This window comes from Melitaea cinxia, chromosome 27 (genome assembly GCF_905220565.1).
Source record: "Melitaea cinxia chromosome 27, ilMelCinx1.1, whole genome shotgun sequence".
Classification (NCBI taxonomy): domain Eukaryota; kingdom Metazoa; phylum Arthropoda; class Insecta; order Lepidoptera; family Nymphalidae; genus Melitaea; species Melitaea cinxia.
Genome location: NC_059420.1, coordinates 10,662,047 through 10,783,942, shown reverse-complemented (window position 1 = coordinate 10,783,942; position 121,896 = coordinate 10,662,047). Strand labels below are relative to the sequence as shown.

At 37.2% G+C, this 121,896-nt stretch overlaps 4 protein-coding genes across 4 annotated transcripts; 3 read left to right on the top strand and 1 right to left on the bottom strand.

The window, feature by feature from the left end:
• Nucleotides 1-283: 283 nt before the first annotated feature.
• Nucleotides 284-67,891, bottom strand: LOC123667017 (serine/threonine-protein kinase 10). The gene is made up of 27 exons (XM_045601026.1): nucleotides 67,674-67,891; nucleotides 36,298-36,403; nucleotides 28,537-28,662; nucleotides 26,873-27,046; nucleotides 26,226-26,424; nucleotides 25,455-25,585; nucleotides 24,969-25,148; nucleotides 24,289-24,432; nucleotides 19,255-19,336; nucleotides 17,492-17,676; nucleotides 17,054-17,196; nucleotides 16,909-16,930; nucleotides 15,845-16,663; nucleotides 14,804-14,920; nucleotides 14,243-14,381; nucleotides 13,556-13,662; nucleotides 13,133-13,230; nucleotides 12,199-12,378; nucleotides 11,316-11,396; nucleotides 9,710-9,812; nucleotides 9,386-9,543; nucleotides 8,271-8,682; nucleotides 6,886-7,040; nucleotides 6,147-6,318; nucleotides 2,870-2,965; nucleotides 2,150-2,293; nucleotides 284-1,159 (listed from the first exon to the last, which is right to left on the bottom strand). Exons 2-27 carry the CDS (start codon nucleotides 36,322-36,324, stop codon nucleotides 284-286), a joined length of 5,070 nt encoding a protein of 1,689 aa, XP_045456982.1. The 5' UTR covers nucleotides 36,325-36,403; nucleotides 67,674-67,891.
• Nucleotides 67,892-69,666: 1,775 nt separating this feature from the next.
• Nucleotides 69,667-94,723, top strand: LOC123666853 (poly [ADP-ribose] polymerase tankyrase). The gene is made up of 24 exons (XM_045600877.1): nucleotides 69,667-69,963; nucleotides 72,264-72,488; nucleotides 72,979-73,074; nucleotides 73,692-73,899; nucleotides 74,129-74,273; nucleotides 75,649-75,757; nucleotides 76,666-76,760; nucleotides 77,249-77,389; nucleotides 77,962-78,085; nucleotides 78,823-78,957; nucleotides 82,096-82,249; nucleotides 82,610-82,678; nucleotides 83,036-83,201; nucleotides 84,364-84,509; nucleotides 85,354-85,427; nucleotides 86,448-86,680; nucleotides 87,215-87,424; nucleotides 87,949-88,061; nucleotides 88,459-88,622; nucleotides 89,900-90,042; nucleotides 90,642-90,804; nucleotides 91,741-91,867; nucleotides 93,130-93,286; nucleotides 94,285-94,723. Exons 1-24 carry the CDS (start codon nucleotides 69,774-69,776, stop codon nucleotides 94,348-94,350), a joined length of 3,453 nt encoding a protein of 1,150 aa, XP_045456833.1. The 5' UTR covers nucleotides 69,667-69,773; the 3' UTR covers nucleotides 94,351-94,723.
• Nucleotides 94,724-95,439: 716 nt separating this feature from the next.
• LOC123667016 (acyl-CoA Delta(11) desaturase-like) lies at nucleotides 95,440-104,540 on the top strand. Its single transcript, XM_045601025.1, has 5 exons — nucleotides 95,440-95,698; nucleotides 100,594-100,806; nucleotides 102,069-102,243; nucleotides 103,381-103,542; nucleotides 104,105-104,540. The coding sequence occupies exons 1-5, from the start codon at nucleotides 95,440-95,442 to the stop codon at nucleotides 104,538-104,540; spliced, it is 1,245 nt and encodes a 414-aa protein (XP_045456981.1).
• Nucleotides 104,541-113,220: 8,680 nt separating this feature from the next.
• On the top strand, nucleotides 113,221-119,444 carry LOC123667113 (acyl-CoA Delta(11) desaturase-like). The gene is made up of 4 exons (XM_045601091.1): nucleotides 113,221-113,364; nucleotides 116,486-116,622; nucleotides 117,873-118,034; nucleotides 119,009-119,444. Exons 1-4 carry the CDS (start codon nucleotides 113,281-113,283, stop codon nucleotides 119,442-119,444), a joined length of 819 nt encoding a protein of 272 aa, XP_045457047.1. The 5' UTR covers nucleotides 113,221-113,280.
• Nucleotides 119,445-121,896: the final 2,452 nt, after the last annotated feature.

Here is a 121,896-nt window from a genome sequence, read left to right as displayed (position 1 = left end):
CGTTGTATACTAATGGAATTATTTGACACAAGTTTTTTTAAAAAACGCCGCCCGCTAGGAAATCACATGATACTTTTATTATCACATTGTACAAAAAAATTCCTAACACTGTAAAAACTTATTTAAAAAAATACACATTGTTTGCACTTAAAAATTACATCAATAATTCGACTAGTTATCCACGCCCGCCTAACCAAAAAACAATTTCCGTTTAAGAATCTCGCTAAAATACCTCAGAAGAAAAAAAAATGTTTTTGTTAAAACTACCCACATTTTTACAAATTCAGACGACGGAATCAGGTGGTTCTTTCGCCTTTTCAGTGGCTATATCTTTCAAGTTTAGGGTAGATAATTGACTGACCGGTACGCTAGGGGCGTTTGAGTAACTATTAGAACCCCTGACTGGACCCCATCGACTGAAATAACCCTCCTCACTGTTCTGAGAACTGGTGCTAGTGCCACTTTTGTATGTATCATATTGACCCTCTATGGACGGTATATCGATCATCACGGCCTCCATAGCGATGTCTTGTTTGAGACTCTGCTGTGATATACTACGTTTCATCTCTGTTGTTTCGTTGACCTGTTTGAACAAGTTGTCGCTGAGGCTTTGCCGATACATTTTCTTGTTGTTCTTGACGCTAATCGGCACGCGATCTGGTTGGGACCTCTCAAACGTTTTCTTTGGCTCCTCGTCGATTTTATTTACCGTTCTTTCGACCGGGACGTTATCGTACGCCATTATGGGATCGCGTTTTATATCCGGACCGCTGAACACAGAAAAGCCGGATATTTTTTCCGATACCAATTTGAGATTGGACGTAGAACCGTATCTTTGAGCTTTAGTCAGTTTACCTCTCTTTGTAGTGTTAGTGGCACTCGAGGCCGCCGATTTCGTTTGCCTGAACTGCTCATTAGGACTTATACTTCTTCGTCTGTCTACGTTTGGCGTGTTATTGTTAGAAAACGCTAGGTTCAAACTAGTCCTGGATCTAGAAAGCGAGCCCATGAAGGAGTTCCTTTGGTGATAAGTGGACAGGACGTGTTGTAGCACGTTCTGCGGCCACGGAACGTCGAGGTAAACGCTTCTGTCCGGAATCTTTATTCCATATTTGGTTTCGTGATCGTCCAAATGTTTCACGAAGGTCTGAATCAGTTTCTGTTGAAAATTTTTTTCGTTTTAGTGCAGCGTTTAACGACGGACGATACAAACATTTAATCTTCTCGACACCTAAACCTGAAGCCTGTTCTATCACGAAACATACCGAAATTGTAATGATTGATGATTTTGTTAATTTTAGTATTAAGGTTATTGGAAAGCGAGAATGTTACAATTTCGACATATTTATACCTTTAAACATTGCATCCGTTTGCTATAGTCCCACCACCGATTTAGTTCAAAGCTACGGAAATACAACATGCTTTTCATGCCCATTTTGTACATGCCATGCCTCGTCCACAATGAAATATAACCATTCTAATACATTTAAGATTGATTCATTAATTTTATATAGTGAGTACTTATAATTATTTACTTCTTAGGTATTATATATTAAAATAGTTATATTTTAGTCATACCAAACTTATTTATAGAAAATGTGTCATGCTTTCATTCATAGTATTTATTTTAAAAGTTGAATCGGTTCAGTTTAAACAATTTTTTTTTGTGTGTGCTCCAATTTTGTATCTGTGTATATGTTGACGTGTAAGTGCAAATATCTTTTTTTTTTTGTTTGAGATGATAAGTTTTCACGTATGCGAAGTTTTTGCGAGACAAATGTGGCTTTTTAACGATATCTCTTTAGCACTGAGCGTGAGATAAATTTTAAGCAATATGTAGTCTATTTGTAGCAACGACCATCACGCACACAATACGTCTTTAGTATGTGTACAATACCAATGTTTCTTCCCAAAACATGTAAGCGAACCTGTAGATAGTCTCCATACCATGTTGCATATGCACGTCTGTGCGTGCATTAACAATAAGACTAAAGCTCGGTTCCTCTACTCAAACTAGTACTTTTGCTCAAGAAATTGAATGGTGCATATGTCTCTGTTCGTGTGCATGTGTGTATGTGTGTGTATGTGTGTGTATGTGTGTGTGAGTATGTGTGTGTGAGTATGTATGTGTGTGTGTGCGCGTACTCACCGCCTTCCTGTCGGCGAGCGTGGCGCGCCACTCCTTGAGCTCGTGCGCGTACCGCTCCTCGATGGCCTTCATCTTGGCGCTCTCGTGGTTCATGAGCGCCTTGCGCTTCTCGTTCTGGTACTGCTCCAGCTCGCGGAGCATGGCCTGTTGTAGGGAGAAGTATTAATACTTTGAGACTGTATACGGTGACAATTTAATAAATTTCTTTCTTTTAAGGAAGTAGGCTTAAGTGGTTAACATAGTCCATGGACGTTTGTAACATCAGGACCAACTTAAAGTCGTTGCCAACTCTATCCCTTCCAGCCCAGGAGCTCTGGCTACTTTACTCACCATAGCCACACGACACTGATTTAGAGCAGTATTATTTGCTTGTATTCTTTCGCAAGTTTAAGATACTTCTCCAGGCATTGTCGTGCCGCGGAGATGAGGCTCAAGCTCTAAGATTGAGATAAAGTTTTAAGGCCCATCGTAGACAAAGTTTATGTAACCAGTTGATCTAGCATATAAAATATTATAAATTAACTAACAAACTACAACTTTTGGATTGATTGGTTGCGAAAACAAATCCGACAGACAACAAGTTATGACAGTTAAGAAAAACAAAATAAATTGTACTCTTTTGAATACCGTAATACGTCAGATAGCTATCTGATTATCAGCAACTAGTGAAACAAAACTTAAAGGTTTTAATCCCAATGATTAAGTTCATTGTGAGCTTACCTCGCCGGCAGCTTTAAGCTCCTCTCGCGCCTTAGCGTGCTTGGTAGCCAAGCGCTGTTGCTCGGCCCTATACCGCCGTTTCTCATTCTCTTGGAACTGAGGACGATAATTAACTTATATTATTTTAGACTATCATGTACAACCCTGGAAACTAATTTATGGGGTTGGGGGGAAAGAGGGGGTTGGGGGGGAGGGGAGGAGGGTGGGTTTTCACCCATCCGGCAGACTATTTTCGTGTAAACCCCGTTACAGAGATAAGGTTAAGGTTAAATTTTTGTTATTTTTGACTCCACCTTAATTCTGGTGCTGCGGTAAGTTTACTCATGCTCCGTTCTGCGACTATCACGCGTTATTTTCCAAGAAATTTACGTAAAAACGATTTTTACTGTAAGATGAAAATACGATACGAACTGACCTTTAACGACTGACGAATAGACACTTTTAAACAAAATAACGCCACTTTTAAACAAAATAACGCCACTTTTAAACAAAATAACGCGTAGTTGTGCTGCGGGACGTCCACTCATGCTCCGTTTTGGGACTTTCACACGTTATTTTTCGAACTAATGGTGAAATAAAATGATAATTTAAAACACAATAACAATTATTAAAAATACGATACGAACTGACGTTTAACGACATAGACAACATAAACTGAGTTCTGGGACAGATTATTAAATGCATAATATAAATTATATAAAAATCATTTTTAAGATTTAATAATCTAAGCAATTTTTATTTATTATTAATATCTCAAATAATTGTAATTTTCTTTTCTTAAAGTACTTTTAAATTTATATCCATAAATAAGTCAGAGATAGAAATAGATTAAAAATACTTTGAGATAGTTTAACATTGCGTGCTAGAATATAGGTTTAGAAATTCGAAAAATACCCAAAACCGAATCGGAGCACCCCACTGTCCACGTGGTCTTGGTCTGTCCTACCCCTAGAGTGTTTTTTTTTGTGCCGCGGAGGCGCGGAGGGAGTGCAGCCCTCGCCCACCGTGTGAAAGCGCGCGAACGAATGCGTAGAGGAGCGGGTGAGGCTGGTCGCCGAAGGCGACCAGCCTCCGCTGCGGAAAGGAGCATGAGTGAGCGTGCTTTCGCACGCAAGGGCGGAAGGGCTGCACTTCCCGCAGCGCCGGAGCCAAGCGTTCCTCTAACTTTCGAAATTCTTCTTCTAGCCTGAAAACTTTAACCATGGATATCTCCATAACCATGGGGTTCTGAGGTGTGACAGTGGTACCAGGGGTAGCGTTCCCCATCCTCTCCCCCCTTCCCCCCACGTCGTTAAACGTTGTACTTCTTAAGTTAGATAGGTTAGGGTTATTTTTTTTTTTTTTTTTTGTTAAACGAAACTGTCGATAAATGTTTAATTAATTTTATATATAATATATAAAGTATAGCAATTAATTTTATATATAATATTAATTATATGTATATGATAATTTTAAATTAGATACGTTATGGTTGTTTTTTTTTGCAATGACAAAAATTAAAATTAAAATAAAAATATATTTCAGTAAAAAGTATGACATGAAATTAAAATAAAATACACTACAATCATTTTGTTTAATAGTCTGTTTTAGAACTGTTTATGTTGTCTATGTCGTTAAACGTCAGTTCGTATCGTATTTTTAATAATTGTTACTGTTTTTATTTTATGTACAGTTATTTAGATAAGAATAATGATTTTGTGTTTAAATTGTTTCTAAAAGTAATGCTAAGTGACGCGTTATTTTGTTTAAAAGTTTCTATTTGTCAGTCGTTAAAGATCAGTTCGTATCGTATTTTGATTTTGCAATAGAGATCGTTTTTACGTACATTTTTTTTGAAAATAACGTGTGAAAGTCGTGGAATGGAGCATGAGTGCATTTCCCGCAGCACTGGAATTAAGCTAGAGTCAGACACGGAGCTCTAAGGTATTGTAATAATCAAATCTAAGGTATTGTAAAGTAAGGTATTGTAAGGTATTGTGCTGTGTGGCTACGGCACTAAAGAATTTAGCCACCCCCTCTCTTCCCGTGGGTGTCGTAAGAGGCGACTAAGGGATAACAAGGTTCCACAACCACCTTGGAACTTAAGAAGCCGACCGATGGCCGGATAACCATCCAACTGCTGGCTTTGAAATACACAGGCCGAAGACGGGCAGCAGCGTCTTTGGTGCGATAAAGCCAGTACTGCGGTCACCAACCCGCCTGCCCAGCGTGGTGACTATGGGCAAAACACATGAGTTCACGTTATTTTTGGCGTCAACTTGTGGAGGCCTATGTCCAGCAGTGGACTGTATAGGCTGTAATGATGATGATGATGATGAAGGTATTGTAACCTCAAAACTTTAACCACAATATTTTCGTAACCATGGGGTTTACACGATAATAGTTGTCAGGGGGGGTAAGGGGGGGTAGAAACCCACCCTTCCTACCCCTCCCAACCCCCCTTTTCTCCCTTAACCCCATAATTTAACCTTAAAACATTAACCACGATATCTTTGTAACAACGGGGTTTACACGAAAATAGTCTGCCGGAGGGGTGAAAACCCCTTTCCCCCCAACCCCATAAATTAGTTTCCAGGGTTGTAATTAATTACCTTATTTTAAATTCACCTTTTCTAATGATTTTTTAGATATAGAATGATTACATAGAAAAAAAAATGAAAAAATGAGTTACTCATTTTGGACATCTAGTTAGAAGCCAGAACGCCGAAATTACTATAAAAATTCCCGAAAATATCTTAAAAGAATTCAGAAAATAACGAAGACACATGCATTAAGCATATTGTAGTTTACAAGTACCTCACGAAGTAGAATACTTTCCAAAACCATAAGTTAAAAAAAAACTAATATTTATTTCAAAAGCGACTTATTGTCCATCCTCATCATCATCATTACAGCTTTTACATTCCACTGCTGGACATAGGCCTCCACAAGTTTACGCCAAAAATAACGTGAACTCATGTGTTTTGCCCATAGTCACCACGTTGGGCAGGCGGGTCGGTGACCGCAGGGCTGACTTTGTCGCACCGAAGACGCTGCTGCCCGTCTTCGGCCTGTGTATTTCAAAGCCAGCAGTTGGATGGTTATCCCGCCACCGGTCGGCTTCTTAAGTTCCAAGGTGGTTGTGGAACCTTGTTATCCCTTAGTCGCCTTTTACGACACCCATATGCCCACAAAATTTTATTAAAATCGGTCGTGCCGTTTCGGAGGAGTTTAATGTTTAACACCACGACACGAGAATTTTATCTATTAGATTAAAGTAGAAGAGCCCAGCTCTGACCTTCTTGAGGCGGTCGCGGTCGTCCTCGGGCGCGGCGGGCGCGGCGCCGATGCGCAGCGACTCGCGGAACATCATCTCGCGCGCCTTCTGCTCGGCGCGGATGCGCTTGGGCAGCGAGCGCTTCTCCAGCGCCTGGCACTTCGCCAGCTCCTCCTCCTTGCGGCTGTTCTTCCTGCAACGGCCGCTCGCTATGTACTACTACGTTCAGTGTGAAGCGTGCACGAACAAACCAAGTGTCACTCGTTTACATTTCATTTCGCTACTAGCTCTCAGACTCAACAGACGTTACCATGTCATACGATCTCTCGAGCGCGTAAAATTAAAAAAAAAAAAAAAAAAAATTGATAGGTACAGCCTTATCAGCTAGCAGTGTTAAATATAGGCAATATTTTTACTATTAAATGTGTACCCAATTTGAACGTTATTTATTATTGAATTTTTTCCCTTCTTAATATGTGCACACTCCTAGCCACTGCTACTATATCGTGTCCTGTACCCAAAGGTTAGCTGGAAGAAATCACTCTTTAGCGATAAGATCGCTTTTATAGATTTTGTTCTATATCTTTTATATACGTGTCTATATTTCGATGTACAATAAGAAGAAATAAATAAATAAACTTATTTTCTTACCTCACAACACAAAAAAATTCATTAAAAAATTTATTTCGGATAAATGCGAACATAAACATCGAGGACTCAATAAGGAGGGGTCGTATAAGGTCGAAGATTAAAGACTAACCTTTTAATCTGATCGAGCTCCTTATCATGCCGCACCAACATTTGGTGTCTTCGCAGTAGGAATTCATCCTTGAGTTGACGCTTGGCGAGCTGATGTCGCTCATGGATCTGCTTTTCCTCTAGCTCCCACAGAGCCGCTTCACGCGTTCGCATTATCTATAACGACATCAATATTTATTTACAGTTATTTGATAAGCGAGTAGGTAGCTTGTAAACGCTAGCAACACAAAGCATATAAGTGCGTTGCCGACTCTAACATTAAACTTCACCGGGAACTTTAACTACCTTCCTCACTCACGACAGAAACAAAACATAAGAGCAGTATTACTTGATTTGATTTTTGGTCCTTTGAATCAGAATAATTTCAACTTCATAATATGTAACTTCCTTGAATTGTTAAGCGAACTAATCATGTACGGTCTTACTTATAAACGTTTCTTAATATTTAATCAATTGCTTAGCAACGGATTAGCAAAAACCTCACTTATAAACACTATTTAGCGTTAAGAAGTCGATAAGTAGTGTTTAAATAGCCGTCAAAATTAAACATTGCCGAGACATAGTTTAACTCTCGCTGAGCGGCAAGATGGCGAATTTCACATACATCAGCTGTTCTATTGTGACGTCTGATCTACTTACTTGCGTTTGTTTGTTAGAAAAAAAAAATATATTTATGCTTAAAGCATGGATGGATTGGAAGATCTTCGTGATTTCCAAAACGACGTAGCTGATTTAAGCTAGACAGATAGTAGCTGATTTTGAGAAGAAAATTGTAAAAAATGTTATTTTGATACATCTATGTACCGTGTATGCATACATATGAATAAAGAAGCGGTTATTTTAATATTACAAACAGCCACACCAATTTTATTTAGTTGTGTAGATGATAATTTAATTAGAATACAATAATCACAATAAAACTCAATAAAATGTTTACAATAAAAGTCATTCGTTTTTTTTAATTTTAATAAATTAAATGAAAATGTTGAAAATTAAATAAGTACTACTATTAAAAATGAAAGACAAAATATTATTTAGATAGAAATTCCCGCTATAAAATATACTATATGAGCATTATCTGTCAATTTCACGACATTCGGACACTGTCATAGATGATATAATATGGAAAAAATACAACTTTTAACAATTTCGTTTATTCAATTTCTCTATCTAATCGATTATTTTAGGTATAATCTATGCCAACCATCCATGTATCGTTCTCTGTTCGTTTTTTAACTAAGCAACAGCTAATCAACGTTTATAAGTAAACAAAAGTTTAGGATTTATAGTTTAAGAGCGGTTTTAATAAGCGGTGGCTAAGTATTGCTTAGCGAGATTTTTATAAGTAAGACCGGTAGTGTGCGATGCGGAGGCGGTGTGGGGCACCTGGTGGCGCTGCTGCAGGTACTGGCGGTCGGCCAGCGCCTGCCGCTCGCGGTGCTTGTCGTGCACGCGCCGCAGCACGGCGTCGCCCGCGTCCGCCAGCGCCGCCACGAAGGCGCGCTCGCGCGCCGCGTGCTCGGCGTCGAGGCGCGCGCGCCGCTGGCGGTAGGCGTCCTTGCGCCGCTCCTTGGCCACCAGCTCCACCTCCTGCTTGAGCAGGCGCAGCTCCTGCTTGAGCGTGTCGCGGAAGTGGCGCAGGTCGCGCTCGTGCTCGGCGCGCAGGCGCTTGGCGTGCTGGCGCAGCTCGTGCTCCAGCTGCTGCTCGGCGCGCTCGGCGGCGGCGCGCTGCGCGCGCGCCAGCGTGTCCAGGTCGGCCTCGTGCGCGCGCGCCAGCGACGCCAGCTCCGCCTCGAACCTGCGGCCGGTGCGACAGTGAGCGACGACTCAGCCTGGACCATGGGAACGCTGGGAATAGGCCTTTCTCCGTGTAGGAAAAGGATCGGAACTTAATTCACCACGCTGCTCCACTGCGGGTTAGCGGACATACTCTTTACTACGAGTAACGATTCCCATTAGGTATCTATGACGACGACCATGACCAACAGTGTAACGTAATTTCAAGTTCAATGGGGACATTTATAAAAACAGACGCTCAGACTGAAAATAAAATCAGTTTTTTTTTGTTGCTTGAGAATAATCACAATTGCTATATAATAAACATGTTTAACCTAAACAATTTTATTTATTCAACTAGGTCGGCAAACAAACGTACAGCTCACTTGATAATAAAAAATTAAGTAACTTACAGACACCTCGACACCAGTAACAACGCAAGCACGTTGCCTACCCTACCCCCAATCCTCTCCAGGAACTCTGATGATCTTACCACAGGAACACAACAATATTATTAAGATAAGATTTTCGGTAAAGTCGAGGTACTTCTTTTTTTTACGTGGGGAAAATCCATCATGGATACCCTATAATTATAAATTTGATTTTCTTTTTCCGCCCGGGAACGCTTTGTCCTAATTTGGCAGTAATTAAGGTGGTCCTATTACATTTAAGTCTTAGGATTATCCAGTACAATTAACTAACACAGATCTGCAACTATTACCGACCTCTTGTCCTGCTGCTCGCGCAGCTGCAGCTCCTTGGCGTTGAGGTCCTGAAACTGTTTCTGCTCCTGCTTTTGCAGCATCTTGATCTCTCTCAGCTCCTGCTTTCTAAGCGCGTGGTCGTCCCACGTGCGACCACTCTCTTCATCGCCCCAGATAACCTAACGACCACACAATTATTATATGTACAATTTATTGTTAAGTGGAAGACGACATGTTAGGGAAGGTTAGTAAGGTATACTTATAGGATATGCTTTGCCTTATTCAAGTATATAACAAGTATAAGACCAAATACTATCTTTTTATTATTTAAATCAAAGATGGTACCTTCGAAGTGGTGGTAGTGACGACGACGCCGTCGATTTCGAACTTTCTCGTTCGTTTTCGCGTTTTCTTCTTGAGGTTAGCCATGTGTATGTCTTCTTTCGACCTGGTGATTATAGGTATTTGTTAACAATAATTGTGTTTGCTCGCAAACGAAAAAAACCCGACTTCAATTACATCGACGAGTAATACAACGTAGATCGACGAAAAAATAGTCAAGTAACTGCGCGTTATCAAAGATTACTCAAAAAGTAGTTATCAGATCTCAATAAAATTTATATGTGACCACATGACAAACATCAGCTTTCGATTAAATTAAAAATTATTAAAATCGGTACACCCAGTAAAAAGTTATTGCGGATGTTCAAGAAGTTCCCTCGATTTTTCTGGGATCCCATCATCAGATCCTGGTTTCCTTATCATGGTACTAAACTAAGGATATCTTCTTTCCAACAAAAAAAGAATTATCAAAATCAGTACACCCAGTAAAAAGTTATTGCGGATTTTCAAGAGTTTCCATCAATTTCTCTGGGATCCCATCATCAGATCCTGATTTCCTTATCATGGTACTAAACTTGGGATATCTCCTTTCCAACAAAAAAAGAATTATCAACATCGGTACATCCAGTAGAAAATTATGCGGTATAATACAACGTAGGTCGACGAAAAAAGCGTCAAGTAAAAACGCATTATTAGATATACCTCGAAAAGTAGTTGTTAGATCTCAAATAAATTTAAATGGGACCAATTGGCACACACCACCTTTCGATTAAAAGAAAATTTGTCGAAATCGCTCCACCCAGTCAAAAGTTCTGATGTAACATACATTAAAAAAAAAAAAAAAAACAGTCCAATTGAGAACCTCCTCCTTTTTTGTAAGTCGGTTAAAAATATGAAAATAAGGAAATAACTGAAATATTATGCATGTATTTAGAAATTTTACTAATTATTTATCGTAACTTTCTTTTCTTTTTTGTAGTAGTAATAGTCTATTTTGGAGCTGTTTCATTGGTCGTGTGAGTTTATTTTGCACAAAAGTTATTGAAAAGCTTTATCAATAGGAAATAAAACAAAACTTTCACCTCCACTAATAAACTAGAAGTTTTGCATTGACAGGTTGCAAATACAAATATTTAATCAGTAAATTGCACTTGCATTGTGTACAGTGTGAAATACCTATTTCTTTTGGCGTATAATGGTTTTCCAAACATTTTCGAACTTAAAACTCTAATTGCATATATATATATAGGTATATAGAAATGAATTGCCGTAATGTATGTACCTGTATAACTTTCGAAGCAGTCATGCATCGAATTAGATAAAAAATCTCATCGACCTCGTCTGTGCTCTAGAGCTAGACTGAGGTCAAGAGTAAGCCCATATCGTAATAAAAAAAAAAAAAATGACTTTTGTTATTTTCAGGACAAAATTTGTATAAAAGAAAATTTTAACATCGATATATTCAGGCCAAAAAAAAGTTAAAACGGTAAGAAGTTTGCCGGGTCACTTATTTGCTTCAGCCACTGCTGGGTAAAGGCATCTCTCCATGTAGGAGAAGGATCAGGGCTTAGTTTACCACACTAGTATGTTAAAATAAAATTACACAAACCTTTGTATTCTGTTGGGCTGTCCGTCTTGAGGTTTCCTCCTCAATACCACTTCTTCCTCGGCTTGATTCTCCGAATTGACTCTGTAATATGAAGAGTTAACTATGAACATTTAGTATATTATTTTTCATACTTTACGATTAAGATATAGACTTTATATTTAATGTTCCATTTGATTGGGAGAAAGTTTTGTAAAGTAATAGACATACGTAATGAGGAACAACTTAATATATAAAATTTCATATCTCCATTATAAAGATCCTTTCGCCATTTGTTCAGTGGTGGGATGTTAACACGCTATTTTATTTGGGCGCGTGTGTATGTCTATAAGACGTATGTGTGTACGTATCTAATAGCTTTAAACGAGCAATTCTTGTATATAATCTGAATCTCGGAAACGGCTCAAAACGGTTTCAGGGACGATAAATCGATCTACGATTCATTTTTAGAAACTGTCGTTTTATCCGTGTTTTCAGACAATAAAGAAATGGCTACAATATTATTAGAATACGAAGGTAAATTTCGCCACTATTTATAAGATTATAATAGCTCGGGTGGAAAATCGGGTGGTCTCAAAACGAGAAGACCCCCAATTCAAATCCACATGACTCCAGATCGATTATTTTTCTCTCTGTTTTTTCTAATAGCACTCGTGATTTTTTATGTAAACAACCAGTTTATATTTTTTTATTATTATGTTGGTATGATCGAAAAATATTATTCATATTTCATCAGTATGTAGTTCCTATTTTTTTAAAAATCCAAAAAAACGAGTTATTAAAAAAATCGAGCTAAGCGTTATCTAGGTAATATAGATTGTATGAACATGTTGTACGTGTATAATACACACGTGCATGTACATATACGTGTTTGTGGGACAGTGACCTGGCGGCGCCGTTGAGCAGGTGGTGCTGGTCGTGGGGCGCAGTGGTGGGTGAGGCGGCGCTGGCAGCGCTGGCTGTGGTGGCGGTGGTAGCGGAGGTGGCGGTGGTGGCCAGCGAGTCCGCGTCCCCGCGCCGCGACCGCTCCGATGCTAGCGAACCGCTGTCTGATTGCGACCGGCCGCTACAGGACAGATACATGTAATCTATTATAATCATAAATTAAGTATTATCTACGTCTAAACTTGTAAAATCATTTTTAGAGCCATTAGATGTTACTAAAACGTTATGTTAATATATCGTTCGTTTTATTATTTACATCAAATATTATAAAAAGTTATTTGGCAAAAATCGTCATCTCGTGATAACATATTTTCTCATTGTAAAGTTACACTTAATGTTTTTGGAACGAAGCTCCTTACGGCAGGCTTGACGTTTGGCTGGGCGAGCGAAATGAAAAAAATGTGATACTAAAACCGTAAGAAAAATGTATAACGGAAGTGACGTAATATCAGTCACACGACTGTATAATATGACGTTTGTAAAACTAAAATATTACTAGTAAACTTTTCTTTAAAATTATTTATGTAATTTTATACTGTCAACAAAAATAAATAAAGACATGTTTTTCTTATTTCACTTAATAGTTTGAATTATTATTATTATTATTTTGTTTGATTTATTTTATATTACGGTATTTGTTTTTATTTCTAAAATACAAAATTTCAGAAAATCAAGAACTAGAAAATATATATAAAATTCAACTTTTTTTTTTTCAGATTCCGAAGGAACTTCTTTCCTACCTGATGTCCCGTGACATCACATAACTTTATTATATACATATATATATGTGTCATAAATGTGTGTGCGTGTAGGTTCAGAGAGCAGTTAGTATAAAATGTTTATCTAGAGTCAATGGTATTGTGATTGTGAGTTACCTCTCGAAGCTGTCGGGGCTGAGGCGCGGCGCGGCGCTGGCGGAGTCGCGCACGCGCACCTCCTCGCCCACCGTCACCACCGACACGTGCGACGTGTCCTGGCAGCCACCACACGGCACATTATTGCCATTTTAAATATTAACAATAGCTCTATTGTACATCAAAATTAACGTACATACGAGGGGAAAAAACTGGAATTAAACACAAGGACTTGCCGGTAAAGAGCTATGATGTATAAAACATTAATAGAAAATTAATTATCCTTAGATACTAATAGCTTCTATACTTATTTTAATAAATAAAATCAACAGTTAAGCCCGATTCCTACATTCAAAAACGATTAGATTTGCTCACAAACATTTTCGAACATAGCATAGACAAATTAATTCGCCAGAGTTTTTATTTAATGGTAGCAGGTCTCACCAGATTGAGATGATTATGTTGACTGTCGTCGAAGACTCCCGAATCCCCAGCACCAGGGCTAAGGATCAGTACTTCGCTGCTGTCTAGTCGCCTTCCGCGACCTTTTTCTGTGAAATTTGGCAATATGATGATTAGAATAGTCAATTTAGTTAGTAGGAAGATGGGGGGCTGGACGAGATCAATAATAAATGAGGTATACAAACAGTGGTGTAGTAAGGTCAATAAAGTATTTGTGATGCTCTCAGAACAGTAGGCGTCTGCAGACTACGGTACCCGCTTACCGTCTATACGCTTGTATACAATCCTAGTGGTATTACAAAAATGTATAAATCTGCTACCAAAAACATTAATTTAAAATGCCTATTTTTTTCTTCATTAAGTCTTAGGATCAGACGACCATATGTGTATATGTCAAAAGGTGTTTGAATCGAATTTGGGAAAGATATTTTTCTACTGAATTCTACTTTCATAGAACTTAATAGCTCATTATAAATTAACAAAATTAAGATATTCGACTGCTAACTGCGGTGCTTCAGGACGGCTTATGCTGAACTATTTCTGTAGAGTAGCCCGGATATTAAGGCAGAGTAAAATTTAAAAAAGGACTATGAACTTTATTTTGCCGTGGAGCCCCCGTCAGAAGGAGCGCAGCCAGCAGTCGAACAGGTATCGGATAGAGCGAGGTACCGCTGTAGCAGGGCGTGCAGTCGAGCGAGTCGAGGCTGGAGGGCGCGAAGGCGTCGTCGTCGGACGAGGAGCCGGCGCGCACCACCACCACCTCGTCGCGCGCCGGCGCCGTGCTGATGGTCACCGCGCCGCGCGCCAGCTGCGGGCGGTACGTTACTACTGCGCGTTGACTGTCATCGCTGTACGTTTTACTGAGGTAGGGCACTGCAGGATTCCCTGCTTAAAATCTGGAGCAGCCCGACTGGGGTAGTACCTCGACCTTACAGAAGATCACAGCTAAATAATACTGTTTTCAAGCAGTATTGTGTTCCTGTTGGTGAGTAAGGTGACCAGAGCTCCTGGGAGGATTGGGGATTGGATCGGCAACGCGCTTGCGATGCCTCTGTTGTTGCTGGCGTCTATAAGCTACGGTAATCTCTTACCATCAGGTGAGCCGTATGCTTGTTTGCCGACCTTGTGATATAAAAAAAAAACAACGAGCGCGGGGCCGTCTGCCGCTACTGCTGCACACGTTGTTCGAAATGTGCTAGCATTGCGGACAGCTGCGCTCTACGTACTCACCGGCGCGGCCGTGTTGATGGCGGGCGGGTGCGTGGTGGTGACGGTGACGAGCCCCACGGGCGCGGCGGCCAGGGAGTTGGGCTCCGCGCTCACGGCCACCACCGTCACGGCGGCGGGCTGTGGATACAATCACATGACTACAGTGTTAAACAAATGCACGGCCCACTTGATGGTAAGCGGTTACCATAGCCTATACTAGTCTGCAACACCAGAACTCTCAGGAGCTCTGACTACTTTACTCACTACAATATCATTTTAAATATTACTCATCATTATTGTAAAAAAAGGCCAAGTACTACCTTGAACCAATGAGCGTAAGCACGGCTATAATTACAATGAAAGGACGATTTATGCAGAACCTTACGAGAGTAGCTCTTATATTTTAGAAAAATATAAATTTAAAAAGGCCAGGAATTTTTTCACATGAAACGTGATCTATATATAGCACCTACATACAGGAGATCCCATTTGAAAGACTGAAGTTACCACTTAAACACCTTATATACAGAATGAAGACAAACGGAAGCCATTAAATTAACAAAAAACCAATCCAATATAACCAGTTAAGCAAGTTCAATTTCGAACTTTCCTTATAACTAAATTAAACTACTACTTGCTTGATTTAGCGCCACTAGTATCCATACATCATTATACAGCCTATACAGTCCACTGCTGGACATAGACCTCCACAAGTTTACGCCTCTTACGACACCCACGGGAAGAAAAGGGGTGGCTATATTATTTAGTACCGTAGCCACACAGTACAGTATCCATACATAATACATATATATATATATAATATCTTATATAGAGATATTATTATAAGAGATATAGATACATTACTAACGAGCTCTGTCCGTCCATACTTTTTACACGAAAAGTAATCACCAAAATATCATATACTAAAACCTTCTTCGTAACACGCTGCATCTCATACTATAAGTATTATTCATCGGTTCGGTAGTTTTTGCAGTATAACCGAACAAAAAACCAGCTCGCCATTTATTAGTATAGATTTAATAATTGAGAAGTAAAACTCACCGTAACAGGTCTTATCTCCACTTTCCTCGTCGTCTCTGTCTCCTGCTCCTCAATAGAGCTGGACCTGGAGTAGTCCTTGCTGACCTTTTTCACCTCGACGCTGCAGCGGTCCTTGTCATCCACTGACCGCGATCTCGACTCGATACGGCTAACTTCTGCACTGACTCGCTTTCCATCGCCTATTTCATCGGTGGAACTAGACCTTGAACGTTCCTTCTTATCGTTTCTAATTATCTCAGCTATCGATCGTATCTCCGGTTTGGTTTCCTGATTATTGATCTCGACGCTAGATCTGCTGATTTCAGTGTTAAATCTGCTGATGTCAGCGCTTCTTCTATTTTCTTTCACTTTTGCATCTTCGTTGAGTCTGACATCATCCGCGCTTTTCCTCACTTCGACTTTAGACTTATTTTGTGTACTTTTTTCGGGCGTCGTCGTGACACTCTTCTGTTCGACATTCGTCCTATTAATTTGCGTTTTGTTAACCACCCTATCGTTTTTCTTCGAATCGGTCTCCACTTTATTGATCGCGAGACTCGATCTGTTAACTTCCGTTGTAATTTCGTTTATCTCAAGACTAGTTCGTTTTATTTCTATAACTTTGTTGGTCTTGACTTCTGTCGCCTTGTTTGCTTTTGGGCTTGCTTTGACGTCTTCATTCATTTTAGGTTCAGTCGTTCCATTGACGGTAGTGACGTTGTCCACGTGGTCGGAGGCTAATCTATGGTCGGGCTTTGGTTTCACGTCCTTATCATTAAATTCTTTCCTTTCTGTTTTGTCTGATTTCTCTTCTACTACCTTTTCCGCTTCGCGGCATACCTATAAGACATTTCATCCATTATTATTTGTGCGATATTTTTATTTTACTTGATATAATAATACGATGACGTAATTGTAGGTAATATTGTAGTTTTTCTGCTGATAACTATATAATATACGTATATACGATATGTAATACTGATTTACAACAATCTTTGTCATTCTAGAGCACCATCTATATAATTGTTTGTAACTGGCCTTAATAAATTATTAAAGTATTAAGGCTTTTTCATTTAGTTACTGACCTGTTCCACGATGTGTCCGGCAACAGCAGAGGGCGTGGCGGGTGCTCTGGGCGTGGTTGGTGTAGTTGGCGTGGCCGGTGTCGCGGGCGAGGCCGGTGTCGCGGGCGTGGCGGATATCGTAGGCGTGGCTGGTGTCGTTGGCGTGGCGGGGGGCGGCGGCGCGGGCTGCTTGCGGGCGGCGCGTGCCGAGGGCGCAGCGGGGGAGGGCGGGCCCGGGGGCGGCGGGGGCGAGGGCGAGGACGCCGCGCCCGGGGGAGGCGGCGCGGGACCTTTCTCTTTCTTTGGTGCCTGCGTATAAAATTAGACAGATTATTATTTCTGTATGGTATAATTAAAATGCTCAGACAACTAACTACAAGAAACAACATGTAGTCAAAAAAATTATTGACTAGATCGACATACGATACTAATTCGACTCGAGATGAGATTTATTTCCTGGGCGATTAAGTTAAATCATTATTATAATAAAACAACTTTTTCGGATTACATCGCGGTTTATTAAGTGTTTTAGATGCCAAACGTTTCGGATACTTTACAGCAACCACGGTCACGGGAGGACAGTGCTCGTGCATCCATCACTCACCGGCGGCCTCCTGTCAGCGGGCGGCGCGTCGTCCGGCAGCGCACGCTTTGCGGGCGCGGCGAGGGCTCGCTCGAGGGCGGGCGCGGGGGCGGGGGCGGGCGCGGGCGAGGCGGCGCGTGGGGAGGGCGGCGCGCGGCCCGCGGCGCTGGCCGCCGTCGCGCCCGGCGCCGGCTCGGCCTCCGCCACTGGACAGAGAGGTACAGTAATATATCAAAAACTTATTTCCAAACAGCCTATTTACAATTCAATAAAACTACAAATAAAAGTAATACTATAGTAGTTTATGCAACTGTCATATAATGAAGGGTATTAAAACACGAGTGTGAGTTTATGAAACGAGCGCAGCGAGTTTCATAATAGTAACGAGTGTTTTAATACCCGTGTTATATGCAGTTGCATACACTACTTTATCTTCACTAATGCAATTAATCAAACAACAAGAGTAAAAGCTGACAATAGTTTATTTATAATAATTGTTCAAATTTTGGATGCTACAATTTTGAAAGTTAATGTTAATTATTGATCCAGCAGCTGTAGCGCTCGCGGGGCAAGCAGTAGAGCTCGTAGACGGAGTCGGAATAAGTTATTATATTCTTTTTCATATAATTTTCTAGATTTTTCTGGCAAAAGATTGTGAGTAAATTTTGTTGCCAATTCTAGAATATCCGGAGGCGTACAAATATCATCGTCGCTATCCATTTTTAACTTTTAATTTATTAAATTAAATTCACGCGTACGTGTATTGTCACAGTGATTTTGCCGCCATTAAAATCTAACCAATAAGAGCGCAGCTGCGCGCATGCGCGCGATGTTATAATGAGATTTTACGATATCGATGTGGATATTATACCATCATGTGAAATTGCTTAAATTGAGTGTTTTGTTGTCTGCGCTATAACAGTAGTAATTATAAGTCAAGTATTGGAAACATAAGTAGAATGTTACAACATTAGTGTAGATAAAATAAATTATACTATGGTACTTTTACAATTATAAGTATTTTTATATTTATTTTAAAAGTTCCAAATGACAATAGGTGTGGGTGGGGGATCAGGTATTGAGCGCTCAGCGACAGAGTAAATGAGTCGCTTGCCGCTTTGAGCGGGGGTCGAAAGGAAGTGCCGTCCATAAAACAATCTTTACATACAACCATATTCGATCCTTATTAAACATTAAATAAATCTTGAATCTATTTGAGACAGACTTTAGGCAATTACTTGTTCAAAAACTGACTTAACCCAACTAGTTAGTCCTCAATCAAAGATTACTGACAGGTTCTGATCTTGAGCAGTTCTGTATCTATAGTAAGGTAGCCAGAGCTAGTCGGAATACACTGTCTTAACGGAGAGCATAGAATGAAAAACTAAAAAAACTGCGTTCAAAGTACACATGTCAGAAGTGAAACTTCTTTGGCAAACTAATTTTTAAGTCTCGTTTATATTTATACAAATCTAAAGCTTCAGATTTCCGTTCCAGCATCATCTAGTTAGTATGCAATGCAATATACTATCGATATCATTGTAACAACCTTTGTAGTTTCTATAGTACACGCTAGGTGGCTCTGTTGTTCGACAAAAACGTTGCACCACTTCGTGACGCTAATATTATTGTTATTGCGTTTCATCCGTAAAAATTTTACCCTCATGCGTCTAAAAAAGTTTCACTTCAATAAATAGTGTCTTGCCACACTAGTGGTATAATAAAAATCTGAGAGTCGAGGAAATCCTGTAGAAGTATAATTCCAACTACAAAAAGACACTTACTCTTGATGTCCGGCGTGTCGCCCGACCTGACTGAGGTGGAGTCATCTTCCATGTCCACCTGCATCTGGGAGCTGCGGTGCTCCTGTGGACACAGACAAAATTTTAAAATAAGAACGGGATACTAAATAGAGTAAAAACGAAACTACTATCCCATCCATAAAGAAACGATTTTACAAGAAATTATTTAAAGTAAAATTTTTTTCTCGTGGAGGTCTTTATCAACCACATTGTTATACACAAAAATTATGCTTTTATTATAAAAAAATAGCAAAGTTAAACAAATTAAAAATTGCACGTAAATCCTGTAAACAACAACAATTTTTTTTTTTAAACAGAACAATTATAATGTAAATAAATTTTGTAGGTTATTAGATATAAAAAAAAGTTCTACACGTAAGCTACCATAACATATAAAACAAATAAATATAAGCAACTGATACTTAAATAAAATAAAAAGCAATATACATTCACAAATACAAATAACAAGAAATCCAAAAATAAGTACAAAGACGAATTCAAGTTTATATTGAAGGCTAAATAAAGATCAACGAACAAAAAATAATTTGTAAAGTGACAACTCACAAACGCTTCTAAAGCGTACGTAAGAGATTTTAAATTTGATTAGATGATTTTAGACACAGTTAAGTATTAACAAATTCGCTTGAGGGGCAATTTCACCGTTTTCTGACAAGTATTAGATACTTGTCTGACAAAATATATATTTTTTTCTTTTTTTATGTTACACTATCAAACTACACTTTATCTGCTAGGTGCTTCTATTTGACAACTGGAAACCAAAAATTTTATTTGATTTCAGCAGATAAACCCACGAATAGGCTATCTATAGAAGGTGTAACAGATGTTTTCTAGGTCAAGTGACCTTCTAATAAAATTTACAAAAATTTGGCCAGTAAACGAATTTGTCAAGAACTTAATAATCAATCTTGTCGGAATAGATCAGGAGAACGATTCATTTTAACGTTAGCTTTTGCTTCGCTTCTGAGTTATAGTATGATATTTAATAGCCTATGTTATTTATCAACGATATTATATAAAAAAGTATCAAAATCGGATAGGTTCGCACTAATTTCTATACTATCCAGTAGAACTTGTTTGATAAAAAAAAAAAAAAAATTAAACCGATATAAATTCGATTATATTATAGTTGCATCTTTTGGTAGCGTTCCAAAACAGAGATTTTTTTTAAAGAATTAATTAGAAGCAATCGCTACTTCGCGATAAGGCTGCTTTCTTACATTAATATTTTAATGCATATAAGTTTTTTATGTTAATCCCGTCAAGTGATGTACAATAAAGTACACCCTCTCTCTACAAAAATGTCTAGAATCGATTTTGTCTATAAATCATTCTCCCGATCTCTAGATAACTTTATAGCCTTTTGTATAAATACCTTCGACGACGGCGGATGCTCTCGCGGCTGACCGTTCGATTCGCAAGCAATGTAAACCACACACGTACGTAACATTAACGTATTGTATATACATATACATATATAAAATATAATCAAGTACATATAATAACATATCAGATAATTTTCAAAAGTAGTCAAGTTTACTTTTTCACAACTCCACCTACGACAACCCGAGAAAGGAAACTGGTTTGCAATATATTTTAAAATAGGAACAAACTATTTTTTTTTTTTTTTGCTGTAATTAATTATTATTAGACTTGCTTTGAAGTTTGAGTATTGATGTATGGATATGACAGACGACTTTTGAAAATTACCTCCTAATATCCAAATGTATTAAAGTAAATTAGTTGTAAATAGGTTTTATTTAAATATTTTACAAGCATATGAATTAGTTAGTAGTTGTGTCTAATCGTAAATAGCCAAAAAGAAACAGTCATATTATGTCTTGACGTTCATTTATTAGCAATTCTACATATTTTTTAATCTGGCATAATTTAATCTGTGATCTCATCACAGTAACTCGCATGTCCAAGATTCAAGAATTATTGTAAGTTTAACTTGAACAAATCCTAATAACTTAACTTGACAATCTTAAACCAAGCGTGCACATTGTTCAAAATAATCAAGTCACATCTATTAAACCGAGGCCCCTCGCCTTATACTCCTCCTAATCCCCAGAAAACAGTCGAGCACCTTGCCAACAAACATACTTGGCGGCAGTCTTATATAAGCCAATATTCCCGTAAAACAAAAAATAATCCTAGCCACCCGAGGCCCCCAGACACAATAATGCTTGAGTACAACTAGTAGCAATCTCATACCTACTATTGTCCCCCAATATAATTAAATCTATCATTTCCTATAATAGCCTATCATATCATAAAAAAAACAACAATCCTACACCTATCCCCCAAAAGAATAAAAACTCTCTTCTCCGGGGACCGCGACAGAAGAAACAGAGTCCTATATCCAACAAAAAACTGTCATACGTAGCACTAAAATTTTGCTCACCTCCCCAGGGCCCCCAGCAGGAGATACATAAAGGCCTACTTCCATCCCAATACTACATTTTTAAGAGCTCGGGCAGAGGGCTCCCGAGGCCCCGGGGCCCACGCGGCGAGGGGCCTTGCCAATAAATACTAACCAACCCGCTGATACTGCTCCCGTGAGGCTCGCAGGCGACCGCGACGCACGCGTCCCTGCTCCGAGCCGCATGAACACGGACATCATATAAACAATACGTCCCACAGTTGGGCAATACTCTAAACTTGCCCAGTTTCAAGTTTCCAGTGACAAAAATGGTCTTATTCAATAATCCATCTGTCTTGATTGTATTGAAGAATTTCATTCATTCTTGTGTCAAAAAGGCATTTTGGGCATTGATTCAACCCTCAATGTTTAATTTTAATTTGCGATGAGACGAAAAATGGTCATATTTAATGTTCCATTAATCTGTCTTGTTAGTAGTATCAAAGAATTTAATTCATTTATTTGATTTCATGGTTTTCAGATATACCAAGAGCGCAGATGTTATTCATTTTAAAATTATATATTTACATTTTTTTCTTTTTATTTATAAAAAACGGTCATATATCACATGCTCAAATTCTTTCGTTTCGACCCTTATTTTATTTCTTCTGGACCTCAACTCGAGGGCTACTTAAAATTATAAATGTGTCGGTGAATTGTTTATATAATGTACGTATTTGTGTGAAGGTCAGTAGATATGCATGTTAGTTATAATATATGTACAATGAATAAAGTTTGAAAGCAGCACAGAAATGACTTAATCTATACTTTTTTTTAAAGAAAAAACATCTATACCTATTACCGGGGAATTTAAAAGCTGATACTACAAAAAGTTTATGTAAAGTTTTTTATTTTTTTAAAAATAACTAGGTTGGCAAACAAGCGTACGCCTCACATGATGGCAAGCGATTACCGTAGCTTATAGACACCTGCAGAAGGTTTGAAGCTTATCTGCTACACAGCTGCATTGCGGGTTGAGAGCCATTTTATTGTTTAATATCATTTTTTTAAAAACGATTGTCAAGTTAAAGTTAAGTCATTTCCGTACAAATATTATATATTAAATCCATACAAAAAAGTGAGTTAGTAAAGTAAGCAATATTTGAAAACTTGATTGAGATTTTGAACTTGTCAAGTCAAAATTTAATGTATTGATATAGTTTATTAAATATATCACATAAAATTTGCTCGAAACTAGTTGCTAATACATTTACAATGGACACCTTTCGAGATATATTGTTAACTCCGAAACTATTCACAAGTGCAAAATCATTTTTATTGTTAGGGTAATTTTTAAATTTTGTATTATCTCTCTTTTTTATTTCCTTCCAATAACTACTTCTCTTTCTAGCGACATATTTAATAAAGTATACCCAACACATTCACCACACGTGTCCCCCACGTGCAGGTCACGACCCCCCTCGTACGCTTGTGTCGTACCCCAGCCCGCTCCGACGACATACATATATACAACACATTCAGCGCACGTGTCTGGCATGTGTCCCCCACGTGCCCCTCCCTCCAGTCCACGACACCCCTCGCACGCTTGTGTCGTACCCCACCCCGCTCCGACGACATACATATATACAACACATTCAGCGCACGTGTCTGGCATGTGTCCCCCACGTGCCCCTCCCTCCAGTCCACGACACCCCTCGCACGCTTGTGTCGTACCCCACCCCGCTCCGACGACATACATATATACAACACATTCAGCGCACGTGTCTGGCATGTGTCCCCCACGTGCCCCTCCCTCCAGTCCACGACACCCCTCGCACGCTTGTGTCGTACCCCAGCCCGCTCCGACGACATACATATATACAACACATTCAGCGCACGTGTCTGGCATGTGTCCCCCACGTGCCCCTCCCTCCAGTCCACGACACCCCTCGCACGCTTGTGTCGTACCCCAGCCCGCTCCGACGACATACATATATACAACACATTCAGCGCACGTGTCTGGCATGTGTCCCCCACGTGCCCCTCCCTCCAGTCCACGACACCCCTCGCACGCTTGTGTCGTACCCCAGCCCGCTCCGACGACATACATATATACAACACATTCAGCGCACGTGTCTGGCATGTGTCCCCCACGTGCCCCTCCCTCCAGTCCACGACACCCCTCGCACGCTTGTGTCGTACCCCAGCCCGCTCCGACGACATACATATATACAACACATTCAGCGCACGTGTCTGGCATGTGTCCCCCACGTGCCCCTCCCTCCAGTCCACGACACCCCTCGCACGCTTGTGTCGTACCCCAGCCCGCTCCGACGACATACATATATACAACACATTCAGCGCACGTGTCTGGCATGTGTCCCCCACGTGCCCCTCCCTCCAGTCCACGACACCCCTCGCACGCTTGTGTCGTACCCCAGCCCGCTCCGACGACATACATATATACAACACATTCAGCGCACGTGTCTGGCATGTGTCCCCCACGTGCCCCTCCCTCCAGTCCACGACACCCCTCGCACGCTTGTGTCGTACCCCACCCCGCTCCGACGACATACATATATACAACACATTCAGCGCACGTGCCTGGCACGCGTCCGCCACGAGCCCCTTACCTCCGAGTCGTCGTCGAGCAGCTCCTCCTCCACGACCTCTGCGCGGTACTCCAGCAGCAGGTCCCGCAGCGCCTTGGAGTCCAACGCTCCGCTGACGAACTCGTGTTTCAGCAACTCCGTCGCCGTCGGTCGCTTTTCGGGATCCTGTCGGTCGACAAATTATTGCAATTTACTTTTGAAATTATGAGATCACTTCATTACTCCATCCTCTTACTACACTCTCTATAAATAAATAAATGAGGCAACAGAATAATGCGACAGCAGGCAGCTGAGAGAACTAGGAACATACGGACGCTGGGACCGCGACTTCTACCCACGACGCCGCGTCGTTCACTCGACCGTTGTGCTTATATCGTCGGAAGTAGTTGTACCTTCTTTTCTTCTTTTTCTTTTATGATATACGATACAATACAAAATGCAGTCCATTTAATCTTTTCAAGCACCGGGTAGCCAGTTTTTCCTACGACCATGGCACAAGGCACTGGCTTCATACTTCTCCTGTATCAGGGGTCCGAAAACACACAATACACAAGCTCAAATGCCCAGACCACGGGAAACATCCATAAGACCTATAAAATTGTCTGTTTTGTGTCTGGTCCTGCGATTGCCAATGCGTCGTCAAACTCTCTATCTGTACTAATAACAAATTAAGTAAAGTAATAATTAAATACTATACTAACTTTAACGAGGGCCTTCGCAATGAAATCGTTGAAGGCCTTACTCCACAGAGACGGCTGGTCCAAGCTGGGAGGGTCGCTCTTCTGAATCTTGAGAAGAACTCTCATTGGTGTCATCTCGTGGTTGGGCGGCTCCATCTGAGCGAATTCTATTAGCGTGATGCCAAGGGACCAGATGTCAACCTGGAATTGTAAAAAAAAAATTTTGATCCATTGATTCCGTCTGTAACATCCCACAGCTGGACATAGCGACTTTCTCAATGTAGGAGAAGGATTGAACTTTACTGCAGGTTAGCGGATATGTTCCCTGCTATGAATTAGGATCGCTGTCAGGTCTCTATCATAACCAACGCGACTAACTTCTTTACACGCCTTCTGTGTCACGGTGGGTAGATCTATAAGAGAAACCCAGGCCGGAAAAATTTGAAAAAAAGTCTAGTAGTCAAGTGAACCAGGCTCTAAATGTCAAGAAAAAAAAAATAGTAGTACCTTAAAATCGTAGGGGTTATCCCTGAATGTCTCGCAGAGCACGACTTCTGGCGCCATCCAGTACGGCGTGCCGATAAAAGTGTCGTGCTTCTGTAGCGTCGATTTGTTCTTAGCGGACACGCCGAAGTCGGCTGCAGAAAACAACGCGATATATGAAACCTTGGTTTAAGAGCTACCCTTCTGAGATAGATTCTGTCTTCATAAGTAGTTTATGGGAATCATTTTCTGCGCAAAATTTCTTTTAGTATAGTTCAAATTTTAAATCTTATCAATTATTTACAACAGAAAAATTGAGTATTTTTCTTTTTAAACTAGTTTTTTTTTTTTAAATTTCTATTGACTACTTTGTCCTATAACATTTTCTTTTAAAAATAATTTTCCAAATCATCCTAGATGGTTTAATGGTAAGTAACTCACGATTCGTGTTAAGTTTTGTTTTGTGATTATAGATCTTTGAACATTGAAAACTTAAATCATTTAGAGGTGTGTTAAGGAACGACTTAATCTCTCCTCCTCAATAGACTTACACTGTTGAAACGTATCGCCTAACCATGTAAATTTACTCTAGTATACCCATATTAGTAGATCCTGTGCCACCCAACCACAAGGCAAGAGCACCCCTGGGTTTTAGTAGGTATTGCTGGTACGTTGTGACTATGTCGGCGAGTCCCACATACCTACCGCCTTCTAGGATGCCTAAGATTCAAGTTTTTAAGACATTGTGCACTGCCCCCCCCCCCCCAGCTCTGCATCAGCGAGCACAGTACTGACCGAGCTTGACGCCGCCCAGCATGGTGGCCAGCACGTTGCCCGCCTTGAGGTCGCGGTGGATGACGCGGCGCGCGTGCAGGAACTCCAGGCCGCGGCACATCTCGCGGCACACGAACGCGATCTGCGCCTCCGTCAGCCCCTTCTCCAGCTCCGCCATCACCGAGTCCAGCGCGCCGCCGTCGCAGTACTCCAGCAGCATCTGACCATATCGACCGACGGTGTTCAATTATAATATACAGGAATATATTGAGATAGCTCAGGAAATATCTTGAGTAATTAATGAAGCAGAAAAATTATTGAGAATAATAACAAAACAGAAGAGAAAATATGAAATATTTTATTAAATAATAAGAAAACTGAGTAATAAATTTAAAACTTCTTCACACAATTGTCTGTTACATTACTATTAGTTTTGTTGAGGAAGGATACAGCAGGAAATATCCTGTCCAAAATCTGCCTGTGGACGCCTGCATCACCAGAAGTATGGCAAACTCGTTGCCATCCCTATACCTGTCCTTCTCCAGGTATTCTAGTTTTTGAAACTACCTCCTCAGTTAAATAAACTCTAGATTTTAAGATACTGTAGAACTCACCTAGATAAACATCATTATCTGATTTTTTAGATTTCAAGACAAGATGGTACTCACCCAGAGCTTATTATCAATGAAGTAGGCCTCGTGCAGTTCGACGACATTTGGATGCCGCACCTCGGTGAGGATGTCGATCTCAACAGTGAAGTCAGCGAGATCGTCCTCATTGTCCAGAACGCACATCTTAGCAGCGGCCAGCTGACCGGTCGTCTTATGTTGGGCTTTGTACACCTGAAAGACAAAACTTGTTTAGATGTTCATAAATACTATAACTTGTCCTACATGGAGGACGCCTATGCCCAGCAATGGGGTGTTACAAGCTGAATCGTGAAATGTAATGGTCTGCTTACAAAAAACACAATGCCAGTAGTCGACATAATTGTCAATTAAATTCATATTATTAAGGATAACCCAAGAAGTTCTCATCAGATCTTGATCAAATTGGAGCACATGACCAAGTGGTTGTTTTCTATAAAAAAAAAAAAAAAAAAAATAAAAAAATAAACCACCAATACCGGCACACCCAGTAAAGTTATGAGTTACACATAAAAATATAATCTGATTGGGAACTTCCTTCTTTTTATAAAGTCGATTAAAAATATTTAAGCAAGTGGGCTTTCATAAGCATTTATGAATTTTCATTTTACAAATTATAATTATACTGACTGACTCAACAGACGTTATCGTATCTTACATGTAGTTGATATAATGGTTATATTTTCTACATTATTCCAATTTTTCTACTCATTTTAAACTATTTGAAAACTGAGGAAAAAATTCGATTAGAAATTAATAGTGGTAAATTTTTATTTATAAAGATAGATTGATAGATTAGTCTAACAAATTAATCGTCAATATGAAGCTACCATCGATTCGGAACGTAGATTCTGCTGAGAGGGATCGATTAAAAACACAGCAGTTTCTCTTCCAAAAATATGTACCAAGATGACAGCAAATTATCTTTTCCTTTAAATAAAATAATGTTTGAAATATTCATGACACACATACGAAACTAAGGACTAATTCGGTCTAGGTAATTGCCTCGACCCTGGTCTACGTCCGTCCCGTACCGGTGACAGCGCCCTAGTTTAGACATCCACATGTAATCATTATTAATACGTTTTTGAGTGCACTCTCAAGGGATTGTATAACCTTTTGTGAGTTAGGGTAAGAAAGATCTTTTACAAAATTTGAAGCAATTCGAATATGGTATACTTTGTCAAAAACGTTTTAAAATTGGTTTATAAATCTACTCAAAGATTTTTTTTTTGTAATTTTATATCTGAGAAGCATTTCTATTTTTTTTTTATTCCCAACAAATATATATTATGTTTATGCACAGCAGTGTCCAATTATAATCGGTGTAAATCAGCATTCGTTTTTCCGTAATCTGCACAACGGCAGACTATTCTATTATGCTGCATCTCTCTATTCGACAAGTGTTTTTTTATTTATATCAGTGGTTTTTAACCAGTGGTAGATGGACCACTGGTGGTCCCTGGAAACATTCGAAATGGCTCGCGAAAGCTGGGTGCAAAGTGAGGGAGTTCAAGGATTCTCACTAGACCATAGCTAAGCACTACAACTTTTACTTATGATGAATAAGTAGGTATTCCATATTTTTCCCAAAATACAGAGTTGGTGCTCCGTGGCTTAATATACATTTTGACAAATGATCATCACTATAAGGTTAAGAATAAGATATATACTGAATAGGTTACCTTCCCAAAAGCGCCGTCCCCGAGCTCGCCGACCATATCCCAGTTCTCGGCCGGGTCGCAGTTGTCCCGGATGTTGCTGAACACTTTCTTCTTCTTCGCGTCATTTCCGCCGCCTAGGTGCAGCACCTAAATAACCATAACTCTTATAAAAATATCTACATATTGTATAAATCAATATTTGAAAATAATAATATAAAATTAGAGTAATCATTTTAACGTATTTATCTGTATATCATGAGAAACATTTCGTTTTTTTTTTTAATTCTAACATTACGTACAGTTAACTGAGGTAGGGCACAGTAAGAAATTTCCTGTTCAAAATATGGAGCAGTCCGACTGGGGTGGTACCTCGACCTAACAGAAGACCACAGCTAAATAATATTGTTTTCAAGCAATATTGTGTTCCTGTTAGTGAGAAAGGTGACCAGAGCTCCTGGAGGGACTGGGGATAGGGTCGGCAACGCGCTAGCAATACTTTTAATATATAATCCCGAGTAGAAAAAAGGTCAGGCTCAACCAGATCATATATCTGGACCGGATCAGGATAGAATAAGGCATGCCTGATCCGGCAAGCTCTATCAGGACCAGGTCCGGTCCAGACAAGGATAGCCTGATATAAAATATAATCAAGTATGGTAAGGCATAGTGGATCAGGACCAGGTCCGGTCCAGACAAGGATAGCCTGATGTAAATTATAATCAAGTATGGTAAGGCATACTGGATCAGGACCAGGTCCGGTCCAGATCAGGATGGCCTGAAAGAAATGACGCGAACTGAGCCTGAATCGCGCTATTAATGTTTTTAAGCGCACTTAGTATATATACAGCTATCAGGACAATCTAGCAGGGAGTCCATTTCTACACAGTGGAGCAGTCGTAAGTAATAGGAAATAGTAGTTAGTAGTTAATCATAAGAAGTTAATAAATAAAATTTAATTAATAATAATAATTAATTAATAACATAAAAATAAATAAAAATAATTATATTTAAAGTAAAAACATAAATAAATAATACATTGGAAAAAATAAACGGAAATAAATATTATAATAATTATGTTAATACATATTTATATCAATTCGCTTTTTTTTTGTTAAACAATTTTTTTTTTAAATTTATATTCGTGTTTTTTAAAAGGACCGAACCGAACCCGCTGATCAGGATGAGATTCCTTGATCATTTCCTGATCAGGTCCAGATCAGGAAATCTTATCTCATCCTGATCAGGTCCAGACCAATCATCTGCGTTACATGCCTTATCTAGTCCTGATCAGGCATGCCTGGTCCGGTCCTTCTAAGGAAGACGAAAAAATTTCTACTCGGGATAGTCGTTAATATTTTTTTTTATATCACTAGGTCGACAAACAAGCATACGGCTCACCTGATGGTAAGCGATTACGTAGCTTATAGACGCCTGCAACACCAGAAGCATCGCAAGCGCGTTACCGACCCAATCCCCAATCCCCCCCACGAGCTATGGTTACCTTACTCACCAACAGAAACACAATACTGCTTGAAAACAGTATTATTTAGCTGTGGTCTTCTGGTGTCGGGGTACGACCCCAGTCGGGCTGCTCCATATTCTGAGCACAATCAAAAAGTTTAAAAAAAATTCTTATTAAGTTGTAATGAATAATGTGTAGGGTGATAAACTTTTGTCGCGGACTGTATGCATTTATATCAAACATATAACAGGGCTTCCCAAACTTATTTGTCTACTGCCCACTTTGAGAATAAATTATTTTATAGTGCCCCCATTTTTTCACCAACTTAAAAACCTCTATAGCTTCAAATTAAATTAATTATGCGAGCTATATTAGCGGAGATTAAACTTTGGGAACACTTTGGGAATGGCTGACCTAAAACATGAGACAATGAGTTGCCTTTCATAGTACCATAGGAACAGGCGGACGTGTTTGATATAAATGGTAATTACTTTAATTTTTTGATCATTTATCCCTAGCTGATCCGGCAAACTTCGTACAGACATATATGTAAGCTTTGTGTTGACGTTGACACTGACATTGACTTTTAAGATGTACCTATCAGTTAAGCTACAAGAGGGAGCCACCAGTGGGGAGAATATAAAAGCGTATTTTTTGTTTTGTCCAAATCAAATAGTTAGAATTAATTAGATTACAAATGTTTTCTTTATAATATCTTTAAAACGTAGTTGTTTGTGAATTTGCTTCAATTCAAAGTGTAAAGAACTATTTAAGTTTTTATAATAACAATTGTAAAGCATGAACATCTAATTGTCGATTCTTTGTTTTTGGTTAGTACCTACCTAATTGTTTTTTGATTGTGATAATTGTTATGTAAAACCTATCTGTTTTTAATAAATAAATCTTTGTTTTTGATGAATCAAAATTGTGTTATGCTTTAACAAAAGAATATAACTCATTGGTCTTATAAATCGACAATTCGTATACATGTGAAATATAAATTAATGATTGTTAACCTACACAATGGAGAAATTAAGATTTGAATTTATTATAAAAGCCAAATCGGACGATATTAAGACAAATATGTATGCCATAACCTCTATTACGGATACACAAAACCAAACTTTTGTTGTGCCTACAGAGTATCAATCCGTGCAATTACACAAAGAAATATTAAAGCATGAAATATTTAACAAAGTAAAAAAATCTCTCCAAAAAAGGCATGATAAGAGACAGGTTTGGATAACATTAACCGAGGAAATGAAATCAACATATTTAGATGATGACAACTTACAATTTAATGGGTTTTTACTTGAAAAATTAGAACAAAGTCATGAGTCGTCATCAACAGAACCAACATTGTTAAAAAAAACAGAAAATAAAACGAGATTAGTAGCAGAATTTTCAATAGAGAAGTTTTCAAGAAACACAACAAATGTTCAACAATGGTTAAATACTTTTGAAAGTGAATGTGTACGTTTACAAATAGATACAGATTTACAAAAAATAGAAATTCTAAGATTATTATTAGAAGATACTTGTATAGATTGGTACACCTCAATGATTATCAAACATACTGTAGATTCAAATTGGTCTGTATGGAAGAAAAGTTTAAGTGAAACATTTGCTGATAAAGGCTGGTTACCAATCAGGTACGCTATGAATTTTAAATATATACAAGGATCAATGTTGGAATATGCTCTTAAAAAAGAGAGACTGTTATTAGAAATTAATAAATCAATAGATACCCAAACTCTGATATATTTGATTGCCACCGGTCTACCAAACTTCATAATGGATAGAATAGACAGAGATAGCCTTAAAGAAGTAAATGACTTATTTAACTGCATAAGAGGACTAGAGAGTTTAACAAGGAATAATGTCACAAAGAAAAACTTAAGCACAGGAAATAAATACAATAAACAAGAAATAAAACAAATGGAAAAAAAACCTTGCAGGATTTGTGAAAATAAAGGAAAATTAAATAGAATTCATCCAGAGAATGTTTGCTGGTATAACTATGGAAAAAAAACCACAGATGACAAAAACCTTAATTCTAATTCAATATTAAAAGTTGAACTGAGTAATGAAGATCCAAAAAACTAAAATTCCCTCCACTAATTGAGATTACGGTGATATTAAATAATACATTAGAAGCTAAAGGGCTGTATGACCCTGGTTCACGAATAACATTAATAAATTCAAAATTAGTTCAGGTGACGAAATTAAAGCCAAATTATTGTTATAATACAATAAAAACAATAAGTGGAGGGGGTAAAACTAAAGGGTTAGTTACACTGGATGCGGAGTTATTGCATAAGAAGATTAAAATAAATGCATTTATCTTTGAAAATGAAAATTTTGAATATGATCTAATATTAGGGTTAGATTCAATACATAAATTTGGGTTGACTCATGATGAGAATTTAAATATCCAAATGCATAGTAATAATATGTTTGAAGATAAACGGATTGAAAATATGGAAATAAATATAGAAGAAAAAGAATATGCAGTTAACTTCAATGAAGGTATAGATACAAATAAATTTAATATAGACACAGAGCACTTAAATACTGATCAAAGAAAACAAATAAACATATTATTGGATAATTACGTGGAAATTTTTGCTAAAGATAAATATGACACTGGAAAAGTGAGAAAGTATGAAGCCTGTATAGATTTGCAAGTTGAAAAATATTGTTATAAAAGACCATATAGGTGTTCAGTCCAAGACAAGATAGAAATAGAAAATCAAATCACACAACTTTTAAAACATAAATTAATCGAGGAATCTTACAGTCCATTTGCGGCACCAGTTACCTTAGCTTTTAAAAGGGACGAAGGAAAAAAAAGTAGACTTTGCATAGACTTCAGGGATTTAAATAAAATAATTATACCTCAATCGCAACCATTTCCTCTCATAGAAGACCTAATAACAAAAACAATAAATTGTAATTATTTTACAACTTTAGATATAAATTCAGCTTTTTGGTCCATCCCATTAAAAATTACAGACAGACACAAAACTGGGTTTGTAACTCAAGAAGGTCATTACCAATGGACGTGTTTACCTTTCGGCCTTAAGACATCACCAGCCATATTTCAACGGATTTTGGGAAATATTATAAGGAAAAATGGTTTGACAGAATTTGCAGTGAATTTTATTGATGATATACTAATCTTCTCTAAGACGTTTGATAGCCATATCACACACTTAAAAAAATTGCTAGATGCTATTCGCGAAGAAGGTTTCAGGCTAAAATTAATAAAATGTAAGTTTGCATGTGACACTGTAAAGTATTTAGGCCATATATTACAAAAGAATACGATTACACCTCTAAAAGACAATTTGAAATCAATAAAAGATTTTCCTGCTCCTCAAAATAGAAAACAAATACGACAATTTTTAGGGAAAATAAATTTTTATGGAAAATACATCCCGAATGCCTCAATATTACTTGATCCTCTACATAAATTGCTGAGAAAAGATCAGAGCTTTAATTGGACAGAACAGTGTGAGGACGCATTCCGGAAAGTTAAGGATTATCTATGTTCCAAACCAATACTAGCTATTTATGATCCACAAGCACCAATATTTATTTATACAGATGCCAGTGCCATAGGAATAGGAGCAGTTTTGAAACAAATTCAGCACAATGGCGAAGAAAAACCGGTAGCATATTTTTCTAAAAAACTAAATGAATCACAAAAAAATAAAAAAGCGATATTTTTAGAATGTTTAGCCATAAAAGAGAGCATAAAATTTTGGCAACATTGGTTGATTGGAAACTATTTTACTGTCTACACAGATCACAAACCTTTAGAGAAGTTAAATATAAGAAACAGACCTGACGATGAATTAGGGGATATGTCACATTATCTGTCACAATATAATTGTGAAATAAAATATTTTCCAGGAAAAAATAATACAGAAGCGGATTGTCTCAGCAGAAACCCAGTATTGGACATTAATGCAAATAATGAAGATAACTTAAAAACAGTAAATATTATTGATATTCATGACATAAAATATGATCAAGCACAAAATTTAGAAATAAAACCACTTAAAAAGAACATTATTTTTGAAGATGGAGTTTATTATAAAAAAGGAGGGAAAAAGAGAAAAAAAATAATTCTAAGTGAAGATTACAGTAAAACCATAATAAAAAAAACGCATGAAAAATATTGTCATACTGGAATAAATCAAACAGAATCTAAAATAAAACCCTTTTATACTGCACCGAATCTATCAGAAAATATTAAACACATATGCAAAAACTGCGAGATATGCATAAAAAATAAGACAAGGTTAAATAGAAAATATGGCTTTATGTCGCAATTAGGTCCAGCTAATAAACCTTTTCAAATAATGTCACTGGACACAATAGGAGGATTTGGGGGTCAAAGATCAACAAAAAGATATTTACATCTGCTGGTAGACCACTTTACTAGGTACGCATATATCCTATGCTCTAAGAATCAACATGCTCGAGACTTCATCAAACTTATAGAAAAAATTCCAAAAGAAGAAACAATAGACATCTTACTCTCTGATCAATATCCAGCTATTAATTCGATTGAATTCAAAAAATACCTTGAGAACCGAAATATTCAATTAATACTTACAGCGGTAGATGCACCGTTCTCAAACGGTTTAAACGAAAGGCTTAACCAGACAATTGTGAACAAAATAAGATGCAAAATGAATGAATCAAAAGGAAAAACAAATTGGTCAAAAATAGCAGAAGAATGTAGAAATAGATACAATGAAACAAACCATTCTGTAACAGGATTTTCTCCTAAATATTTACTATCAGGTGAGTCTACAGACTTGTTACCACATGAATTAAAGGGAAAACAGTTATTATCAAAAAATTTGGAAGAAGACAGGAAAATAGCACTACAAAGGTCAATAAAATCGCACGAATATAATAAAACTTTATTTGCCAAGAATAGATTACAACATGAATTTAAAAAAGGAGATAAGGTATATGTCGATTATGGAAACAAATTAAACAAAAAAAAGATGGATGAAATTAGAATTGGTCCCTTTGAAATTGAAGAAAAAATATCAGATTCAGTTTTTAAAATAAACACCGGTCGTGGTACAAAATCTATTGGATTGTATCATGTCACAAAGCTCATTCCTATGCTTATTGATTATTAGATTTCACAGCTAAATTTTACTCAACTTAAGTTGGAAAAATTTGCATTTCGAAGGAGGGTGATGTAAGCTTTGTGTTGACGTTGACACTGACATTGACTTTTAAGATGTACCTATCAGTTAAGCTACAAGAGGGAGCCACCAGTGGGGAGAATATAAAAGCGTATTTTTTGTTTTGTCCAAATCAAATAGTTAGAATTAATTAGATTACAAATGTTTTCTTTATAATATCTTTAAAACGTAGTTGTTTGTGAATTTGCTTCAATTCAAAGTGTAAAGAACTATTTAAGTTTTTATAATAACAATTGTAAAGCATGAACATCTAATTGTCGATTCTTTGTTTTTGGTTAGTACCTACCTAATTGTTTTTTGATTGTGATAATTGTTATGTAAAACCTATCTGTTTTTAATAAATAAATCTTTGTTTTTGATGAATCAAAATTGTGTTATGCTTTAACAAAAGAATATAACTCATTGGTCTTATATATATTTCTTTAGAATCGCAGTAATTTGAAACTCTGTAAAGAAAGAAACACATAAATGTATAAGGACATTGTGATAGAATACATTACTGCTTAAAACGCGTAAGCGACGCGATTTGTATGTCGCTTACCGCCTTTTCCACGAGACAGTGGTCATCGTCGATAGAACAAATCGCAACATCCAATCTTCCTACGACTTTTCAGAAGTTTCACTTCTGCCGTGTGTAAATTGCACACGCACGCTTATTTTATACAAACCTTGTTCTGACAATAGCTTATATATAAAAAAAGATTTATTTAATACTAGCTCTGTCCGCGACTTCGTTCGCGTTTTAGGCGTGTAGGGTTATTTACATGTTCAACGTGATTCTTTAAATTGGCATAACTTTTTTATTTATAAACCGATTGACATGAAACAAACACTGAATGTTAAAGGAAGCTTAACACAATAAATTAGTGAAAACCACATCTAAGTCGGATAAGCCGTTTCAAAGATTAGCGTGCACAAACGCACAGACAAAAGTTATAACAATCATTGTTTTACCTTACACGACCTTCTGCAAATAGCACTCCTATTACCATAAGGTCCCTATAATATTTTTTCTCATATTTCTAAATGTATAGACAGCGACCCGTTACATTTTTATTATATGTATTGATTGAGTTATGTTACCTTTTTAAGATTATTAAAGAAAGACATCGTCGGTGTGCGCGCCGTGAGCCGACGCGCGGGCGTCTCAACCGTCTTTATTCATCTTGACGCCGCGCCTCTGCTATTTCTGAAATATAAACATTATTTCATATAACATATATTTCATAACTATATTCACTTAGAATTATTTTACATGACCTTGAAAGGACACATCGACATTGATAACTCAACTATTATTAAAAATGCGAAAGTTCAGATGGATTATAAATAAGTTGTTTGAGCTTGCATGGTTAATAACGCTATGATTTATATGTGAAACTGTATATTTATCACAAGTGGGTGTCTACTCTGAATGATATGAACAAGTGAACACTAAATATCTTGTAACATACACATACGGTCGTCTGTTCCTATGGTAAGCAACTTAATGCTTGAGTTCAGGTAACAGCCGACTGGTATAACTATTCTTTTTTGGTCAATATACATGGAAATAATACACATATAAATATAAATATTACACCCCGATTCAGGCGGGAATCGGACCCGCAACCCGCGGAACAGAAAGCAGCGCCACTACAAACTGCGCCAACGGGCTAGTCGAAAGGTCCTCTAGCTAAAGTAATTACTAATCACAGATTGGCCTAGTGGTACAGATAAGCCTAAATTTACATAAGTATGCATACAGTAAATCCTGACGTAGAGAAGTTGTTGTGGTTAATTTTTTTTTTTTTTAATTATTCATACAATGCCAACGCGTGTCCGAAAACGTCACCGATTCCACGCCGATTACACATACCATATTCTAAAGATATACCTACCACAAGGTCATTTTTTCGACATTTTAAAATTTTCTAGAACGGGTAAAAATCACACAATGGTTGTTGCCACCCTTAACTATAACCAAATGTTCTGAATGAATTTTAACCAAACTTTATTGCCAGCGACAGGGTATCGGCTTATTGTCGTTACCAAACACGTTACTTATACAATCGTTAAAACAGCTTTACGTTAAACGGGATGCTTTGAACGTAACGTTAATTGTCTATGTGACCGGAATTGACACATACAAGCTTTTAAATTGATACATCATCTCGATACATTTAGGAGACAGTTTAAATAATTTTAAGGTATCAGGTTAATACCTATTTGAATTACGATCCCGAAATTACCACAGCATTAGGACATGTACAGGTTTTTTAATACTATGGTGGCAAATGAGCGTAAGGTCAGCGCTGATGGTAAGCAGATACCGTAGCGTATGGATGGACCTGTAATATTAGAAGCGTTACAAACACGTTGCAGACCCTAGCCTCGAACCTCCCCAGAACCTTAATCACCACGGAACACAATACTACTTGAAATCAAATCATTTATCTTCTGTAAGATTGAGTAATTTCCCCAGTCCGACTGCTCCAAATTTTTAAAAATATATTTCTGGTCTGGACATATACAGGTAAAATGGTACAGCAATTAATTCTATACTACTGGGAACGTTGCTTGTGTGATTTGTGTTTCATTATACGCTCAACACCACCCGGGGGACAGTAATGCAGTCAATTATTCTTCACATGTACTATGCTTACTCCTGACATGACATTAACACTTGTAAGTTCTAGCTAGTCCTGAATAGTCTTCGAGTTAAATAGAATTGTAAAACAATTAAAAGTCTTATGGTACTACGATTATATTACCAGTGTATAATTTGGAAATCATTAATATTATTTCGTTATAATTGTTAGAATAGTTCTATAAAGTAAAACTAGATAGCGCTGCGCTACGTTTAAACATGCTAACGTTTGGTTTTGTAAATTACAAGTGCTACGCGTTTTCCGGGTATATGGTAGTTTCATTTGCCCTGGCTCTATCGACTGAGAAACAAGCAGTCAGTCTATTTATTACGAAAGGTTAAGGTAAAATATATATGTTACGCTCAAAGATCGAAAACGCTCATTGAGCGGAAAAATAGCTCACAACGCGATGTGGTCACAGTAAAACATCCACATAGCGAAATTCGTGTTATGGCTCTAATGAAAACGCGCACGACGCGTTGTGGCAATCAAAGAAAGACCAAATAGCGAAATTCGTGTCGTGGCTTACATGCTATTCGATCTCAACGCGTTGTGGCAATGAAGAAAAGCCATCACGCGTTCTGAGCATTCATTGTGTTAACCATATCACGACGGACAGGTTGTAAGTTGTCGGTGTCGGCTCGGGTGCAAAAGACGCATTGAAACATCAGTTTTATTCATTTCTTTTCTGTTTATGAGAGTGAATTTTAATGTCAGCGCAAATTATGACGAATAAAAAAAATTGTTTTACGATAAATTACGTGAGGTTGTGGAAACAAGCACTGATCGCAGTTTTATTATGACTAAAGAATAAGTAAAGAGAGCAAATGTAACTTGTAAGCTCTGTTTCAGAAAGAATAGCATAAACGTTGAAAGATAATGTGCTAAATTAGGTCTACAGGAACAGGTAAACAAAATGGTTTCATTGTCTAATTTGAAATTTCTCTGTGTTGAAACTGGTCAGCAGATGGTCCATACGCGTCATGGCTTTTCTTCATTGCCACAACGCGTTGAGATCGAATAGCATGTAAGCCACGACACGAATTTCGCTATTTGGTCTTTCTTTGATTGCCACAACGCGTCGTGCGCGTTTTCATTAGAGCCATAACACGAATTTCGCTATGTGGATGTTTTACTGTGACCACATCGCGTTGTGAGCTATTTTTCCGCTCAATGAGCGTTTTCGATCTTTGAGCGTAACATATATAAGAGTTTATTACTTTGAAAACGTTGATTTTATTATGTAGGTACTAGCTGTACCCGCGACTTCGCCGTGGAATTTAACAAGAAAGTTATTGTTCAATTCGCGGTTATAAATTAAATAAATTTCTAAAATAAAAGTAGCCTAAATACTCTTTATCACACCGTCTATCTGCCAGTGGAAGTCTCGTCAAAATCGGTCCAGCCGTTTCAGAGATTAGCCGAAACAAACAGACAGAAGACAGACAAAAATTGTAAAAAATGTTATTTTGGATATGTACCGTGTATTTGTCCATCCAGCATTTAGTAAAAAGCGGTTATTTTAATATTACAAACAGACACTTCAATTTAATTTATTTGTATAGATTGGTTGGATTATCTTATTTTCTTAGTAGTAGTATCATGTATCATCTCATCGTTCAGTAATCACACACTTTCATTCCTACAATATATGTTCTCCAAACATTTTACAAGGGGAGGGCATGACCCAAATATATATTTGTTCTCTGCCCAATACACTTTCATCCCAGAAATATGTTCGCTTAACATATTTTTGGACAGCAAATTTGTCAGTCACAAATTTAGCACTTACTAAGCAATTCAAACGACACTTCTCAAAAATAAAAATAAAAACGAGTTTGCTTTAGTCCACACGACTGAAGTAAAACTTCTGCACAAAAGGCCTACACAACGTAACTGACAATGAGTGAAAGAAAATGTGTGCTCGCACCTCTCTCTTGCTCCGTTCGCCTCGCCGGATCACACTTTTCATAACGCTCTCGTCATGCATTCATCTGCTTACTCCCCAAAACAAGCGTGCGTAAAGAAGTTTTACTGCAAAAAAATCACTTTGCTCCCGTCACTAGAAAATGATTCTAACAATTTATAAATTAACAAACGCAGATAAATTACTCAAAGATACCCCGTTAACAAATTGATTTACGTTTTTATAAAATAAATCCTTACCAACGCGACGTATTTACGAAAATAACTTAAAACTTGTGATTTAATTATCGAAACCCGCTTGTATTTCATGCACGTAACTTGTCGGGCCTTGGGTACGTCCTCGCTTGTGAAACGTGCGGGCGAATGTGACACTTATTGTGAATGACCTAAGACTGTAGATTAGGATGGGTATTTGAGTAATGTTTATATGGGTTCTTGATGTATGGTACATTGTATTGATTGAAAAAGTTTATATAGGCACAAATTTAATCTGTATAAATAATACTACAGGAGATTTTTGCCGAATGTCTACTTTTTATTTTTTTTTATAAAACTAGGTCGGCAAACAAGCGTACGGCTCACCTGATGGTAAGCGATTACCGTAGCTTAGAGACGTCTGAAACACCAGAAGCAATCCAAGCACGTTGCCGACCCTATCCCCAATTCCCCCCAGGAGCTCTGGTCACCTTACTCACCAACAGGAACACAACACTGCTTGGAAACAGTATTATTGAGCTGTGATCTTCTGTAAGGTTGAGGTACTATCCCAGTCGGGCTGCTACATATTATTTTGACGATACACTACCTGGAAATTTCCTGCTGTGCCCTACCTCAGTTATAACTTTACCTTACTTACTACTTTTACCATGTTTATCTTTGATAATTCCTGTTCAATCTGAGTTCCTGATATTCGGATAAATCTAATAAAGAAGATAATCAAAATAAGTAAAAGCTAAATTATTCGCAACAGTAAAAAAAAATATTATTCAGTTTATAACTTGTACCGTCATCAGCGCGAATCATTAGTCATGTATGCCTATAACACTATCAGCATGTTTCCAAGTTTCCGTTGACACGATAATGTTGACTTTTTAAATATTTTTAACTGCTCTCGTACAGAAGCCGGCGTCTGATTCATTTATGTATACCGTGTTACATATACTTCCTGGCCTTCCTATCCTATTAACCGATGGCCGGTTTCTATATTCACAAGAAACGATTCGTTTTACTCTATACAGCATGTTCCGAAGTGAACGCTTCGTTCTTGTCACTAATTGTATGTATGTTTTAATAATTTTACTAACACAGAAGTTATTTTGAACAGATGTGAATATTTTTTTTTGTGCATAATTATACCTATTATGTATTTGATCTTAGTATAGTTAGTATAGTTATGCCTGAATTTAGCTCAATATATTTTTAGATTTTAATGACATACATTATGATGATATATAAGTATAGGTCAATAAACGCCAATTAAAATAATTCACTCAAGTTACGTTATAAATACAAATGGTATGCAGTAAAACTAATTAATAAATCCATAAAAGTAATAAAATAAATAAAATGAATCGCTAAATGTGTCGTTAAGCGCAAAACTACGAGAACGGAGCGCTTGCACCGATTTGGCTATTTTTTGCTTTCCAATTTTTCTAATACTGTGTAGTGAATTCTTAGGGAATGAAAAATTAGGATAATTATAATTGTGTTTGCTAGCAAACGAAAAAAAACCGACTTCAATTACATCGACGAGTAATACAGCGTAAGTAGACGAGAAAAATTAACAAACGCACTAGTCGTCACTACAATTTTCGAGGGGAACCCTCGATTTATCTGGTATTCCATCATCAGATCCTGGTTTCTTTATTATGGTACTACCCTTGGGATATCTCCTTCCCAACATCAACAAAAAAAAAAAAAGAATTATCAAAATTGGTTCATAAACGACAGTTATCCTCGAACATACATTAAAAAATATGTATAAACGGTCGAATTGAGTAACCTCCTCCTTTTTGAAGTCGTTTAAAAATGGCGGAGAAAATTTAAAAAAACGCATGGATTAATAAACTCCTTGCATATGGCAGTTTTAGAAATAAATCTAGGTACTATTTAATATAGCAGGTGAATACCTACGTGTAGTCTAGACGTGGGCGACTTAGGCAGTAATAAGTGCTCGGGTCACTGAGTGCACGCCGATCAGCTGTGACGGTCCGTTGCACGTGGTCGCAACAACACATTGACTTACTTTTCTCTAACGTACGGTATTTTCATTTATTTTACTGATTGCTAGATTTTTTATTATTATACAAAGAGGGCTCTGAAGCTTTTTACACGCCTTTTATTAGCTTATATAATTATGTTTGTATCCAACTCCTTTGGACTTCATTTTGACAGATTTAATTTTTAAACTTAGTCGACTAATCCAGGACCGATGACCATACACTATTTTGATAAGATTATTCCTTTTTAGTTTGGTTTATTTATAAAAGCGCGTTTTTTAGTTTTTTAATAATTATTATTATCTATGATTCTCTTTTTGAGTATTTTATTTCTTGACAAATAGCATTGAACATTTCATTAAAAATATGAAGCTGCCTATGTGCCTTTTAGCAAAATTACAAAAAGTAATTTAGCACCAAATAGACGATTTGGTTTAGATTAATTAAAAAAAAATAATGGTAAATACTTTTTCTTACGACCTCTTTATTCTATTCTTCCTAAATAGTTTTATAAACATGTAAACCGTAGTGGATAGAAACGAGAGTCATTGAATTAAGACATATTGTGTATCATATTACTTTAATGATATTAAATAAACTAGCGACCCGCCCCGGCTTCGCACGGTTGCAAAAACTATCAGTGTTCCTCTACTATATTATATGCATGTATTATACATATAAACCCTTCTCTGAAACCACTCTATTTACTTAAGAAAACCGCATCAAAATCCGTTGCGTAGTTTTAAAGATCTAAGCATACAGACGGCGGGAAGCGACTTTGTTTTATAAGTACTATGTAATTATAATCAAATAGTACTACTACTACATAGTTTGAATACGAGACATGCTTTTAATTTCGCCTAACTAAGATATACAAACACATCTAAAACAAAATCGCTTTATTTTCACTTCAAAAACAATATCTAACTTGTAAACAAATAATATAATCGTACATACTGATACAGTTCTCATACTATTCCAGTGTTAGATTTTTTATTATGTCATTCAGAATGAACAGAAACAGTCGATCGTAGGTGTGTGAAGGTAAAAACGTAACAATGTGTAGTTCTCAGGGTGCGTCTCTATGTCGACAGCTACTGATTGGGACTTGAAGAAAGTTTGTATACTAGCTGAGAGCCCTACTTCGTCTATGTTGCTTATTACATGTGCGTTTACAAAAACCATTTATGTGCGTGTGTTGAGCTTTGACTAGCCCTTTGGCTTAATTTGCAGTGACACTGCTTTTTGCTCAGGTGGTTGTTATTTCGATTCCCGGTCCGAGTCTTGGTGTAATATGTGTATTTATTTGTATTTATTTATAAAAAAAAATATATATATATTATAAACCTATAGACATTAAGTTACCTGCTGAGGAACATCCGAGCGTGTGTTTAAGTTAAAGATTTTCTTTTCTGCATCCCAAATCAATTTGGAAAACAGACAGATAATGCGGTCCGCGGGCGTGTTAAAAATTACTTTATTACGAGATGTCAAATAATAAATGGAGAGACGGTTTTTTTGTCCGGTTATACTGCGAACACTACTGAAATGATCGGAATAATACGTATACTACAAGATGCAGCGTGTTTCGGAGAAGATTTTTTATTTGATATTATATTGGTGACTACTTATCGTGAAAAAAATTAAGACGGACAGAGGTCGCTAGTACTTTTATATTAGAAAACCAGTTTACAGAAACTAATATTATTAACGCGAAGGTTTGTTAGTGTGGTTGTACTACCGGAAACTTCGGGATTTTAAAAAAAAAAGGTGTACACTAAGGCCCGAAACCTATTTTTTTTTTAAAGATTCGTTTTGCATACGCTCTGTTTAATACCGAAAAATTCGCGGTCGACATTAGGACATTAAAATATACATTAGAATATTCCGGATGGATATTAATTGTTATTCTTTAAAAATACCATATATAAATAAAGTAAACGCTTCACACTCAACGGCCATCATTAGGATTTTCTCCTGTGTCGGGGGTCCGGAAACACACACAATACACAAGCACAAACGCCCAGATCACAACAAATATCTATATAGCCAATAGATATGTCTGTTGTGAGCGGGGATCGAATGTTACCGCTACGCCAACACGTCAAGTTAATATCCCATGTAAGTCAATATTATAAAAAGCTGACAATCTTAAACTACTTATAAGCATCTTACACACCAAAATTCTTTAAAAAAACAGACAAAACTGCGACATTAATCTAGTACAGCAAAACATTCCAATTCACAGAAGCGGAATATTAACCTTAAAAAACGGGTGAAACCGCGCGTCACGTCTAGTCAACTCAAACACGAGGAAAACCCAAAGGTCAAATACTTAATAAAATACTCTTAAAATGTATATTTATAAGCAAAATTAACGCATTCCTTAGTTATGTCACCGTCGAGTGCAGATCGATTACTCACACCACGACAGCGTTGTGTTTGTTATGTGATTTGTTTGTGTGGGTGATGTCATACTTGAGACGTGGTCTAAGATGATTTTATAACTTCGATTAGAAAATCGACTTGAACTATGGTTTCATAAAAACTCGAACCCCATTTTTTAAGCCCTTAGGGATGCGAAGATCCAAAAATCCTCTCTTAGTTTTCCCCTACAATCTCGAAAGTACGTATGTGCTTGTTTCTTGCGTTGTCTGTCCTTCAGTTAGGCAGGCTTCGCACGCGTGTATTACATACACTTACTATAATATCGGCTCTTTCGTTTTCTCCCGATAAAATATCTTATGTCGCTCGGTGATAACGTAGCGATATCTTGGTAAAAGCATTTTAAAAACAGTGAAAGAAATCTAATTTTTCCCGTATTAATAATATTATTGTACGTTTAAAATTATAATACTGGGTCATAGGCTGATAATGTGAGATGGTTAAAAATGTCTGATAATAATGTAGTTATTGAAGCTTTAAATTTTTATAAAAAAATATCAAAACATTATTTCTTCTAACTTCAACGCTTTACCAAATTCTATAGCAAAAATTCAATAATATTGCTTACGACAAAAAAAAAAAAACAATAAATCGCTCCATTCACGAACTTGCACACGATCACTTAACAATACCAACGCGAATGGAATACATGTTGCAATTAATTAGTCTTTGCTTGTTAGTATTTGCTTTTCATCGCAAAGCACGGTCAAGAGAAAAGGTTATACAGCAACGATCGACTGTTTCGTTGGTGCTAATTTATCGTCTACTGGGAAGAGAAATAATCGAGGGTCTGATTCACCTACTGCTGAGAGAGCTATCTTCATTCATATTTCATTAGCATATGCACGGTCGTCTTTCCTTTGGCTGTGATAATAAGTTTAGTCATGATTTCTGAACGAATCTAAAGTCACCACCTAATAATAGACAGCACGTCACGTTATTAATAATAATTACGAACTAATAAGATAGAACAAATACGCTTCAAACGGAAACAATAAATGATGATTAATAAACTGACGTCACAACTATTTAAAATTACAACAATTAAAATAAAATCTAATTAAATTAGATGAAAACGGTAAATTCCAACCTTGACTGTAATACATAATAAATATAATTAACGCGATACAAGTTCGGTCTGTTGACTGCTTTTTAAAATTAACAACGTATCGAAGGTATTTTAATAACGGGTATATATTACGAAAAGCTTGCGAGAGCGATCCCAAACTATCATGTTTTAGTTCGGGACGCATCTGTTAATGCATATTTTACAAATAAAAATATAATAATAGTGTTTGCTAGCAAACGAAAAAAACAGACTTCCATTACATCGACTACAGATAAAGTAGTACGTAGTACTAAGTAGACGAAAAGAATTAACACGCCAATACGATTTTCGAAGGTTCCCCTCGATTTCTCTGGGATGCCACGCCCTTCGAATATCTAAATCACTACATAGTATAAAACAAAGTCGCTTTCTCTGTCCCTGCACATGTATGTACGCTTAAATCTTTAAAACTACGCAACGGATTTTGTTGCGGTTCTTTTTAATAGATAGATTGATTCAAGAGGAAGGTTTATATGTATAATAACATCCATTAAATAGTGGAGAAATACTGTTATTTTTGAGTTTTCTAATGTTATGTCGTAAATAATTATTTTTTTTTCGCTTAAATTGCAAACGCAGGCTGAACCCTACGAGATTTATCAAAATAATGTACTAAGTATTATACACATTGAAAAGGTCTACAGAAAACTCCGCGATGGTATATACCTATCTCTTATGGATATCCCACAATAACATTTTTTTGTCATTTACTTTTTACGACAAATAATGGCTAATTTTCGAAACGATTTTAACCAATACAGCATTAATCCTTATCCAATTAAATACCTTAAATATATTTTTTATTTAATATAGATCTATATGGCCCTTTACAGCAAATGATTTAAATGAATATTTTCGAAGATATTACAGATTTAAAAATCGCGGTACGTAGCGTTTGCGGCGGTTCCGGCCGGCTTTTACTCTAAGTTAACGCGTGCGGGTCACGGGCAGTAATGAATAAATCAAAACTACTGGATCGTATTTAATCATTTTTTCAGTGAATGACATAGGCTATAATTATATTTTATACCCGTGCGAAGCCGGAGCGGGTCGCTAGTCGGTTTATAAACGACGAAGTTATCGGCGAACACACATAAAAAATATATATACGGTCGAATTGAGAAACTTCCTCCTCTTTTGATGTCGGTTAAAAAGTGCGTGCGTGCGAGCGTGCGAGCGTGCGTGCGTGCGTGCGTGCGTGCGTGCGTGCGTGCGTGCGTGCAAATCACAGACGGCTTAGAAACTTCTGAAAAGTTGTAGGAAGGTGGAGCGGCTATTGCGATTGCTTCTATCAACGATGACCACGATCTCAAAAAAATAGGTTAGCGACATGCAAAACGTGTAACCCTACTTACGCGTTTTTTGCAGTAATGTATTCTATCTCATTCTCTCCTATACATTTATGCTTTCCTTCTTTATCGTGACGCATTTTTGTTTCATCGAGTTTCAAATCACAACGATTCTAATTCGCTTCATAAGCCTTCCATATGCTTAGATTAAATATATGAAGAATGAATACAACCCTATATACTTGTAAACCATTTCTAAACAGTACTTATAGTACAAAAAATCGGTAAAACAGAAGCAGTGCTTTAAATTCTGTTGTAAACCTTTTTGCCCAAATTCGTGCTATTTTCCAACTTCATTTTTAAGATACCGAAGACTAGCGTTATACTTTATATAACTTTTGTTTTGTTGACTTATTATAAAAGTATCTTAAGCGTAGTGCATTTACAAGCTTTGTAAAAAAATCATATTATATAATTGAAAAGCCTTAATTTTTATAACGAATTAATTTTAAGAGCCTTAATTTTTAACCGCATTTTCACTTATCATCCAGGTAAAATAGTGGTCAAACGCAAGCCTATCATTGCATTTTTTTATTTTTTTACCTCATCTACTTGGACTACTTCGCTTACTAACTTTAGGAATTTTCTATTTATAACGGACACACTAGCAGCGTCTTCGGTGCTACAAAGCAGCGGTCACCAACCCGCCTGCTCAGCGTGGTGACTATGAGTAAAACACATGAGTTCACGAAATTTTTGGGGCGGCCTATGTCCAACAGTGGGCTGCGATAGGTTGAAGTGATGAATGGACACACTGATACATATGTATGTATGTAAACGCTTTTACATATACATAAAGCTGAAACAAGTAAACTATACTCGTAATGTGGAAACATGAGTAGCAAAAAGTAATCGATGACCGGGAAAGATTTCCAAGTTTGAAGCAGTCTAGAGTTCTAGACCAATCCTTCCAGTAAATAATAGCTAGTAGTTACTCAAAAAGGTTTCATAAAGAACATATTGTGACGTTTGCAATCGGTATTATCCTCTGTTATCGCTAACCTAAATTCGTAACCATTTAAAAACACTTGTATGGCATCAAATCTTGTTATTTTATTTTATAAATGCCATTTTCTTCAACGATTATTTTACAGCATAAATATACGATACTTATTTAATAGTTTTTGTTCTGAAAAAAAAAAAAAACAGTTTTATATAATTTATATGTAAAACGGAATGTTCATCATGATTGTTTTTGAGGCCGTCCATAAAATACGTCACGCAGAATTTTACCATTTTTTGGGGGCCCTCTCTATCCCATTGTTATACTTTCAGTAACCTCCTAATCAATATTGCGTCGGTAATACAACGTAGGTCGACGTAAAAATAGTCAAGTAAATACGCATTATTAAAGATAGCTCAAAAATTTACCATTAAACAAATACCACCTAATGATTAAAAATGAAATGAGAACCTTATACTTTTATGAAGTCGCTTAAAAAGCTAGGCCCTTCCCTTAAATTTGATTTCGTGATTAAAACAGCATAAAGGCTAACGAATAGTTTTTTTTTTTTCAAGATACACAAAACAATTTCCCCTTATCTTGTCACGCTAAGCAAAGCCGTCGCCCTCTATTTACGAACGTATTCTACGATCAATCCACATTGTAAACAACAAATATGGTATATTCGTATATATTTTTTCAAAAATCCCACAAAATAAACATCAGCGCTCCTCAAACTTTACACGCCAATACCCAATACGATTTCGATTTCTCCACGAGAGTAAAAAGTGCACAATAAAAATGATTTCAACTGAACATATTCCCATTATAATTAATGAGCCACTTCAAACTATGAAATAAATCATTATTAAAGAATTTCGAGAACATTCGCTAACAATAAATAAACGATAATAAAGGATTTATCTCATTACGTTCGTGGATTAATTAAAAAGGCATACAACCATACAAGGCATCATAGTTTTTTTTCCGTTTTCAGTTTTAATACACACAATAGTTTTACATTAAATATTATTTAACTAGCTATACTCTGTGGTTTTACCTGCTATTGTAGATGTACAAAACGATTTTATTACGATTTCGCTACAATTGTGTAGGCATTAAGTAATTAATAACTCGTACTTGTAGACAGTGTATGAAATAATTGTGTTTGAAACCGACTTAAGTTTACATCGACAAGTATAGTAACCGTATGCACCATCAGATCTCATTCAAATGGAAACACAAGCGCTAGCTTTTAAATAAAAAAATAATCATCAAATCGGTACGGTAGTAAAATGTTAGTTGATGTTCTCCACTGTACAATTACAATAATATGTACATTATTTCATATTTACATTAAACGATTATTACAATAGTCAATTGATTATAATGTTCAAATAATAAAAAAGACGAGGTTTTCACCTAGCAAATATTGAGTGTTTGCCTTTTAATCAGTGGAGGCAAAGGGAATGCGTACAAAGTCGGAAAGGAAAGCGTGTCAGACGCGCGTTTCGCTGAGACTAGCCTGTCGAGCTGTGAAGCTTTTTATTTACCGACTTCGAAGAGACGATACGTACTAATCACAACAAAATTAACATTTAAGGCTTAAAAACAATTTTATGTCATCATTTGTACATGCAAATATATTATAAATTTTATTGGTAAACAAACACAATTATAAATACGACTACGCTAGAGGGAAACTTATTTCTCTCTGGAAAATAAAAATCCATTTCAATATTGTTTTCTAATGTTTACGCGAATTTTACTCATTTAATAAAACACTTTTTTCGGATTTTATCGCGGTTTATTGTTAACTTTTGATTCCCGACGTTTCGGATACTTTACAGCAACCATGGTCACGGGAGGACTGAGGTGTCAGACGTCCCAACGTTACAAAGTTATTCGAAACTACCCGACATACATCAATATCTTATATAGCCCTATCCACGCAGAATGTGCTAATTGAGTCTTTAATCTGTGGTGAATTATGCTTGGTTTTTGATTTAATTATATTAATAATGGGGTCCCAAGCAGGTGGTAATTGCCAGCCATCTTCTCTATTGAAATTTGGATGTTTTTTAATTTCAATAGCTTCACGGATCATCCTTGGTTGGAATCGGTGTTCTTTTGCGAGGATCTGTGGTTTATCGAATCTAATATAATGGCTAGCTGTGTCTAGACTGTGTTCACAGATTGCGGACTTAGTATAGCGACGATGTTTTAAGTCAGCTATATGTTCCTTAACGCGAGTTAAAACGATCGATCAAAACGTCGGGAATCAAAAGTTAACAATAAACCGCGATAAAATCCGAAAAAAGTGTTTTATTAAATCCATTTCAAGTTCGTTTTCATTCAAAGTCCTTAAATCTTACTATTTCCAGTTTTTGTATGAATATATACCTTTTTTTTTAGATGGGCTTAACCAGTGTCCTATAACAAACAGTAAGCTAACTTTATAGATTCCGTTATTGATTAGATGGTAAATGATTTAACTAAACATAGGTATGCAAACATCCGCATGTGACGAGGACACCCATTCCTTGTTGAGAATTTGTCAAGAACAGGTTACTAATAAGAACTGAACTAGTTAGTTGCTGTGGAAATACATATTTTAACGTAACAAAAAAAAAAAAAATTACCCAGAGCCTGTATGTGGCGGGAATTTATCTGACAACCCGCAGTTGATAACGTCGTGGATTAAGCTCCGATCGTTGTCTTACATGGTGCAAGAAGCCTATGCCCAGCAGTGGGATGTTACAGGTGAATGAGTCAATTAGCATATGCACAGTCATATTGCGAAGAGCGAGCGCGACAAGATTATCACTCTAGAATAAATTAAGTCTAGTTTCCTTTTTAAATAATGTAATATAAATTATTAAATTATTTTTAGTAAGTAGAATTTTGATTTTAATACCTTACTTTTTGCTTGGAATTAAATTAAAAAAAAAAGTTAACCCGTCCATATTATATAATCTTCTTATCATAATTGCGCTTACGTACTATTTCAAAAAAGAAAGTCAAATGATTTAAGTACAGTAAAAAATTGTGTCTCGCTTTAAATTCGTAAAATTTGAAAATGCAATCAGCGATATAAAAAAAGACAATGGAAACCGGTAAAACAGATAGATATACTTGCATTTCGTAAGGCTACCGAGCCGAGTTGAAATATTTGCGCTAGTGATGTAACCGAACAGTTCCAAACGATATTATTTGCAAACTATTTGTAAAGAGAAAATAGAAATTAAAACAAAAATGATATCATACTGTCAAGAAATTAATATATTAAAAAAAGACTATGAGGCGGATGTTAGCTCACTGCGGTCTGAGATTGGAAATTTAAAGCATAGTTTAGAAATATTAACATCTAAATACAGTACTGCTCAGAAAGAAATTGCTGAACACATATCTGCCATGGATGACCTGGTGAAACTTGGCAACAATAACCTCGAGCGTTTTGACTCTTTTATTAATTATCATAATTGCGAATGCCACCTTTCAGCCTCCGGTCCAACAGGGCAGATAGATACTAGCTTAACTAGTGAATCCCTTACTCGGCCTGCGGGGACTCACACCGACCCCAAATATTATAATGTACAACTACCTGTACATTCCATATCTATTCCTGAGGAAAAAAATAAAATAAAAATTTACAGTGATGAGTTAGGAAAAGGTATGGGAGTATTGTTGAGTGATTTTTGTGTGGGCCAGTGAGTAATCAATCATTGCATGCCCGGAGCCACTTATAATCAAATAGTAAATAGCATTTTGAGTGAGGCTCACTGTCCCAACACAACTATTATTTTATTAATTGGGAGAAGGGGTAATGTAAACAAACACCTAATGGAAAACATTTTAAATAGATTGAATCAGTTAAATATAAATAAAATTTTATTGTTTACACTACCTTATTTAGCTAAATTGCCACAGGAAAATAGGTTAAGATATGACATTAATAATCTAATGCACACAATAACTACTTGTAAGTATTTAAATGTAAATATTAAAAAAAGTAACAAAATTGATGTTATTGACATAAATAATTTATGGAACAATAATAATTATATGTTGACATATAGTAGGCTGAGCCTACCATTTTTCTTTAAACGACAGATAACATCTGTGCTATCATATTATATACAAACTGACATAGCCAATAATCTGGTTACTTTGATATCTGCTCATATTGAGCAAAACTGTAATATGACATTTTCTGACGTGGAATCCGTTCCAAATAATAATTTAAATTAATTATTAAGACAACAGAGGAAACCTCTAGCATATTAATAATCCATGACATTAAATCAGATAAATGTCATAATAATTTGGTAAGGAAAGCCCACAGTTGTAAAAATTTATATACTGTAAACCTGGTGCACCAAAATATACAGGGCATGCTAGGTAAAGATCTTGAACTGGAGTTATTTATGAATGGTGAAAATATCAATATTTTATGTTTAACAGAACACTGGCTCTCTATTTCCCAGTCCATATTTAACTTCAGCGGTCACCAGGTAGCTAGTATGTTCAACAGAGAAAAAGCTATACGCGGTGGCTCTTTAATAATTGTAAGTAAACTTTTTAAATATAAAGAACGTAAAGACATTGTGAGCCTCTCTGTTGAGCAAACTATTGAATTAGCCTGCGTAGAGCTTGAGCACTTCATTGTTGTATGCGTATACAGACCTCCTAGTGGGTTATATGAGTACTTTGAGAAAGTATTGGAAGAAGTTTTGTTAAAATCAAATAATTCTAATAAGGCTATTGTTGTATGTGGGGATTTTAATATTGATTTATTAGATAATTCTAATATAAGTGTGAGATTTAAGTCTATGCTTCTATCATATAACCTACATAACTTATTTACTGAACCCACTAGAATCACTGCTACTAGTGCTACATGTATTGACAACATATTTACAAACTGTAAACCTTATTCTAAAGCTATTATTAATAAGTTAAGCTCAGACCATTGTGGCCAGTTAGCTTCCTTTTCTTATTCTTTAAATGTCAACAAAAATATTTTAAAAAAGACCTTTGTACCTATAAGTGCTACACGTATGGAGAAGTTTAGAGGTAGTATTGTGGCAAAACTTCCTTATTTATCATACATTAATGACCCTAACTACTTATATAACTCTTTATTTAAATTAGTAAAAACTGAATTTTCTACAATATTTACTTCAAAAACAGTCAATTCAGGGGGTCTCTTGACATTTGGTGAATGGGCAACTACTGGCATATATAAGAGCAGGCAAAGGCTTTATGAATTGTACAGTGAAAAAGCCTATAATCATAGTGTATCGTTTGCTTCTTTTATAAGTGCCTACTCAAAAATGTTTAGAAGAGTATGTTCCATGGCAAAATCCTTGTATATTAAAGACAAAATAAGAAATGCGCATAATAAAATTAAAATGACATGGAACATAATTGCTTGTGAAAGTGGAAGAGTCACAGATCGCAGCTTCGATTTTAAGTTAAATGTCAATGATAAATTTGTTACCTCAGACCGAGAAGTTGCATCTGAGTTTGAAAAATTTTTCACTGACATTCCGCTTTCAACAACGCAATCACTTAATTCGTCTCCAGGCATTGCCGAATTTTTGCTAAAGAAAAACGTTAAAGAATGTAATGTAATATTTACATTTAAACCTGTAAACCCCAAAGATATAATAATAGCCTTCAGAAGCCTGGACGTCAAGAAAACAGCTGATCTATGGGGTTTATCTGTAAAAGTCGTTGGTTCGATAATTGATGTTGTCGCACCTCATCTAGCTACTATATTTAATGGCTGTATAGAACATGGTGTGTTTCCTGATCTAATGAAACACAGTAAAGTAATTCCTATTTTTAAATCAGGCAGTACCCTAGATCCTAATAATTTCAGACCAATTTCAGTACTCCCAACATTTAGTAAAATTTTTGAAAAAATCATCCTCGGGCAAATGTTATCGCATTTTAATGCACACAATCTACTACATAAGAAACAGTTTGGTTTTACAAAAGGTCGCTCCACAACAGATGCTAGTGTTGAGCTAATTAGAAATATTTTTGAGGCATGGGAGAGGTCGCAGGATGCTCTTGGGATATTCTGTGACTTATCCAAGGCCTTTGATTGTGTGCACCATGAGACGTTGATCAGGAAACTGCATCATTATGGGATTAGAGATAGGGCACTCAGCCTCCTGAATTCCTATTTGAATAATAGAATACAGAGGGTTGATGTAAATGGTAAGAGATCTCCTGGGGCTCCTCTGGATATGGGGGTTCCACAGGGCTCTATCCTTGGCCCATTTCTCTTCCTTATTTACATAAATGATTTGCCATTTTTTGTACAGGACAAGCATGAGATAGTATTGTTCGCTGATGACACTTCACTTATTTTTAAGGTGAAACGTAATTTACTTATGTACGACGATGTAAACGATGCTCTCTCAAAGGTTGTCTACTGGTTTGATTCAAATAATTTATTATTAAATAACAAAAAAACAAAATTAATAAAATTCACGACACCTAATGTTAAACTTGTTGATAATGGTGTAGAATTGGGAGGAGAGATGTTAAAACCGGTGGAGTCCACTAAATTCCTAGGCATCACTATAGATTCGAAATTGCGGTGGGATCTTCATGTTGAGGGGATAGCGAATAGGCTCAGCTCTGCAGCGTTCGCGGTTAAAAAAATTAGACTTATTACTGACGTAGATACAGCTCGCGTAGTATATTTTAGTTATTTCCATAGCATTATGTCATATGGAATCTTATTATGGGGAAATGCAGCTACTGTCAATACTATTTTTGTCCTGCAGAAAAGAGCTATTCGTGCAATTTATAGTTTAGGCCCTAGAGTATCATTAAGAGATAAGTTTAAAGAAATAAAAATATTGACTGTTGCTTCTCAATATGTGTACGAAAATGTTATGTATGTTCATAAAAATATACACGAATTTCCCAGGAATTGCGACATGCATAGCATTAATACTAGGAACAAACATAAACTTGTAGTGCCTGTAACTCGCTTACGCCGAGTCAGTAATTCCTTTTATGGACAATGTATACGCTTATACAACAGGCTCCCAGAAAACGTTCAAAAAGCTTCTATTGCTAAATTTAAAAAAATTGTGAAAAAACGATTGTGTAGTAAAGGATATTATTCGATTAATGATTTTCTAGAAGACAGTACGCCTTGGGAATGATGTGATCGCTTCCAGGCTATTTCAACTTATAAAATTATTGTTCAATTCGATTTGCTTTGGGAAAAAAAACATTACTGTAAAAAAAAATGATATTAGTCCCGCTGAGTTTCTTCCGCCAGTTCTTCTCAGGTCAGAGGCTTCTTCTTTCCGAACTGGTAGTAGACTCATGACGTTCAGTAAGAAATTGTAATAATTTTATGCTGAATAAAATATTTTGAATTTGAATTTGAATTTGAAACATATCGATAGGGATGACCTTTGCGAAAAACTAATATTATGTTAAATACTAGCTGTGACTCTTTCGCTTTCAGTTTCATTCGCTTAATTCGTCGGAGTAAAAAGTATCTTATGTCTTATTCTGGGTCTCCAGCTATCTAAGAACAAAGTTTCTTTACAATCAGTTTAGGACTTTCTGCGAAGGTGTAACATCAAACATCAATCATCAGTTCATAACAAATTTCGTTCTAAAACCATTCGGTACATTAGGCGTGATGCGACAAGTGTTTTATGCATATTGTCATCCTCTACTGATCATAGACTACTTTCCAAAATTTGTTTTAAAATACTAAATACTTAAAAATACTCTTCAGGGGGGGGGGGGAGATTGGGATTGGGTCGGCAACGCGCTTTCGATGCTTCTGGTGTTGCAAGCGTCTAATAAGCTACGGTAAAAAACCTTTAAAGCACAAAATTGGTTCTGTTACTCTTTTAACACACAATTATTTTTATGTTATGTCCTATATACAGAGTTAGAATTAGAGGCTAGCGATAAGATCTCTATTGTAGATCTTTATTTGTTACAACTATATCTTTCTTTGTGTGTAAAATAGAATATTATTATTATTTATCATCGCATCGGTTTGTGAAATGACTTGTGCACAAGATTCCTATGTGTGTAATCATGCACCTTACACGTATATACAGGCTGCCTTTAGAATGTCTAATAAATATAGTATGTGATCAATTCAGCATTTTTTTTCTATATTTAGCAGTCAGCATGACGTGATAAGAAATGTTTACTACCGCTGGAATTTCTTTTTATTCGTATCGCAGGGGAACCCATTTACAAGTGATATCCAGGACGCCCGGGCAGTCCTAGACCGTATGTCGGTCTCAGCACTTGGGGGTGCAATACCGACCAAACCCCTACGTGGAGCCTTCAGCCGCTTTAATTGGTCTGACAGTCTACCATAAGCTTTATCAGCAATTGGTAAATTTAAGCAATTTAAATTATTAGTCACGCAACTGTGACTTATCAATAAACTATCTATAAAAAAATTCTAAACGTTATTTTTATTCGAAAAAACATAAGAGATCATAATATATCGATATAATAAGGTACCTAGCTTCTGCTCGCAACTTCGTCGGCGTGGAATAGGAAAAATTCTGTCTTACATGACGTTTGCGACTTTTACTGTTAACGCAGCTCACGCAGCGGAAGCTCTCAAAATGAAAAAATAACCCTGATTTTTGAAACATTCTTCATTGGTACTCCGCTGATATTGGTCTTAGCGTGTAATATATTAATATATATATATATATATATATATATATATATATATATAAAATAATTGTTCAAATTGGACCAGTAGTTCATGATATTACCGCGTTCAAGCAAACAAACTCTTTAGCTTTATAATATTATAGTATAGATTCTAGCATCCAATAAAAAAAGCAAACATTACAAAAAACCTTTGATCGCACCAAAATAGACTTTACGACGCATTAACACATATAAAAGAGTCACGAGAGACTTAGAAATATTTCTAATCATAAATCGTTCTATTCCGAGCCCGCTGTAAGTGCGTCGCTCGTCTAACTGTTCACCGGACGCGTCGCGGTGCACGTGATACACGCGTACACATATAAAACTGTAGTTTACGTTTATTTATATATATATATATATATAAAACGTATTATTCAGTTTGCAGTTATAAAATAATTAATAAATTAAAAGTAGCCTAAGTTACTCCTTACTATATCAGCTGCAATGAAAGTCTCATCGAAATCGGTCCAGCCGTTTCAGAGATTAGCCGGAGCAAACAGACAGACAGAAAAAATTGTAAAAAATGTTATTTTGGTAAATGTACCGTGTATTTAGTCAAAAGCGGTTATTTTATTATTACAAACAGACACTCCAATTTTATTTATTTGTATAGTTTGTCTGTATGTCCTTTATACAATCGTAAACTATGCATTCGATCATGTCATGATTATCAGCCAAGTGTTGTGCATGAGCCCACAAAGGTTGCTGAGTTGGTACGACCAAACAAAAAAAAAGCGTCGCAACGCGCGCAGGGTACAGCTAGTAAATAATAAAACTTAATAGCTCAAATTTTCAAAAATCGTTTCTCCTTTACAGTTTAGACAGATTGCCGATACTTACAATATATTTTTGAAATTGTTGATTTATTGAATTTCTCATCTATACTTATATTATAAAGAGGTAATGTTTCTAACTTTGTTTGTTTGTAAGGGGTAATCTTAGCAAATACTGATCCGATCGTGAAAATTCTTTCACTAACAGAAAGCTACACTATTCAGGAGTGACATAGGCTATATTTTTTACTGAACAAAAAATTCAGTGAAAAATCTTACATATCAAATTCTCGTGTCACAATGTTAGTTACAATACTCCTCCGAAACGACTGGACTGTTTTTATGAAATTTTGTGTGCATATCGGATAGGCCTGGGAATCGGCCAACATCTATTTTACATACAACCAAGTTATACGAGGGGGGGGGGGGTTAAAGGAGTTGGTCATAAGTAGCTGACCGCTGACTGAAATATAATTACAGTTTTATAGCGAGTAAAATCCAAATAGCTCGAGCGGGTGCATCGTTCCATAGCTTAATTGGCTAGAGCGCCGACACGGTAAGTCGGAGACGCGGGTTCGAACCCCGCTGGAGCGGTCAATTTTTGATATGATATTCAAAAATGTTTAGAAATCCAAATAGTGTTTGAAAGTTATTAAACTTCTGCCATCTTTCGTGACTAATAAGCAAGCGTTTCTACCGAGTATATTTTTAAAAATTCCACCCCCCGGAGTATAATGCATTTATTTTTTACCTTTTTATAGACGAAAAAAGTCGCAGACAACAGCTTGTAAGTTGTAACCATTGAGATGAACACGCGTGAAATTATACTAGTTATCTAGTCAGGTACATGAGTATACTCGTAAATGTCAATGTTATTGACGTGTATTTGCATAACTATTTATTTATAATATTGTAAAATAATTATATTTGTTTTAAAATCTAATATATAAAATTTTCGTGTCGCGGTGCTTGTAGTTAAACTCCTCCGAAACGGCTTGATCGATTCTCATGAAATTTTGTGTGCATATCGGGTAGTTTGAGAATCGAACAACATCTATTTTTCATACCCCTAAGTTATAGGGGGGGGGGGGGGGGGGTATTGAGAAGGTTAATAAAACATATGGCAAAACAAAGTTTGCGGGGTCAGATTCAGTTTTAAATTTCATTTTTCATATTACCGTTTGATTATTGCATGTTGCACCTTTAAAAACAAGTACAATTAATCTTTCTTATCTCTTTCATCTAGTTACCTATGTAAAATATTTCTTTTTGTAATGTGTTGTAATTTCTGTTGGTAATCCTAATCTATATAAATATAGTTGCTAAGCGCATAACTCGAGGATGACTCGACCGATTCGGCTATTTTTTTTGTACGTTCCTTAAGGCCTTAAACGGTTTTAATATATATATAAAAAAAAAAAAATACAATTAACTTTTGACAAAACGAAGTCTGTCCGGGCAGCTAGTAAATAAATCAATAAATAAATAAATCATCATCAATTTTACGTAGTAAGATGTATTTGTTTAGATATAAATTAACTACATCGGGCACGCACCACACATTCAGATGTTGTATTTGTTAATTAGTGTACTATGACGTCTCAGCTAACACTTTAATTTTACTCACAACGATAAATCAATCTGTCTCTCTCGCACGCGGACGATTATACAAGCGTGAACAAAGATAGCCGATGTTTCGTTTAGACTATTAGAAAATTTAGTGACATTTTGTAGTTATCTTTTTGAAGTAAAACATCTTTACGCACGCTTGACTTGGAGAGTAAGCTGGCGAATGCGTGACGAGAGCGTTACAAAAAGTGTGATCGGGCGAGGCGAACGGAAGTTGAGAAAGTAAATTAGTGAAGATAGAAAGAGAGAGAGAGAGAGTTACGTTTTCTAAGTTTTACTTCAATCGTGTGGTCTAGGCACATTCGTTTTTTAGTTACATTGATCTATTTTTCAGTTCAGCCTATCGTAGTCCACTGCTGGACATATACTGTCTGTCCTCTCCAAGCTGGCGCCAAAAATCTCGGTTCTGCGCTTGCGAAAATCACGGAAAACCGTTAAATATATTATTATTTTTTTAATGTTAATAGTTTTGATTTTTATAGCAAGTTTAAAATATATTCGCGTGAGTGTGTACTATGAATTAGCCAACTTTCGACAACTGACCTACACGTGTGAACCTTGCGAGTTTAAATAAAACCTTGCTATGAAATGTAAACTATTGAGTAATACTTGCAAGAATATATTAATTTTATAAAACACTAGTCGACTCGAGCCCACTTCGGGCGTTAATATTTTTGTGATGCATACATATAGTAAAGTTTTGATCTGGCTCGTATTTCTCCGACCTGATTTACATATCATTGCAGCCTATACAGTCCACTGCTGGACATAGGCCTCCACAAGTTTACGCCAAAAATAACGTGAACTCATGTGTTTTGCCCATAGTCACCACGCTGGGCAGGCGGGTTGGTGACCGCAGGGCTGGCTTTGTCGCCGCGAAGACGCTGCTGCCCGTCTTCGGCCTGTGTATTTCAAAGCCAGCAGTTGGATGGTTATCCCACCACCGGTCGGCTTTTTAAGTTCCTAGGTGGTAGTGAAACTGTGATATCCCTTAGCCGCCTCTTACGACACCCACGGGAAGAGAGGGGGTAGCTAAATTCTTTAGTACCGTAGCCACACAGTACAGATTTACATATACTATTATTTATTACAGATTTTTTGTTCAATAACAATAAAATATATATAGCCTATATCACTCCCGAATAGTGTAGCTTTCTGTTTAGTGAAAGAATTTTCGTGATCCGATCAGTATTTGCGAAGATTACCCCCTACATACAAACAAAGTTAGAAACTTTACCTCTTTATAATATTAGTATAGAAGTATAGATTTACTGACGCGATAGACGTGATCCTTCAAACTATAAAACATTCGAAGTTAAAATAATCGTTACTTCTTTTGGAATTTTTAAATCTTCTAAGTAATCGACTTTTCTGGGTAACTGAGTAAACTTTCTACAAAGTAATAAAAATTTAAACAAATAAAAAGTCATTTTTAACCCCCCTTTATAGGAATCACTTTGTTGTCCGTCTCTGTCAAGACCCTTTTTCTCAGAAACGTGTGGAAGTATCAAGCTGGAAACCATATCAAATACTCAGGTCTACTGTCCCTTGGAGCTGTGAAAAAATCAAGCTTCTAAGCCAACGTCATCAAAAGATACAGCCATAATGCTGCAAATTTTTGACACTTACAATGAAATCAAAACCTACAGGATCCTGCCCGTGAACTCAGAATGATGAAATTTGGTACGATGCAACGTCTTATATTACAGATAAAGTAAATATAGTAAAAATATTTCTAATAAAATTTGATAACTGATAAAATTTCTAGATTACATTTAATATAACAAACCATTAGTATAATTTAACTGCGGTAAGTTTTATCTGCAACGTGTACCTGTGTATTACCGCATACACGTGGCCGTGTGGTTAATGCAGTATGCAGTATATTTGCAGTCATACGTAATAATGACACGATATTTAAACGAAGATATAATTTGTTTGATTTTTAAGAAAAATACTTAAGTCGCTGTACCAGAAATATGTCATTTAAAAATAATAATAATTTCTTATAGGACTGATATTACAGTTAATTGTATGAATGGGTAAAAATTGAAAATATTGCATTGATTTTGATGCAACATGATAGGACTATAGTTTCATTTAGAAATATATGTTATACTATAAAATATCACGCTGTGGCTGATATTAGCAACGGAAATAAAATGTTATCCGCCTGTTTCATACGAAATAATTGTATTCGCTCGTAAACGAAAAAAAAAAAAAAAAAAAACAATTTTAATTACATTGACAAGTAATGCAAAGTACAGGTAGACGAAAAAGTAGTCAAGTAAATACGCGTTATCGAAGATTAGTCAAAAAGTAGACATTGGATCTCGGTCCAATTTAAACGGGACCACAAGTCAAGCATAAACTTTTGATTGAAATAAAATAAGAATCATCAAAATCGGTACAATAAGTGAAAAATTATGCGGTATAATACAACGTAGGTCGACGAAAAAATATTCAAGTGAATATCTACGCAATATTAGATAGGTATAACTCGAAAAGTACAGAAACCTCCTCGTTTTTGGAAGTCGGTTAACAAGGTTAGCTCTATATAGCAACGCATCCAATGGACAACTAAACTAAGACCGTTTCGCGACGTGTTATATCTTTAGCAAATAAAATTTTATTTATAAAAACGAAAATATCTTAGACGTAATATCGCTTTAGCTCTTTAAGCAATGACATAATATGCGTGTAATGACTGTGTATTACACGATTGTGCAATATAAAGAGAGTTGTGTGTTAAACGTATAAGTGCTTACTTTATATGATGTGAATATTTTTTTTTATACAAACCTTATCCATAAAGTAAAAAAAAAAATAATTCGCTTCTGTCGTGCGGAAGTTATACGCTTATATACATCGCGGCGATTACCGTAGTTTATAGACGCCTGCAACACCAGAAGCATTGCAAGCGCGTTGCCGATCTTACCCCAAATTATCCCCAGGAGCTCTGGTCACCTTACTCACCACTGCACTAACTGGACACTGCTTAAGAATAGTAATATTTAGCTGTAATCTTCTGTAAAGTCAAGGTACTTCGAGGACATTTCCTGCTGAGCCCTACCTCAGTTACGCTTACGCTTCAGCAAAAATTATAATCATTTTAAAAATTATGAAGAGCAAACCTAGTGTAGATAATACATTATTTCGCATACTTTTCGTTTTATAAGCTAAAAACGCTAAAATGAATTACATAAATAGAACGGAAAATTAATAAAAGAACCAAATCCAAACTGACAACATTTTAGTAATATTGAAACATCCATAATTACTTACAGACAAACTCTTCCAGCAAATTGGATTGGGGGGAACGAGGCATCAACGTCAACGGTGAATTCATCTCTCACCTTCGTTTCGCCGACGATATTGTCATCTTTGTGAAGACGCTGCATGAGTTAGGCCAAATGCTGGCCGGCCTAAACGAGTTCTCCCGACGTGTCGGTCTCTGTATGAACTTGGATAAGACGAAAGTTATGTTTAACAACCAAGTCATACCGATACCGGTATCGGTCGATGGTACCCTTCTCGAAGTTGTTCAGGATTATATTTACCTAGGCCATACTATCCAACTAGGCCGCAACAACTTCGAGAAGGAGGCCGATAGGAGGATTCGGGTGGGCTGGGCGGCGTTTGGCAGACTCCGTCGAGTCTTTACTTCGAAGATTCCGCAATGCTTGAAGACTAAAGTTTTCGAGGAATGCGTCCTGCCTGTGTTAACATACGGAGCCGAGACGTGGACACTGACGAAGGGACTGGTCCACAAGTTTAAAGTCGCTCAACGTGCAATGGAACGGGCTATGCTTGGGGTCTCTCTCAAAGACAGGATTAGAAATGAGACTATCCGCGAGAGAACGAAAGTAACCGACATAGCCCACAGAATTAGCAAGTTGAAGTGGCAGTGGGCTGGTCATCTGTGTCGCAGGACCGATGGCCGTTGGAGTAGACGGGTCCTAGAGTGGAGACCGCGTCTTGGCAAACGCAGTGTGGGACGTCCTCCGGGACGTTGGACCGACGATCTACGTAAGATTGCCGGTGTAGGCTGGATGAGGATTGCGGAAGACCGGGATGTGTGGCGCGAACTTGGGGAGGCCTATGTCCAGCAGTGGACTGCGATAGGCTGAATTGAAACTCTTCTAGCACAATATTACTAAAATACCTATTATTATACACAAAAATATAGACATAAAGATAAAAAATACCGAAAAGGGTATACTAAGGCGATTTTATTGAACATAGCGTGTAATATTTTGTTAAACAACTGATTTTTTATATACATTTCATTTTCAGTTATCACGGTCAAACTCATTAAATTTTAACTAATTATTTTAAATTCAGATAAAACGGGAACACTAATTGAATAAATTTAAACATATTCAATAAAAAAACACTGATAGCGGTTTACAAACAGGATATTTTTATCAATAAAATATGATTCACTTGTTACTTTGTCTGTCCGATCACATATTTGTGGATATAAAAATAACACCAGGGAATAAATACTATTCTAACTCACAGGTTTTATCTGTGTATAATGACATATTCAATTAATGATGCCTCCTTTTTTTAAAAAAGTTTTTTTTTAAAGGATGATTTAATTTTCTTATACAGATAAGTTTAAAAACATTTACATATTTACGATTGACGCCGCGTTGGCGCAACGGTTACAGCCATGGATTGTACCTGTTACGTTGGCGGTTGCGGGTTCGATCCCCGCACGTGACAAACATTTGTATTGGCCATACAGGTGTTTGCCGTGGTCTGGGTATTTGTGCAGTTCTTGTGGGTCTCCCCACCGTGCCTCGGAGAGCACGTTAAGTCGTCGATCCCGGTTGTTATCACGTACACCTGATAGCGATCGTTACTCATAGTAGGGAATATATCCGCCAACCCGCATTGGAGCAGCGTGGTGGATTAAGCTCTGATACTTCTCCTACATGGGGAAAGAGGCCTATGCCCAGTAGTGGGATATTACAGGTAGAAGCATACACATTTAAAACAAAAATTTACAAAATAGTTTTAGTAACTTACTAAAGAATATATTGAGACATAAATGGGAGGTACCTATAATTATAAAGCTCAAAAGTTTGTTTGTTTGTTTAATCGCGCTAATTATAGGAACTACTGGTTTAAATTGAAAAACTCTTTTTGTATTGGATAACCCATTAACCAATATTAAAATGTGATGTTTTTTTTTCTAACATACTAATATTGGTTGTGTTTGTTTTTTAGACGAATAAGTGGTGTGAAGCAAACCGTACATAACCTTGTAGTATCACAACGCTAATCTTACGAGCAGAGTCTTCAAAGTAATTGATGGAAAACACTCTGACTTTGGCAATTCCTATGGGAGTCCAATTATAAAAGAAGAAGAAGACGAACCCATTAACCGAGGAAGGCTAGGCGCTATTTTTCTCCTCAAATTAACGCATTTGAAACATTCATAGCATACAGCGAGTTCTCTTATAAACACGAAATAAGAGAGACGCTTCTCAAGAAAATATGTTAATGGTGGCTATATTAGTGAATGAACTTTTTTTTTTAATTTACTGGCCACAGCAGCTGACAGTTGTAGTAATATAACATTAAAATATTTGCAGGTTCTTTTCTCCTAAAAACAAGAGGTGTAACAGTAAACAAAACCATATTACGAACCTAATCATATCTTGTGTCTAAGCTACTTTTAACTGACTAATTTTCTTCAATGTATGTATACTTTACGATTATTTTAAGTAACAAATTAGTGAAATATATAATACAATATATATAATACAACGGTATCAAAACATATTTAAAACCATGTGTATTTATAAAAACTTAAGATTCAAAAGTATATAAATAATTATGTAGACTGAAATTTTTATTTTAAAACCACTCAGGGTCTAGGAAATTATTATCTAGAATGTCTACTAATTATCTATCCAATTAGCCTTCGAAGCCTAATTGGATAAGTCATACACTACATACTAAGAGCCAGTTTCACCAATTATTATGGATAGTTTATCCTGCACATAGGTCACAAATAGACCTGTTTCTCTTCAATAAACAAACTAAAACTTTTAAATTCATATTTGTGAATAAATATAGTGGAATTAGATGATAAAAAGGACAATATACCAAATTTATCTGTTGGATAACATCATCCGTTAAATAGCATTATCTACAAGTGGTAAAACAGGGCCTGAGCCTCATAAATTATTACTTAAATTTCTCAAGAAACACTTTTAAAGAAGGGAAAAATTATCATAAAGTCATATATAATAATTATATAGTACAAAAACTGACACACCGTTATCTTTTATCTAGGCATCCTAAAGTTATTGATAGTGTCATGATAACACGAGAAGTTTTTATCAAAATATATACTGATAAAGACAGATCTTAAGAATATTATTCACATCTGCATATGGAAATTATCATGATTTTTAAAACTGAAATTTTGCATGCATATTTATGAGTCTCTTTTACGAATTAAATTTTTTAATACTGTTGACAGCCTGCCCTATCTGATTGGCTGATTAAATATTACATTTAAATTTATTTTAAAAGGTTATTTTTAATGTAATTATAAAGTAATAAACATTTTTTTTTTGTTCAACACAATATGCATATATTTCCCATGTAATTAAATAATATTTCTTGCAATATAATTATGTAATGATTAATTTTTTTTATTTACATACGCTCCAACCCGTAATAGCCCACTACTGGGCATAGGCCTCTTTCCCCATGTAGGAGAAGGATCAGAGCTTAATCCACCACGCTGCTCCAATGCAGGTTGGCGGATATATTCCCTACTATGAGTAACGATCGCTATCAGGTGTACATGATAACAACCGGGACCGACGGCTTAACGTGCTCTCCGAGGCACGGTGGGGAGACCCACAAGGACTGCACAAACACCCAGACCACGGCAAACATCTGTATGGCCAATACAAATATTTGTCATGTGCAGGGATCGAACCCGCAACCGCCAGCGCAACAGGTACAATCCATGGCTGTGACCGTTGCGCCAACGCGGCGTCATTTCTGTCGGCGTTTATTTACATAATTGTAATAAAATTTTAGATTATTACTATATTAACATATTGTAACTATAGAGGTACATAAACTACAAAAAACCTGTATGTCTTTACATATATATACTAAAATTGAGAAAGAGTTGTGTTAACATAGCTAAATGTAACAAACAAATGTACCTTATGTACAAAGAAACAAGCAATAATAATACATATGTATATAATAGCGGTATAGGCTGGATGAGGTTTGCAGAAAACCGGGATGTCTGGCACAAACTTGCGAAGGCCTAATAGGCTGAACTAACTAACTAAATAATACCGTTGAACTATAATTATGTGGCTTGTGTCAATTAAATACTTGGCCAAAAATAAATTATTTGTAAATATAATACAAATATAGGTTTCAAATCCTATAAAGAAATATCTTTATAGAAACCTAATTTAGCCTCAATCAGTATCAGCCTCGATCAGTAATCAATAAACATTATGTCAACTATAAATCTTTGTAAATCTATATATTAATATGTGAAGCAAAAACTTTGTACCCCTTTTTACAAAAATTGTGCAGACGGCGGAGTATGAAATTTTGTACACTTATAGTTAACACAGAGAAGGAGTGCAGTATGTTAAATTTTTTTTAATCATGCATAAAAATATATCAAATAAATGAAAAAAAAATTACACACACTACAACGTATTTGAGACACACAAACATACACATATTTGTTGATTGTCAGTCTGTAGTCAATTCGAAAAATTTGAAAAAGGTTCTTTATTTCCATTATTTTTTAGTTTTCTTTAATTTAAATCTTTAATTATGGTTAAATTTTGGCCTCTGGGCGACCACTAGTATAGTTTAATATATGTCAAATAGATGAACATATTTATGGAACACAAAAATAATATCAATTCCTTTGACATAAGAGATTAAAGATAAATTCCTTTTGATAACACTATCTGCATACACTCATAACACACTTAAGAGAATTTATATGATTTTCTATTATACTTTACAGTTTTAGAATAAATACATTACAATTTCCTTCTAATTGTGTTCATTAGCATGGAATGTTGGTTGACCGGTGTTTGTTAAATTGTATAATTAACATCATTGACACAAATTATACTTTTTTTATCGCGATAACCGCGAAATTTTCTAATAACTTTTAAAATATCTATTTGGTAACAAGTGTACATAATTTTAAAGGAAACTTAACATAGTTTACCTTAAGAGAAAATTTATATTATTTTTTGTCCATTGACACACATGAGAGCAATTCAAAAAGTGAAAATGCACAAAAATATAGCATTATTTCTTCAAGAGCCTAGAGAAATTGCTCGGGTCGCGCCTAATTCAATTAGTCTAGAGTGGGTTGCCGACGACATACGGTACGACGTGAGGCCTGACTAGCTACGCCGTTGATGGCACGACATGAATGATATGAAAAGTGAAGATATGACCCAGCCTCGCCTACTAGTCGCGTCCTCGACAAAAAAAAAACCTGTTCATCTGACTCACCTACTGAACTAAAGAACGCAGTTTCCGGACTGCATCAAAATATCTATCGATAACTTTAATGTGTATTTTAGAGTATTTTCGATTACAATAGTCTCACAGCCTTTAATTAGCGCATTAACCGTTTAAAATATTCGATGAGTGAAAGGGGACATACCTTGCGGAAACTTTGGAATGATGAATTGTAATTCCAGATGGTACGGTGTAAATAAATTATCACAAAAACACTGAATATCCGTTCACAAAATAGTTTTAGCACAAACAAAAAGTTAATCCACAATATTTTCTATTACTATCCAGTGTGCGGCGGATAAAATAATGTACTATCCCGTGAAAGACGCCATTTTGATTTCGTCAACTAACGATCATAGACAATAAAATGTAGAATAAAATTATGTTAGATTAAAATGTCACGTTATTAGAAAATTTGATCAGAAGTATAAAACAGTCTTGATGTCGATAAAAATTATAATTTTTGAAGTAAAACTTCTTTCGTTTTTTGCCCTGGGGAGTAAGTTGGCGAATGCGTGACGAGAGCGTTACGAAAAGTGTGATTGGGCAAGGCGAATGGAAGTTGAGAGAGAGATATAAGTTAGTGAAGATAGAAAGTTTCAGTGAAGTCTTCAGTCGTGTAGTCTAAAGCACCTCGTTTTTTAGTTTTAATACAATTGATATTCGTTTATTTTCAATTGAAATACAATACTTTTGAAAAATAAACCAACACCATTAGAAATTAGGTGTAAGAAGTATTTGAATTGTAAAGTTTATTCAAAAAACAAGGTTATTTATTTAAAAAAAAATAATTATTTATCATCAAAATCTCCATTTTTATTTCTATATAAGTGGTAACAAAAGCAAGAATTATCCATAGCTTAATTTGATTTAGCAACAGTCAACAGAAGCATCATTTCATTATATAAATGATTTATATGATACTTAGGGCCTGTTTCACCAGTTGTGGAAAATGCTGTTTGACGGATGACAGTATCCAACAGTAAAAGGTTTTTGATTCATTATTCTTTTTACCATAAAATTCTACTATTTTTTATGATGTATTTCAATTCGCGTAATTATAATCTTAATTATGCAGTTTGTTAATTGAGGAGAAACGGATCAATTGATTGATTGATTGATTGATTGGTTTAATGGCTTTCAGTTGTGCCAGAGAAGCAAAGTTGATTCCGCCAATGTCACGTAGAGTGGAGAACACACGTAGGAGATTGATTCTTAGTCCGAGAAATTGATTGATCGGTGCAGTTGAGATAACAGTCTCAATTTAATTTTGAAAACAGGTGAAATAGTCAGACTTATCAAAGTCTATTTGTATCGTCATCCGTCAAATAAAGCTACAACACAAGGTCTTACTATTGCAATAATTAAACATTAAACCATTTTTCTTTTAATTAATACGCTTTAAATATATTGCGATTGTTATAATTAAATATTTAGTCCTTGGCCTTAATATATTAGTGACATTATAACAAAAAAGTAATGTTTTTTCTTTTAAGATATAGAAAAGAATATATTTTAATAACTAAATCGTTTTTTCTTTATTTTAATACTAGCTGCTGCCCGCGACGTCGTCTGCGTGAACGCTATACAGCACCAAAAATACCTATGATTATACCTTTTAAAATGACATTCATCTACCCGTTTCATCTTTCATCTTGTCTACTTATATTCATTTAATTATGTTTATCGGCTTAGTTACTTATATTGCGTGATTTTTATAGGGTGAAGCTAGCTTATATAGTATGGTTATTAACATAATAACAACAACATTCAAATATGCGTCGTTAGATTACACGTTATTACAGAATGCGTTGAGAAAATAAAGGTTCACTGCTCATTCCCGGTAGGTGATAGCATGATAATATATAGCCTATATCTTGACCCGAATTCTTAATAATATTCGTGCCAAATTTGAAGTAAATCCATGCAGTACTTTTTGAGTTTATCCCAGACGTACATACAGACGAACAGACAAACAGACAAAAATTCTAAAAACCATATTTTTGGCTTCGGTATCGAATGTAGATCACACCCCAAGTATTCTTTTAAAAAAATATTCAATGTACAGTTTTGACTTTGCTACCATTTTATTATTGTGTATAGAAGATAAGTCTAAAGTGTAGCAACACTGTAAGTGTCAAATAAGATCAAGGAGCAGCTGTAATTGTACGTGTTTTCGTCTGATAATTTTATTTATCCGATCATGGAAGTGTAATACAAACAGTGATAAATGTGATAAACGAACATGTCGAGCCGCCGTTCTATGCTCGGGTCGGCGTTGGACTCGTTGCCGGCACCCAGCGATCCACTTCGCGAATTGTTCGAAGCTTGCAAAGTTGGCGATGTTAGTCGAGTGAAAAAGTTAATTACACCACAAACGGTGAACGCCAGGGACACAGCTGGACGAAAATCTACACCTCTTCATTTCGCTGCAGGTATGAAATGCATAAATTCCTCAAAAATATGTAGCAAATAAAAGTTATTGCATGAAAACAATGCAAAAGTGAAAGGTTGTTGTTTTGATAATTGCATAATTGTTCACGGTTGTTGGTTGCACCGAATGTCGTGATTTATCTCCTTTACCGTTCAGTTCCTTGTTAAATTCAATTGTTACTTGTATTTTCTTGTAACACTGAGTTATGACATGTTTTTCTTATATAAACTTGGTAATGTTAAATTACTGGTAAAATTTTGTATTAATTACTATTGAATTTTTATTATCACAATGTTCGTGGAATATAAGACTGAGTGGCATTGAATTGCTCAATAAACAATTTCGTAACAAAATTTAATTCACCGGTCATATTAATGTTATAATCACATGGACTAACTAATAAGCATCTCTATTTAATTCAAAACAAATGACTATTACTCGTATTTAAATAATACAAGTTCAAAGTAAAATTATTCTAAAACAATGAACTAAATTAACTTGTAGGTGAACTAGTTTTTAATCTCAAATAATGGTTTTGTTATTGAATTTAAGACTGAAATCAACATGTGATACAGATGTCGGAAGTTTGCATGCAATGTAAATTTAAAATAAAATGAACTACAAAATCAATATAGCTACACAAAAGCCCATGAAAAAATTTCCACAAAAAGGTATAGAAATAAACTTGAAAGTAATATATTAATAATAAAAATCGTTTATTCACACTCACATACATCAATATACAGACAACTTAAAAATTAGATAAAAAACAAATCAAAATTACAAGATAACTATTCCATTAGACTATAACCGTGTAGTATTTACTAATAGTTAAATTGGAAACAATGTACATACGACGCAACTAAAATAAAACAATAAATTTGCAAAAAAAGTAAAAAATAAAAACAATAATAATAGTAAAAAAAGATGTATACATAAAACAAAATAAAAAAATAACAAAAACAAGAAATTGGCAATCTGCATAGTGATGCATTTATGGGAGTACTGAAAAAGATGATGCTTGACATTTATTGGAGATTCTAGATCCTTCAACATCAATTGTCAGCATTACCCGTAAGGAGAAAAGCAAAAACAGTTATTATATAAAAATATCAATAAATCCATAACAATAATAATTATTTAAAATTGGTACACATATAAAAAATACCTAAAAATAAATATGAATATTTCTACATATTATGAGACTCAATATACAAAATTGATTTATACACAATTCAATCCAGTCCAATACATATATACAGGTTGTCCCAGAAATCAACGTCAAGCCGAAACGGGGTTACAGGATTGATTGCAACCATCATGAGAAAAAAAAAAAAAAAAAAAAACTATCTCATGCAGTTTGAAAATTATGGGTATTTAAGAAACACTTCGAAATTTGGTCAAACTTTAACAATTTTTCAGATATTGTGGTTAATTTTTATTATTTTTGTTCATTTAAACTTTGGAACCGTAGCTTAAAATAACATTTCTAGAACCACAGTCAAAAATAATAACACAATTGAACCAAGTTTTCTAGAATTAAGACTATTTGTTGAACTATGAATTTAATATTTTCAAAATTTGTCGACTTTGAAAGGCCCTCCTTTAAAAAAAATGTACTTAAGTGCCTTGGCAAGTGCCATTAAAAGTTCGCGTATTTAATAAAATGGTACAATACTTGTTAGTTTTATACTAAAAAAAACGAGTAAAAAATAAAAACCTCGATTAACCCGTTTTTTGCTAACCCATTTTACTCAGTTTAAATGTTTTTTATTCGCACAAGCTCTTGGTAGGTTCTTAATGTTACGGTAAAATGATGAGAGAGAAGGATAGTGGATATGTTTGCCATGAGTGAGGAAGACAGATAGTGACTCCACTTTTAACAAAAGTCAACAAAAGTAAGTAAAATTAATAAAATAATGAAAAATCTTGACCAAGTTTAGTTTTAGGTTTATTGGGATAAAAGTCAGATGGGGAAATAATATTTTTTATTACAATAAATGTTCAAATTGTTTACCATCAGCCTCAATACACGCCCTACATCTTCTTAAAAAAGATCTACTTATTAGTCGGGCATATCCTCGAGAGTTGATGTCCTCAGCAGCTTGAAAAATTCGTTCACGCAGCTCGGCAATTAACATTAAACTAAGCTAAACATAAAAAAAAAGTTTATAAATAAACGCACTACTGTGCTAAACGCACATAAGTAGGTGTTATCAGAGACGCATCAAGCATGGCAAAATTAATTGTCTAGTAGACGACGACATTTTCTTTTACAAAGTCAATATCTACATTCACCAGGTTATGGTCGCAGAGAAGTAGTAGAGATCCTGATAGCTGGTGGTGCTGCGTTACAAGCTCGAGACGAGGGTGGGCTCCAGCCCTTACACAACGCTTGCTCTTTCGGACATGCGGATGTTGTACGTGCCTTACTGTCGGCGGGGGCGCCGCCCGCTGCCCGCGATAATTGGGGCTACACGCCGTTACACGAGGCCGCTGCTAAGGGGAAGGTTGATGTTTGTATTGGTGAGTATATTGATTGAGACAATCCCTTCTTTCCTTGTTGTTTCTAATATAGAGAGTGGTGGGAGACCCTCCCCCCAATTGTGGGAGGCAGTTCATTTAAGAACGTCTTCCAATCGAACGATTCTTGAGCAAAAACGAATAGTTATTACATATATAAGAATCTGAGAATCAGCATGATTCATAGCACAAAAGCCCATACATAAAATCTCATAAACCAACTCTTGAAGTCCCTAATAAATAATTAGTAATTAATCGACTAAAGCCCGTTTTCGTCTTTCAAACCATTTCATTTCAAACACCGTGGTCTACCACCATAAAAATACCAGTTAACGTTAGGAATTTTTTTGATGTTAGTAAAAAAATGACAAATAGCGAGATATGAGTAGTTATTGTCTTGTGTTGTTTTTATTTATTTGATTACCTCAACTATATGATTGCTTTTTTATCTAAGGCAAAGGAAAGGCACGTAACGGAAATTGATTTGTTTCAGCCCTCCTCCAGCATGGCGCCGACCCGAACATACGGAACACTGAAGGAAAAACGCCGTTGGATCTCGCGGACCCCGCAACCAGGCCTGTTTTAACAGGTCAGTCGTAGTGAATAATAACACCACGTTGCTAGACTGCGGGTTGGCCGATATATTCTCTACTACGATCACTATTAGGTGTATATGGTAACAAACCGGACCGACAGCTTAACGTGGTCCCCGAGGCACGCTGAGGAGACCCACATGGACAGATATCCAAACCGGAAAGAAATATTTGTACAAATACAACTATCCACATTTACAACTGAGGTAGGGCACAGCAGGAATTTCCTGCTCAAAATGTGGAGCAGCCCGACTGGGGTAGTACCTCGACCTTACAGAAGACCATAGCTAAATAATACTGTTTTCAAGCAGTATTGTGTTCCTGTTGGTGAGTAAGGTGACCAGAGCTCCTGGGGGGATTGGGGAATGGGTCGGTAACACGCTTGCGATGCTTCTGGTGTTGCAGGCGTCTATAAGCTACGGTAATCGCTTACCATCAGCTGAGCCGTACGCTTGTTTGCCGACCTAGTGACATAAAAAAAAAAAACCACCCTGAGAGTTAATCGAATCCGCAAATGCAGATGTTTAGACGCGTACAAGGCACACGCACAGCTGTGCATTCCACGCCAGAGTAATTGTTCAGTATAAAATTAACAAAACATCATAATTTTCAGGTGAGTACTGTGCAGCGGATGTGTTAGAAGCAGCTAGATCTGGCGCCGACGACCGCCTCGCGTCCCTCCTGACCCCTCTGAATGTGAATGTCCACGCCAGTGATGGAAGACGGTCCACGGCGCTGCACCTGGCTGCCGGATATAACCGGGCCCGGGCCGTCCGGTTGTTGCTGCAGAGGGGGGCGGATGTGCACGCGAAGGATAAGGGGTAGGTAAATTTTCCTTATCAGGTGATGTTAATTATGGTTCTGAAATTTTTCATAAATTGGGGGTAGAACGATAAAAGTAGGCTTATGATGATTTGTATTGGCCACATAGATTGTCATGGTCTGGGCGTTTGTGCTTGTGTATTGTGTATTTTTTGACCCCCGACACAGGACAATCCTACTGGGTGCCGCGTTTAACTTTGTAATCGTATCTCTTGCTCCCCCTTCCAGAGGGCTGGTCCCCCTCCACAACGCGTGCTCGTACGGGCACTACGAGGTGACGGAGCTACTGGTGCGGGCGGGCGCGGATGTGAACGCGACGGACCTGTGGGCCTTCACACCGCTGCACGAGGCTGCGAGCAAAGCCAGGCTGGAGGTGAATGTGGATTTGTAATCTGTATCTATAATAATATTACATAGTTGAATATATTGTTTGTTTGAACGCGCTAATAAGTGGAACTACTGGTTGAAATTGAAACATTCTTTTTCTGTTAGATAATCTAGTTACCGTGGAAGGCTATATGCTATATCAGGAACTACCTTTTTAATCAATAGGCCAATTTAATTTTTTTTGGCGGACCGCACATAGATTATCTCTCATTAATAATTTACAAAACTTAATCTATACATAAAAAAAAAAATGTTTGTCTGTATGTCTTTTATAGAATCGTAAACTATGCATTTGATCATGTCATGATTATCAGCTAAGTGTTGTGTATGAGCCCATAAAGGTTTCTGAGTTGGTACGACTGGCTAGCTTATAATAAATATTAGAATAAAAATGTAAAATTAAATTAAAATAAAAGATTTTATTTACAAATTTTAATGCAAAATAAAAAAAAACAAGAAAGGAACAGAAAAACGAATTTACTTGAAATACTTAATAAGAAAGGCACTGTTTTGCCTCATAAACATGTTTAACGGGCCGCGCGTAGCTCATCCTTGGGCTATATAATGTTTTGGTACATTTTTTTTTCTAAAATTGACGTGAGTGAAAGCGCGGGTCACAGCGAGTGTCAAATACAACTAACAGAGTGTAATTGGCGTGTTTAAAGAACATCATAGGTCATTGAGTATTACTGAATCGTTTTGTGGACTAAACTTTAAATTTAAATAATGTAAGGATTGTTTAATGCCTAATCCCTACATAAAAAATAAATATAATATAAGCACGAATATACGCACCAGGCTTGACATGGTAGGAACATGTTTTTAACCGACTTCAAAAAAGGAGGAGGTTACTCAATTCAACTGTATATTTATGTATTTTCGGGGATAACTTCGTCGTTTATGAACCGATTTTGATAATTCTTTTTTTGTTGGAAATAGATATCTTGAGTGTGGTACCGTGATAAGGAAACCAGGATCTGATGATGGGATTCTCAGAGAAATCGAGGGAAAGCCTCGAAAATCTGAATAACTTTTTACTGGGTGTACCGATTTTGATGATTTTTAATTTAATCGAAAGCCGATGTTTATCATGTCACATTTAAATATCATCGAGATCTGATTACAACTTTTGGAGTAATCTTTAATAATGCGTATTTACTTGATTATTTTTTCGTCTACCTACCTACGTATTACTTGTCGATGTAATTGAAGTCGGTTTTTTTTTCGTTTGCCAGCAAACACAATATTATAATTTAAATTATTCATGAAAACTAGGTAATTATAGACAGAAAGTATGTTATTACTCCCCATTTTTGGTGTTTTTGATTAAATCATCTAATAAATATAAGGTATCCCCGCAGGTGTGCTCGCTACTACTGAGCGAGGGCGCGGACCCCACCCTGCTCAACTGTCACGGCAAGTCCGCCCTGGACGTGGCCCCCGCAAGGGAGCTGAGGGATCGCCTGGCGTGTGAGTACTAAACCCTCAATATCGAACCCTCTCCTCTCCCCCCCCACATGGGTGTGAATGACAAAGCTTTGAACCTGTTTCGACTATGGTAGGCAGTCTACCTGATGGTAAGTTGTCATCATTGTACATTGATAGATTCAACCTGTACATCCCGCTGCTGGGCATAGGCCTCTTTCTCCATGCAGGAGAAGGATTGGAGCTTAATCCACTATGCTGCTCTATTGTGAGTTGGTGGGTATGTTCCCTAATATGGGTATCAGGTATTTATGATAACAACCGGGATCGACAGCTTAACGTGCTCTCGAAGCAAGGTGGGGAGACCAACAAGAACAGACATCTAGACCGGAAATAAATCGACTGTCCCTACGTACAGTATCGAAACTGAAAATTTTCTATTTTTTGATTGCATGAAAAAACTACTTTTTATGTATATTTTCAAAGAAAAAAGAGAAGAAAATGCTATAAAATACGCATAAAATCACATTTTTTATGAGTTCAATATCGATACTTAACAAATCATTCAGCGTAAAAAATGTAACGTGCCTTTTTTCAATTTCGATATTATACGTAGGGACAGTCGAAATGTTAGTACAAATACAAACATCCCATCCGAGCAGCAATAAAACCCGCAAACCGTCGGTGTTTTAGGCGACTATACGAACAACTACACCGGAGCGGTTGTTATCATCAACATTATACGTGTGCCAATTCAGTTCAGTTGTTCATTCTTTGGCTTTTGTCTGTGACATAATCGAGAGCACGTAGTGGACATTAGGTGTGGTCGAGAATTCAACCTCAATCAAAATGTTGGTGACTTTTTGGTAGCGTGAATTTTATTGTTAGTTCTTAAGCTAACGACACGGAAATAAAATAATATTAATGTCAGTATTATATTTTCATTATTTCAGTCGAATACCGCGGCCACTGTTTGCTGGAAGCGTGTCGACTGGCCGAACCCGCTAGAGTGAAAAAACAGCTGTCATCTTTGGGGCAACAGGTGAATGTTTTAAATTTCTCTATACAATAAATACGAAATTATAAGTTTCTACGTAATTGTCACTTTTACCATTGTCTTTGTAAGTACCATCGTATACTGAATTTTGCGCTGTTTCCATATTTATTTTTGATTATTATTTTCTTTGTATAAGGCTGCCTGATACAAGTTGATTAATTGATTTTTTTTTATTGTTTCTATTTTGTATCTGTGTGCAACAAGTATGAAAAAGTAAATAAATTCTAATATATATAATTCTCGTGTCATGGTGTTAAACATTGAACTCCTCCGAAACGGCTCGACTGATTTTAATAAAATTTTGTGGGCATATCGGGTAGGTCTGAGAATCGGCTAACATCTATTTTTCATACGTCTAAGTTATAAGGGGGGGGGGGGATTAAGGGTGTTAATAACATATATGGCAAAACAACGTTTGCGGGGTCAGCTAGTATATGTCTAAATGAAAGCTTTTTATGAATTCAATCGGTATCCAGGAGTTATCATCCATGCACTGCGGTCAGCAAGCTGTCCCCGTCCCCAATGAGAGGTTGACGGAACTGGTGAACTTCCAACACCTGGGGACGGGGGACCGGCCACTGCACTGCGCCGCCGCTAGTGTCTACCCCAAGAGGAAACAGGTACATTGAAGGAATTCGTTATATGTTAGTTGAAATAGGGCACAACAAGTTATACCCTGTTCATAACCTGTTACAGTCCGGCTGGAGAACTACCTCATACTTATAAAAGATCATCACTTCATCGTTACTTCAGCCTATCACAGTACACTGCTGGACATAAGCATCCTTAAGTTTGCACCAAAAATGGCACGAACTCATGTGTTTTGGCCACAGTCACCACGCTGGGCAGGCGGGTTGGTGACCGCAGGGCTGGCTTTGTCGCAGCGAAGACGCTGCTGCCCGCCTTCGGCTTGTGTATTTCAAAGCCAGCAGTTGGGTGGTTATCCCGCCATCGGTCGGCTTATTAAGTTTCAAGGTGGTAGTAGAACTGTGTTATCCCTTAGTCGAGTAAAGTACTGCTTTCAAGTAGTGTTGTGGTCTTGTGATGAATGAGGTGGCCAGGGTGTCTGTGTAGTATTTGGGGTAGGGTCGACAAAGAGCTTGCGACACTTCTGCTAGTTAAAAACTCTAATCTTATTAAGCATAATATGTAAATCACAACAGTTTTTATTGTATAGCAATATTTTGTCCAGGTCATGGAGATCCTAATAAGAAAGGGCGCGAGGGTTAACGAGAAGAACAAAGACGGACAGACACCCCTTCATGTCGCGACAGAGAACGCACACTTGGACGCCATGGATCTCTTATTAAGACATGGTAAGTTGTATTGTAGAGACTACTTGATTTCAATGATATTCTGCAATAAGCGAGAGACAAACTTCTTAGCTTTCCATGGATTCAACGTTGATTCCTCAACTGAGGTAGAACACAGCAGGAAATATCCTGTTCAAGATCTCGAGCAGCCCTACTGGGGAAGCATCTCGACCTTACAGCAGTTCACAGCTAAATAATGCTGCTTTTAAGCAGTGTCGTGATCCTGTGATAAGTCTGGTGACCAGATCTTTTGCATAGGATTGAGGGAAAACTCCTCAAAACGCTTGCGACGCTTCTGGTGTCAGATGGCAGGCGTCATTAAACTACCGTAACGTGAGTCATACGCATGTTTGCCGACCCAGTTGTATAAATAAAAAAGAGTAATTAATCGTACTGTGTGGCTACGGTATTAAAGAATATAGCCATCCCCTCTCTTCCCGTGGGTGTCGTAAGAGGCGACTAAGGGATAACACAGTTCCGCTACCACCTTGGAACTGAAAAAGCCGACCGGTGGCGGGATAACCATCCAACTGCTGGCTTTGAAATACACAGACCGAAGACGGGCAGCAGCGTCTTCGGTGCGACAAAGCCAGTACTGCGGTCACTAACCCGCCTGCCCAGCGTGGTGACTATGGGCAAAACACATAAGTTCAGTAAACTTGTGGAGGCCTATGTCCAGCAGTGGACTGTATGGGCTGTAATGATGATGATGATGATGAATGAATCGTAACCCTCGGCAGGTGCGAAGGTGAACGCGTGCGACGGGCGCGGCGAGAGCGCGCTGTCGCTGGCGGCGCGCCGCGACTGCGCCGCCGCCTGCCGCCTGCTGCTGGCGTGCGGCGCGCACGCGCCCGGCGCGCGGCCCGAGCCCGACGGTGAGTCATATCTAGGCTAGCTACTGGTCGCCCGGAGCTCGAAATTCGACCATTATTAAACATTTAAATTAAAAAAAAAAACAGAAATAATGAATATAAAGAAATATTAAAAAAAAAAAAAACAATTTGACTACAGACTTTGATAATCAACAAAAGAGAGTAATAATATGCGTGTGTGTGTGTCAAATACACGGTAGTGTGTGTACTATCTTTTTTATTAATTTATTATATTTTTATGCACAATTAAAAAAAAATAGCATTCTGCTCTCCTTCTCTATATAAACTATAAGTGTACGAAATTTCGTGCTCCTCCGTCTGCGTAATTTTCGTAAAAAGGGGTACTAAATTTTTGCTTCCGTATTAATATACAGATGTTGTAAGGCTGAAAACTTTGTTTGTTTATTTAAACGTTCCAATCTCAGGAACCGCTGCTTCGAATTGAAAGATTCTTTTTGCGTTGTACAGTCCATTAACCAATAGCTGTAGGCTGTATAACATCACGGTACAGCCAATAGGAGCTAAGCATTAATAAGAAATGTTACGAGAACGGGAAAAAAATATTATTTTTTGAGAGCTGTCTTTTCGTGCTCTACTTAACAGTTGAAAAAATTATGTATGAGCGAAATGAACGCCATTTAAAGATCTAAAAAAGTCCGCTCATATATGTCTTATCTTGTAAGGTTAACACATAAATTTTTGTATGCTAATCAAGTTTGTTCTATGATAATGCATTATTTGCGAAGGTGGTTTTATAGACATGATATAAATCCTTATTTAATAAATAATTATTGAAGAATTGTCCCTGACATCATTTGATTTCAATGAATATTTTAGAAGATTTCATAGTTTCAAAATAACTCCGCAACGAATTAATGACCACAATAAATGAAAAAGTGATTTTTGTAATAATGTCCCAAAATTCAACGATAAGCCGACACCGGAGGATAGACCTGTCCATGACTACTTGGGGAAACAAAAGAAAAAAAAAATCTAAATTATTTTTTTGTTATAAAAAAAACAGAAATTCTTTAAAAATTTAGATCATCAGATCATTTTTACTACCATGACCACAAATTTTAAAAAATTTCTGTTTTTTTATAGGCAACTTGAATAGCATTGCTATCTACCACAATCCTTAAAAATTCCAGAACTTCTAGTCAATTTTTTTCCCAATTTTTTTTAGATTTTTATTTTTACTCAACATTAACTCATCGTGGTGTAAAAAAAAATGACAAACACTACTATGGCAAGTTTTTTCAAAAGTTGACGCAACTAACCGAGATTCCAAAATGGTATAATACTCTAGGAAAACCAGCAAAAAAAAAAATTGTGCTTGTTATTTCTAAATAGGGTCTAAATAACAGTCGGGTAATAAAAAGTATTGGTTCTTGAAAAATGCAATTTCAAAACAAATGGTACAAACAATTTTACATGTAATTTATTACGTTATAATTTATTACACTATAGCGAATGTTTGAATTGTTTGCCAACGGCATTAATACCTGCAAGACAACGCCTTAAAAATGATCATCTTGTTTGTCTTGCGTCTTCTGCTATTTATGTTATTCGCACCCTGACTAATTTTTTGACGAAGATCGTCCAATTTCGCAACGGGTTTTGGGTAGACTCTGTCTTTAAGACATCCCCAATAGAAGAAGTCCAAGGGGTTCAAATCGGGTGAACGGGGTGGCCATAAGATAGGACCAAGTCGCCCGATCTACCGCCCTGGATACTCTTGATTTAAATATCCTCGCACAAGACGGGTAAAGTGTGCTGGGCAACCATCATTATGGAACCACATGTTTTGGACATCACTTAAGGGCAGGTTGTCTAACAGTTCTGGCAAGTCATTAACTTAACTAACGCATTGGGTTCACTGTAATGTTAGTTTTAAGTTTTTTATGCATATATAAATAAATAAATTTTGTAAAAAGTTAAAATAACTATTACCATCGAAGTTTCCCTGTAACTCGAAGGGACCAGTACTTTTTCGTTTTATAAGTCGGTCCATAGGTTAACCTTGAATTGATATCGGGAGTTGTATTGTTTCATCAAGTGCGGATTTTCATTGCTTCAACTATGTAGGTTGTGAAGATTTAAATACCCATATTTCTTGCATGTTGTGTCATCCGACCATAGAATTGTGTCAAGGAAATTGGGATCTTCCTTGTGCCTTTGCAGCATCACAAGGCAAAATGTGAGTCGTAGTGGATAGTCCCGTGTAGTGATATGGGTGAAGCCTGTGGCGTTTTAAAATTCGACGTGAAGAACTTTTCGGGATCCTTGTAGCTTTTTCTATGGCACTTGACATACCGAAATAATCTAATCATTTTCTATCTCATTGAGAACTTCTTCATTACGATCTAATCTAGGTCTTCCAACGTTTCTCCTACTAGATGGCATACATCTTTCCGAAAACGCTTGATGCGCATTGATAAACACTCGATAGTCAGGAGCATTTGGATAGCTTCCTCGATACTTATAGATAGATATTTTATTAGATAGATATTTTATTGATTAGATATTTTATTTCTAATTGTTAACTTTTTTGCGCTCTGCTTATTATGTGTTAGTTGTTAGTGGAAACTTAACTGGTATATGCACTATCTTGTTGCTGTTCTTTTTTACTTTGTGTTATATTTTACTGTTTGTTTCCCAAATAAAAATAAATAAAATAAAATAAATAAATAAATACAGTCTGCTAGCAGCGTTAGCATTGCATCGGTATCCGTAGATGAGGTGCATATTAGCGTATTCCTGTGGTGTAGTCCAACATAATACTAGGTCAGGTAGTTATGGGCAGACCTATCGTTGAATTTTGGGACACGTAATAAAATGTGAAAGTCGATTAGTACATGGCCGTTTTTTGCTAGGAAATGTTTAATAGACGAAAAGGTACCTTTGGATGAAACAAGGTAGAAGGAAACAGATGGGAAGGAAAAGGGTGTAACGTAGCTCGATTCATTTCTACAAATGGTCAGGTCAATCTCATATAAACAGCTCATAAAAGCACCATCATTTTGTCGTGAGAATAGGCTGTTGCCGATATCACAGTTGAGGGATAGGATTGAGAGTGAGAGTGGAATATGTTTCGACCGCTGCTGCACTAGCAGCGCTACTAATGGGCTCTGTGTTCAGACGCGTGCTCGTCGGCGGCGGCGTTACGGCTTCTGGAGGCGGCGCGCGCCGGGGACGCGGACACTGCGCGGGCCGTGCTGGACGCGCGCCCGCGCCTCGTCAACTGCCGCGACGTGGACGGCCGCCACTCCACGCCGCTGCACTTCGCCGCCGGGTAACTGCCTCTACCGTCACACTGACGTCCGTCACCCACGCAGGCAGTGTGAGCCGTGCTGGACGCGCGCCCGCGCCTCGTCAACTGCCGCGACGTGGACGGCCGCCACTCCACGCCGCTGCACTTCGCCGCCGGGTAACTGCCTCTACCGTCACACTGACGTCCGTCACCCACGCAGGCAGTGTGAGACGTGCTGGACGCGCGCCCGCGCCTCCTCTTAAGACTAACCATCGGTGTTACAGTTCATCGGTAGACCAAGACACCAAAAGACCAAGACATGTATAAGTTAAAGAAAAATAACCAAACAAATCACTTAAGTGTTTCGTTATAAAATTGCACTGAATTTTGAAATTCTTACAGGTACAACAGGTTACCTCTGGCTCAGCTATTACTACAAAGAGGAGCAGATGTTCACGCTAAGGATAAGGGGTGAGTTGGATTACATTTCTCCAAAAAATACTAGAGTGGCATACATATAATTATGGATATACTCTATTGGGAAGATTTTAACCCCCATTCCTGCCTAACACCTTTAGAGACATGTATCTCTTAAAAACAGCTCTGTATGGGGTCAAGATCTCATGTCAGGTTATGCTGAGACACCTACTGCTGACACAGCTAATGTCTCAGTTGAATTTTTGAATGTCTGACTTGATATTTAAGTTAATATTAAAAAAAAATCTAATATATCCAATATTGGTCAATTTATGCATTCTTATGAATGAGCAATATTTGACATTTAGCCAAATTTTTGTCCAGCTCTTATCTCTTGCCCCCCCCCCCCAGAGGCCTGGTTCCCCTCCACAACGCGTGCTCGTACGGGCACTACGAGGTGACAGAGCTGCTAGTGTCGGCGGGCGCGGGTGTGAACGCAGCGGACCTGTGGCGCTTTACACCGCTACACGAAGCCGCTGCGAAGGGTAAAGCGGATATCGTAAGGTTGTTATTGAAGGTATGTTATTTGGGTTAGAACTGACAACGTTAAGCGCATAAACGGTTGCAATTGTCTGATTTGTTGAAGTTAAATCAATCTATGTGTGTATGTTTGTAATATGTGTACTATATTTTAGATATTTTTTTTCTGCCCAAAGGTTGCCAGGAAGAAATCGCTGTATTAGCGATAAGGCCGCCTGTTGCAACTGATGCAACCGTGTTACTTACAATTGTAATTCTGTATATGGCCATTTATGTATTAATGTGCAAAAAATATAAATAAAATAAAACCTAAGATTTGAAGAAAATGTCCTCTTTTCCTCATTTGAAGAAACGCAGTTAGGAATCGAACACTTTATATACATATATCGTCATATATCTGATAGGTTGCCTAATAAATAACATTTTAGACCATCTGATCGTCATTGCTAAATTCAGGTTTACTTTTAGTTAGAGGTTTACTAACCTCTCAATCCATTTTTATCAATTTGTAATTTCTCTAAAATTCAAGGAATACCAGCAGTCAGGAAGCACAACTTGTGGAGTTTGTCTGTATTTGTTTTTTGATTGACTGTTTTCATCAATCAATCGTATCGTACAAAATACTATGAACAGTTTCAAGACTAATACCAAATTACTGTCAATATGAGCAATAATGACCTAATCTTCGAACTTGTTTTCTTCGTTAAAGTTTTGTATTTATTGCAAAAGAACCCGCAACTGTGTACACTTACTGTACTTTGCGATATTACAGTGACGCTGTATTTCATGCAAGATATTACTAATTTTGTGCTAAAACACACTTTATATATTATCTTCAAAAGAGTAACTGCGGAGTGGAGACTTCTTGGCGATTCTTCTCTGCAGAATCGCTTCAGCCTGTAATATCCCACTGTTGGGCATAGGCCTCTTTCCCCATGTAGGAGAAGGATCAGAGCTTAATCCACCACGCTGCTCCAATGCGGGTTGGCGGATATATTCCCTACTATGAGTAACGATCGCTATCAGGTGTACATGATAACAACCGGGACCGACGGCTTACGTGCGTCTCTGCAGAATATACATTCCGAATCGACGGTAGCTTTACTTTTAAAAATAATAATTACTTTTTTAATTTTTAAAATGACGATTCGAAGGTGGTTTTGAACTTGTTTGAATGAAGTTATTTTTGATTTTGACAGCACGGCGCGGACCCGACTAGAAGGAATCGCGATGGACTGACCCCGCTGCAGTTAGTGCGCGCCGGAGACAGCGACACGGCCGACGCGCTGCGCGGCGACGCGGCACTGCTCGATGCCGCCAAGCGCGGCGACCTCGCCCGAGCCAAGTGAGTGCCGCCACCACCACTACTATAATACCACTGGTACACACCAGTTGGACAAACAAAAGGTCACAGCTAAACAAATAATTTTTTAAATAAAAATTAAGTAGACAAACAATTGTACGGCTGATCTGATGGTAAGCGAATATAGTAGCCATAGACATTTGCCACACCAGAAGTATCGCATCACATGCGTGTTCCCGACTCTACCCTCAACCCCCCCCCAGGTGTTGTCTGTCACCTTACTCGACATTGGAACGCAATACTGCTTTCAAGCGGTGTGTGGTTTCCTGACCTACTTGAATATCCGCCTGATGAACCGAGTAGCCGGTTACCGTAGCTTATGGACGTCTGCAACACAAAAGCATTTCCAGCGTGATGCCGTCCCTAGCACTGACCCTCCCCAGGAGCTACATCACACACCACAGGAATACAACACTACTTGAGGGCATTATTTAGCTGTGTACTTGTGTAAGGTTGCGATACTTTCCCAGTCGGGCTGCTCAAAATTTTGAGTGGATTATTTTCTACCACTGTAATGAAAATTTAATACGAAGTTGTACTAAATTATCTATTGTTTCATACATTTAATGCTATGATCTACCTCAATAGAACTTTGCTGCACACCTAGTGTAGTATAATTTTATTTATTTTTTCAGTATTGTCAATCTTTTCTTAAATATCCTTTGACTTTCCATTTTTATTGATTTTAAAAGAAAGATTTCCAAAGAAATTGTCAATTTTGTTTTCTGTAGGTGGACATCTTCCAAATTTCCTGATTTTTTGTTGTCATAAGAAACGTCTAGAGCTTTGAGCAGATTATTAGATGTTTCATCTTAAACAATTTCAGGAAACTAATCACTCCACAAAACGTCAACTGTAGAGATGCTCACGGAAGAAATTCGACACCCCTTCACCTTGCAGGTATGGTTTTAGTCTAAAAAGCAATGTTCATTACAATTTTTTTTATCATTTATCAAAATGAAAGTGGTAGTCGCTAAACTGATGATTTTGGACAATAATTTTCAGATCCTTTTACTGAGTAGTGGAATCAATTTAATAACAGTTGTTTGTTTGAACGCGCTAATCTCAGAAACTACTGGTCCCATTTGAAAAATTCTTCTTTCAATTCAGTGTTAGATAGCCCGTGTGAAACCGCGGGGCACAGCTAGTATAATCTAAACTTCTAAAATATATTTCGGTATTAAAAATAACCTATTACGAACAAATCTTGTACAAACAGCTTTTGAAAATTGCCTCCTGGTTTAATTTTGTATTCAAATGGCGATAAAAATATCTTGATCAATCCTAATTCTTGCCTTCTAAATAATTACTGCTTTGTTGATGTTCATATTCAAAAAACGAGAGTCTTGCAATAAAATTATATTTTAGGACTATAACTATCATAATTATAAGACTTTTATAAGTCGGTTTAAGACAGAAAGAAGGTCGTAAACACACAAATTTAGATACAAGACTTTTATAAGTCAGTTTTAGACACAAACAAGGTCGTTAAATTGAGTGTTCAGATATTTAGTAGGCACTTTGGCAAAATTCTGTACATGGATTTAAGAATACCCTACAATGTAATTAATCGACTTCAATAAAGGAGGAGGTTTCTCAATTTGACCGTATATATATATTTCTTGTGTTAGCGGATAACTTCGTCGTTTATGAACCGATTTTGATGATTCTTTTTTAATTGGAAATGAGATAACCCCAAGGGCGGTATTATTATTAGGAAACTCTGATGATGGCATCCCAGAGTAATCGAGAGGAACCTACGAAAAACGTAGTGGTGACTAGTGCGTTTGTTATTTTTTTTTTCGTCTACTTACGTTGTATTACTTGTCGATGTAATTGAAGTCGGTTTTTTTCATTTGCTAGCAAACACAATTATTTTATCATATACCCCTAATTCATTCAAAACTTGTTCGTTACCAGCCGGCTACAATAACTTGGAAGTAGCCGAGGCCCTGCTTGAGGCAGGAGCAGCGGTATCTGCCAGAGACAAGGGAGGACTAGTGCCTCTCCATAACGCCGCATCCTACGGTCACGTCGAACTAGCTGCGTTACTACTAAGGGCTGGAACCCCTCCCAACGCGGCCGACAGATGGGGCTTCACGCCTCTACACGAGGCAGCCCATAAAGCCCGGACTCAGTTATGCGCTTTGCTGGTGAGTATGATAAAATAAACATATGACAGTATAGGATAGAATACGGTACCGTCCGTTCCGTGCGCTCCTTTTATGCAATCCGTAAAGCGGGTATATTTGATGCTAGAGGAAAACTACAGACACAACAGAGTCCGACCCACCAGTAACCGACCCTGACGATAGGGTCACGGCGTTAAACGCCCACTACACAATCGCACACACGACACACACTACGTCTCCGGGTAGAGGCGAGGTCCCCGTGTTCTGACCGTGTGTGTGTGACGGGCTCGTAGCCCGACCCAGTGCTCCGCACAGCGCTTCCTCCACACTGAGCTCGTCCTAAGTCGTAGCGCGATTTCGCTAGGAGACATCCTTAGGACTAACGGACATCCCGAGCCCGTCTAAAGAGCTCCTCTTTTCCTTTCACGGCTGGGTGTCAGTACCCGGCCACCCCACCCGGCGACGCTGTCAAGGCCGATAGGGTCAACAGCATTAGACACTCCGCAAAAAAAAACTTGAAGCGGGTCAGACAGCTCAAAGTGAATTGGTCCCCAGCTGGCGCACGGCGCGGACCCGTTCCTCAAGAACCAGGAGGGGCAGACGGCGCTGGAGCTGGCGGGCGCGGACGACGTGCGCTCGCTGCTGCAGGACGCCACGGCGGGCTCGGCCGGCGCGCCGCCCGCCCCCGCGCCGCCGCCCCCGCCCCCCGCGCCGCCCGCGCCCGTGCTGCTGCCCAGCGGGGCCACGGCGCCCCTGCCGCTGCCCGTGAGTACTGCGCGCCTGATTCACACGCCCCTGAAGCGCCGCTGTCGATGATAGGAGGACTTGAAATACTTAGTACCTCTTTCACCAGCTTTGTAGGTGTGGATAGAGTTTATCCTACAAATAAGTTACGGATAGACTTCGAAAGCTATTAGTACCTGTTACTTCAATTAATAAACTACAAGCTTTAGATTCACATTTGCAAATTGAATAACTTAATAAATATAGTGGTATTCGATGGTAAAAAAAAATATGTCAAAAACTTTTATGGATACCGTCAATACGTCAAATAGCATTATCCACAATCGGCGACACAAGCACTTAGACTAAAAATAACTTTGATACACACACGGTCTTCTGTTCTTAAAGTATGCAATTTATTGTCTGTATGGAATTAAACTCCCGACACCTGGAGCTGTAAGCGGTCACTGTAAACTGCGCCAACGGGATAGCCAAAACAGCCAGCAGATTATTATTTGTTTTTCCGTCAAGAAATGAAGTAACAATCAAAAAAAAAAAAAAATCAGGTCATGCCGAGCAACTACTGGTCGGAGGGTTCTCGAGGCAGCTTAGAAGACGCTGCTGGTAGACCTGCCTCGGCGCTGTCGACCTCGGAGTCTCTTCATACCTTCCTAACTAGGTGAAATGGCGTTCATTTTGCAATATAATTTCGATGCTTTCATTTTTTCCTTTGTGGGTAGTTTGAAATAATTTGGACGAAAAAGTTCCTTACCATTATTTTTGGTTTTTTAGTTTTTAGACTTTATATTTGGGCAATGTGGTAAGAAATGCTTTAATTCATTTCATTGTCTTCTTATTCTGCTTTTATTGTGTGACTCAGAAATGTAAAATAAAGTTTTATAATGTAATAATAAGTCGGTCACCAACCCGCCTGCCCAGCGTGGTGACTATGGGCAAAACACATGAGTTCGTTTCATTTTTGGCGCGAACTTGTGGAGGCCTATGTCCAGCAGTGGACTGTATTAGGCTGAAGTGATGAATGTAATAATAAGAAAATGTCCCCACTGTCTCCCTAGCGTCGGCCTGGAGGAGCTGGCGCCGGTGCTGGAGCGCGAGCAGATCACGGTGGACATCCTGTCGGAGATGTCGCACGAGGACCTGCGCGCGGTGGGCGTGGCCGCCTACGGGCACCGGCACCGCCTCCTCAAGGCGGCGCGCCACAGCCTGCAGGCGCACTCGGGTCTGTACCCCCGGCTTCCGGTTCCGTACCCCCGGCTTCCGGTTCCGGGCGCCGGTGCGGTTTTAATTATTCACTACTTTCTCTTCGACGTTAAAACTGCTACATTGCAATAATAAAGAAGTATCATCACTGTAAGTAAGTCAAGTAAGCAATTTTCAATGAACAAGAGCGATGTTTTATATAGTGGCAAGAATGTGAACTACATATTGTTTGTTTCTACACGGGTACAATTGATCTCCACTCTAGTAACATTTTTCTAGCAACTAGGTCGGCAAACAAGCGTACGGCTCACCTAATGGTAAGCGATTACCGTACCTTTAAACGCCTGTTACACCAAAGTATCGCAAGCGTATTGCCGACCCTACTCTCAATCCTCTTCAGCTGTCGCAGCTCATTTTACTCACTAAGGAACACAACACAACAATTTTGTAAGGTCGAAGTACTACCCCAGTCGGGCTACTGTAGATATTGTACATGATGTATTCTGCTGTGCCCTACGTCAGTTAAAAACATATGTACAACTAGGTGGCCAAACAAGCTCACGTCTGCAACACCAGAACAATCGCAAGTGCGTTGCCGACCCTATCCCAAATCTCCCAGTAGCTCTGGTCACCTTACTCATCACAGGAACGCAACACTGTTTGAAAACAGTATCATTTAGCTGTGATCTTCTATAAGGATCTTCTATAAGTACTACTATGGAACAGCCCGTCTGGGAAGTCGGGCCGTTCCATATTATAAGCTGGAATTTTCCTGCTGGCCCTACCTCAGTTGCTAATGAGTTACAGCAATAAACATTGCTAAAAAAGGGATGCCACGTCTATCGTACTGTTCTTGTGCCCATATGCCATTAGAAATTTTGGCTAATGTAGCTATTATTTAGTAACAAAGAAATTCTCAATAGTCGGGTTCTTAGGTGCCTCATATCATTTATTTATTAATTCTTAATGGACACAGAAATACAGACACATATAAAGAAAGATGATTTTTTTTATGTCACTAGGTCGGCAAACAAGCGTACGGCTCACCTGATGGTAAGCGATTACCGTAGCTTATAGACACCTGCAACACCAGAAGCATCGCAAGCGCGTTGCCGACCCAATCCCCAATCCCCCCAGGAGCTCTGGTCACCTTACTCACCATATTTAGCTGTGATCTTCTGTAAGGTCGAGGTACTACCCCAGTCGGGCTGCTCCATATTGTGAGCAGGAAATTCCTGCTGTGCCCTACCTCAGTTAGAGATATAATGTCGTTGATAATAAAAGCGCGGTGTCCAGAGTGGTATGGCGGCACGACGTTAGTGGACGTGGTGGCGGGCGCGGAGGGCGAGCACGCGCTGCTGGAGCGCGAGATGCAGGCCTCCGTGCGCGCGCACCGCGACCGCGCCGCCGGCCACTTCTCGCGGTACAACGTCGTGCGGGTGAGGCACTGCACCTAGCCTCTACCGTCCTACTGCTGGGCATGGGCACCTTCTGTCTGTGGGAGAAAGATTGGAGCTTAATCTACCTATACCTATTAATGGATATGTTCCCTACTACGAATAACGACCGCTATCAGGTATTTATGATAACAATCGAGACCGACGGCTTAGCGTCTTTCTGAGACACGGTGGGGAAACCCACAAGGACAGATATCGAAACCGGAAAGAAATATTTGTAAAAAATACGAAAATCCATCTCGAGCGTGAATCGAAGCCACAAACTGTCGGTGTTTTAAGCGACTAGTCGCATTACTACACCAGAGCGGTTGTATGGAGCTCACGTCAAAATTATATCTATAGTAAGGAGATTCAGAGATTGATGGAATATTGATACTGGTCGTAGGTCGACTTGGCTGGTCCATTGATGCTGATGGAATTGAATGATCTCCACTCAGAATAAAATACATGTCAGTCGTTGTTGCCAAAACTAGCTATAAAGCTGCTAACGTTGGCTACGATCTATATCGTATGTTTCAGTTTTATAATATTAGTACAGATTGTAAATTATGGTTTAAATAATTTTGTGTAACTGTGAGCAGATACAAAAGATCGTGAACGGTCGGCTGTGGGAGCGCTACCAGCACCGGAGACGCGAGGTGGTGGAGGAGGCGGGCGCGCACAACGAGCGCATGCTGTTCCACGGCTCGCCCTTCATCAACGCCATCGTGCAGAAGGGCTTCGACGAGCGACACGCCTACATCGGTGAGGGCGGTGGACTGGGGCGCTGGGCACGTGGGGGTAAACTGCAGTAGCGAGCACGTCGGTGAGGGCGGTAGACTGGGGCGCTGGGCACGTGGGGGTAAACTGCAGTAGCGAGCACGTCGGTGAGGGCGGTAGACTGGGGCGCTGGGCACGTGGGGGTAAACTGCAGTAGCGAGCACGTCGGTGAGGGCGGTAGACTGGGGCGCTGGGCACGTGGGGGTAAACCGCAGTAGCGAGCACGTCGGTGAGGGCGGTAGACTGGGGCGCTGGGGCACGCGTGGGTAAACTGGAGTAGCGAATACATCGGTTAGGGTGGTAGACTGGGGCGCTGAGGTACGTGAGAGGAGATAAGTGTGGCATGTGCAGGGGTAAGGGTGGTAGACTTGGGCGCAGGGGCGCGTGTTTCTGGTGTAGTAAGTAAGTACACGGGGGAGGATAGAAAAGTGGAACGTTTATGCATGTGTAGAGAGACTAATGTAATATGTGCAGCGATGAGGATGATAGATTAAGGCGTTGTAGCGCGTGTGAGGAGGCTAGCGCCACGCGTGCTTTGATGGTAGGGGTACCGTATGGGGTGTTAGGGGGAGAGTTTGGGAAGTACAATCACGAGAAAAGAAATCAGTTTCAATGGGCAATCGAAGTCGTGACTTTCGTTCGTCGTTTTACAAATTAAATATTTAATATCGTTAATATTGAAGCTACGACCGATTCGGGATGTAGATTCTGCAGGGAAGAATCGAAAAGAAACTCCGCTGTTACTCTTAAAAAGAAAACTTTCCCGACCTAACTGCAAAAAAAAAATCATAGTTATACGGAATGATGTGTTCTCCTGCAATCCGTACATAGTCATATGTCAAGTTCTAGTTTGTAAGTGTATTCGTATAGCTGATATCCGTATTAATAAATAAATACGTGTTCGTTTGAACCGACCCCCAGGCGGCATGTTCGGCGCCGGCATCTACTTCGCGGAGCACTCCTCCAAGAGCAACCAGTACGTGTACGGCTTCGGCGGCGGCTCGGGCTGCCCCGCGCACAAGGACCGCAGCTGCTACCTGTGCCATCGGTACTGCTCCAGCTACCTCTGACACACACACACTCACACACTCACACACACACACACACTCACTCACACACTCACACACACACACTCACACACACTCACACACACACTCACACACTCACACACTCACGCACTTACACTCACACACTCACACACTCACTCACTCACTCACTCACTCACTCACTCACTCACTCACTCACTCACTCACTCACACACACACACGGTCGATTGCTACAAATCAAATAGAAAAATTGAACCAAACCAAAAAAGCGAGCGTGCTTTAGACCACACGATTGAAGTAAAATTTACGAAACGTAACTCTCTCTTCCATCTTCACTAACTTATATTTTCCTCTCAACTTCTATTCGCCTCGCCTGATCACACTTTTCGTAACGCTCTCGTCTCGCATTCACCAGCTTACACTCCAAATCAAGCGTACGTATAGACGTTTAGAGTAGAAAAAGTTGAGGCAAACAATGAATTAACGAATACAGTTTTTATTTTTTTGAAAAATGTCATTTTTTTAAATTTTCTAAGAGTAAGGTTATTACTGGAAAGAGTTAACAACTCTAAATAACCCTTTATAAAATTACACATCAAGCTTACTAGATGACCTTGGTGACCTTTGGATGATGGTCATTGCTATATTGACTGTAGAGAAACGTTGCTCTGCCATTTTTTTTTATAATTAAATTAAAATTATTGTGTTTGTTAGCAAACGAAAAAAACCGACTTCAATTATATCGACCAGTAATACAACGTAAGTAGACAAAAAAAAAAAATAACAAACGCACTAGTCGTCACTACGATTTTCGGGGGTTTCCCTCGATTTCTCCGGGATCCCATCATCAGATCCTGATTTTCTTATCATTGTACCACACTTAGGATATCTCCTTTCCAACAAGGAAAAAAAAAGAATAATCAAAATCGGTTCATAAACGACGAAGTTATCAAATTGAATAACCTTTTTTTGAACATAAAATTGTAATCATTTTTTACTATAAATAACTGTAGGGGTTGAGATCAGAGTCTTCTGAATCTTCTTTGAGAATCAAGTTTCAGGTCGAAGAGCAGAGTCATGGTGAGCTGTCTATTTGTAATTAAATTAACTTATTTATTTGTAGATGTAGGCAACTTAATGCCTGTGTTTTATATGTTACCCGGGGGTTATCAACACTATCTCTAGCGCCATATATATATATATATATATATATATATATATATATCTCATCTATCTATGTATATATATATATCTATCGTTCCAGACAAATGCTCCTGTGTCGCGTGACACTAGGCCGCGCCTTCCAGCTCGTTAGCGCTATGAAGATGGCGCACGCCCCGCCGGGACACCACAGCGTGGCGGGCACGCCCAGCCACGGCGGGCTGTGCTTCCCCGAATATGTCGTTTACCGCGGCGAGCAGGTAATAGGTTAATTATAAATATAACACACACACACACACACACACACGGTCATCTGTTCTGGGGTTGATATAGCTTACATACTTTTTTTATACACATACATACATACAAATAATGCATATGTTTATAAATATATATATTATATATGACACACAGACTCGGGGTGGGAATCGAACCCATAACAACTGTAGTAGAAAGCAAGGCACTACATACTCCGTCAATACAAAACAGCATTCCGCCCCGGCTTCAAATTTTTTCTTTTCAAAACATTTTTTAACAAAAAATTCAATATAATTTTTTTCCCTATTTTTTTTGTTGAAAATACTAGCCAATGTAACCCGCGGATAATATAGCATCCTAACAGTGAAAAAAAACTTCAAATCTGTTCAGTAGTTTCGGAGCCTTTCAGTGCAAACAAACAATGAAATCTTTCCTCTTTATAATATTAGTATATATTATAGTTCTCTAGTTAAGCTCGAGTTTATACCATTTATAGTCATTCTTAAGTTTCCCATTAAAACAGGGCTATCATTTTATATTCAAAAGACAATAGTTTTTTAATTTTGTCACACTTTGTTAAGATTTTAGTGACCAACAGTTTACAAAAAAAGAAGCAGTTATGCCTAGTGGCATTCTCTCACAGTCAGTCTTTGACCAAACAGAAAACGAAACAAATTAGTTGTAAGCAACTAGTAATATTTAGCAAATACATATCCATACACAGATTATTTATCCATACACACATACGTACATAAATACAGACACACGCTCATATACACATACCCAAAATATAGACATACATACTTACATACAACATATAACAATCGCTGTGGGATAGTGAAGCCTGTGCCGTGTGGGCGTTTACACACCGGTGGTTTGCGGGTTTGATTCCCGACTAGTATTGATATTTTTATTTCTACTAATATTTCTTTCTGGTTTGGTTTTTTACAAAAAAACTTATCGAAGATTATCAATGCTTAATATTTAAATATTTTCGCAGGCCTATCCAGAGTATCTGATAACCTATCAGATAGTTTGCGAGGAGAGCAACTCGGGCGCGGTGTAGTCAGAGACATGTGTATATCGTGCAGTATTATTAATAAAATTTAATGGCGTGAACACACCTAGGGCCTAAATTTTATAAGACATAGTAATGCATGTGGAAATACCCTTATTTTGTATTTCATATCACGTGTATTGTTTTGGACATGTATTAAACTTAATGTTTTATTGTGTGTGTAAATATATTTAATTGTTGTTATTATTATTTCGGAATTGACTTGACGATGTTCAAATTAAATACAAGCCCTATGTAAAAAAATGTACATTTTTAAGCTAGGCGTGTTCTTGTCATGCGTTTTCTGTATGTGGGTTGAGTTTACAATAAGATAGTTGTATTAGAATAATTTAATTGAATAATAAAAACATGTTAAAACCGATTTGTGGTCGTTTATTTTTTAATACAACTAAGATTATAATAATAATTTTTATTTCAGATTTAAATCCATTTAATTGTTAGTAACATATGAAAATTTATAAGCTAATGTTAGGACGACACACTAACACAAGTTGGTTTTCTATGAAGCTGCACCCACCGATACATTAGTGGCGAGTCCCATCGGTCAACGAACACATTCAGCATTCCGCTGGAGGAGCCGCGGGGGCGGGCTAACATGGAGGCGCACCGTTTTCCCATAACGGCGTAAAAGTCATCCGTATCCTCCCCCGCAAACATGCCTGAGACGCTTCAGAACCATGAATGTGTTGTTGTACTGGACCCGTATAAAATATATACAGAAAAAAAAAATAGTTATAAATACTGTCATCTGTCAGAATTGGCTGATAAGTTTTTATTTATTTTTAATAAAAGCAAAGACAAAAAATATTAAATTAAATACTGTCATTGTCAGATTATTATTACATACTCGTATTGTCAGTAATAAAAAAACGTTACAACCTATTTATGATGTTAATTTTGTTAATACAAACTAAGATAAAAAATAAATTAAAAAAGCTGTCATCTGTCACATCTATTGGGAATACAATCCGAGATAATAAAATAAAATCACTGTCACTCGTTAGAATCTGCTGTTACGTTAAATTTTAGTAAAGAAATGTGACATTACAAGATATCTGATAATTAAAAATCATTAAAATGGCAAAAGATAGTTTAAAAGCAACCACTGTTACTGAAATGTCGATCAACGATCGCTACAAAAAGTGCGCGCTTCTGAATACAATACAACACATTGACATAATGGGCAGGAAACGTTCAAATTATTTAGAAAATAGGAGATATCTTAATCCAGTATCTATATCATCTGTGTCCTGTTCTCCGAATTTGTCTGAATGTACTATGAAAAAAGATTTGGAGGGAAAACTGAGCAAATTATCAGTTACAACAAAAGTATCAGGTTTATACCCCGGACATGACATTCTGTCAAAAAAGTACCACAGATACAAGCAAACTAAAGTAAAAAATAATGTTCTTTGTAATTGTTCTTGATAAATAAATGTTAATAACTGAAATTATCATTTCTTGTAATATTTTATAAGAAATTTATTTAGGGATTTTACAATATTATACATACAATCTCCCCACCGTGCCTCGGAGAGCGCGTTAAGCCGTCGGTCCCGGTTGTTATCATGTACACCTGATAGCGATCGTTACTCATTGTAGGGAATATATCCACCAACCCGCATTGGAGCAGCGTGGTGGATTAAGCTCCGATCCTTCCCCAACATGGAGAAAGAGGCCTATGCCCAGTAGTGGGATATTACAGGCTAAAGCGCGACTAATAAAATCATAATTTAAAAAGTGATTTTTAAACGTACTTGGATAAACGAATTTTTGTTTTGATTAACTTTTCACCGACCGATGTGTCTCACAAAGCGGGTAGTTGAAAATATATTTTGATATTTGATTCAAATGTAGACGTATTTGCCTTTTAGTATTAATATATAACAAAACCATTATCACTTATCATATAAAACTTAAAAATAAGTTTATAGGTACTCAAAGAAGTGGTATTTTAAGCAAAGGTGGTAAGGTGTCGGTCCTATCTACGCTTGGAAGGCTGAATAATAACTTTGTAAGTAAATTGTGGCTAGGCTTTAGATTAAGAACCGTCATTTTGAAGTTGGATAGGTTAGGGCTATTTTTTTTGTAACGAAATTATGCCGATAAACTATCAAATTTTGAGCTTAGATAATTCGACGGTTCTTAATCTAAAGCCTTGCCTAAATTATTTAACAAATACATATTTTATAATTATAAATATGTCTAATATACACACTTGGTCGTCTGCCCTGTGTGTCTGGTAGGCAAATTAATACTTGTGTTTTAAACAACTACCGGTGGATGTAGATATGTATATAAGTTTTTTAATAAGTGTGCATATAAAAAGCACAAATATATAATACGTGAAACAAAAACTTTTTACGAAAATTGCCGCGGGTGGAGGAGTATGAAATTTCGTACACTTATAGTTTATATAGAGAAGTGCAGAATGCTAATATTTCTGTAATGCATAAAAAATACTAAAATCAATAAATAAATAAAAAACATTACACACACTATATACCATGTATTTAACAGACGAATATGTACTTTTATTTATTATTATAGAAGTATAGCCTTTGACAACAGAACCGTAATAATGTTTAAGCTTATAATTTAATTATGGTCGAATTTCGACCACTGGGCGATCACTAGTATTAATAAATACGTAGACATTTTACACACACTCGGGAAAACAGCCTCCGGCGCAGAAAGTAGTCACTGCAATCTACGCCGATGGGTTAGTGAATAATATTATTTATAGAACTTCAATAAAGGAGGAGGTTCTCAGTTCGATTGAATTTTTTTTTACGTCTGTAACCTTAATTAATTTTATACTACCTACCTTAACCTTAATTAGTCTATTTACTGAGGGTCATTAGAGGCTTTGATATATATACCATTCTACTACTTACCATACTATATAGATTATGTAGGGTTGTAAGTAAGACTTATTTATTTTTTTATTTAAACACACAAACAAACACACAGACAGATAGACAGACAAAAATTGTAAAAAATGTTAGTTTAGTATATGTAGCGAATATACATTTAGTAAAAAGCGCTTATTCTAATATTACAAACAGACATTCAAATATTTTTTTTAATTTTATTTTATAGATTTAAAAAAGAGCTATCAAAATATGGAGTTGACTTTATGAGGTGTGTTCTTTTAGTATTTCAAAGCCACATTCCAGATATAACCGTAGGCAATCATAGCTTAGTAGTTATTAATTTAGACGTGGTAGTCCACTGACCGCAGAAAATTTTATGGCATAACAAAACATTACAATAAGGGCATGTTTCACCGGTTGTAGATAACGCTATTTGACGGATGACAGTATCCAACAGATAAGTTTTTGATGTAATAGTCTCTTTCAGTATCGAAACACCGTATTTATCAGATACTTCTATTCGCAAAATTGAACCTATAAACTGTAGTTTATTAATTGAGTTGAAAGAGGTCCCAATGGCCTATTCTACCGTCTGCTGTGAAAGTCTAACCATACCTTTTTCTTGTTCTTTGCCAAAAAAGTCTGGAAGAAATTTCAAACTCCTAAACTAATCTCTGGAACTACTGGTTCGTATTGAAAAAATAATTTTGGATTGGATAGGAATAGGAAGGGTATAGGCTATTAAATAACGCGTGTGGCGCCCAGGGCACAGCTAGTTTGAATCTAAATCAAAATCAAAAACAGCTTTATTTAAATAGGATCCAAAAGCACATTCGAATCGTCATTTTACAAATTAAAACTTTAAAAATAAATTATTATTTTTGTAGAAGTAAAGCTACCACCGATTCGGAATGTAGATTCTGCAGAGAAGAATCCGCAAGAAACTCCGCAGTGAATATGTTATATAATATATATATAAAAAAGTATTTATTATGATTTTTAGATGCCCGACGTTTTGAATACTTTAACAGCAACCTTGGTCACGGGAGAACGCCGTCCTCCGAAAAAGGTTGTTTCATTATAATGCGCGAAATTATATATGTAAAAATATCGTACTTAAGTAGTTTATTAAAAAAATATCTTAACAATTAAGTATTATATTTAAATTACTAGTCTCACGATGCAATAACTTATTTTGGAAATATTTATTTATTTATTTATTTATACTTTATTGTACACCACAACTACATTTTAAACAATAAACACATTTAAAAAACATTTACAGACTGTGAAGTACAATTGGCGGACTTATGGCTATTTAGCCATTTCTTCCAGACAACCCAAAATCATCATCACAAAAATATCATCATTTAATCTTTTGCACTTAACGCGACGTACAAAATTTTTAATTATTCACATGAGGAATACATTTATTTCAATAGCGGTCGAAATACCAGTGTCGTACCAACTCTGATCGTTCATTGTTCAGTTTCCATTGGGTGAGTATTTTGCAATTATTGGTTAAGTTTATTTATTATCGGTCGCAGTCTTGTCCGCGTCAGTTCCGATTCTAGTGGAATTCCGGGAGAGATAATAGCTGTAAACAGTTGACTTATATGCAATGATGTACAATAATGAATATTTATTCATTGTACACCATAAACGAATAGTGAAAGAATAAAATAAAGACAAAATAAACAAAAGGTTTCAAAAGAGCGATCTCTTTCAGACAACTTTTGATTTTTGTGATACTGCAGAGTTATTTATCGATTCCCTCAGCAGCTACGAGGCAGGCACATCGTAAACCAGAGCTTGTTGTATTTCCTTGAAAAAGAGAAAATACTTCCTCCCAATATGAGTTTTGAGTAGGGAAGCCAACTATCAATGGTGTAACTGAAATGTCAATTTTTATTGAACAACACCAAGATAAAAAGGATTTGTCTTTTTGATGTATTGGCTTTGGTATTTTTTTAGGTTTTTAGGTCTGTAATGCAGGGCCTACTTGGCCAATCTGCCGCCGAAACGCCGGACCAGCGAGCGATAGATCGGGGATGTATCGTCCTCAATGCACGGTCCTGAGAAGGGAGGTGATTTTTGTGTTCGAGGAAGCCTCTCAGGAGTTACTAATTGCGTCGAGCCCTTAGGAATCCTGTCCGGAATCACGCCCAGGCATGTCGAAGGAACACCCTGAGGTTTTAGTCCGTGCGAATCAGACATACCCTCCAGCTCCCCCGGGCTAGAGGCATCCGTTAAGGATTTCCTCTGGGTCAAAAAAAAGGTTGTGATTAACCACTTGTATCATGAGTATTTGAGTTACGAATCACGGACACAGTAGTTATGAGCTTTATTGAGATACACAGCAGTAAAATCTTGTTCAACTTTGGAGCAGTCCAACTGCTGAAGTACCCTCAATGTCACAGTCAAATAAAACCTCAAGTAATGTCTCAAGTGATTTAAAAAAATCTGAAAACACACGGATCGTAAGCTATACTAGCTGATACAATAAACTTTATCCCGCCTTCCGGGCTCTCAAACGCATTAAAATTTTAAATTATAATAGTTAAGTTTTCCGCGTATTTTTCTTAATATTCAATTTTTTCAACATTGCATTTTCTGAGTATTTTTTCGTATTTTCTGAGATTATTATCCATAGTAATGTATATATATTTTTTTACACCACCAGAAAAAAAACCTACTGACTTTTTTAAAAAAGCTGATATTCTGATATGAGAATTTTCGACTAAAAATTAGCATGCTTTTTCGATATTAAGTCAAAATAAGGTGAAAAATAAATATTTCAAATAAAAAAAATTACAATGTGTTTGGGGCATAAAAAGGTTATTTTTCACCAAATTTCTGGTTTTTTTTTTGTAAAAGATAAAAATAAAAAACGACCAACTTGGTTTTTTGAATTATTCACAAACATTTTGAGGTTATGTGAAAAAAGTGTAAAACAGAAGTTGTAGCAGTCTTTTTACTACCAATATCTTTGCTATTAAATTTTTTTCTATAGGACTTATAGTTTTGCCAAAAATCGAGATAAACTTCAGGCCTGGTTTTAGCTTATAGACGTCTGTAACACCAGAAGTATCGCAAGCGCGTTATCCTATACCCTATTCCCAATTCCTCCCAGGAGCTCTAGTCACCATACTCACCGATAAACCTGCTTGAAAAATCTTCCTCCCTTCTTCCCTCCCTTTGTCTATTGTTAGGATAAAATCTGTTACATAGACTTTATCCAAACAATAGGAAACACTAAAAATAACTATCTGATTAGTGCAGTCGTTCAGAATTTATGCACGCACATACAAATCCGCGATTTATTTTTATTTATATCTATTTAATTTTTCCGCAGATAAAATCATGACAGTCTCAAAAACGGACACCATCACAGAGCAACCTGTAAACGAAGAAGTTCATTTCGAAAAGCTGGTTGCGCCTCAAGCAGCACCACGAAAATATGAAGTCGTTAAGTTTAACCTGATGACCTTCGGTTACGGCCATCTAGCGGCTTTGTACGGGTTATACCTCTTGTGCACAGTTGCTACCTGGAAAACTATTATATTTCGTAAGTAATGTTTGTAAATAATAAGATAGGCACTAGTTCTCCATTGACGACGGGTTGGCGCAACGGTTACAGCCCTGGTTTCTGGTTCTGGGTGTATATGCACTGCTGGACATAGGCCTCCACAAGTTCGTGCCAAAAATTGCGTGATCTCATGTGTGGTGCCCATAGTCACCACGCCGGGCAGGCGGGTTGGTGAGTGCAGGACTGGCTTTGTCGCACCGAAGACGGTGCTGCCCGTCTTCAGCCTGTGTATTTCAAAGCCAGCAGTTGGATGGTTATCCTGCCATCGGTCGGCTTTTTAAGTTCCAAGATTCTTTACTGCGGTAACCACACAGCATAAAAGACATCGAAATAAAAAAAAATGTGAAAATATCACAAAAATAATACAGCGCTTCTACAATTAAAAATAATTCTGCGTTTTGTAGTAAAGAAAATAAATGTTTTTTTTTAATGTTTCATCTCTGCCTGCCGCACGTCACAGCTCAATTTTTTAACCGACTTCCAAAAAAGGAGGAGGTTCTCAAATCGACTGTATTTTTTTTTAATGTATGTTACATCAGAACTTTTGTAGACCGATTTCGACAAATTTTGTTATAATCGAAAGGTGGTGTGTGCCAATTTTTCCCATTTAAATCTATTTGAGATCTAACAACTACTTTTCGAGTTATATCTAATAATGTGTTTTTACTTGACGCTTTTTTCGTCGACCTACGTTGTATTATACCGCATAACTTTCTACTGGATGTACCGATTTTGATAATTCTTTTTTCTTAGAAAGAAGATATCCCCAGTACTATGATAAGGAAACCAGGATCTGATGATGGGATCCCAGAGAAATCGAGGGAAACTCTTGAAAATCCGCAATAACTTTTTACTGGGTGTACCGATTTTAATAATTTTTAATTTAATCGAAAGCTGATGTTTGTCATGTGGTCACATATAAATTTTATTGAGATCTGATAACTACTTTTTGAGTAATCTTTGATAACGCGTAGTTACTTGACTATTTTTTCGTCTATATACGTTGTATTACTCGTCGATGTAATTGAAGTCGGTTTTTTTTTTCGTTTGCGAGCAAACACAATTATTTTAATATTCTATTTTACTTCGAATGCAAAATGTTCTTTGAAACAAATGTTAGTTTTTATATATATTACATACATTGTATAATATCATGCTTAAAATCGCAGATATATTATTTACCTAAATAATTTTGTTATTGCACAATTAAGTATTATTCTCAATCGTGCTTTCTGTTTTAGATTTTATAATATTTATTCTATCTTCTGTCGGTATAACGGCTGGATCACATCGTCTATGGACGCATAAGGCTTACAAGGCGAAACGGCCCTTGCAAATTATATTAATGATCATGACTACTTTCGCATTTCAAAATACTGTAGTCGAGTGGGTGCGGGACCATCGAATGCATCACAGGTAAGTTCTCTTAATCCATCATCTCTTAATCCTGCCCAGACAGGACAATCTCTCACTCAATAGATATTTATCCTGTCTTGCGAACTGTCAAATGCCAGAAATTGCAAACTTTTTATTAAGTATAATCGTAATTTCTTATTATGTAATAATTTTTTAACATGTATCAGAACACTTGAATAAAATAATAAATGGCATGGGTTAAATTATTCTCAAGTTAAAGCTTTCTCAATGCACTGTTCGCCAAAATGAATTGGCACTCCACTTTAGAACCGAATGGAATCCCTTGATAAAGTCTAATGAATATTAGAGGTCTATGCTATTCTTACTAACATGTGTACATCCAAGTAGCATCGAAAAATCGATTCGATTTATAGACACGCACTAACTATGTGAAAGAGATGATCGACAATGTGGTAAACACGGTGATCATACTGACATATTTTGCCATCTCATCATCAAAATCTTTGACAGGAGACGACACCATGCTATTTTTAATTTCTACGATTTTATTTTTGTGTTACCCACACATTAGGAATTCAAACATTTTTGAATATCATATCAAAAATTGACCGCTCCAGCGTATCGGCGCTCTAGCCAATTAAGTTATGGAACGATGTACTCGCTAGATCGAAAATTTTGATATGATGATTTTTATATTCGGTTTAAGCGAACCGTGGCGCCGTCTATAGTGGGCTCTCTACAGAAACCCGTAACTATTCAAAGTTTCATATTACAATGAAAATCTTAGCTTTAATGTTTAAAAAGTTTACTAGTAATATTTTAGTTTTACAAACGTCATATTATACAGTCGTGTGACTGAAATTACGTCACTTCCGTTATATATTTTTCTTACGGTTTCAGTATCACATTTTTTTCAGTTCGGTCGCCCAGCCAAATGTCAAGCCTGCCGTTAGGAACTTCGTTCCAATAGGTAACAGCCGACTGGTATAGCTACATATTTTTTTTTGATAAACATACTTATAAATGATACATATATAGATATATAAATAAATTTTTATATTACACCCAGACTCGGGGTGGGAATCGAACCCACAACCCTCGGAGCAGAAAGCAGGTTCACTACAAACTGCGCCACCGGGCTAGGCATGTAGGACTAATATGTAATTGTTTTATCAGATACAGCGACACGGACGCTGATCCACATAATGCAACGCGGGGCTTCTTCTACTCCCACATAGGCTGGCTGTTAGTGAGGAAACACGAGGAGGTGAAGAAGCGTGGAAAGTTTGTCGACATGTCGGACATTTATGCAAATCCTGTACTTATGTTTCAGAGAAGGTAAGTAACTAGGAGAGAGCTATCGTGCTGTGTGGCTACGGCACTAAAGAATTTAGCCACCCCCTCTCTTCCCGTGGGTGTCGTAAGAGGCGACTAAGGGATAACAAGGTTCCACAACCACCTTGGAACTTAAGAAGCCGACCGATGGCGGGATAACCATCCAACTGCTGGCTTTGAAATACACAGGCCGAAGACGGGCAGCAGCGTCTTCGGTGCGACAAAGCCAGTACTGCGGTCACCAACCCGCCTGCCTAGCGTGGTGACTATGGGCAAAACACATGAGTTCACGTTATTTTTGGCGTAAACTTGTGGAGGCCTATGTCCACCAGTGGACTGTATAGGCTGTAATGATGAAGTAACTAGGCCCTGCGTGAATGAGGGTCAGCCTAAGTTTACATGACCAATTTCAATCACTCTCTTACTATTTTAAAGCTACATTCTGATCTGTATAGTTGTGTCTGTGAATATAGGTGCATATATACCCCAGAAATCATTTCTAGGTTGTCATTTTTAATCTAGGTCATTTTCTAAAATAGGTTAAATGATTTTATTTCGTTTGCAGATACGCAATTCCGTTCATAGGAACTGTGTGCTTCTTACTCCCAACTGTCATACCGATGTACTTCTTCGGCGAAACATTGAAAACAGCTTGGCATATTACTGTCTTACGTTATATTGTTAATCTACATGGTACATTTTTAGTCAACAGTGCAGCCCATTTATACGGCACTAAACCCTACGACAAAACCATAAAACCTGCGCAGAATTCATGGGTTTCGTTTATAACTTTCGGTGAGGGTTTTCATAATTATCACCATGTCTTTCCATGGGATTACAAGACAGCGGAACTGGGTAACAACGCTCTGAATTTGACAACTTTGTTCATCGATTTCTTCGCGTGGCTGGGATGGGCTTACGACCTCAAGACAGCGTCTGATGACATGATCAAGGCAAGGTCAGAGAGAAGAGGCGACGGAAAAAGCAGTTGGGGATTTTAATATTTAACGAAATTATCAATAAATTATCGAATACATTATAAATATTTAATGAAATAATATTAATAAATGTATGTCCATTATAATTATAATAAGTAAATTATTATGCAATTATTAAAGTAATTATTTTTTATAAATAATATGATATTGTTTTTGTTACTTGAACGATATATATATTTACGTATTTACTAACTTTGTTCAAAATTGTTGAATGTTCAAAATTCGTCTTTTTGTCATTAATGTTTTAAGTTAACCTACTTGTATGTTTGAATTAACCAATCTGCAGTGTAGCTGAGTAACATTTTTATTTTTTATTATTATTTGTAAGGGTATTTTGTCAGTCTTTAGTTAATTTAACTGTGAGTAATTATCACAAAGAAAGCTGAAAAATACTTTAGGAAATATAAAAAAGTACGTGCGTAATATAGTAGTGTCAGAAGTGAAACTTCTTTGGCAAACTAATTTTTAAGTGTCGTTTATATTTATAGTAATATAATTTAATTAAATTTTATACAAATCTAAAGCTTTCGATTTCCATCCCAGCGCCATCGACAAGACGTTGCCGTTTCATCAAAACGTTGCCGTTTCATCAAAACGTTGCCGTTTCATCAAAACGTTGCCGTTTCATCAAAACGTTGCAGTTTCATCCGTAAAAATTTTACCCTCATGCGCCTAAAGAAGTTTCACTTCAAAAATATTATGAACAAAAATAAAATAAAAGGTGGCCTTATCGCTAACATAACCATCAACTCTTACTAATAAGATTGAGTTCTAAGTAAAAATATGAAGGGGGCGCAAATTCTATGTAAAACGGGATAAGTATCACACTTTGTGAAAAAATTTAATATTAATAAACTATTTAATAATAATCATCATCATCATTTCAGCCTACCACAGTCCACTGCTGAATATAGGCCTCCACAAGTTCACGCCAAAAATGGTGTGAACTCATGTGTGTTACCCATAGTCACCACGCTGGGCAGGCGGGTTGGTGATCGATAAAATAATGTTATCTAGCAATACCCGTGCGAATAATTCGCACTAAATTAATAAAAAAATTACCGACCGTCAATAATGTTGACGTTGTGTCAAAATTAAAGCCGTCATATATATAATTCTAATAAATAAATAATTTCCAAAATCAAAAACGATAATTTTTTTAAGTTTTGGATGCCTGTAGAGCAAGCGATTATCTATAAAATGATATATAATTTATGTGGAGTAATTGTGAGGTTTTTTCTAAAAAGGGAGGCAAACATCTTAACCATAGCGTATTAATATATATGATGATGTCAAACAAGCGTATGACTCACCTGATGGCAAGCGATTACCGTAGCTTATAGACATCTGCAACAACACAAGATTCGCAAGCGTGCTGCCGACCCTATCTCTAATTCCCCCAAGGAGCTATGGTCACCTTACTCGCCATCAGAAACACAACACTGCTTAAAAACTGTATTATTTAGATGTGATCTTCTAAGGCTGAGGTACTTCTCCAGTCGAGCTGCTCCATATTTTGACCAGGAAATTTCCTGCTGTGCCCCACTCAGTTAAATGTTAGACTTTAATATAATAAATTAATTAATCTGCAGCTACCACTGACTCAATTATTTTATACAACTAGGTTGGCAACAAGCGTACGGCTCGCCTGATGGTAAGCGATTATCGTAATCTATAGATGCCTGCAACACCACAGGCATCGCAAGCGCGTTGCCGACCCTACCACGAATCCTCCCCCAGCAGCTCTCTACCTTACTCACAACAGGAACACAACACTGCTTGAAAGTAGTATTCTTAGCTGTGATCTTCTGTAAGGACGAGGTACTTGCCCGGTCGGGCTGCTCCAGATTTCGAGCAAGATATTTCTCGCTGTGACCTACCTCTGTTACTTTCTAGCTTATAGTTATATTTCATACAGAAAGAAAGTTACAAGCTAATAAAAACACGTGTAAAATAAAATCGAACAAAATAGAAATTAATTCGCCATAAAAAACGGCGACATTACTTTTAGAATTTCCCCACAACATTTTATGTTTATGAATATTTTTTATTTTATTTAATACCTTTGTTGGAAAATAATTATAGGAATACATCGAGAAACATTGAGTTACAAAATATCTTTTAGTGACTATGGATGCTTCGTAAGATATAAGGGAAACGATAAGATTTTAATTAAATAAAGAATTTGCTACGTGATGCTCGCCGTAGTGAACGCATTTGCTGACCTTACAGCTAATAACATGATTTTAGTCTCGTTTGTATTGTTAAATCTGTATTTCATGAATTGTTCCGTTTTTTACGTGGGAAAAATCCATCATGGATACCCTCCGGCGCGAGAGTACCTGGGTGTTATGTCAGACTCCTACTGACTAAAAAACCACCACGCGGGAGCAGTCGTCCGCCTGGGTGGGGCGAGATGGGGTCGCGCTAGCATTCGCCACCTCGCCCCGGTTCATGAATTGTTCCTCTTAACGGCACAGGCTTAAACTTCAGTGATACAGCTTTGCTATTTAAATATTAGAAAGACAACTGGTTCTTAATACGTCTGTTTGAAAATCAACATAAATTTTAATTTTTAGAATATCTAAAGCAATACCTGAAGACAATTTTAAAATAAAAATTCACAGAGGGCGAGATAATATTATATATCTCAGTCGTGTCAGTGTAGCGAAACAGAAGGACTATAAACTATCTATGGGCTATTAATTAGTCAAACTCTCGTTGAAATCTCATATCGAGCTAATAAAATGAAAACTAATTTAAATAATAAATCTGAAAGAGTTGGAAAGTTAATTAATAAACTATTAATAAACGCTTCACACTCAACGGATCCCCCAGTAGGATTTTCTCCTGTGTGGGGGTCCGAAAACACATACATTATACAAACACAACGCCCGGACCACGATTACCATCTATATGGTCGATACATATGTCTGTCGTGAGCGGGAATCGAACCCGCGGCCGCTAGCGCAACAGCCAGTGCTATTATTGTTGCGTTAACGCGTCATCAAAGTCGTCGTCAAATTAATTTACATTATGAAATATCTGCGTCACGAAGCAAACTCATACCTTATTGAAACTGTGCATTTTACCCTGACACATTAATTTTTATCATACTCTCTGTTGGGTTACGCTTCAGCCTGTAATATCCCACTACTGGGCATAGGCTTCTTTCCCCAGGTAGGAGTAGGATCAGAGCTTAATCCACCACGCTGGTCCAATGCGGATTGGTGGATATATTGATGATCTGATCGCTATCAGGTGTACATTACAACAACCGGGACCGACGGCTTAACGTGCTCTCCGAGGCACGATGGGGAGACTCACAAGGACTGCACAAACACCCAGACCATCTGTTGGCTTGGGGTGGTGCAAACAAAAGTAATATAATTATGGTAGATAGAGTCCAACGCACTCTTCAAAAGGTGACCTTCAAACTCTATATATTTTGTACATGGTAGTTATATACTGAATGTGGATTACTGAGTGTCAAAAAAGTTTTTGTCCTGCAAAGTATTTTAGCTCAACAACTAATTTACGGCTGGAGCGTTTGGTAAACAGTAAATATATGTATATCTGATGAAATATCGAAGATACCGGCTGCACTAAATGAAAGTTTACAATTTTTTGGCTCACTGGCCTATTTTCCGATCCAAGTTTCCTTAAAATCTTTTCTGGCGTTTTTTCATGAAAGAGCAACAAGTATCTGTCCATCGTCACAAACTTTGCATTTGTAATATTATTGTGTAGTAGAACAGTAGCTTTTCCGAATTTGGAATAAATTTAGTTGATAATGACCGCCAATGGACGTCAAATAATTTTTTTTCTGCATTATTATTACACATTTCACACTTATGATAGACAAAATTTACACAGTTTTGTTAGACCGTAAAATTTCAATTGTTTTTTCAGACGTTTTCCTCAATATAAAAAAAATCTGGAAAGTTCCACAATAAGAATCAATAATCTCTATATTATACTAATCGCCATTTTTATTGATACTTAACAAGATAAAAAGCAAAGGTCAATAATTGATTCAATGATGAGTCACAGAATCTCGAAAACTTCTATGAAGTCGGCATTTGTAACGGAGGGCATGACTACGAAAGTCAACTAAGATAGGATTTAAAGAAAATTACATCTTTGTGCCGTTTGCAGTCGAAACACTTGGACCTTGGAGTAGCAGTGCTAAAATATTTTTAAATGAGATAACTCCTCGCCTTGTTGCCTCCACTGGTGACAAGTGGGCTGGTGCATGTTTTGCCCAGAGAATCGACATAGCGATTCAACGGGGAAATGCTGCCAGCATTCTTGGCACAATTCCACGTGGACATGATTTATACCAAAACTATCTGTAAATATTCAGTTCTTAAGTTGTGAATTGTAAATATGTATAATTTTTAATAAACTATTGTTATTACCAAAGAAAATTAAGACAGGAATTAGGAGGATATTGGTTTTTATCTGCTGTGTGGTTACGGCAGTAAAGAATATAGCCACCCGTCTTCCCGTCGTATGAAGCAACTAAGGTATATCACAGTTCCACTACCAACTTGGAACTTAAAAACCGACCGAAGGCGGGATAACCATCCAACTACTGGCTTTGAAATACACAGGCCGAAGACGGGCAACAGCGTCTTTGGTGCTACAAAGCCAGCCTTGCGGTCACCAACCCGCCTGCCCAGCGTGGTGATTATGGGCAAAACACATGAGTTCACGCCATTGTTCATAATAATTAATTCGAATAAATTTAAAGAATACGCTCTACAAACTGCTGAGAAGCGAGTTAAAGCGTTCCTTGGTATAGTTTACCAGCTTCTGTTCAGAAAGTTTTGATTCACGGGTCTGAGGTGATTGACTTTGCTCTTTTCATATCATCATCATCATCAATAGGTGAGCTCTCTCAAGAAGCTGCAGAGTCATCTAATAAGAATATTAAATTGTTTAGACGAGAGAATATTCGTGGCGTGATAGACGTACGAACTTAAAGAACGCGGTTTTTAAGATTGTGAACTTACTCGGTTCGACGTCGGTGAAACACGTGGAGCTTACTCATTCTGTATTGCGATGTCATCGACAGAAGAAGCTTTGTGTTACTTAGGAATTGTATCGTAGTACATTTTAAAAACCAAAAAAAGACGATGTTCGGAAATAATTGATTTTGAGTAATTTCCCAATCAAAAGTAACAAAAATTACAAATACACTACAAGCGTTGCGTGTCCACGGACTGGCGAAATATAATTATCTTTGCTCGCAAACGAAAAAAAAAACCGACTTCAATTACATCGACCAGTAACACATCGTAGGTAGACAATAAAACAGTCAAGTAAATATGCATTATTAGATATAACTCAAAAATTACTTGTTAGCACGCAACCAAATTGATCCCACGACACTCACACCACCTTCCGATTAAAATAAAAATCACGGTACACCAGTCCAACCTGTCAAAACTTCTGAGATAACATACAAAAAAAAAGTATAATCGAATTGAGAACCTCCTCCTTTTTTGGAAGTCGGTAAAAAATGGCGGCTTGCGACTCGCATTGCTGCCACACGCACGAGCGGAGGCGGGTTACGAGCAAAATTTCTAACTAGTCGGATCGCCAATGAACTTAATCGGCAGTTTTAAAGTACGCGTACTTTATTTAGGGTGACAAACCAGCGAAAAAGGTCGTCGAGGAACAAGTTCGCGATCTTACTCGCACGTCTATCACCCCCTTAAAATGTCACGAGTTTTGGCGAACATCGACCTTTTGCACAGACTTCTATTAAATTCACATACACATAGCTCACAGAATTAGCAACTTGAAGGTGCAGTGGGCGTTCGCCTGTGTCGCAGGACCGATGGCCGCTGGAGCAGATGTATCCTGGAGTGGAGACCGCGTGTTGACTAACGTAGTGTGGGACGCCCTCTGGCCCGCTGGACCAACGATCTACGTAAGATTGCTGGTGGCGGCTGGATGAGAAATGCGGAAAATTGTGATGTTTTGCGTGAACTTGCGATGGCCTATGTCCAGTAGTGGACTACGATAGGCTGAAGTGAGTGAGTTGTAATTAAACGAAAACATTATCAGCGTAATTAGTCGAAAAAGGTAATTAAATACGCAGTATTGGGGATAACTTAGATATCGCTCAAATTGATAATTGTGTTTGCTCACAAACGAAAAAAAACCGACTTCAATTTCATCGACGAGTAATACAACGTAGATGGACGAAAAAATAGTCAAGTAACTACGCGTTATCAAAGATTACTCAAAAAGTTGTTATCAGATCTCGATAAAATTTATATGTGACCACATAATAAACATCAGCTTACGATTAAATTAAAAATTATCAAAATCGGTACATCCAGTAGAAAGTTATGCGGTATAATACAACGTAGGTCGACGAAAAAAACGGCAAGTAAAAACGCATTATTAGATATAACTCGAAAAGTAGTTGTTAGATCTCAAATAAATTTAAATGGGACCAATTGACACACACCACCTTTCGATTAAAAAAAATTGTCGAAATCGGTCCACCCGGTCAAAAGTTCTGATGTAACATACATTAAAAAAAAATACAGTCGAATTGAGAACTTCCTCCTTTTTTGGAAGTCGGTTAAAAAGTAAAAAGTTGTAGAAACAGACAGAAAAAGAGAGTACAGTCGAATTGAGAATGACTAAAGAAGTGAGCCTTTTTCTAAGTAAAATAACACACATAATACACAATATAACATTGTTTATATACATATTACAAAATACATGAAGAGCTATAAAAATTAATTGTAAGATTATTTATTTTTATATATAAATATTTTACAGCTATTTATTAAACCTCAGTCGGTCAAGAGTTCAAGACTATATAATCGATGGCGGTATCACGCGACATCAGTATCTTTTCGGTTTTCAAAAACTAAGTCATGTAATTCAATGTTTGGAGTTTACTAAATTAAGACAAAACAATAATTTAAAATAATTTAAAATTAGAGTTCCGTATCTAATAAATAAAAGTAAGTAGCAAACATTATTTGATATCTTATAATGTGTTTGTTGTCCATTAACCCCCACTAGTGGGCGGAGATACATACTAGTATTATTCGGTTCAAGATTATATTACTTAGTACGTGTGGGCTTAGTTGCACTCTATTTCACGTAACACGTAGCCAAACTTTGTAATGATTGGCAATTTATTTGAAATAAGTAACTGCGGCATTTTTGCTGATTCTTTTGTGGATAATTTATAGTTATTTAACTGAGGTAAGGCAGAAAAATAATGCTCAAAATCTGTAGTAGCCCGACTGGTGAAGTACCTCGACCTTACGGAAGAAAACAGCAAAACAATACTGCTTTCAAGCAGAGTCGTGTTCCTGTGGCGAGTAAGGTGGCCAGAGCTTCTGATTGGGGTAGGGTGGGTAACGCGCTTGCGATGCGTGTAGTGTTGCAGGCATCTATAAGCTACAGTAATCGCTTACCATCAGGGAAGCCGTACGCTAGTTTGCCGACCTAGTTGTATAAAAAAGTTTGAGTCAGTGGTAGCTGCAGATTAATTAATTAATTATATTAATGTACTTTGAAGCATAATTGAAAAAAAATTGAATTGTATTGTTGTGTGTGTGTGTTTTGTTGTGTTTTTACTTAGATGAACATAGGAATTTAGATTTTAAGTATTTTTGATACAAATATACGCCGTGCTCAGGTGTACAAACTACTTGCTAAGGGAATTTTATATGTGGTAATGTTGTTAGCTTAAAAAGGGACTTCTGCACGGTGTAGATAATTTGTCGACCTCTATTTTATCCCCTTGGGGGTAGGATTCCACGAACACTGAAACTGACATTTACTCACTTTCGACCAGTTGCGCAAAAACTGAGTTCTATACTACTAACTACTAATTGTCTCTAACATCACTCTTAACACCTATTTTACTCCCTTGGGAGTAGAATTTTTATAAATACTTCCGTAGTAGGTATATACTTAATAAGCTGACCCTACGTATCAAAGATCTTAGTGTTTAATTTCATAAGTCTATGTTCGGCGACGATGAATCAGTCAGTAAATCAAAACAAGCTCTTTTAATAATCGACTTCAAAAAAAAAAAAAGGAGGCAATTCTCATTTTCATCATATCAGTTTGACCTGTACGTATGTGATATTGTTGTTATTTGATAATATTTGATGATCTGTTTTAGCTTCCACGTTTTGTGCATGTGTTTGAAAAAAAAAACGGCTTATTTATGTACTTACCGATAAGTACATAAATAAGTCGTCTGAGTTTCATTTGTTCATTTTATGTTTAGATAAAGATTCCCTTTGTGAAACATATCAGTGAATATGTCGTGATATACGTACATATATGATGTTTTTGATGTGTTGTATTGCATGCAAAGTGTAGTTGAAATGTGATTCTTGTAGAGCCGACGAATTTATAGAAATATCTGACCCTTCTAACTTCGTGTCACTATTATATAATATATATTGTTTTTTGTGAATAAATCGATTTTTTTAATTTTCTTTTACACAAATCCAGTCCTAACAATAGCGAACACAAAAAAACTATCCGATTAAGAGCAGTCGTTCGGATTTACAATTCAGCGATTTATTTTTATTTATATGTATTTCATTATTCCGCAGATAAAATCATGACAGTCTCAAAAACGGACACCATCTCAGAACAATCTATAAACGAAGAGGTCCATTTCGAAAAGCTGGTTGCGCCTCAAGCAGCACCACGAAAACATGAAGTCGTTAAGCTTAACCTGATGACCTTCGGTTACGGCCATCTAGCGGCTTTGTACGGGTTATACCTCTTGTGCACAGTTGCTACCTGGAAAACTGTTATATTTCGTAAGTAATCTTTGTAAATAATAAGACAGGCACTAGTTCTCCATTGACGACGCGTTGGCGTAACTGTCACAGCACTGGTTTATGGCTGTTGCGCTTGCGGTTACGGGTTCGATCCCCGCATATGACAAACATTTGTATTGGCTATACAGATGTTTGTGCTGGTCAGTGTTTTAGTGCAGTTCTTGTGGGTCTACCCAATGTGCCTTGGAGAGCACGTTAAGCCATTAGTCCCGGTTGTGGTCATGTACACCTGATAGCGATTGTTACTCATAGTAGGGAATATATCAGCCAACCCGCATTGGAGCAGCGTGCTGGATTAAGCTCTGATCCTTCTCCTACATGGGGAAGGAGGCCTATGCCCAGCAGTGGGATATTACTGGCTGAAGCGTAGTTCTCCATTGTGCAAAATGACTTAACTATACAATCTGATCTATAATTCTTACGATTAAGATGTACTGTACAAAGCTTATCCCTCATATAGGTACGCATATTGTTACAGACTTTAACGGCAGATAGAGGCCATTAGGGCCAACAACATAGTTTTTGTAGGACGATATTAGATTCACATTTGCGAATGGAAATATCTCAAAAATAATCGAAATCGGTCCGGTCCGAATATCGAATCGGTCCACCCAGTCAAAAGTTCTGAGGTACCATACATAAAATACATATCTACAATCGAATTGGGAACCTCTTCCTTTTTTGGAAGCTGGTTAAAAATAATAAAATACACAAGAGACAATAAATTATTTGCTTATAGTTTAGGGGTGAGGAAAATGGAGGATCCTCCGACCAGACGGAAGTTGTGTCTGGCGGGCTACAGCGCCCCAACGGTTGTTGTCGGGATCTTGTATATATACTTAATCACTTTGAAAACTCTAATAGCGCGATGTAACATACGTCAGTTTTCTCTAATTACGTAGTTTGTAGTCGTTCGTATTTCGCGCGATAGATGTCGCCACATCACTCCCCTCCGAGACCGGAGGTCGATAGCAGGTTAAGTCGTCCATCCATCTTGTGACGCTTGCCGGGCCAGTGGAGTGTTCCAGTGAGTCGGAACTAGTTGCCGCATAGTTCACGGTGAGTCGGAACTGTCTGCGGTGATGCTGCATATGCTCCAGTGAGTCGAAATGGTGCAGTACTGCGTAGTGGCTGGCTGCTGCGTCGACCAGGAGAGAAGTGCGTCTCTGCTTGCTGACCGGCCGAAGTGCAGTGTGCTGTGCCAAAGTCGCTGAGAAGGCTGTGGGTGATGACCAGGAATGCGCGTCCGCTGCATGCTGGTGGTCAGGATACCCGTAGTAGCCGTAAATGCTGGCTGGCTGAAGCCGTAGATGCTGGATGCTACTCGCTGCTCGAAAGCTTGAGGAAGTGATGATGACGTCATGATGACGTAGCTTGCGAAGGCTGCGCTGATGTTCATGCTCGGGGTCACCAGTTTAGGGGTGAAGAAAAGGGAGGATCCTCCGACCAGACGGAAGTTGTGTCTGGCGGGCTACAGCGCCCCAACGGTTGTTGTCGGGATCTTGTATATATACTTAATCACTTTGAAAACTCTAATAGTGCGATGTAGCATACGTCAGTTTTCTCTAATTACGTAGTTTGTAGTCGTTCGTATTTCGCGCGATAGATGTCGCCACAATAGTACATATACAATAAAGAGTACCCTCTCTTTAAATATTTAAATTTAGCGTTTTGAGGTGTCACTGTCAGATGACTTGGGAAAATAATCAAGCTCTAAAAGATATAGTGGCCGATGAAGACGGAATTATAATAATCTATACAAATAAATAAAATTGGAGTCTGTTTGTAATATTCAAATAAACGCTTTTTACTTAATGCATGTGTATGTATACACGGTACATATACCAAAATAGTATTTTTTACAATTTTCGTCTGTCTGTCTGTCTGTTTGTTCCGGCTACCTTCTGAAACGGCTGGACCAATTTTGACGACACTTTCACTGGCAGATAGCTGATGTAGTATGAAGTAACTTAGGCTATTTTCATTTTAGAAATTTATATATTTTATAACTCTGCGAACTGAACAATAACTTTTCTATGAAATTCCAAGCAGACGAAGTCGCGGGAACAGCTAGTTAATAATAAAGTAAGAGTTAGAAAGAATAAACAGTAATTGTGGTTTCTTTATTTTCAGAGTATGCAATTAGTTTATTTTAAATCTTATACTATTTAACGAGCAATTCTTGTGTATATATATATATATAATCTGAATCTCGGAAATGGCTCCAACAATTTACATAAAATTTAGTATATAGGAGGTTTCGGGGGAGATAATCCGCCAACCCGCATTGGAGCAGCGTGGTGGATTAAGCTCTGATCCTTCTCCTACATAGGGAAAGAGGCCTATGCCCAATAGGATGGGATATTACAGGCTGAAGCGTAAATCCATCTAGCTAGGATTCATTTTTAGAAAATGTTGTTTTATCGCTGTTTTTAGGGAGTGAAAAAATATCGTTGGAATACGAAGGTAAATTTCGCAACTGTCAATAAAGTTGTAATAGCTCGGTTGGAAATCGGCCAGTCGGGATCAACTGAGAAGATCATGATTCAAATGTACCGATTTTGATAATTCTTTTTTTGTTGGAAGATATCCCTAGTTTGGTACCATGATAAGGAAACCAGGATTTGATGATGGGATCACAGAGAAATCGAGGGAAAATCGAAAATTCGCATAACTTTTTACTGGGTGTACCGATTTTGATAATTTTTAATTTAATCGAAAGCTGATGTTTATCATATGGTCACATACAAATTTTATCGAGATCTGATAACTACTTTTTGAGTAATCTTTGATAACGCGTAGTTACTTGACTATTTTTTCGTCGATCTAAGTTGTATTACTTGTCGATATAATTGGTCGGTTTTTTTTCGTTTGCGAGCAAATACAATTATTATGCAAAATTAAAAAAATATATGAGCATTCTGCTCTTCTTCTCTATATAAACCATAAGTATGCGAAATTTAATTCTCCTCCGTCCGCGTTATTTTTGTAAAAAGGGGTACAAAGTTTTTGCTTCACGTATATTATACATCTACATTCTTAATCCTATTTTCTATTTTAGATTTTATAATATTTATTATATCTTCTGTCGGTATAACGGCTGGATCACATCGTCTATGGACGCATAAAGCTTACAAGGCGAAACGGCCCTTGCAAATAATATTAATGATCATGAGTACTTTCGCATTTCAAAATACTGTAGTCGATTGGGTGCGGGACCATCGAATGCATCACAGGTAAGTTCTCATAATCTATATTAATCTTACCAGACAGGACAATTTCTCACTCAATAGACATTATCCTGTCTAGTGAACTGTCAAACGCCAGAAATTGTAATTTTTTTATTAAGTAAAATTGTAAAGTAATAAATTTATAAAATGTATCAGAAAACTTGAATAAAATGATAAATGGAACGGGTTAAATTATTCTCGAGTTAAAGTTTTTTCAATGCACTGTTCGCCACAATGCATTGGCACTCCACTTTAGAACCGAATGGAATCGCTTGATAAAGTCGATATGGATATTAGAGGTCTATGCTATTCTAAATACCACGTGTCTCCAAGTAACATCGAAAAATCGATTCGATTTATATAAAAGCACAAACTATGTGAAAGGGATGATCACCATTATGGTTAACACGGTGGTCATACTGACATCTTTTGACATATCATCATACGACATCTTTGGCCTGAAGAGGTCAAGACTTAAAATTCACACACTGGACATAGGCCTCCACAAGTTCACGCCAAAAATAACGTGAACTCATGTGTTTTGCCCATGGTGACCAAGTTGGCAAGATTAATACGGCACTTTTACATATTAAAAGAGGGAGAACCTAGAGGTTGGTGGAATTACAGCTGAGCTTTCAGGATTTAAATGCACTGGACCTACAAACCTTATCGAAACTTGTTTAAAATCACTAACTGTCAGGGTGCCACGCTGGAGGCGTGATCCAGGAGTCTGCTTATGTTTCTAAATGAGATAATGAGATTATCTTTCATCACTATGGACCCAATCCGCACCTACTGTTATTATACAGAAGACTGAAGAATACAGTCAGTTACTATGAGTGACATTTTACGAACTCCAAGAAAGCTTGTGGGCAAAATCCATCATGGATAGACTGCTGTCAGACTCCTAGTGACTAAAACCACTGTGAGAAGTCGTCCACCTGGGTGGGGCGAGATGGGGTCACGCTAGGATCCGCCACCTCGCCCCGGTGGTAGGCCTCCGAGCCTCGGCACAATGGTGGGGTGGCCTCGCTCCCACCAAGACTACGCTTCAGAAATATGGGGTCGTATTGTCAGGCCGGCCGAAGTCCCCCGACTATATTTTCCTCGACCGATTACAAGACTACTACTACAACTACTATCATAAATTAAAATAATTATAGTTGTTAAAGAAATTGTTAGATTAATTATTAGATTTTCTCGAATATCACAAATATTACAGGCATTCTATGACTAATGTGTTATTGTTTTATCAGATACAGCGACACGGACGCTGATCCACATAATGCAACGCGGGGCTTCTTTTACTCCCACGTAGGCTGGCTGTTAGTGAGGAAACACGAGGAGGTGAAGAAGCGTGGAAAGTTTGTCGACATGTCGGACATTTATGCAAATCCCGTACTTATGTTTCAGAGAAGGTAAGTAACTAGGCCCTGCGTGAATGAGGGTCAGCCCAAGTTTAAATGACCGATCTTAATAACAAAATTTCAGAGGCGGCTCGTGTCATTTTGTGATGGGTGTTTACAAAAAAATAAAATAAACGAAAAACTAGAGCCAAACTTTGTATAGAAAATCCATTCCATCGATGCAGATTCACCACCACTGCTCGCGCCAGCTCAAACACCAGACTCGGAAAACAAAATCCTTTATTTCTTTCTTCACATCCACACATTACAAACACGCGTAGAAGATTTAGTTTTCGTACTATATTTTTTAGTAAGTAGTAAGTACAAATTCAGTCAAAAGCGTATTTCGAGAGTCTTTTCACGCTGTATAATAAAAGATACACTGTATTTTGTTTCATTTTAAACACAAAATGTCGCGCACAAACTGTTTTTAATACTTATTTAAAAGAAAGACTGCAAAATATCAGACGAAGCCGATACGTTTATTTATATACATAAGACCGTCAGCAGCGCATAGGCAAGTTATCTCCACGGTGCGTCGAACGCCGCACGCCGCATGGCTGAACCTGCGTTATAGCAGTTTCGCGCGTGAGCGGTGCTCCAGATTAAGCTAATTTTTTCTTATGGAATCTATTATTTCACGCGTCGGCCTGTCTCTTTCGCCTTCATTGAATACAGTGCTAGGAATCGTACTAAACTTTGTTTCATACGAGTAGGAACCCAATCACTGGTGCTCCACTCGTTACAACTTAATGCCACACGTACGTGATATAATACACTATTGTATACACACAGTAGAATAGAAAGAATGTAATATATAAATAGGTATAAAGAAATATAGATTTAAGATTACCTATGTAATTTTCGTGGGAGTGCACTGCACCAGCTCTCTTTAGGACGAGCCGCCTCTAATTTCTAGGTTAGGTAATTTTTAATCTAAGTCATTTTCTAGGTCAGGTTAAATGATTTTTCTATTTCGTTTGCAGATACGCAATTCCGTTCATAGGAACTGTGTGCTTCTTACTCCCAACTGTCATACCGATGTACTTCTTCGGCGAAACATTGAACACAGCTTGGCATATTGCTGTCTTACGTTATATTAGTAATCTACATGGTGCATTTTTAGTCAACAGTGCAGCCCATTTATACGGCACTAAACCCTATGACAAAACCATAAAACCTGCGCAGAATTCATGGGTTTCGTTTATAGCTTTCGGTGAGGGTTTTCATAATTATCACCATGTCTTTCCATGGGATTACAAGACAGCGGAACTGGGTAACAACGCTCTGAATTTGACAACTTTGTTCATCGATTTCTTCGCGTGGCTGGGATGGGCTTACGACCTCAAGACAGCGTCTGATGACATGATCAAGGCGAGATCAGAGAGAACAGGCGACGGAAAAAACATTTGGGGCTTTTAATATTTAATAAAATTATAAATAAATTATTGAATACATTATAAATATTTAATGAAATAATTTTAATAAATGTATTTTTATTATATTATAAGTAAATTATATCAAATTTTTTAAAATAATAATTTTTATTAATAATATGATCCTGTTTTTGTTTTTTTATTGCCGCTACTGCGACGATGTTGCTCTGTTATTATACATTTATGTTAATAAAATTACATGATAACACCTTAAGACACTATTGATTGAACTTCATCGACCAATTTATACAATTTCGTTGCCGAAATAGATTCTGGTTTTGTCAAAATACTAGTACATTCACCAAAATTCGTATATAACAGTTGTTTTAATTATTATTATTATTATTTAAACTCATTTTGCATTAATTAGGAAAAAATTGGCATCTTCTGGTTTCGTTCTTAACACATTCTATCAATATATGATAGGCATCCTCTACAACTCACTCTGACTAACTCAACTCAAACTGAACAATTAAGGTGTGGAGTTATACCCATCAAATGGTCAAATGTATTGAAGGGAATATGTCCAGAGCGCAACGAAGTGAAGCTTCAGAAACAACCAATAACTCAGCGTGCATGATGTCTTTGTTTTAATTTCAGTAATAGTTATGTTTGCTGGCAAACGAAACAATACCGACTTCAATTACATAGACAACTAATACAACGTAGGAAGATGAAAAAGTAGTCAAGCATCGCATTATCAAAGACTACTCTAAAAATGTGACCACATGATAAACATCGGCTTTCGATTAAATTAAAAATCATCAAAATCGGTACACCCAGTAAAAAGTTGTGCGGATTTTGAAAGGTCTCTCGATTTCTCTGGGATCCCATCATCAGATCCTGTTTTCCTTATCATGGTACTACACCTGAAATATCTCCTTTTCAACAAAAAAAGAATTATCAAAATCGGTGTATAAACGACGAAGTTATCCCCGGACATCCATTAAAATATATATATATATATATATATATATATATATATGCAGTCGAATTGAGTAACCTCCTCCCTTTTTTGAAGTCGTTTTAAAACATTTAAAGTTGTTATGCCAGTATGTCTATTTGCAGGTTTTAGATCATCCGGAATATCAAATAAATGTCTATTAGGTGTCTCTATGGATGTTATACAGATCAAGTTAGTTTTTTTTATATGATTCCGCTAACACTGCGAACGTGAATCGCAAATTTACTATATATATATACTACATATAAATGGCTTGTTTTATAAGACACTTGTGAATACTCAGAATTGGAACTGGAAAATTAAACTATGTGTTGCTCAGAAAAAACAAAGGTTTTATTTTACATTTTTTCAAATACATTTTGACACAAGGAATAAAATATAAAAACCTACCTGAAAAAACAAAGAATTGACATTCAAAGTTATTTAACCGATTCCTTTAAACAACATTAAAATAAAACATTTCTTTTAAAATTGACTACAATCGAGTGTCAAAATCTTTACATTAACAATACATATCACTACTGTTATAAAATCTTATTCCCTTAATATATATATTATTAGCTGACCCAGCCACTTGCTAAAAAATATTAGTGAGCCACAGCGTTGCTGTGCTTCACTAATTTTAATTTATAAAAATATATGTCAAGTGTATATTCAAATGTGCCATCTATAATTTAGAAATAGAAATACAGCACCATCTTCTGGATATCTGTGCAAGTTAGATGCCAAACCGCCATCTATTAGGTAATTTGCAATAATAAATATTCAGATCAATAATTGAGATAAAAAACTATCCTGGTTCCCAAGTTGGACCAAATTACAGATGCTTACAAAATTTGATAAAAATCGGTTCAGTAGTTTTAGAATTTATCGTTAACATACATCGTGACATGAAATATATATATATATATATATATATATATATATATACATAAAAATAAGAAAATTAATACTATTAAATATAAATATACTTCTAAGTACCTACATAATAAAAAAAATTCTTTTACAACTAGGTCGGCAAACAAGCGTACGGCTATTGGTAAGCGATTACCGTAGTCTATAGACTGTCTATAGACTGTCTATAGACACCTGGAACACCACAAGCTTCCAAGCGCGTTGCCGACCATACTCCCAATCCTCCCCCAGGAGCTCTATTAGAGAGCAGTATTATTTTGCTGTGATCTTCTTTGCTGTTCTGTGCTGTGTGGCTACGGCACTAAAGAATTTAGCCATCCCCTCTCTTCCCGTGGGTGTCGTAAGAGGCGACTAAGGGATAACAAGGTTCCACAACCACCTTGGAACTTAAGAAGCCGACCGATGGCGGGATAACCATCCAACTGCTGGCTTTGAAATACACAGGCCGAAGACGGGCAGCAGCGTCTTCGGTGCGACAAAGCCAGTACTGCGGTCACCAACCCGCCTGCCCAGCGTGGTGACTATGGGCAAAACACATGAGTTCACGTTATTTTTGGCG

Excerpts from the sequence above, each read along its gene's own strand:
- LOC123667113 (XM_045601091.1), top strand. The coding sequence starts at position 113,281 with ATGACCTTCGGTTACGGCCATCTAGCGGCTTTGTACGGGTTATACCTC. Across the intron at positions 113,365-116,485 it reads CCTGGAAAACTGTTATATTT|GCTGGATCACATCGTCTATG; the intron begins CGTAAGTAATCT and ends GTCGGTATAACG. Across the intron at positions 118,035-119,008 it reads GTACTTATGTTTCAGAGAAG|ATACGCAATTCCGTTCATAG; the intron begins GTAAGTAACTAG and ends TTTCGTTTGCAG.
- LOC123666853 (XM_045600877.1), top strand. The coding sequence starts at position 69,774 with ATGTCGAGCCGCCGTTCTATGCTCGGGTCGGCGTTGGACTCGTTGCCG. Across the intron at positions 74,274-75,648 it reads CGAGCAAAGCCAGGCTGGAG|GTGTGCTCGCTACTACTGAG; the intron begins GTGAATGTGGAT and ends GTATCCCCGCAG. Across the intron at positions 85,428-86,447 it reads GACACCCCTTCACCTTGCAG|CCGGCTACAATAACTTGGAA; the intron begins GTATGGTTTTAG and ends GTTCGTTACCAG.
- LOC123667017 (XM_045601026.1), bottom strand. The coding sequence starts at position 36,324 with ATGTCTTTCTTTAATAATCTTAAAAAG. Across the intron at positions 25,586-26,225 it reads GCTGGGCGGCGTCAAGCTCG|CCGACTTCGGCGTGTCCGCT; the intron begins GTCAGTACTGTG and ends TGTTTTCTGCAG. Across the intron at positions 24,433-24,968 it reads TTGCGAAGGCCCTCGTTAAA|GATCCCGAAAAGCGACCGAC; the intron begins GTTAGTATAGTA and ends GTCGACCGACAG.
- LOC123667016 (XM_045601025.1), top strand. The coding sequence starts at position 95,440 with ATGGCAAAAGATAGTTTAAAAGCAACCACTGTTACTGAAATGTCGATC. Across the intron at positions 95,699-100,593 it reads AGTTACAACAAAAGTATCAG|ATAAAATCATGACAGTCTCA; the intron begins GTTTATACCCCG and ends ATTTTTCCGCAG. Across the intron at positions 103,543-104,104 it reads GTACTTATGTTTCAGAGAAG|ATACGCAATTCCGTTCATAG; the intron begins GTAAGTAACTAG and ends TTTCGTTTGCAG.